The sequence below is a fragment of the Notolepis coatsorum genome, assembly GCF_963971535.1.
Source record: "Notolepis coatsorum genome assembly, chromosome: 5".
Taxonomy (NCBI): domain Eukaryota; kingdom Metazoa; phylum Chordata; class Actinopteri; order Aulopiformes; family Paralepididae; genus Notolepis; species Notolepis coatsorum.
Window position 1 is genome coordinate 139,421,864 of NC_140169.1, and position 133,576 is coordinate 139,555,439.

At 43.8% G+C, this 133,576-nt stretch overlaps 3 protein-coding genes across 4 annotated transcripts; 1 reads left to right on the top strand and 2 right to left on the bottom strand.

Moving 5' to 3' along the window:
* Positions 1–22,490: 22,490 nt before the first annotated feature.
* On the bottom strand, positions 22,491–44,064 carry epm2a (EPM2A glucan phosphatase, laforin). The gene is made up of 4 exons (XM_084315129.1): positions 43,761–44,064; positions 40,876–41,050; positions 24,641–24,885; positions 22,491–23,704 (listed from the first exon to the last, which is right to left on the bottom strand). Exons 1-4 carry the CDS (start codon positions 44,008–44,010, stop codon positions 23,421–23,423), a joined length of 954 nt encoding a protein of 317 aa, XP_084171255.1. The 5' UTR covers positions 44,011–44,064; the 3' UTR covers positions 22,491–23,420.
* Positions 44,065–63,506: 19,442 nt separating this feature from the next.
* On the top strand, positions 63,507–105,828 carry LOC311229110 (hydroperoxide isomerase ALOXE3). Its single transcript, XM_084315128.1, has 15 exons — positions 63,507–63,536; positions 64,717–64,908; positions 68,735–68,939; positions 70,489–70,570; positions 70,994–71,116; positions 72,693–72,796; positions 73,025–73,197; positions 94,047–94,190; positions 94,908–95,111; positions 96,949–97,035; positions 98,222–98,388; positions 102,078–102,199; positions 102,323–102,423; positions 104,084–104,254; positions 104,949–105,828. The coding sequence occupies exons 2-15, from the start codon at positions 64,762–64,764 to the stop codon at positions 105,126–105,128; spliced, it is 2,010 nt and encodes a 669-aa protein (XP_084171254.1). The 5' UTR covers positions 63,507–63,536; positions 64,717–64,761; the 3' UTR covers positions 105,129–105,828.
* An 8,664-nt stretch (positions 105,829–114,492) lies between these two features.
* LOC311229109 (F-box only protein 30-like) lies at positions 114,493–120,405 on the bottom strand. Of its 2 annotated transcripts, none has more exons than XM_084315127.1 (4): positions 120,267–120,405; positions 117,968–119,572; positions 117,191–117,712; positions 114,493–116,009 (listed from the first exon to the last, which is right to left on the bottom strand). In XM_084315127.1, exons 2-4 carry the CDS (start codon positions 119,525–119,527, stop codon positions 115,800–115,802), a joined length of 2,292 nt encoding a protein of 763 aa, XP_084171253.1. In that variant the 5' UTR covers positions 119,528–119,572; positions 120,267–120,405; the 3' UTR covers positions 114,493–115,799. The 2 variants fall into 2 exon arrangements, with proteins under 2 accessions (XP_084171253.1, XP_084171252.1); XM_084315126.1 differs by having other exon boundaries at positions 117,968–119,577.
* Positions 120,406–133,576: the final 13,171 nt, after the last annotated feature.

A 133,576-nucleotide genomic window follows, 5' to 3' on the forward strand; every position in this document is an offset into this window, starting at 1 on the left:
CATGAACTCCTTGAGGCTTCCTAAAAATCCCATAATAATTGTCAGCGTCTTGTTTTTCATCCCGAGGCTATTTGCATTATCTTTTTATTACGTTATTTACCCAGGATAGATTCTGAGCACGGATGCTCTTCGTCAACGACGCTGTGCTTCACACTGACTAAGTTTCCCAGTACAGCCACGGTCTGGAGCAGTTGGGGTATAACTGCCTTGCTCAAGGGCACTCCCGGACAACCTGAAGATGGTTGACACCATCTGGACATTCAAGTCCACCTTAAAGAACGGGCTTATGGATGACAATACCTCCGTGTAAATACCCAGGTATTTTTTGTTTATTTTAGACACGTTTTTAAGTACTTATTTTTTTTTTCTTTCTTATGATTGGTTCTTTTATCAAATTGTATATTGTTTTATGGTAATCAGTTTCATTTTCAGTTTGTTTTAATCTTTTAAAAACAGATTAGTAGTTCCTTTTAGATTTGTATTTGTATGCTTGTATCAATGTTTGTTGTCTTGAGTTGTCTGTTTGGGACGCGTGAATATTAAAGGCAACCACCTTGTGTTCAGCTTTTCTCTGATTGGCCACGACCCCAGGCCGCTAGCCCGCCCCCTTTTTTTGCGGCAGGAACCTTCAAGTTCCCTGGTGCAAAATAAATCTGGTAGTTGGTTTATGACGTTAATTAATAATAAACACTGTTAGGACTCTTAATAATAAACACTGTTAGGACTATCTGACTCTTAATAATAAACACTGTTAGGACTATCTGACTCTTACTAATAAACACTGTTAGGACTATAAACACTGTGCGGACAATCTGACTCTTAATAATAAACACTGTTAGGACTATCTCGATTCACGCGTCACTACTGTAACTAGAAACTCTGCTGGGTGTCACTGTACATCAGTGTGGAACTGTACGCTGTAACGTTATATGTTATTTCGCCCGTGGAGGCTGCTGAAGCGCCAGCGGGGCGACGCGGTGGTTTGTCCCCGGCTTCCGTGCGCCGCCGCCGGCTTGACGCAGCAGCGGCCGTGCTCCGTTGTAGAAGCCCTTCAATGACAGCGCTCTCATATTTTGCGAATGCATAAACTATATCTTAAATTATGGCTATGTGTCTAATATGGCTGTCGCTTATCAATGACTTCGCGACAGCCATATTAGACACATAGCCATAATTTAAGATATAGTTTATGCATTCGCAAATATGAGAGCTCTGTCATTGAAGTGGGTGGTGGCAGCGTTATAGATAGGAGGTGTACTGTATGTCAAATGTCGGTCATGTGGTGGAAGAGTTTAGCACAGTCACACAACAGAACACCAGTGTTTCTAGTAGATATGTTTATTAATATAAATAAACACCAGTGTTTCTAGTAGATATGTTTATTAATATAAATAAACACCTCTGTCTGAACTGGTTCGACCACCAAATGATCCCAGCTCACTCTCTGCTGTGTCTGCCGCGTCTCTCAGCGGATAAGGGCGTGTGCTAGGGCGGTCACGTGGCCGTGTGGCCAATCAGAGAAACGCTGAACGAAAAGCTGAACACAAGTTGGTTGCCTTTAATATTCACGCGTTTGGGACCAAGAACCACAATGTAAACAAGTCCTCTGACTTTATTGTGTTTTTTATCCTTGATGTTGTTTGTCTGAGATGCATATATTTTTTGAGGAGAGAGCAATGTTCATTCACCTCCCCTTCCCAAGTGTTCCTGCTGGGTCTTCTCTCACCTTTAGTCCAGCACTGTCATGGTCAGCAAACAGTTGCCTCATTCTTCACATATATTTAAGTGGGTATCTTCATTAACGTTCGGCGTCCCGCCGGTGGGACGGTTTGCACTCGCGCGCACTTCGCGGCACTTTGAGGTCGTCTGTCGGCTCCGGGCTGCGTTTCTCTCGATCATTCAATACATTGTTGGAAAGGTAAACGTCCCGCCCTTCGATCGACACCACTCTCGACCTATTGCATGCCTTTCAGTCTCGACGAGCCGCGACCGCATCCGGTTGTGAACGGTCCTGCACTGACCAGTCACCACCGCTGACTGATGGCGAACATGATTTCTCTCTGTTTCTCTATTACATTAGCACTCAAAGTTATTTTTTTTAGTTTTATTGTGTAAGAAACTTCAGAATGTTACCCTTCAAAAGAGACCAGACGCATGCATGTGCTATAGGTATAAAGTATAATAAATGGCTAATTACTTTGGGTATGCAATTGTCAGGCGTTTTAAGCTAAATGTGCGGTAAGCTTAAGGGGTTACATGGCACGTATTACAATGTCACCAAAGGCCAATGAGAGATTAATTGGCAATGGAAGAATGAGGAGGGTCAATAGGCTGCATATAGACAGGGTTCTCAATGAACCAACAATGAAAAAGAAGAAAGGAAAGAGCTAAAATATGAATCCATATTCATGACATGACATCATTCTCTTCCATAGCTTCTCATGAGTAGGAACTCACTCAGGTTGGAAGAAGGATGTCAATAGTGCCAGCTGGGTTCTCAATCAACCAATATGTATGGAAAAGAATAACAAATAAATCCATATTAAGGACATTGATCAGTAAACACATCCAATACACTATCATTTTGCCGTGGCTTCATAAAAAGAAAGTCATGTTTAGTTCCTCTGTTCAACTGTGTTGAGTTCAGTGATCCACGACGATTCTCTCTTCTCTTGGGGAAGGTGTTTTCAATCTCCCAGAATTTAAGAGACACTTATATAGAGAACTTTATATTTATCTACTCATATGATGATGGATGATGGATTCAGTCGGAGCCTGTCTATTTGCTTTGACTTTAAAGAAACACACCAATAATTAGCTTACCGTCTTCTCCTGAGAGAGACAAGAAGATAGATACCAGTTTCCTCTCTGTGCGTTCAGTATAGAAAACTATCTGGCTGCATGTTAGCCTAGCTTAGCACAATGAATGAAAGTGGACATGTACGGGTGGCCTACGCATTGTCCAACTAACACCTCTCCCGAAGGCTACCCGTACATGTCCGCTTCCATTCATTGTGCTAAGCTAGGCTAACATGCAGCCAGATAGCTTTCTACTGAAAGCACAGAGAGGAAACTATCTATCTTCTTGTCTCTCTCTGGAGAAGATGATGAGCTAATTTCCACAAAATGTTGGCATGTTCTTTTAAGCGAGGACACTTTCAAGGGGCAGCTGAAAACCCACTTGTTCAGGTTAGCATTTGCCCATGTACAGACTTGAAATGTTGATTTTGTTTTCCTGAATTTGTCCTTGCCTGTCTTTATGTTGTATGTTCTCATAATGTTTTTATGAATTGCCCTGTTTTCTTTTTTATACTTGTGAAGCACTCTGTGCATTCATGCTGGGAAAGGTGCTATAGCAATAAAGTTTTACTTACTTACTTACTTACTTACTTTACTTGTCTAAATGCTGTGTGTTTGGTTTGTTTAAGTGCGTTACTTATTCTTTTGAATGTGTTTTGTCAATGTATTGTGAGTGTGAGTGTGAATGTATATTTTCCGTGTTGTCACCATGTCAATTATTGGACCCCAGGAAGAATAGCTGCTACTATGCAAAAGCTAATGATCTTAATAAAACAAATAAAACACAGGAGAGACATGATTACATTGAACATAGTGACGTGCAATTGCATAGTGGATTGCAGTCTTATGTTCAGCTATTCTTTGTTTGAGAGGACGTTTAGTTTGTCCCACATACGCCTGTCCACGCGGACATTTCAGAATATATACAACATGAGTAGAATTACAATGAATGAAATACTTGATGTCATATTGTTTCCCTGTGCTGGCATGAGAGTGCTTAGTGTCACTTGAATTAGAGCAGTGAACGTCCATGGTACATCAGTTCCAAGCTTGACTTAATTAAATACCACCGTGCGGACTGAGGCAAGTAAAAGAAGCCTATTTTATTTTGGTCCTTGGTTCTGGAATAACCTCCAGACACAAATTTGACTCTTCGATCTCCTTGTGTTGCTTCAAACTAAAAATATCGGAAATCCTTGCCACCTGCTGCCCCTGCTTTGATGTTGAATAAAAAATGTTGGTTGTTTTTATTGTGCTTGTATTTTATTAACCTGAATTTAACTTTTTATTCAAAATGTCGGTTGTATGGTAGTCTACTGTATGTGTATTGTGCTTTGTTATGTATGTATTGTCATAATTCGTGCTTGCCTTCTTGGCCAGATCACCCTTGAAAAAGAGACCTCAGCCCCAAAAAAAATATATATATATTATTAATGGGTTTTTATTTCTGGTTAAATAAAGGTTTAATGAACACAATCTGCATTTTTGGAACCCTAGAGTCACCAAGTGGGTCGAGAGGTGGTGGTCTATTGGGTCAAACGATGTTCCGCTCTGTAAATAAACACACTCTCGCCTTTCGGTAGGCGGAGCTGACGTCACAGAGACCAGATAACCTCCGCTGCGGAAATGTTCTTTCCACCTCGGTTTTCCAGTTTCTGCGAAGACGTCTTTTAGGATGACTGCCGTGACCCGTCCCCTCTCTAGGAAGAGTGTTCCACTTCCTACTGATGGGTTTTTCTATAGATTGTTTCATTCAATGTGTCGTCTCTGCCCTCTGTATATGTTGAGATCAAAGAAATGTATTTGCTCGCAGTCATATTCAGAGGTAAAAGAAAGGACATTACCATGTACTCTATGATAATGTTATCATTTACCATTCTATACCATAAAAACATCATTGATAATATACCTTCATCACAGGGACATCTTAGAGTGCGAGGGGTTAGACGAGACATTAGAGATACATTTCTCTTCCCCAAAGCCCAATGCTACTAACCATACTCACTCCCTGGCTCTGAAGAAAGAAAGAGCCAGCATATTGAAACAAGTTCTTGGATCGAAATCTATTCAGTAAGTGTCAATCAAAATGAATTAGGGGGCAGGATGCCTTCAGGACGAGTACTTAGATAATGTGATAAGGCCTGTAAAGCCCGTCTCCACCAGAGTCCAGCCGGTCGTCAAGGAGCACACCAGGGTTCTTGGCCACGGTGCTTAAATAGCCGGGCTATCTGCTCGAGTGAAGTCGACTCAGGTCTCCTTTATAAGCTTCATAATGTAGCTCTTAACCCCAATGCCCCTTGGTTCAACAGCTCCTATACTTTACAATTAACCCCTAACTGCTCCCGACGAGCTGGCAGCTTGGATGGCTGCCTTCGTCCGTTGGTCTGTGTGAACGTACATACGTCGTAGACGTAGAGTGCTCCGAGTGGTCGTAAGACTAGAAAGAGCACTATACGTGCAGTCCATTCACAATTTACTACTATGGATCACCTTGTAAGTCTGCTTAAAACTATGAAATAAAACCAAAAAAACACAACTTAGTGTGGTTCCCAGAGACAGACACATTTATCCAGTTTCATTATTTTCTTCAGCGAATTTCTTAGTCGAGGACATTTTACTGAGGTCAGAAAATGTATTTGCAGCTTGACCTTTTTCATCTCTCCGATCATTGAGGCTGAACTAACATGGTTGCCATGGATGCCAGCAGCTCTTTTTTTATTGCTTCAATTAATGGCTGTAATTTCATTGCAGGACTTCAATAGCTGTGGGATATCCAATTGCTATGAAAATGCCATTGGGTATTCTTATGATCCTGTAGATGAAGTAACTACACTAAAGCCTATTCGCACAGGACTAGTAAAATTATGTGGGGACGCAAATTCCCATTATTGTTTCAAATGGCTCCTCTAAACTCATTTATACGGCAAATGCACTGCCTGATGCAACATTTTTATAATGTAGAGAAAAATGTAATCATCATAAAACAAATATATGACAATCCAGGAGAAAGATAATGAACTGAATAACAGTTACAGTATGTGCTCCTACTTTCGATATATATATATATATCTTTCAAGAAGAAACTGTAGACCTATAGATCCAGATGCTGAGGTGAATCAGATTGATTGGCGTTTGCGCTGAAAATGCATTTAAACTAGGGATGTCCGATATTATCGGCCTACCGATATTGGCATAAAAATGTGATATCGGAAAATATCGGTATCGGTTTTCAATATATATATATTTTTTTACATTTATTTAACCTTTATTTACCCAGGCAAGCAAGTAAAAACAAATTATTATTTTATTTATTGTCAAAGTATGCATAATGTGGTGTTAATTACACGACAAGAGATATGTAATGTTAATTACCTGAAATTATTCAGTTTTTGGGGGGGGGGAAACCCTGCATATATCGGTATCGGTTGATATCGGTTGTTATCGGTATTGGAAATTAAGAGTTGGACAATATCGGTATATCGGTATCGGTAAAAAAGCCAATATCGAGCATCCCTAATTTAAACCCTTCCTTTTTCTTTTTTTTTTTTTATCTTTTTCCCCCTCCATTTTCCTCCGATTTTCTCCCATCCCAATGTTAGTCGTTATGCCAATTCCCAATCCCCTTCCTGGTTGCTGCGCACTTACCCCCCACAGTCAGATCATCTGGGAGAGTGGAGGCTATCACGTGCTTCCTCCGACACACGTCCAGCCAATCAACCGCTTCTTTTCACCTGGCAGCGCGGATATTCTCCGAGAGGGCATAGCGTGTGGAAGGATCACACTACCCCACTCAGGTCCCATCCGCGCTGAGCAGACGCCCCGACCGAACTGTAGGAGTCGCTGTTTACAACGACCCGGACCCACCCCGCCAGCTTCTCCCACCCTCTAATACTGCCAATTGTATTAGTGTGAACGGCCAGCCAAGCTGGTGACAACCCCGGAGAATCCAGCTCACAGCTCCGGGGTTGGTGACGAACACAATCTCCGCTACGCCACCTAACCGCCCCAATTTAAACCCTTCCTGTATTTATTTGACCACTACCAAAAACAAATCAGCACCCCAAATTACTGCGATGCCGATTCGCACAGGACTAATATTATTAGATGACCTCTGCGCTTGCCGGGAATATGGTAGGTCATTTGCGCTGAGATATATTTTGTTTACAAATCACGGACATGGCTGATTGACACGAGATTAAGATCACAGACGTCCTCTGCAATTCTTACAAATGACTCGAGGTCCCCAGGTAATACCAGTCCCATGAAAATAGGGCTTAACTCATAGAGTCGGCACTCTAGTGCCCTCTGTCTTCCCCACATGACTTACAATAGGCTAAGTAAGTTCCTTTGTAAACCGGTGATGTCAGCTAGATGTACGGCCTTATTAACTGTAGTGAGAGGCGACGGTAGGGACTCGACAGCGGTGTAATACACACGACCGGGGGGGCCCCAGGTAAGAGATGGAATCTATTGATTTGTGATACATCTCTATTAGTCAAGTCCAAGGTCAATGAACTTAGCTGCTACCTGCGAAGTGAGAGTGCAGTCAGTCTGGCTTGGGCAAGACAAATGATGTGTCAACCAGAGTGACGTATTGTATGTGATCCAGTGTGGTATAGCAGGGGTTCCCAGACTTTTCAGGCCGGGACCCAGAAAATAAGGCGTCAGAGAGCCGCGGCCCAATGCACATCGTCAGGCTTTTTTTGTATTTTTTTTGGTCAAATATCACTTCAATCCTATTAAGTTAGTTCAAGTTAGTTATTCATTTATATGTGCTATTTATGAGAGGGCTAACTTGTTGCAAAATAATAATGATAATAATAGCCTCATTAAAATACTATTGTTGCTTCGGTTGTTTTCAGCGTTTTATGTGCATAATCTGTTATTTTGTTTGAAATGTTCGTTGAAATAAGTAGATTTTTCGTTTTTGTTTATTTATTAAGTTAATATAAAACCATATAGTCACATTTTAGAATACAATAGAATAGAATTTTAGAATACAACTAGAAACACTGTCCTGGCCTGCTTCTAAGTTCAGTGGCCTGAGAAAAAAAAAAAAAAATATTTTTACTTTTTTTTTTTGGAAATCATCTCGCGGCCCTCCCGTGGCTGCTCGCGGCCCACCTTTGGGTCGCGACCCCGACTTTGGGAACCACTAACTGTAGCCTGGTAGCCAGGCTAATTTGTTACCGCAAACTGAGCCTGCACTTCTAGCCGCCCTCTGGGTGCCTTGACAGACAAACTCCTTCAGTCAATCAGCGTAATTCCAGTAACTCCAGTAGGAAGAATGTTGAAAACGTCCTCTCCGCGGAGAAAGTCCACTCGTCCATACTCTTATTTGATTGTTTAGCAGTTATTTCTGCTATAACTGCACTTATTCTACTAACATAGTAACATACTAACTTAGCTTTCAACTGAAACAGGCCACACTCGTTAAAAGGCATAATCTGCCTTTCCCCAAAGGTCCGCAACCTGGGCGTTATCCTGGACTCCACCCTTTCCTACCAAGCCCATGTCAGTTCCGTCACCAAATCTGCCTTCTTACATCTCAAGAACATCTCCAGACTCTGACTATCACTTTCCGACTCCACAGCTGAGACCCTCATCCATGCCTTCGTCACCTCCCGCCTGGACTACTGCAACGGGGTCCTGTCCAGGGTCCCAAGCAAAACCCTGGACAGTCTCCAGTATGTTCAAAATTCAGCTGCCAGGGTTCTAACTAGGGATGCCCCGATCACGTTTTTTTGCCACCGATACCGATCACCGATCGTCTATGAGTCATATCGGCCGATACCGATAGTTTTCGGTTTTCTTATAGCAGCTGGCAGTATTATACTGTAGGTCTAACACAGGCATGCTCAAAGTCGGGTCTAAATGATCTAATCTAATCTTAGAAATTAAGTAAAGTGAATAGTACTGGGTGTTAAGCATAACAGTATCTAAGTTAATTTACTTCTGACCATTATAGTCAAAGTATTTTCCTATGACCTGAAACTTATAAGATGTTCTCAGTGTTCAGTTAAGGCTATGAAGCACGATAGCTAATTAGCCAACAGCTGCAAAAACGAATGATGTTCAATTAAGACATTGATATCAGGAGCTATCAGTAGCTAGCCAGCTAGATAACGTTAGACAATGCCTCATGTATTAAACTAAAGTGAATAGTTGACTCTGTCATTTTGTTTAAACAGTAACGTTAGCTAGGTAGCTAACGTTAGCTCACGGAACGATAGCTAGTTAGCCATCACTAGCCAACTACTGCGAAACCAAATGCCAAAATGATGATATCAGACGTTGATATCAGGAGCTATCAGTAGCTAGCCAGCTAGAAAACGTTAGACAATGCCTCATGTATTAAACTAAAGTGAATAGTTGACTCGGTAATTTTGTTTAAACAGTAACGTTAGCTAGGTAGCATAACGTTAGCTCACGGAGGTCTCATGCACTCATGATTTTCGCGCGTGTCATCGATCGGTTTTCACGATCGGCAAAAATAAAGCATTATCGGAATTCACCTATCTCATATTTATACTGAATATCGGCCGATACCGATCGCTGGCCGATCGATCGGGGCATCCCTAGTTCTAACCCGCACCAAACCCTGGCAGCACATCACCCCCACCCTCATCCACCTCCACTGGCTCCCCATCAAATCCCGCATCACCTACAAAACCCTCCTGCTCACCTACAAGTCCCTCCACGCTCTGGCACCTCAGTACCTCACTGACCTCCTCCACCCCTACACTCAGTCACGGTCCCTGCGATCCACGGACACTGGTCAGCTCTCCATCCCCCGAACCAAACTGCGGACCTTCGGGGACAGAGCTTTCGGTGTGGCAGCTCCCACTCTCTGGAACTCCCTCCCCGCGGAACTCCGCAATGCCCCAACTCTGGACTAATTAAAAAAAACTGCTCAAAACCCACCTCTTCAACTTGACCTTTAACCCCAAATTTCTCACTTTGTATGTTGTGTCTGTCCACTATGTTTGTTACTTTTGTTATTTTCTCCCCCCTATGTAAAGCAACCTTGGGTCTTTTGAAAGGCGCTATATAAAATGAAGTTATTATTATTATTATAACTGATGTGTTATAATGGAGACGCTTGAAAGGGCACATCGCCTACACAGAAGGTTTACTGACGTCTTTCACCTTGTAGAAGAAACCTTGCTCCTGACATAAACCAAGTCATGTAAATCTCCAGGGTCTAGTTGAGCTGCATCGTGTCGAGTTTGGCACAGTGGCTACAGTAGCTTTATTTATTTATAAGACTGGCTTCCAAGCGAATAGAATTTCCTTTCATAAGCAAAATGAGACGATTAAGCATAGTGGGTAACTTGTCTTCATTTTGTCCTTTAGTTCATGTGATACGGTGCAGTACACGCACAACTTTTACCACGTGTTGTGCAAACACACACACACACACACGCACGTGCAAACACAAGTACATACGCACATACAACACACACCCAACCGCACGCACACACATGCACGCACACACACACACTCGCACACACGCATGCACGCACACACACACACACACACACACACACACACACACACACACACACACACACACACACACACACACACACACACACACACACACACACACACACACACACACACACACACACACACACACACACACACACACACACACACACACACACACACACACACACACAACACCTTCACCGCTGTATCTCCGTCGCCCACCATCCATACTGGGACTCGTCCAGCGGACAGAATCGATGGCTGGTGGCGTGGCGGGAGATGGAGAGGACAACAAGGCTATCGACAGCTCCGATGGATTCCTCAGGACCCCGGCCGCTCCAGACGCCCACTGATCGGTGGTGGTGGTGGTGGAGGCCTGTCAAAGGAAAATGACTTACTCCATCTATTTCCTGCCTCCCCTCATTCGCCGTCCTTCCTCTTCACATGAGGAATGGTAATGTGCTACAAATGAGCGGAGCACTTAAGTGTTGAAAGGGAACAAAAGGGAAGGCAATCTTTACAGCCGCCAAAGACAGGAGTGGGTCCCTTGCCGTATATATATACGAGTTGTGTGTGTGTGTGTGCAGGGGCGGAGATTCCTATAGGCGAAATAGGCAGTTGCCTAGAGCGCCACCCAGAGGGGGGCGCCAAAAACTGTGCCCAGCAAATAAGAAATAATTATAATATATACTTATATATATTTTAGCTTGACATTTAAAAGAAAAGAAAAAAATCGAAAATGCTAACACGGTCGTGATTTCTTTTTATTTTGGGGGGTGGGGGGGGGGGGGGGGGGGGGGGCGACAGGGGTGAAGCTTGCCTAGGGCACCAAATGTGCTAGATATGGCCTTGTGTGTGTGTCTCTCGCTCTCAATCAAACATCTCGGAGCAAACCAGAAATGATGAGTAATTAAAAGTACACGTTCTAACAACAATCGTCTGCGTCGTGTATTTGCATATGGATTGTATGGTACAAAGTTTGTCCTGAAGGAGAAGGCGCCTCCACTTTTGCCTGAGTCCAGACCTTTGAATCTGCACAATGGAGCGTAACGGGTTCTGTCCCATATCAGGCAAAAAGCTTCCCCTTGACAAAGTGCATCTACATACAAATGGAAATCACCAAGGCCTACCCACTGAGAGAGAAAATGAAATGGCCACACACCTTATTGTGTGTCGCAGTGATAAACACGCCTTTTGAATGCATTCACCCAGTCTGAATGTGAAATGTGCGAACTGCACTGTCAGGGCCCAAAACCTCCCATTTCCAATTTTGCTCATTTTTATGTTTTTAATTAAGTTGAAAGTTTACATGCCTGTGTGCAAACCCCATGACCCGTTGAAAACTCTCCGTGGAGTGTATGACTTCAAAACTCAGTCCTCTCCGCGGAGTGTATGACTTCAAAACTCAGTCCTCTCCGCGGAGTGTATGACTTCAAAAACGTGCTGTATGACTTCAAAACTCAGTCCTCGCCGTCGAGTGTATGACTTCAAAACTCAGTCCTCGCCGTCGAGTGTATGACTTCAAAACTCAGTCCTCTCCGCGGAGTGTATGACTTCAAAACTTGCTGTATGACTTCAAAACTCAGTCCTCGCCGTCGAGTGTATGACTTCAAAACTCAGTCCTCTCCAAAGAGTGTATGACTTCAAAACTCAGTCCTCTCCAAAGAGTGTATGACTTCAAAACTCAGTCCTCTCCAAAGAGTGTATGACTTCAAAACTCGGTGCATGACTTCAAAATGACGCAGTTGTCCATCTTTGGCCCTTTTGGGGATACAAGGGTTTTCGCCGGACTGTAGCAAACGTGTTAGTCTGTTATGGATCTAATTCAAGATCGAATCACAGCAGGGGTTCCGCCGCAGTCATCTTGTTTGAATCGGATAAGTCTTAGATCAATAGTCCAATGCGGAGACCAAGGCAATTAACTTTTTAGATGCAAAGATGTCATCTATCGTTGTCTGTGGCAGAAATCGATCGCGTCATCTGTCTCGTTATCAAATGATGGATCACAGTTGTTGCTTATATAGGTGGCTGTTGCTGTGAAGGCCTGCTTCACAAATATCATCTTTTTGGATCATTCATTACATTCTTTAGATTTTTTTTTTATTGTCCATGAACTTATTTCCTGCATGGTTTAAAATGTGTATCTTTGCCCTAACTTGCTACATGTAACTGTATGAGAATACATCTCCAAAAGGTCATGACATAACAATATTAAAGGTCATAACAATATTATTATATCCTTCGTCTGCTGCCATTGCTAACAGACAATAATTATATCCTTCAGGTTATGAGCGTGCCATTTCGGTAGCTGACAAACCGACTAAAATAAACATTATTTTATTACAGTATTTCTTCCTCTACAGAAACAGTCCTCCGACAACAGATCTTTTTAATAACTCAATTCTGTCATTCATGGTTTCTCATGGTTACCCATGTAGTCTAAGAGATGTCTGGGACTTTGGCTTCAGGCCCTCTGACATCACTACTTCTTCTTCTTTGTGGCTTTAGATAATAATACACTTTATTTGTATACCACCTATCATACAAGAATTGCAGCTCAAAGTGCTTCACAGCAGAAAAGAAGACACAAAATGAGCACATAAAGTGCAGACATATAAAATCACAGTTTTTCACATTAGGATCTAACATCCCAATAGGCCACCTTGTTTACAGTTTGATTCTATGGCAGTTTTAAAATAGACAATAATAAAAAGAGTAAAATAGAATAGACAGAGTAAAATAGTATTATACAACGGCATGCAAATTTCTCGATTCTGATTGGCTGAAACAGTCAAGTTACACGTGGGTATTTGTAATAACCCCACGCTCTTGGTCCCAGGACCCGCCCACAACCGCATTACTATCACTCCGCCATGCAAGTTTTTAGAAGTGAAAGCAAGATGGCGGACAGTAAACATTACGAAAGGATATGGTGATAGGGTCATAAAGACTAAATGAAAAACGATTCTGTCACGGCGAATGTGTTAGTTTCTTAAACAATGTTGGATGATGTAATTGATGGGTCATGAGTCATTGTGGAACAAAATAAAAATTGCGCGAATTGATTGATTAATTGCAATTTTTTTTTTTTTTTTTTATTTGTTTACCTACTTTCTATAGAAGCAGCTGGGAGGTGCACTGTTTTAAGTGAGCGTGGGTTATTGAATTGATTGATTGATTGATTGATTGCTAATTTTATTACTGTCCGCCTTGTTTCCAACTGGTTAAGTTTAGGCACTCTTTCGAAGTCGCTGTCTTTCGAAGTTGGTTAAGGTTAGAGTTTGTCTTTAGAGCAGGGCGATAGACCACCAGCCCTGATTCCAAACTCTAACCTTAACCAACTTCGAAAGAGAGCGACTTCGAAAGAGTGCCTAAACTTAACCAGTTGGAAACAAGGCGGACAGTAATAAAATGAGCAATCAATCAATCAATCAATCAATCAATCTATCAATCAATCAATCAATCAATTCATTAATCCACGCTCACTTAAAACAGCGCACCTCCCAGCTGCTTCTATAGAAAGTAGGTTTAAAGAATAAAATAAAAAAATTCCCTCTTATAGGGCAAAGAACCCCCCCCCCCCCCCCCCCCCCCCCCCCCCAGTCGTGGGTTGTGAGAATTAGACCATGCCTAGGGGGGTCTAACGACCACCCCTAGGCATGGTCTAATTCTCACAACCCACTCCTGCATGTGATGTAATGCTTTAGTATTCTCTTATCATCAGCGCTGATATAGTCTACACTCTACAGCTCACCTATTATCAGCGTTGTTGGTTCAGTGTTTTCCTGTTCGTCAGTGTTTTTTTTCCGTAGGGCCAAGGCATTTCCTACCGTTAGCTTGTAGCTGTGGCGGCTTGACCATTTGCCCACGGTGCATACCGTTAGCTTCAGTGTCTTTATCGTTCTGTGGCCTGTTTTCTGACGCAGGTCCGTTAGTATTTGCTTGTAGCTGTGGTGGCTTGTCCATTTGTCCACTGCGTCTCGTTCTTCCAGAGTGGCGTGGGGTTGATGGCCGGGGCGTCAGGTCTTCCGATGATAATCCAGGTTCTGTGAAGGTTTTATTTCTGGGCGATTTTAGCTGTTTCAGGTATCATAATTTTGTCAGGGATAGATTTATTTTTCGGCTTTGCCCCATGCCTATTCCAGAGGGCATTTTCGTTACCGACAGTGTCACTTAGCTGGTGATGGTGGGCTTTGTTGTCCTTCTTCACAACTGGGGTCCAGGGTACTGTCGAATCCTTCTCCATATGAAATATCCTCGTTTCGAGCAGTGATCTTCTTTAAGTGTCCACAGCATTCTTTGCATGGAGGCATGCTCTGTAGTGAGAGCTAGTGTAAGGGAGGTCCGTGAGTAATATCCACAGTCACGGTGGACGTGTGTTGTGAAGTGACTGTGGCAGTAAGCGGCACTGCGAGTTAAACTCACTTCCCCTTAAAAGACACATAGACACGTTACCAAGAAGTGAATTCACCTCTTGGTATAGCGGTCTATGCTGTCGGCCGCGGCGTGGGAGACCCGTGTTCGAAACTCCCTCGGGGCATCGACATTTAACACAACGCAGAAGGAGTAATATACGATCGGTCACACTAGGTGGTTAGGTTAGACTGTGGTCAGCTGGTGGCTAAGCTAGTCCTATTCGACGATGCACTGCGGTCATGAATCAGAAAAATATAGATTCACAGTTCTAGAGAAGTAGCATAGGAACTGGAAGCTAACATACGAGTATTTAGAGTTGAAAGGGTTATAATGAATCATTAACCCTTTCACTGCCACACGACAGAAGGTTAGCCCTTTACTATCACACAACCGACGCCGATGCTCCATCATTAGCATCATTAGCTCCGCAAATGCGGAGCTAATTATGCTAATGATGGAGCATCGCCGTCGGTTGTGTGATAGTAAAGGGCTAACCTTCTGCATTGTCACAGTGAAAGGGTTAACCGGCTGCCGTGTGGCAGTGAAAGGGTTAAGGTAGCGATAAGGCAGAGCGGCAGTAAAAGCAGCTGGTAGAGCAGAAGCAGGAGGTATAGTATCAATGCAAACATTTTGGGAGACTTTGTAAAAAATGTACCCTGATCACACAATATTATATGTCGGGATCTACTTAGATTAAAGGTGCAATCTATAATACATTGATGGAAGTTAGAAAAGACGTTATTTTACATCTAAACTCCTCAAGAATCTTAACAGCCAAATTTTTGTTCAGTAGTGATAACCTCTGGTTAAAGTGCACAGCTTGTTGAGAAAGCTTTATACATCCATGCCCATATATAACACAAGAGGTGCAAATCCAGAGCCTGCAGAATAATGAAAGACCCTCACCACCCCAACAACAGCCTGTTCAAGCTGCTGCGGTCAGGCAAACGCCTGCGAACACCAGCAACTAGGACAGAGAGACTTCGGCTCAGCTTCTTCCCCCAGGCCATCAGAGTCTTGAACACTGAACTCTCCACACACAAGGACACATGAGCACACACACAACACACACACTGTATACGCTCACACACTAGCAGTCACTTTAACATGAACACAGCACACACACACACTCATGCTGCACACGCTCACACTTATGGTCACTTTACACAATGAAAGGTCACGTAAAAAAAAAAAAAAAAACAAGAACGGTAGTGGTTCTTGTATAGTAAATAGATGGATAGCAAGCTAGCATAAGGACGCATAGTATAACTAGAGATTGTATAGTATAGCATTGTATAGCAGTGTACATAAGACCCAGTGCCTCATCCGTAGCTAACAGTGTATTGCACTATCACAGGACCTAGCATGTCTTACCATGCTTTTGTAAAACTCATGTACATATACCTGATATGTCTTACTCTTATTACTTGTATTATTGCACAAATGTCGCATTCTCATCCTATTGGATTCTTATTATTGTATTGCACAATCGTTGCGGGCAAGACCCCCCGCATTTCACTGTATACTTGTATGCCGTGACAAATAAAACTCTTGACTTGACTTGACTATGGAGAAGGATTATAAAAAACATATAGTTCAGCTTTCATAAGGTTGTACAGGAAACATACAACTATTATGTTAGATTACTGGTAGCCCAGCTGTATATGGCAGATTCAGTACAAAACGTTATGGTAGACCACATACAAATCTTGTCAAATGTCATCTTTTCCATATGTAGAGGATGGATGGATGGGAACTTCTTTTTCTTTTGAGTTCATGCTCAAATATCACTTGGCCTTGACCTCATTCTCATTAAAAAAAAACATACAGTAGGCCTATTTCTACCTCATTTCTTTCAAGCAACAGGAATACCATAGATACATTTGGCTATGCGGTTTGATTCTATTGTTTTTTTCTAGTCTGTAACTTACCAACTTTAAATGTGCATTTGGTCAGCCTGTCTATATCTCGCAGATGGGAGGAAAAAAGCGGAGAAAAGGTACACAAGCCTCGCCAAGACGGAATGTCTGTCTGTCTGTCTGTCTGTCTGAATGAATGAATGAATGCATGAATGACATTTTATTTTCGTGTGATTTCCGACGACCCATCCCTTATGGGATTATAAGACACCAAAAACAATAATTTTATATAACATTCACTTCCCAAGGTTTGTAAGCTACACCGTGCACACCATCAGAGGCCAAAGTAAATACATCACATATATGTTCTTTTCGTATGTTTATCCCAAGCTTTCTCTAAATATTCGATTATTTTTCCATTTGGGCTGTGGGGGTGCTTAATGTCTGAAGGAGTCGACTGAAGGCTTCTTGTCCTCTGCAAAAGCATGCAATTGGTCCACTGATGGATACATCTTGATATTTGTCTAGTCTAGTGTGTTCATTAGAAAGAGGGTGAAATCCTCTTTCAGTGCCTCTGTGCCTGTTTTCTTAGGCAGTTAGCCTCTGGTATGCGTGCCATTAGCGTTAGCCACGCTTCTAGGCCTCTTTTCTTTTGGAAAGAATGATACATAAAAAAAAAAAAAAAAAAAATTAAACTTTTTTTTTTTAAAGAAGTACAATACTTTTGTTTTTTGCATTCGACTAAGAGGTTGGCAGTCGACTACGGCTCCTTTCGATTGATTAGTCCACTATTCAACTAATAGGGGTCAGCCCTAAGTGGTCGGCAGATTGTGCCAGTGTAAACAGTTGGAGGAGACGAGGCAGAAGTTTGAGAACAGGGCGGACGTGTTCTGTTCCATTCCAAGTTGTTTACTTACTTTGCAATTGCCCTCATCACTCACCTCCCCACCATAACTCTAAATCATTGCCCACAGGACCTCCAGGATTAATGAGGAAATAAGGCAAAGGTTGAGGACAAGGGTGTCCGCCGTCTCATACCAAGTTGTTTACTTTCATTTGTCCTAATCTCTCGCCACCCCTTCACACATATTTATTATTGTCCATAGGAGCCCTTGGAGTGATGATCTATGAACTAATCTGTAGAGGGTGAAGATAAAGAGTGTTGGTGTTAACTTTTCACATGTACCTTTGGGATGCAGGGTACATTTCCAACAAGCCACTGTCCTGTGGACCTGAAACTGCAGTAGATGGTTGCTGTCCGTGGTGCTGAAGTCTCTCTGTTACTGCTACCATGTCCATTAATGGAAACCTATGTAGTACATAATAATTGGGGGATTAAATTCTATTTTCAATCCCTTCCTCAAAGAAACACTGCGGTGAGATGACCTATCCCGCCTCAGACCCACTCCTATCCGAGCTCCGGGAGGGTCATCAAAGAGAAGCCGCCTATATTCTCGGTCCTCGCTCCACAATGGTGGAACGAACTTCCCACCACAGTTAGGACAGACGAATCGACTAAAAACACAATCAATATCTTAAATGAAAGAAAATAAATACTACCATGCACTCTTCCTACTATACTAATATGTCTTATGTCTATGCACTCAATACTGCAGCACCCAAGTTTCAGCACTGTTTGATCATTGTTACTCAGCTGTAAGAGTTGTATCCTTCCTGCCGACGTGTCGTACAGAACTTGTACAGATGCAGCTCTCAGGCCTCTGAGCTCTGCTACTGCGGTAATCATGCACCATTAACCTGGCAGTGCTGTTAACGAGGCGTTAACCATACTGCGCTCAGGGCGGTCAGGTGGCGTAGCGGAGATTGTGCTCGTCACCAATGCAAGAGGCTGCAGTCTCGACTCCCGGAGAGTCAGCATTGCCTTGGCTCGGGCTGATCGCTATACTAACTCGTTTGGCTGAGTTAGGGGGAGGGGAGCCGTGGGTGGGTCCTGGGACGTTGTGGACAGCGACCCCTACAGTTCGGTCGGGGCGCCTGCTCAGCGAAGGTAGGATCTGGTGAGAGGTAGTGCGACCTTCCACACGTTACACTCTCCCAGTGAGAGTCTGCGCGGCCAGGCTGGCTGCCGGCTGGCTGCACATGCGTCGGAGGAAAGCATATGACAGTCTCTGGCCTCTCGGACCAACAGTAGGGGGGGGGTGCGCAACAACCAGGAAGGGGGTTGGGAATTGGCATAATGACTAACAGTGGGATGGGAGAAAAAAATATCGGAAAAAAGGAGGGGGAAAAAAGATAATAAAAAAAAATTAAAAAAAAATAAACCATACTGCGCTCTTGCAGTAGAGGTTAGATTTTTAAGAGCTGGATCTGTAAGTTGCTTTGGATAAAAGCGTTCAGCTAAATGACTAAATGTGAATGTATCCCACCAGTGCAGGGAGAGTGGTTCTGTCTCGTGCAGAGTTCCTCTAAATGGATCACTGCAGTCCAGCCTACTGCTGTGGAGACGTGAACACGTGGCTAGTGATGAGTCTTTGCTCTCCTACTGGTCAAGTCGTTCCACAGAGAAATAAGGTCAGAGGGCAAGAGGGTCCCAATAATGAAGGTATGAATAATTATTGATTAAAATGAAGGCAGTCGACCTGGCATGTTTACAGGAAATTACTGCAACCGAGCAATCTGCAATTACTTTTAAAACGATACTAATTAAGAAAGTAGCCCCCGTTAAATAATGTACAGAATGAGAATGAATACAGGGCCTATTGTAATCAATCATTGTAATCATTCTAATTCTGTGTTTACACCAATGTGTGCATGGCCTATATACGTGTATATTATCTAAATGGGGTACTTATTTTAAAAAGTCAGCTGGACCTTTTCTACTAAAAATCATCCGTGAACACACTGAGCACCATTCCGAGTGCTATTGACTTTGTGAAAGCGTAGACGTCCGCCTTTCTTGACAGCACACAGGATATTCCAGCAGCGATAAATCTTCCTCTCCACATAATATGTGCCACCATTGCATTGTCATCACAACCAGTAAAATAAACTCTTGAGGGGTTTGATCGGCCCATAAACTGTGGTTTCCATCCTGGGGGTGTTTCTCCTCTTTGCATCCACCCCCCCCCCCCCCCCCCCCCCCGCCCACCCTCTCCATTTCATTTTACAGTAGAGAGAAATCTTGGGTGGCGGATCCATTAAGGGGTCCGTGGAGAGGGGAGGCATCGCAGCGCGTCTAAAGAATAGGTCCCTGATGGCTTAAATCAGCAGAATGAATGCCACTGTAAAGGGGAGAATGAAGGGAGTAAATACAGGCTTGCTGGGACCACTGGTGGGAACAGGCCTGGTGCCGTGAGCACAACACAAATCTGCCCTGCTGGAATAAAATGTGTTATTTGTGGAAAACTTTGTCCAACGAAATACACGGGTCCTAACGGAGACATATTGTTGACGCAACTCATAATATAATGGACAATAAAACATCAAATCATTCTCAATATCAATATTACAGTAAATACAGATCCGCTCTTCTTTTGCAGATTCTGCCAGTGTAAACAGTTGGAGGAGACGAGGCAGAGGTTTGAGAACATGGCGGGCGCGTTGTTCCATTCCAAGTTGTGACTTGTTTTAACTCTGACCTCTAAGTGTGCACTGTGCTGCTATATGTACAGACGTATACACCTGCATATAACCCATCTAACTCTGTATGACAGCATAATAATGCAGTATATACCGTATATATATATATGTATTTATTCTTACTGTATATATATATCTATCCACATCCATCTGTACATACCTGCACATAATGCTTTTACATATCCGATACTATATCTATATCTGTACATATCCCTTACCTACTCTTACTAGTTATGCTGCAGGCCAGTATGACTTACTACCATACAGTCTTTATACCTGTATCACAGTACATATTAATACTTCAACTCTGTACATCTGATTAACACTACACCCAGCAGTACTAATTTAACCAGTTTAATCACCTGTACATTGTATATTACTACTGTTGTGAAGTGTTACTGTTTACATGTGCACTATGGTTGGATGCCAAACGTCTTTTCGTTGTACTGTACTGTACTTGTGCTGTATGATGACAATAGATTTGCATCTAATCTATATTATCGACTATAATATACTCAATATTAAAAGACTTGGATCGGGACACCCATCGGGACTATGGAAAGTTGAGGGGATGCTGGAAATAAGGTGTGGACAGCTGATACCTGAACTGGCTGTCTGTGAAACTGTACGACAGATAATATGCACTTTCCAGAACTCACAAAACAATGATGTACTTTTACATGGAAGATATCCGGGGGGACTGACTCCCACGTTCTTTAAAGTCAGGCGCGGAAAATAAAAGCAATCAATCGCATAAAGGAGTTTAGACACAGACTCTGAATTTACAGCTAAACAGCATTCGTATAATGTCTCATTATGCATGCATTAGAAATGGTCCAGGGGCGGGGAGGGGGGGTTGCCTTTCATATTCAGAGGACCCGTTTGAATTGACTGCGTCTACCGTATGGGGATAAATAAACAAAGATGGAATGCGATCAGACGCAGTGAAAAAGGCTTGGGCGGAGTTCTATTCTTCTGTCTGGAGGCTCTTTCGGATCGAGAGAGAGAGGCGATGGTAGCTTTCTGGATTCGTGGCGTTGTTTTGTTTTGGTTATGTGAAAATTACATTGTCGTATGTGCAGCAATTACGATTCCCTCCCAGACAACCTTGCTGATAAAAAGTCTGGAGGCTCTTTCGGATCGAGAGAGAGAGGCGATGGTAGCTTTCTGGATTCGTGGCGTTGTTTTGTTTTGGTTATGTGAAAATTACATTGTCGTATGTGCAGCAATTACGATTCCCTCCCAGACAACCTTGCTGATAAAAAGAAAAGCAGTCTCTGTGAAATAGCACACAAGTGTTAGTGACTAAAGGGAGTAATTTCCATTTATAAAGAAGATGCAGGCAGAAAAAGGAACTATTTATATTTCTGCCCTTGCGTCAAAGAGGTTAGATTAGATATACAGTAGGAAGAGAACAGACGGGCGGGGAATTTAATAGGAGGCGAAGACTGAATGCCACAAAACTGACATGTGCAACAGCAATCAACTGCTTAACCCTTTCACTATCACACTACCAAAGGGTTAACCCTTTCACTGCGACAATACAGAAGGTTTTCACTGCCACACACCAAAGGGTTAACCTTTCACTACCACACTGTGGTAGTGAAAGCGTTAACCGTCTGTAGTGTGGTAGTGAAAGGGTTAAAGGGGCACTTCACCAAAAAAAACAATGCAGATTTATATTGCACATAATCACACACAAACAGTTTTGCACAGAAGCATTTAGTTTGACAGTTATTGAGAGTAAATTAGTTTGAATTGGGCCACCAGTGATGTCATCAGAGGAAATTGAATCCTTGCGTTGAGTTAATTACAGCTTCATTAAATTATGTCAATCAAATAATAGCAACACCTAGTCTTATAGGGACTGCTGCTTTATCATTTCAGGGAGCTGTAATTAACACAACGCAAGGATCCAATGTCCCCGATGACATCACTGCAAAAACGAATTTACTCCCAATAACTGTCGACCTAAATGCACATGTGCAAAACTGTTTAAGAGTTTTTGGATGTGTGTGAGATCATGTGCAAAATAAATCAACAGTTTTTTGGTGAAGTGCCTCTTTAAATATCAGGAATGTAAATTGTAATATTGTAAATACAATCATTTCTCATTTTGATGTCAAAACTAGCCAAATCGTTAGCCTAGCATGTCTGTAAATCCTCAAAAAAGATAAAAAATGTCATCAGTATGTGTTATGATGTACGTACGTAGTATTTTGGTATGGTGTAGAGGTGTAGTAAGAAGACTCCGGATACAGGTTCACTCTTTAGCTTTTAGCATGTTTACTCAAGCACGTCAGGTTACAAGCATGGTCTATCATCATACTGCATGGTACAGCAAGGAAGGACTCTTCTTCTCTCCTCACTTGTATGCATAACGTGGCATTGCATTAACTATGCCCCATAGTGGAGACTCTTGGGAGTACAGCTTCAACATGTAATATTAGAGAACACAACATCTCCCTTCTCTGTAAAAGAAGGTTACTTGCTACTCAGCATCATGCAAATTTTGAACTTTTGCTTTTTCACTTTCTTAAGTAAACTTAACAGTATCATAAAACGTGTAACTCAAGGTAATCATTAAACAAAGGGAGCACAGGTTATTCAATCATTATCAAGATATAATTATATATGCTCAACCAATATTACTCTTAGTTCTCACTCAGTGTGCAACAAAGTCCTGATGCCAACTAGGCTTGTTTCTTGCACGTGACTGTGCTGGAGTGTGACCGATGAGCACTGTCAGGGCAGGGCGGATCCCTAAGTCAAAACGGTAAAGGTAAGGTAAAACGTGACCTATCACAGCAGGATTAATTGCTTGCAGAGTCTACGCTGGCGATGGCAGCCAACAGAATTCTCCCCGGATAGCTGAGCAGCGAGTGGCTCACGACAGCCACTTGGCTCAAACCAGAGCCCTTGCTGTCAGCCAGTGTTTTCAGAGAAAAAGTTACTTCTCACCTTCGGGCACCTTCTGTTATAAAATCACGCCGACGACAAAGATGAATGTGTTCTTTATATTTAATGTGTTCTTTATATTTAAGTACAGTATGTCATATCAGACAATCGTTTTCGGTTTTAACATTTTAAATGCATCGTAATTCTGGCAACTCTCCACCACCATGTGGCTCCACTGGGGCGAATAAGAGACTTCGAAGCCAATGTCGAGCTTAAAATGGCAAAAGTGAATATCTGCAGACAACAGCGAGTCTCTCTAGTCTCTAACTAGGGACCCTATCCTCTGATCCTCCCTCATGTCTCTGGGTAAGAGACGGAAGATCGCAGCTGTCCGAACTTCTGCACGAAGTCCGCCTCGGCGCGGACCAAAGCCTCTTCGTCTATGTACACCGCCGCCCGTCTGGACGTGACGAAGTACTGCACCTTCCTCAGGCTCCACCCGAGGACGTACATTAGCAGGCCGCACACGGCCGCGGTGGACCTCCCCACGCCGGCGTTGCAGTGGACATAGACGGTGTGTCCGTTCTCCAGGAGGCCGTGGAGCAGGAGGACGGCTTGGGGCAGCATTCTGATCCGCCCTGCAGAGAGAGAGAGAGAGACGTGGAATCTAGGGCTGTCTTAAATACTTCGAAGCTTTGTTCGATGGGCATGGGATTCGAATGGTAAAAAAAATTCGAATATATAAAAAAAAAATTTAAATAAAAAGATTTCTACTTTTAAATTTTTTTTTGCAAAATCAACTTTGCCTCTCTTTGTTAACTACAACAAGCAATGCTGTTTGTTATTTAAGATGAGGTCGGACTCGGCACTGACAGATTTGTGTTCATTGTGCTGCTTTTATAAAGCCTCAAATGATGGCTTACAATATTTCATGAAAGAAAGTGTTTAGTTTGTCTAAGATTTAAAAAGGTTTAAACTTTACAGCACAAAGTTGAACAAAGTGCTGTACAAGTCCCACAACATTAAAAAATTCAAAGAAATTATAAAAAATATATATAATCTCGGCCCCGAAGCTTCGAATGCCAAAAAACACCTGCACAGCGCGATCTCTCAGCGGCGGGGGGTCTGCGTGGGAGGGACACGCCGCCCCCGTCGCTTCCTGATTCTGCTGTGCAGGCGCACCAACCGACCTGTAGGAGTTGCTGTCCACAACGTCCGATCCCCACCCATCAGCTTTCCCACCCCTAACACTGCCAATTGTGTTAGTATGAACGACCAGCCAAGCTGATAGCAATGCGGAGAGCTGGGCTTGAACCCAGCGTCTCAAGCCTTCGCAGGTTTAACACCTGTAGCTCTAGTTTGCTCATTCTCCTCACGGAAACTATAAAAGAAGGGTCATCACATCAGAATACCAGTGCTCTATGCCCTATTTGGTGCCAGACGTTATTTGAAGCCTGTATTCAAATGTAAAATATACAAGCTATCTGAGGAAATATATATCAACCAATATATCAAACGTTAACTAGTTAACAAAGAAACAAATTGATCCCGACATCCGAGGTAATAACCCTCACCCTCGGTGCTCATATCCGGCGTGGGGAGCCAGACGTACGCCAGGCCGCAGTCCCGGTACAGGTGCGTCATGGTCTCCGGGGTCATGACCTCACCGGGGTCACGCCGGCAGCCGTGGGAGTTGTTGACCACGTCCGCCTCCGTCTGGAAGTTCATCACGGCCGTGACCCCCAGCTCCTCCTTTAGCTTCAGGGTCACGTGTTCCACCTGGCGAGGGCAGCTCCCCAGCCAGATCCGCGGCAGCACCCTGGGGACCGGAGGACATACGGGGAGACAGGGGACAGAGACAGGAGAGAGGAGACAAGAGACAGGAGACAAGAGACAGGAGAGAGGAGAGAGGAGACAAGAGACAGGAGACAAGAGACAGGAGACAGGAGAGAGGAGAGAGGAGACAAGAGACAGGAGAGAGGAGACAAAAGACAGGAGACAAGAGACAGGAGACAGGAGAGAGGAGAGAGGAGACAGGAGACAAGAGACAGGAGAGAGGAGACAAGAGACAGGAGACAAGAGACAGGAGACAGGAGAGAGGAGAGAGGAGACAGGAGACGACAGGAGAGAGGAGAGAGGAGACAAGAGACAAGAGACAAGAGACAGGAGAGAGGAGACAAGAGACAGGAGACAAGAGACAGGAGAGAGGAGAGAGGAGACAAGAGACAAGAGACAGGAGAGAGGAGACAAGAGACAGGAGACAAGAGACAGGAGAGAGGAGACAAGAGACAGGAGACAAGAGACAGGAGAGAGGAGACAAGAGACAGGAGACAAGAGACAGGAGAGAGGAGACAAGAGACAGGAGACAAGAGACAGGAGAGAGGAGAGAGGAGACAAGAGACAGGAGACAGGAGACAGAAGAGAGAGACAGGACAGCAGAGGACAGGGGACAGAAGAGAGAGACAGGAGACAGGAGACAGGACAGGAGACAGGAGACAGAGACAGGACAGGACAGGAGACAGGTCAGCCGTGGACGGCATAATGCCAGAGGGTTACTAGCATAGGTGTGTCTGACTCTTACCACCAAATCTGCACGGACTACAACGTATGACGTATATAATGCCAGTTAGGGTACCTTATGTGTACTGTACCTTGTGTATACTGCACCTTGTGTATACTGCACCTTGTGTATACTGGACCTTGTGTATACTGCACCTTGTGTATACTGGACCTTGTGTATACTGCACCTTGTGTATACTGCACCTTGTGTGTACTGTACCTTGTGTGTACTGCACCTTGTGTGTACTGCACCTTGTGTATACTGCACCTTGTGTATACTGGACCTTGTGTATACTGCACCTTGTGTATACTGCACCTTGTGTATACTGCACCTTGTGTATACTGCACCTTGTGTGTACTGTACCTTGTGTGTACTGCACCTTGTGTGTACTGTACCTTGTGTGTACTGCACCTTGTGTATACTGGACCTTGTGTGTACTACACCTTGTGTGTACTGCACCTTGTGTGTACTGTACCTTGTGTGTACTGCACCTTGTGTGTACTGGACCTTGTGTATACTGCACCTTGTGTATACTGCACCTTGTGTATACTGCACCTTGTGTATACTGCACCTTGTGTATACTGCACCTTGTGTGTACTGTACCTTGTGTGTACTGCACCTTGTGTATACTGGACCTTGTGTGTACTGCACCTTGTGTGTACTGCACCTTGTGTATACTGGACCTTGTGTGTACTACACCTTGTGTGTACTGCACCTTGTGTGTACTGTACCTTGTGTGTACTGCACCTTGTGTGTACTGGACCTTGTGTGTACTACACCTTGTGTGTACTGCACCTTGTGTGTACTGCACCTTGTGTGTACTGCACCTTGTGTGTACTGCACCTTGTGTGTACTACACCTTGTGTGTACGGTACCTTGTGTGTGTACTGCACCTTGTGTATACTGCACCTTGTGTATACTGTACCTTGTGTGTACTGCACCTTGTGTGTACTGCACCTTGTGTGTACTGCACCTTGTGTATACTGTACCTTGTGTGTACTGCACCGTGTGTGTACTGTACCTTGTGTGTACTGCACCTTGTGTGTACTGGACCTTGTGTGTACTACACCTTGTGTGTACTGCACCTTGTGTGTACTGCACCTTGTGTGTACTGCACCTTGTGTGTACTGCACCTTGTGTGTACTACACCTTGTGTGTACGGTACCTTGTGTGTGTACTGCACCTTGTGTATACTGCACCTTGTGTATACTGTACCTTGTGTGTACTGCACCTTGTGTGTACTGCACCTTGTGTGTACTGCACCTTGTGTATACTGTACCTTGTGTGTACTGCACCGTGTGTGTACTGCACCTTGTGTGTATTGCACCTTGTGTATACTGTCTCTTTACTCTTTATTGACCATATTTATTGTAACGTATAATATATAAGATATAGATGGCAGACCCTCATCTGAACCTTTGATTAAATTGTTTAGTTCTCATATTTTTTATATTCAGATCCAATTGTATTGCCTATATTTATGTCTTTCTACTATTACCCTGCCCATACCTGTACCTCCCCCTCCCCCCGCTCCCACGCTGCTAAGACGCCCGAATTTCACCAAGGGGATCAATATTAAGGAATATCTTATCTTGTATTTGATTCAAACGAAAACAAAGTGTGTTTGCATCAAAGTCGAGGTCTTGCCATGAGAAAAAGACAGTTTTCTTCCAAATCTATCACACGACACCAAACATCAGTCACACAGCGCGGAGAAGAAGAAACGAGATGAAAAAACTACCAGAATGGATTTAGAAGTTCTCTTCCTGACGTGAAAGCAGCGTTAGGTTGGAACCCATTCATCGTGACCGCGCTTAAAACTCCATCCTGCGATATAGATGGATGTCATTTTCTCCAGTGCATTCCAATGGCGTAGATTCTGAGCTGGGAATCTAAAATCAGTGCAACTCAATTGTATCAAGTCATTCACCAACATGACTTCATTGACATTTAGTAAAGATATGAGCAGAAGTCCTTTACAGAAACATATAGCTGGCCTAAAAAAAACAGGCTGTAAGGTGTCTCATTCACACAAAGTACAGTACGCCATTCGTACCAAAACAGTAGGGGTGGGGGAAAAAGTATCGAAAGTATACGCCAAGTATCGATATTTAATTATTCATAAAAAATAAATAAAAATAATTTGTATAAGGAAGTTGCATTGTTCATTTCAATACCTGTAATAGTACAGTAGTCCACACACACACATGTGCATTCAGTGAAGTTGGAATATGACTGTAATACCAACAGTTCAGTTTGTCAGGTAACACAGATTACAGTGTTTACATCCGTCTGCTTGAGAAAATACCATGTTCTGCAATAAAAATGATTGAAGTGAGATGAACAGACGCGATATATCGAGTATCGCGATACTGTCGTATCGCGGCTCAAGTATCGCGATAGTATCGTATCGCGAGATCTCTGGCGATTCCCACCCCTACAAAACAGTTGTGATTGGAGGACCAAGAAAATAGGGGGCGGGGCTTGAGACAGGTCAACTGACTAACCGACGAGGGTGAGCGTCCCTAATGTGGTGAGTCAGTGCTTGGAAGTGTAGCACTCTCAAATCAGGAGGCAAGGTGTGCAGAGAGTGATAGTCACACCTAAGGGAATGAAATGGAGAGAGGGGGGGGGGAGAGAGAGAGAATCCACAGTGACCGGTTAGTATTATGAGCAAAGGAGCTGAAAAGATTTCCTCGAAGAGAGCAGCTGGCTATTTTTAGACATTATCATCCAGCACAGACCACAGGCGAGCTGGCCCTAGCAGAATCACATTTAGAATTTCTCATCAAATTCTTCACTTCACAAAGTAAGGGGTGAAGCAAAAATATATTGGAATTCATGTTCTTCATCTCTCTCTCTCTCTCTCTCTCTCTCTCTCTCTCTCATCATGGTGATATTCTTGACCTCCTCCTCCTCCTCCTCTTCCTCATTGCCTGTCTGGTCACTCTGATCCGAGGCCAGGCATCATTGAGCTCTCATTACTAAGCATAAGCTCGACAGCCAGAGAGAGAAAGAGAGAGGGAGGGACGGACGGACGGACGGACGGACGCGTGAAAGACAGAAAGGACGCCTGTGTCTCAGCAGAGACCGCTCTGATTGGCCCGGCAGACCGCCTGCTGCCAGGAGACACCTCGGTATAACCGGAGAAAACCTTAACCGGTAATGTGATAGTAAAGGGTTAACCTTCTGTAGTGTGGCAGTGAAAGGGATAAGCTGGGGGGGGGGGGGGCACTCAATACGCGCACAGATAGTCATAGTGTGCCCTTGGCCCCACATGCTCTCCGTCTCTCTACTTCTACGACTTTCTCTTTCGCAGGGAAGCCCGTCTGGTTCCACTCCACTCACAGAGGACCTGGACACCAACGACGATGAGATGAAATGATGAATCATCTCCATTAAAAGTTGTGCTTGTTTGAATCCCTTTTTTGAGTCCAGCGGTCACATTGTGTTTACCGTCGGTTTCCTCGGTCGTCTCTGCGACACGGCAGCATACTAAAAGATCTGTATGGTAGTCAGACAGCGACCTCTGGGTGGAAGCGCCCCACTTGGTATTGGTACCTGGACTGATGTGTGTGTTGAAGTTGAATGGGGACAGGGGGGCGGGGCAGGGGGGCGGGCAGGGGGGCGGGGCAGGGAGGGGGGCAGGGAGGGGGTTGCTACTGCTGGCCACACCTCAGGCTCTGCCAAGAAGAGAGGTCTGGAGAAATTCACATTATAACGGGTCACAGGACAAAATTCCAATTTCCAACCCACACATCAGACCAAAACTAACAAAGTACAATACCAAGCAGGGCGGCTCTTTTGCCTAGAGGCCGTTGTTTGACTGCGTTACAGAGCACACCTTTAAATGGTAAATGATGCATTTATATAGCAGCTTTTATTCAAAGCGCTTTACAATTTTGTTCCTCACATTCACCCGTTCACTCACACACCGACGGCGGAGGCGACCGTGCGAGGTGCCGACCTGCTCATCGGGAGAAGTTAGGGGGTTAAAGTGTCTTCTTGCTCAAGGACACTTTGACACGCTGCCCGGGAGGAGCGGGAATCGAACCGGGAACCTTCCCGATTACCATACGACTGCTCTACCTCCTGAGCCACTGTCGCCCCTTTACACTACCGTGCGGCTCTGCTAGAGCAGTGGTTCTCAAGCCTTTGTCCACATCAAGGACCTCGACATTGATACACATTAGGCTGCGGACTACGATTGAGTGAAACCTATGATTAGTGACTTACTGTACACTTACTGTAGATTTCTGTACATCTTTACTGTATATTTTATATTAGAATGTATATACAAGGGCGGTTAGTGGCCGAGCGGAGATTGCGTTCGTCACCAGCCCCGGAGCTGTGAGCTGGATTTGCCTGTTCGAATCCAGCTCACAGCTCCGGGGTTGTCACCAGCTTGGCTGGCCGTCTGCACTGATACAATTGGCTGTATCAGAGGGTGGGAGAAGCTGGCGGGGTGGGTCCGGGTCGTTGTAAACAGCGACTCCTACAGTTCGGTCGGGGCGCCTGCTAAGCGCGGATTGGACGTGAGGGGGATAGTGTGGTCCTCCCACACGCTACGCCCTCTCAATGAGAATCCGCGCTGCCAGGTGAAAAGAAGCGGTGATTGGCTGGACGTGTGTCGGAGGAAGCACGTGGTAGCCTCCACTCTCCCAGATGATCTGACTGTGGGGGGTAAGTGCGCAGCGATCAGGAAGGGACTGGGAATTGGCATACGACTAACATTGGGATGGGAGAAAATCGGAGAAAAATGGAGGGGGAAAAAGACCAAAAAAAAAAATGTATATACATAACATAGGAAATTTAAATCCCGGACCGTATTTTATTATTATTATTTTATTCATAGGCATTTTTTTGTTATTCTTATTTGTGACTTTGTTTTGTCTACCTGAATGTTTACTGTGAGCGATTTGTAGTGCCAGATTTCCCTCGGGATGATTAAAGTATTTCTATTCTATTCTATTCTATTAGAGGAGTTACTCTTATATATTCTCTCATTGTGAAATGAAACTATCCCCCCTGGAGCCTCCTGATTGAGAACTGCTCTCACAGCGTCCTGAGTGAACCTGCCACTCAAAGCACTCGCACGGTGACACTGAAATCCCACTTTCATAATTGGAAAAACAAGTGTCTTAAAAACTATATATATATATATAAAATATATATATCCTCACCCGTTCAAATAAAGTACAACCAGCTTTAAAACCTCATTATAAAGATAGCTGCCATGTCCTTGTGAACTCCCCGGTCAAAGGATGGGGGACAAAGCACCTGCAAAATGAATTAACGTCTCTATGAAACCAATAAAGAGACACACATTGTGAAGCCATGTGTGTGTGTGTGTGTGTGTGTGTGTGTGTGTGTGTGTGTGTGTGTGTGTGTGTGTGTGTGTGTGTGTGTGTGTGTGTGTGTGTGTGTGTGTGTGTGTGATCCTGGCAGGGCCCACATTGACACAACGCCTAGGGAGTTTCATTTACAATGCTATTAATAGGAGGGAGATACAAGGGCACGGTGCTTCCCGTCGAACATAGGTCCTTGACACGAGCTTGTAAGGTCCACGGATCAACAAATTAAAATCTGATGGCGCCGGCCAAACCCAGCTCATTCTCATGCAAGGTGTGTCGGTGGGTTTCATGCCAACTTCTCATTGTGTCCTCATTCAGCCATGGTTAGTGAGACCAAAGTGCAAGGGATCAGGTGTTGTCATTAGCCGCTGAGCTCTGGATCAACACGAGGAGAGTGTGGAGGGATTTAAACTGGGTTTTCTGCAAATAATTACATCTCCGGGTTTTAGTGAATCACTTGATTTTTTGCCAAATTGAAGTCTAATGAGATTGAGTCAAATGAGTCACTATGTTTACGGGTTTAAACAAGGTTTAATTTAATCCCAAATGTGCTCTAATCAGAGATTAGTTCATCTAGATTTAAAATGAGGTAATCCAGATTTTAAATCAGGGCCGCCCCAAGCCTTTATGGGGCCCTAAGCACACGACAAAATAGTTTTGGGGTGTTTTGCTGTGCCGTCTTCCACTTTACCTCTTAATCTGTCGCCCCGGGAATAATATTCTTGTACATTCTGTTATCGGGCTGCTAACTTCTGCTCAATGACATTGTGAAATTAAATTATTCCTCGTTCTGGGGACCCCCCACGGACCCCCTATTGAGAACCAGAAGGTCAGAGGAGAATATTAGGAGGGCAAGGAATACCCTCTCTCTCCCTCCTTCTCTCTCTCTTTATTATATATATTTTTTTAGATTTGTTTTTTGGCATTTTTACTGCTTTATTTTGGACAGACCAGACAGAGAGGAAGGTTGGGAGAAGACGTGGGGGGAAGACATGCAGCAAAGGTCGCCGGGTCTGGGAGTCGAACCCGGGACGTCCGCGTTGCAGCGCATCTACGTGGTGCGCCACCCTGGCGCCCCTCCTTTGCAACTTTGACTAAATTCACATAAAAAAGACCAAATCCACAATTCCATATCCAAATGAAATTAATTTCATTTTGAATGATTAAAACTAATAGTACACTTTTAACCATATTTTAAATCAAGATGACGGTGAAAAGATTATTATATTATTATATATTTTTTAGTGCGTTACAGTAGAGTTGCAGGCCAAGGCTAAGAGAAAAATCAAAGACTCTAGTCACCCAAACAACTGCCTCTTTGAACTGCTGCGGTCAGGCAAGCGCTACCGGAGTCTCATGGCCGGTACAGAGAGACTCAGAAGGAGCTTCTATCCCCAGGCCATCAGGATCAGGGGCGGATTTAGGATTGTAGGAGATCCGGGGCTTAGCCCAGATGGGCCCACTTTTTTTTTTTTTTTTTTACTTTCTTTTTCTTTTTTAAATTTTTTTTAAAAAAAATTTGGCAGGCAAGGGGTGGTTTGGAGGGGCTCAGGCACGACCCCCTCCACGACAGATTTTTTTTGAATTTAATGAACCTGTACGTGCAATTTCCTGCAATATAGAGCCTTCAATCTTGACCAATAAAGTTGCTCTTTTCACTATAAAACTCAGTTAACCATAACGTAGTTATGGTTAGATTTATATATTGGGGGGGGATATATCATATTTTCCATATAATCAAAAAGTGGTGGAGCAAGATTATACCTTTGCTCCCCCAAGTTCAATAGTGGGAGAGCAGAGATGCTCCGAATGCTCTTATGGCCAGGCGTCTATGATTCACTGATACAAAGTAAAATAGTGCAGTGCAATAAAATAGTTAGTAAAATAGAATAAAATAATGCAATAGTGCATTGCAATAAAATAGTTATCATCGTATTTAATCGGGAGGCCGGTAAGGAGTGCATTACAGTAGTCGAGTTGGCTTGAGATAAAGGCATGGATCTGGTTTTCAGCGTCCTTTTGATTTATAAATGGCCGTACTTTAGCTATGTTTCTAAGGTGGAAGAATTAAGTTTTTGTTAACTTGTTGATTGTGATTTAAAGCTTAGGTCTGAGTCTACCATAACACCAAGACTTAACTCACTCAAATACAGTTAGCAGCTGGATAGACCACAGATGGAAATTAGCTTCTGCTAAATCTGGTGCAAACATATTTTCATGTAACAATGATGAATTGTAAAAAAAAAAAAAAAAAAAAAAAATTTTTAAATAGATTCGGGGCTTTTCAGAATACATCCGGGGCTTGAGCCCAGGTAGCCACCCCCTAGCTCCGCCCCTGATCAGGATGCTCAATGACAACGACACTATGTAACAACCCATCATCGACACTCACTGCACACACACTCACTTTAAACAAACACCACTCACTTTATTCACTTTAGACACTTTAACACACTTTATATGTATCTATTATTAAAGAGATTTGCACTACATTCATACCTCATTTGCACCCTACCCTACGTTTTGTACCTCTGCATTGTACCTCACTGTTACTCATTTTTACTCTGTATTGTATATATGTATATTGACTTTACTTACTTTTTACTTACTTCTTAATAACTTTTTTTACTTACTTTATTTGTACTGTATGTAGCACACTCTCAGGGGCTCATACAGAAACAAGCATTTCATCATAAAGTGTTCTGTATTTTGTTGTGACAAATAATAAACAAACTTGAAACTTGAACTTGAGTTCATCTAAAAGTTACACTGTATAGCATTCCTCTGCTCTGCTGCCTGCTGTTAGCTCGCTAGATGATGTTACATTCCGTCAACTCGTGAATTGGCAGAGCAGCTCAAAATGGATCCTCTTTTGAGGAATATATTTTTATCATCATAGTAAAAAAAAATTAATTGGGCTGAGTCAATTTCTCATCTTTCTCAGAGGAACTCTCTCATTCACTCAATCATCGCCTCGTGATTGAATCCACCCTTCTAATGGATTTGGCACAGGATAAAGAGATGAGCTACTGTAAATGGTGCCCAGAGGACATTTGGTTCACCCCTACATCTCGTATCACTGAGACCCACAAAGAGGAGGGTCGAGAAGGCGATGCAAATCAAATGCTAATGGTTTAACTTCCGAGGGGCTCTCAAAGGGCTTGTGCGGTTGAATTAATTGCAAAGTGTCACACGGAAATCCCATTCACACACCAATTAATACTGTGCTTGTGTGTGTGTGTGTGTGAGAGAGAGAGAGAGAGAGAGAGAGAGAGAGAGAGAGAGAGAGAGAGAGAGAGAGAGAGAGAGAGAGAGAGAGAGAGAGAACCATTGGCTACCACTTTCAAAAGAAAATGCCTAATTTCTGTGCAGTGGTAGAGCAGGTGAAACACAGGAGAAAACATGATATTATTCCACTAATCAGATCCAGTTATAAGACACCAAATTATTAAATGTATTGTTGATATAAATGGACTGCATTTATATTGTGCTTTTATAACTTACCGTAATTCCTCTAATAGTAACCGGGTCTCAAATACAAGCCGGGTCTCTATTAATGGCCGGGTGCGCTCTTGAGCTAAGCAATTATAAGCCGGCCTCCTAATACAAGCCGGGTTACTAATATACTGAGCTGCATACTGAGCTAGTTACTTGATTTCACTTTGAAAACGTTGAAATGACCAGTGACCACCTGTAATTGCACTGTTTACTATTTCATACAGTACTTGGTTTCAATAAATGAACCCAGTACATTTTACTGGGTTCAAACTGACACAAAATGTTGATTTATTCATTATGATCCGTTTGAAAATTTGAAATATAGGTCTCCCTCTTATACAGGCCTCCTCCTAATACAAGCCTGGTACCCGCTACAGTTGAAACAAATACAAGCCGGGGTTACTATTAGAGGAATTACGGTATTTATTATAAGTGCTTAACAACGTATGCCTCACATTCACCCACGCATTCACACAGCGACGGCGGAGGCCAACCCACTCGACACTTCGACACACTGAGAGGAGCCAGCATCAAACCGGGGAACCCTCTGATTACCAGACGACCGCTCTGCCTCCTGAGCCCGCCCACACGCACGCACACACACACACACACACACACACACACACACACACACACACACACACACACACACACACACACACACACACACACACACACACACACACACACACACACACACACACACACACACACACACACACACACACACACACACACACACACACACACACACACACACACACACACACACACACACACACACACACACACACACACACACACACACACACACACACACACACACACACACACACACACACACTTTTACACATACTGTAGCAATAATTATTTCTCCCTGCATGGAGGCCACGTCTAGAGGTCATTCTAAACATCCCATGAAAGGCTATTTAACATTTATTTTGGATTTCATGGTGGGTTTTTGTTCTTGATTTATTGTGATGTTTCTTCTTGATTTGTAGAAGACTTGTCCAGCCCATGATTTCGGGCTTTACAAATCAATTTGATTTGTCGCATTTACGGCTACTCTTATCTCTCCAGGATCTCCTGTGACTGTAGGGAAATAAATTGGCCGGTAACAGGTCACTGCTACTTTCGTCTGTGAAACGGGCAGGATCTTTAGCGTGAGCAAGGTCTTCTAGTATTGATGTCTCTCTCTGCTAAGGCAGGGATTTAGAATTTTTAAGTGGGCACTGCAGCTCAGGTCACCCGACGTCACCGGTGTCAGCGTTCTCGCCGTGGGGGGGCGTAACGGCATTGGGGCGTCGTAACGATCATTTAGTGTCAGCAATGTGGCTTTTAGGCTAGTTAGCAAAACATATAATCCTCCTGTAAAACGTCACTTAACCTCTGACCCCACATGCGGTTTAAAGGACAACATGACATGACACTGTTCAAAAGAAACTGGAGCTTAACACTTTCCGTGCCAGCCGTGTTTTCCTTTTTACCCCCTTGAATGCCGCCACCCACTACAATGATAGCACTCTCATATTTGTGAACGCATAATCTATGTATTCAATTATGGCTATGTGTCTAATCTGGCCGTCGCTTATCAATGACTTGTTTGCAGTCAACATTGTTGAAACAGATTGTTTTTTTAATCGGTTCATTTCCGTTTCATAGCATTTTGAAAATTGCTCGTTTTTTGAAAGTTTCAGGAAAATATAAAGATTACGTGATAAACAGCCTTTACTGGAATATTCTGGAATACACAAAAAACGTTGTCATTTTTCTGCCTATTTATGAATCGTTTTCAAATAAACGCTAGATTATCGATAGTATATGTGTACTTATGCACGCTAGAGAAGCGAGCTGAAAAATCAAATCTCTCATTTCCTGATCGCACACACACACACATACACACAGGGCAAACGCTGATATCTCTGTGAAAACAGCTCTGATTATCCCAAGACTGGTCAAATAGATTCCTTACCTCAGATCAGATGTTCCCCAAAAAGATTATTCCAATTCCTGATCGCCATTCCAAATATCGATAGCGTTTAATGATCCAACGCTGCATACTGGAAATATGTATTCCACGCTCTTCTGATGGGCCACAATGAGTCCGATGGGCTCGGATTACTTGCCTGAGAAGTAAAATGTGGATTCCGGATTTTTCTTTTCTCATCAATTTTCATTGTGTCCATTCCAAAAGGGTGCATTACCATCCGGGAGACGATAGGGGGCGGTATATTCCCAATGGAGCTCAGAGAGAGTTTGCAGCACTGACGTGATACTAGATTGATGAAATATGAATTCAAATTGCTAATAATAAAATAAAAAAAAAAACGCTATATGGCGTCGTTGGCAATAAACGATCGGCATGAACAAACGACATATAGCATCATTGGCAATGAAAGTGTTCATGTATTTTATGGTCAAAATGACGACAACAGTCTTCTGGATACCTTATGGTACATATAATGACGTTTATTTTACAATCACTACATCTGAAATTAAGATAATGATGATTTGGCAATTTACAAAAGTTATTTTGAGGATGAGATACAGTACTGTATATGAAACACTGTTTTCGCTCGTCATCCAAAATAATTTACATAAATCAACAGTTTATGAGTAATAAACGTTTTGGATTGATTGTAAAGAATATACAGTATATACAGTTAGCCTGTGTTTCTGCACTGTACGAAACACCGTTGGTCGCTTATTTCACTCTGTACGGAAATAACGCTGACTCTTATTTAATTCAATTTCAAACCTTTATTTTATATATAATATTTAAAATGATGATCTTCCGTACACGGGCGGAGGACGTAGGCCTTCTATACCTAGGTGCCGCTCCTCGCCTAAACCAAGCGCAGTCCGGACACGTCTGTCCCGGAGAATTGCATGCTTTGTGCTACATGTGCTACAAAATTACTTTTTAACCGTAACTCTCGTAATTTTTTTCCTGGATTCCGTGGATCCAGACGAATGTATCCACATAATAAGCCACGTATGGTAGCGCTATGACAACAAACTTTATCTCAAGAAGAACCAAGAACTGACACACTTGGCGGGTGTATTCATTGCCAAGGACCCAAGGGGGTGCAGTGTCGAATGTGGTGCCATAACAACGTACCGCCAGATGGTGGTGCTATAACAGCGAACGGCCATGGGCTCTGAAACGCCCTAGTCTTGAACGGGCACTGCACTAGTTAAAGGTGCTGTAAGTGGTATGTTGTTGTTCAAATATGTGTCAAATAGCTCCCAGACCCTCCACTCTGCAGTAAACAGCCATCACTGATATACAGTGTTTGGTCAGTAACATGGGTCTCCCAGACCCTCCACTCTGCAGGAAACAGAACATACATGTTCTGGTATCCCTTCCCACTTTATCCAATCAGGAGAGAGAACCCTAGATATTTTTGATTATTTCAAGAAATCTTGCCAAGCCAAATTTGCTTACTGCACTGGCAGATTGTTTTGCTTATAACTAAGTTGTATTTCGCTGCTGTCGGGACAAAACCTCATAACTCCATTTTTTGAATTTTTTTTTTATTATATAAATCAACTCCGTAGATCATCCTCCATATGTGTGTGTGGGTTTTACAAAGTTTAAACAATGGGAAAGCATTAAACCGATCATCTGTCTAAACCTCCTAACTCTATTCACCCTCAAATCTGTGTTAGTTTTTTTCATCTGCTGAAAAGTTGGGTTTTTGGAGTTATGAGGTTTTGTCCCGACAGCAGCAATTTATTATTTTGGTCAGAACATTTGATCTCTCTCTCCTGATTGGATAAAGTGGAAAGGGATACCAGAAAATGTATTTTCTGTTTACTGCAGAGCGGAGGGACTGGGAGACCCATGTTACTGAACACACACTCTATGTCACTGATGGCTGTCAGAACGTAGAGCTATTATTGTAACATTTAGACCACTAACAGCACCGTTTAAACGAAGTAAGCTACAAGACCTTACAGTAGTGATATGAGCGGAGAGGCCGGCTGCCCGTGACTGACCCCCAGAGACGTGCTCTCTGTACATGGTCGCATCGCAGGGGGGGATTAGGAGGACCTGAAGAATGCCCCGTAATGATGTCACGCCAGCCTTAACAATGTCTGCCATTGACCCGGCAGAGGGCGTTCTGAACCTAACAATCCTTTCATTCTGAAAAGTGTGTAGAAAAAGCAGGAGCTGGAAATAGGGAACGGGCATTTTGTCCGTTATTATCTTCTGAAGAAGGGAGGTCCACTCAAAAGAGAAACCTCAAAATGACATTCCATCAAAAAAGATCAAGGCACATAAACAGGAGGGGGTATAATGAAAAAAGCCTTGGGGGTGGGGGGGGGGCATTCTATAGAGTCTGAGGGAAAATGCAAATCCATCCCTCAAGGGGCGCAATCTTAAAATATGGTATCATGGAGAAAAAAACACATTTTCCCCCAGGGATGTCATTAGTTATATACAGTAGTAGCATTATGAGAAAATCACACAAAAACAAAAGTCTTCATATCACAAGCGCTCAAAAACAATAACGTTCAGGTGAAAGCTATCTGGCTATAGCTAGCCTGGCTTAGCACAGGTGAATGGAAGTGGATACGGATCACTAGCCTAGCTGTTGGCCGAAAACACCTCTCCCGGAGTTTTAAGCTACAGTAGGCTAGTGGTCTGTATTTGCTTCCATTCATTTGTGCTAAGCTAGGGCTAGCGCGCAGCCGGATAGCTTTCTACTGAACGCACAAGAGAGGAAATTGGTATCTATCTTCTTGTCTGACTCTGGAGAAGACTTTGGCATGTTCCTTTAATTACCGGTACTTTTTCTGCCATAGAAGAGTTCTTGCCACAGATTATCAACATTTTCAGACTCGGAAATGCCTTTCTTTTCGTCAGCTTGGAGAAATAAGAGTAGGGAGGATGGGAGGGGGTAGAGTGAAGATGATAAGGGTACAGCTGAGACGAAGGCTAGAGCTACGGTCCCCAACCTTTTTTGTGTCAAGGACCCCTAAATCCCTACATTGATACACGTTAGGCTTCGGACCCCCATTTAACAAGATGTTGTCTCAGGGACCCCTATCTGAGAATACTTTTAGATGTGATTTAGTCCAGAGAGAGAGAGAGAGAGAGAGAGAGAGAGAGAGACCTGTGATCAGAATCCTGGTAAATGGACTGCATTTATATAACAGCTTTTATCCAAAGCATTTGACAACTTATGCCTCACATTCACTCACACATTCACACACCGACGGCGGAGGCGACCATGCAAGGTGCCAACCTGCTCATCGGGAGCAGTTAAGAGGTTAAGTGTCTCACTCAAGGACACTTCGACACGCTGCTGTGAGGATACCTTCTGATTACCAGACGACCAGCTCTACCTCCTGAGCCACTGTCGCCCCGGGAATAATAATATTCTTGTACATTCTGTTATCGGGCTGCTAACTTCTGCTCAATGACATTGTGAAATTAAATTATTCCTCCTTGTTCCGGGGACCCCCTGGAACCCCCCCACGGACCCCCCTGTTGATAACCAGAAGGTCGGAGGAGAATATTAGGAGGGCAAGGAATACCCTCTCTCTCTCTCCCTCCTTCTCCCCTCTCGCTCTCAACTAGTCCCTTCTCTTCCTCCTTCTCTTTCTCTCTCTCATCTAAGAGAATGAGGCCTATTCTCTTCTAGAGGTCATCTAGAGCAGTGGTTCTCAACTGGTCTAGCCTCGGGACCCAACATTTTCCTTAGTCATTAAGTCGCGACCCAAATGTTTTAACCACTATGATTTATTTCAAAAAGAAATGTTTGCAGTAATACGCAATCTTTCATGCACTGTTAAAAACATTAAATAAACACAAAAAAGTGCAACAAAAGGGCAACTAGGGCTAAAAACCCAATGAAATAAAATAATAATAAATATCTTCTTAGCAGATTTCTTAGCTTAACATAACAGACCTAAGTTTGGGGGAACTAATGGGATAACTGGGGTTGCAACAAAAGTGCAACTAGGGCTAAAAACATAATGAAATAAAATAATAATAATAAATAAATAATATATCCTTCTTAGCAGACTTCTTAGCTTAACATCCCAGGGAACTAATGGGATAACTGGGGATGTTGTTTGCTCCTGACAAGAGTCTCAAAGTCTGGGGTGATGGTAGACAAAGCAACTCTGAGGTCATGCTCAATGTATGTCCAATCTGTTCCTCTGCTTTGTCTTCAGCTGGACCAGAGCTGAGAAGCCACTTTCACAAAGATAGGTAGTAACATTTTAAAAATAAAAAAATAAATTACTTTTTTTATTTTTTTACACACACATCCGCGACCCACTCAAAATGGCCCCGCGGCCCACTTTTGGGTCGCGACCCACCAGTTGAGAAACACTGATCTAGAGGTTCAGATGTACCTGAAGGTTCAGGTGGAGAAGGTACCTGGAGAGGTGCATGGTGTGCTGTCCTGCCACTCCAGAGTAAAAGTCAGCGGTGTGCTTCATCTCGTCTGTGTGGCCCGCCTCCTCGATCCAGTGGCCAATGGGGTGACAGTATACGCCATCCACCACGTTCTTCTGGTCGTACACACAGCATCGGTCATGATGGGGACCGTTGCCTAGTTACAAAGGAAATTAACCATATAGTGGATTAAAAATATACATATATTTATTTTGCACATAATCTCACACACATCCAAAAACTCCAAACAGTTTTGCACCTTTTCATTTAGTTTGACTGACAGTCATATTGAGAGTGAATGAGTTTGAATATGGTCACCGGTGATGCCATTAAGGGGACACTGAATCTTTGTGTTGGGTTAATAATTACAGCTCAATGAAATGATAAAGTAGCAGTCCCTAAAAGACAAGGATTCAATGACATCACTGGTGGTGGCCATATTCAAACAAATTGAATCCCAATAAATGTCAAAATAAATGAATGTGTGCAAAACTGTTCACAGGTCCGAACACCGTCCCACCCACCCACCCCCTCCTAATGTACATTTATGTATGTATATATTTACTGTTAGGATCTCTGTTTAACAGTACTGTATATTTGCATATCTTGCATGTCACAAATGTAACAGTACTGTATGTCATGTCATGATTAGATTAGATGAGTAGATTAGATTTTTACATCTGTATATCTGTATGTTGTGACGTATTTAGACCACTGATGATCATCTGCTTCGCTTTGAAATATTATAGTGAAATATTTTGCACTGTTGTCGCATTTATCTTGTTGAAATCCTCCAACAGGCTCTTTTTTGTAAGTTGACTGGTTTGCACACCAATAATACAGTGCAATAATAGAATAGTAGAATAGATAGTAAAATTATGCAATAGAATGGCCAGAGTAAAATAGTGCTACAGTACAATCAACAGCGGGGTGTATTAGAAGGCTATGGTGAAGAGGTAAGTTTTTAGCTTATTTCTGAAAATATTAAGAGATCTAGCTTCCCTAATGTCCATATAGTGTGTTCCATAACTTTGGTGCATAGTTAGCAAAGGCTGCATCCCCGATTTTCTTTAGACTGTGGCTTGGAACCTTCAATAGACCAGTAGTAGATGATCGCAATGTTTATACTTTGTATATAAGGAGGAGGACCTTGAAATCAATTCTAAATGTTACCGGAAGCCAGTGTAGGTTACTTACTTGTAACTTCGGGTTTGATCCAAGGAGTAAGTTGCCCCATATTGCTCTGTAACATTTCTCTTTTTGTTATAGGACCGACTAGTAGGATTTCAGTTTTGCCCTCATTTAATTTTAGGAAGTTGTTCGTCATCCATTTGTTTATTGCTAAGAGACAGGCGGAAATGGAGTTTATAGCTGTGATGATCATTTGGTTCAGCGGAGATGTACAATTGTGTGTCATCTGCGTAACTATGGAAACATACATTGTGCTTTCTAATGATGTCTCCTCAATGTTCAATGTTCAATGCAATGTTCAATGCAAGTAAAGCACTTTAAACTTTAAGTATGACTAAATGCTTTCTTGACTATATATATAGTAACTTTTCCAAAATGCATAGATTTCTATGTATTTTAGGGGTTTGGGGGGCTAGCTCTTTTTAATATAAATGTCAGATTGTTTTATTTATTTCATAGATTTCTATGCATTTCAGGAGTTTGGGGGCTGGCTCCCCAAAATAATTAAATAACATAACCCTAACTTAACCCTAAAACCGAAATAAAGTAAAAAAAAAAAAAAAAAAATTGTTACAAAATCCACCCATTTTCGCCCAAAAACCAGCCAAAACCGGCAAAAAAAATTCGCTTCATATACTTCTGTGCCCCCCTGTGCCCCGGTAGAGTGCTGGGTCTAGATACGCCCCTGTGTTGTGTATGTCATAAATGTCATTATGAATTGAAAATGGGGGACCCAGATTGATTGATTGATTGATTGAAAAGTTTATTAACAGATTGCAGAATGGGTACAGTACAGTACAGCTCAATACATACAATTGTTAAGGGGATGCAGACCAGAGAAAGACTTTCGTCTTGTTTACATCAGGGTCCCCCATTTTCAATTCATCATAACATATATGACATACATGACATACAGATAGACAGTACTGCTACATCTATACATTTATGACATATCAGATTTGCAAATACAGATGTAAACAAGATGAAAGTCTTTCTCTGGTCTGCATCCCCTTTGTACTGTACTGTACCCATTCTGCAATCTGTTAATTAATTAAAGTTTTCAATCAATTCAATTAAATCAATTCAATCAGGTTTTGGATGCGTGTGCGATTATGTGCAAAATAAATCTGCATTGTTTTTTGGTGAAGAGACCCTTTGGGCATAACATAGACCCAGGGACATTCATTCACAATACACAGCAATTCAAGTTTAATGTGTAAAAATTAGTTAAACAAGCTCTATTTTCTTAAACCTGATGTGACATCCTTCTTTTAGTGCAGAGGAGTTATTTAGCCTACAGGAAAAGGCTATAGGCATAATTTAGCCCATGGCAATGGATAGTGAGTGGGAGGGGGAATTGAGTGCGGATACAATTAATGAATGTTGATTAGAGCCTTGACGTAAATGGCTTTAATCAACATTCATTCACGCGCCCCCTTTCCCCCCACACGCGCTCCATGAGCTCAAAATACCGGAAGTGTTGCCATGGTGGCCATGATAAATCCTGCGGTGTGTCTTTGGCGCCATCAAGTGGTTGAAACGGTACATCACACAAATGTAAGATGGGCTGCTAGTCTGTTGATATTGGGAAAAAGCTGTTCGGAATCATCGTCGTCCCGTTTTTTTATATATATAAATGAAAACCCCATGCACAATAATATACCACATGATTCTACCTTCCCAGATGTAACTGTCCTTCACTCTTTTGATGAACTTGAACCACAGGCTCCTGTCTGTGCACGGCTCTGCCAGCTGCACGTCGCTGGTCCACAGGCAGGGCTCGCGCGGTGACAGCACCACGCGCGCGGCTCTCATCGGGACCGCTCTGTCTATGTCCCAGTGGCCCATTTCAGCACGCGAACCCAAAATAAACACCTCGACGTCCGAACATTCCGGCGTGAGAATTACACCGAATCTGAAGAGCATTTCCCCCTCACCACTTAAACCGTCGTACTACTAGCTTTCTTTAGCCTATATATGTTTCATGACTCAACCTACCATACCGGGTATGTTTCTATTTTAGTTCTGTCGCGACCAGAACCCTCCCACCTGTCTTTGGTTGGATGCCGCAGGCTGTACGGTGGCGCTTAAAGGACAATTCCTCTTTATAGAGCGCTGCCTTGCTGCTGTTGAATCTCGGGATTCGGGATGCACGCGCCCGATGAGAGAGAGACACTGATTGATTGATTGATTGATTGATTGATTGATTGATTGATTGATTGATTGATTGATTGATTGAAAACTTTATTAACAGATTGGGTACAGTACAGTACAGCTCAATACATACAATTGTTAAGGGGATGCAGACCAGAGAAAGACTTTCGTCTTGTTTACATCAGGGTCCCCCATTTTCAATTCATCTTAACATAATGACATACATGACATACAGATAGACAGTACTGCTACATCTATACATTTATGACATACCAGATTTGCAATTACAGTACTGTTTGTGATACAAAAAGAGTCCAGAAAAAAAAAAAGTATATACATTTGATGTAGAAACTGTACATTGGATTGGGTAGGTGGGGGTGGGGGGGGACTGTACATTGGAGGTGGTTGGGTGGGTGGGGGGGGGGGGGGGGGGGGTTGGGTAGGAGTGGGGGGGGGGGGGGGGTAGGAGTGGGGGGGGGGTTGGGTAGGAGGGGTGGGTGGGGGACACTGTACAACTGTACAAACAAAACTGTACATTGGATTATTGACAAGACCATACTTGGTAATTTACTGTACATTGGAGGGGGTTGTGTTCGGACATTTACAGGGGCCAGTTTCGAGTTGCAGTCTCCCTTAGGTGTTTTTTGAGAGTGTTTTTGAAAGTGGGTAGTGATCCACATTCCTTTACAGCTTTAGGTAGGGCGTTCCACATTGATGTGGCATAATTGCGAAACGTGTTTAGTCTCTTGTTTGAGCCGAATCTGGGTTTGACATGATTTGTGGAGCTCCCTCTGGTGTTGTGATCGTGGTATTCACTGACCTTTGGGAAGTATTTTGTCATGTACATGGGTACCTTGGTCGTGTAGTGTATCTTGTAGACCAGGCCCATTGCAAGTTGCTGTACTCTGTCGTCTACTCTAAGCCATCCTAGGTTGTCAAAGTGGGCAGGGGTGAGGTGGGTTCTAGGAGTCAGGTCAAGCAGTAGTCTGACCAGTGACCACCACGGCCACCTATAATATCATGCGGTCTGAAAAAACTCAGTTGTGATGTCAGCTGACTTCAAGTTGGTGGAGACTAGGCTTTACAGAAGAGGACAACTGATATGTCAGTAGCATGATATGGGGATACCAGGAGCCTGCTCTTTGTTAAAGTTACTACTGTCTATATGTTTCAAGTTCAAGTTCTTTAATAGTTGTCATACAGAAGTACAGAATACTTTCATACAAAATGCTTCTTACTGTTACGCTCCAGAGACTGTGCTAGACAAGATAGTATCAAATAACATAATAACATAATATAGCATGAATTTAGAAGAAGAAAAATGAGGTCACAGTGTTCGGTATAGACATATGTACAATGTTCTGAGTTACCATATAATATACAATACACAATACTATGCAGTGTACTAATGTACAGTACTATCTAGTGTTACATGCGCTCTCACGTAACTCAGTAGCCATTTATACACTTGATGATTTTAATAGTTGTGTGTATATATTTCTGTAGATACTACTGTAGCCTATCATGTCCCACAGCTGTAAAGGAATGTGAATCACTACCCCCACTTTCAAAAACACTCTCAAAGAGCACCTACGGGAGACTGTAATTCGAAACTGGCCCCTGTAAATGTCCTAACCCAACCCCCTCCAATGTACAGTAGAGTAGATGTCCTAACCCAGTAATACACGAGACCCTCTTCTTGGGACCAAGTAATATAAGGTTTCGTCGATAATTCAATATACAGTTACCCCCCCCCCCCCCCCCCCCCACACACTCTTTTTTAGACTATTTTTGTATCACAAACAGTACTGTATTTGTAAATCTGGTATGTCATAAATGTATAGATGTAGCAGTACTGTCTATCTCTGTATGTCATGTATGTCATATATGTTATGATGAATTGAAAATAGGGGACCCTGATGTAAACAAGACGAAAATCTTGTGTGTATTGAGCCGTACTGTATTGTACCCATTCTGCAATCTGTTAATTAATACAATTTTCAATCAATTCAATCAATCAATCAACATTTATATTCACCACTAGATGCCATCATATACATTGATAGACATATACATCACAATAGCACTCTGAGACTTGGTTTCCAGATATCGAGTGCATTATAAATCGAATGTATTATTATTATTATTATTATTATTATTATTATTATTATTATTATTATTATTATTATTATTATTATTATTATTATTATTATTATTATTATTATTATTATTATTATTATTATTATTATTATTATTATTATTATTATTATTAATAGACTTTGGTGACGTCACTTTTGTAAAAGACAAAAGCCCGACTGGTCCCTCCAACTCTCGCCGGGTGTGGTGGCGCGCACCTATAATCCAAGCTGCTGGGAGGCTGAGGCTGGCGGATCGCTTGAGCTCAGGGGTTCTGAGCTGCAGTGGACTATGACTATCGGGTGTCCGCGCCAAGTTCGGTATCGATATGGTGCTCCTGGGGGAAGAAAAATAGCTGCTGGACTGACTCTAAATAAGGAGGGGTGCCGCTTAGAAGTCGGACGAGCCTGTGAATAGACACATAGACACATAGCTCAGCCTGAGTAATACAGCGGGACTCAGTCTTTTCATGATATTTTTTTTTTTTATCAAACCTTTACGCCACACAGTTTCTACGTTCACACTGCATGCTTTGCTCAGTCTGACCCGCTCAGGTGGCTTCAATCACTCTCTTGATAAGATATGATATGAGTGACGTGAATAAATAGTGCCTTGGTCCATCCTAACTTATCTTACAAAACAAGACAAAATGGCATGTACATGACTGCCTCCTACTGGATATCTGGGGTAAATACAACCCCTTTTCTGAGCAAGACGTCCAAAGTAGCCACTGTTTCACCAACAGATTACTGACATTGTCACTGAACGGTGCAAAACTGATACACAAATGCAAATGGTTGAATGAAAACGACCCACTTAACAGTTATTAAACTGTGTTTTTCTTTAAATTATTGCTGTTTAACAGTACTGTATATTTGCATATCTTGTCTGTCACAAATGGAACAGTATACCTGTATGTCATAATTAGATTAGATGATTAGATTTGTATAGCTGTATATCTGTATGTTGTGTATGTCATGAATGTCATTATGAATTGAAAATGGGGGACCCTGATGTAAACCAGACGCAAGTCTTTCTCTGGTCTGCATCCCCTTAACAATTGTGTGTATTGAGCTGTACTGTATTTGTACCCATTCTGCAATCTGTTAATAAAATGTTCAATCAATCAATGTCATTCTTATTCACCTTTTGCCAGACCTGGGAGGCTGTCCTATAACAGTTAAAGGGAACTTCACCAAAAATAATGTTTATTTATTTTGCACATGCTCTCACACATCCAAAAACGTTTAACAGGTTTGCACACATTCATTTAGTTTTACATTTATTGAGAGTAATTAGTTTAAATATGGTCACAAGTGACGTCATCGGGGACATTGCATCCTTGTGTTGTGTTTACATTTACATTTAGCTGACGCTTGTATCCAAAGCGACTTAGAAGTTCTGTACGACAAGTCATCAGGAAGGGCACAAATCAGGAAGGGCACAAATCTATCAGCTGAGTAACAATGTTCATCAAATTAGTTTTTTTTTCCGTTTGTTTTTCATCATGCTAGTTTTATTTGCAGCGTGTCATGGTGTTTTTTATTGTTGTTTTTTGTCAAGTGCCCGTGTTTGTCGATAACCAACTAATACTTCACTTAGTTGTCAGGATATCACTGGTCATTATTACTATTCTGCATGCCCATGTCTGCTCAGAATAATAATAAACTGTGCCTCGCCACATGAATGTAAATGGTCTGGGTAATGTCATCAAGAGGAACAAGGTACTTCATAAATTGAAATCCTCCAGGTATGATATAATGTTTTTGCAGGAATGCCATTTGTCATTGGAAGAATCAAAGCGTCAGGGTCACGTGGGTCACGTGTTCTGCAGTGCCGGTACCAGTCAAAGTAGGGGAGTCATTATACTAGTGAACAAACAGCTGCAATTTAAATGTCTGAGAGAGCTCAAAGATGAAGAAGGGAGGATTGTTATTATTTTGGCTGAGATTCAGGGAAAGTATTTATTCTAGCCAATACATATGCTCCTAATGGGGATGTCCCAAGGTTTTTTACTGACCTGGAATGTAAATTAAATGACATGGGTGACTATCCAATCATATGAGCTGGGGACATGAATATTGCTATGGATGCTGTTCTGGATAGGAGTACACCAACCACTGCTAGACCCCCCAGATCAATTTCCACAGTGGGAGGAATGTGTTCTGCCCTGGGGCTTGTGGATGCTTGGCTTATGCTAAATCCTAAGGGGAGGGGCTATACATTTTTTTCTTCGGTTCACAGTGTATTCTCAAGGCTTGATTCTTTTTTTTATCTCTAAAGACCTGCTCCCATCTACATTGGCCTGTTCAATTGGCAACATTATAGTGTCAGATCATGCAAGGGTGACCCTTGAGCTGCTCCCCATTGACCGTGCAAAGAGGTCCTCTAGATAGATGGAGATTTAACTTGTCTCTACTGCAGGATATCGACTTTAAAGCCATGTTGAAAATTCAGATTGATATGTACTGTATATAGAGACAAATGTTCCTTCCGCGCCATCCGCGGGGGTTGCTTGGGAAGCTCTGAAGGCTTTTGTGAGGGGTCACGTAATTCAATATGCATCATATAAGAAAAAGCAGAACGCCAAAAAGATGGGTGATTTAGAAAAAAGGCTGCTGGTAGCGGAGTGACAGCTTAAAACAAAAAATATCAGCAAATAACCTAAGGCTTGTAACTCAATTAAAGTATGAGTATAATTGTATCCTTTTGCAGAAGGTCGAGTTTGGATTGTTTAGGGCCAGGCAGAATTACTTTGAATCGGGGGACAAAGCCGGGAAGTTGCTGGCCAGGTATATTAAACACAAGGAGTCATCATCCACTATTTCGGCTATCCAGGTACAGGGGGGAGCCCTCGTGACTAAGGCTAGTGATATTAACAATGCTTTTAAAGAATTCTACATGGGTCTTTACACTTCCTCTTCCAAGGCGACACAGCAGGAAATTCCTTTATTTTTTAGCGGGCTGGATCTCCCTACATTAGATGCGGGTCAACGTGAGTATCTAGACGCCCCAATAACAGAGGATGAAATAGCAGAGGTGATTAGGAAATTGCCGTCCGGTAAAGCGGACGGCAAGATCATAGTTGCAACGGGGACATGCAGCAGGTAGGAGAGAGGAGAAGACAGTTGCTCCTTGAACCTGATAGTGACACATGTAGCTTTATCGCAGATCCAGTGACTCAGTTGATACCAACTGAGTTGATACCCTAACGAACCCTCCTTCAAAACCGCTCTCAAAGAGCACCAACGGGTGGCAGCAATTAAACTGGCCCCTGTAAATGTCCGCACCCAACCCCCTCCAATGTACAGTTTCTTCCCCTTCGAATGTATATATATTTATTTTTTGGGAGCGGTTTTGAAGGAGGTTATAGGGATTCACATTCCTTTACGGCTGTGGGTAGGGCGTTCCACATTATAGTGGCATAATTGCAAAACGTGTTTGAGCCGAATCTGGGTTGCACATGATTTGTGGAACTCCCTCTGGTGTTGTGGTCGTGGACTTCACTGACCTGTGACCCCTATAGGAGCTGCCCAGTACAACCACAGTCTGACACTGTTGACCACTAGGAGCTGCCCAGTACAACCACAGTCTGACACTGTTGACCACTATAGGAGCTGCCCAGTACAACCACAGTCTGACACTGTTGACCACTATAGGAGCTGCCCAGTACAACCACAGTCTGACACTGTTGACCACTATAGGAGCTGCCCAGTACAACCACAGTCTGACATTGTTGACCACTAGGAGCTGCCCAGTACAACAACAGTCTGACACTGTTGACCACTAGGAGCTGCCCAGTACAACCACAGTCTGACACTGTTGACCACTATAGGAGCTGCCCAGTAACAACCACAGTCTGACACTGTTGACCACTAGCTGACCAGTACAACCACAGTCTGACACTGTTGACCACTAGGAGCTGCCCAGTACAACCACAGTCTGACACTGTTGACCACTATAGGAGCTGCCCAGTAACAACCACAGTCTGACACTGTTGACCACTAGGAGCTGCCCAGTACAACCACAGTCTGACACTGTTGACCACTAGGAGCTGCCCAGTACAACCACAGTCTGACACTGTTGACCACTATAGGAGCTGCCCAGTACAACCACAGTCTGACACTGTTGACCACTATAGGAGCTGCCCAGTACAACCACAGTCTGACACTGTTGACCACTATAGAAGCTGCCCAGTACAACCACAGTCTGACACTGTTGACCACTAGGAGCTGCCCAGTACAACCACAGTCTGACACTGTTGACCACTATAGGAGCTGCCCAGTACAACCACAGTCTGACACTGTTGACCACTATAGGAGCTGCCCAGTACAACCACAGTCTGACACTGTTGACCACTATAGGAGCTGCCCAGTACAACAACAGTCTGACACTGTTGACCACTAGGAGCTGCCCAGTACAACCACAGTCTGACACCGTTGACCACTAGGAGCTGCCCAGTACAACCACAGTCTGACCCTGTTGACCACTAGGAGCTGCCCAGTACAACAACAGTCTGACACTGTTGACCACTAGGAGCCGCCCAGTACAACCACAGTCGCACTGTTGACCACTATAGAAGCTGCCCAGTACAACCACAGTCTGACACTGTTGACCACTAGGAGCTGCCCAGTACAACAACAGTCTGACACTGTTGACCACTAGGAGCTGCCCAGTACAACCACAGTCTGACACTGTTGACCACTAGGAGCTGCCCAGTACAACAACAGTCTGACACTGTTGACCACTAGGAGCTGACCAGTACAACCACAGTCTGACACTGTTGACCACTAGGAGCTGCCCAGTACAACAACAGTCTGACACTGTTGACCACTAGGAGCTGCACAGTAGTACATCATGATTTACACCCAAATTAAGTTGAAATGGTTGGTTAGACAGATTCAGATTCAGATTACTTTATTCACCATATTGTATATACAAATGGAACGTGATTCGACATTACAGTGCATGATTTTTTTCACAAATAGGAATAACAATAATAAATAAAAAAGTGCATAACAGGACAGTAGGTGAGACAACAATAAGACAGTGAAAGTGCAGTGGTTGGGGACATATACAGTGCAGCAAAGTTCAAGTCCAGAGGTCCAGCCCTAGCAGCTCGCCATAGAGGGGGGGGGGGGGGGGGGACACCTGACTCGTTTACCAGGCGAGCTGCTGAGGGGAAGAAACTGAGTCTATGGCGGGACTTTAATGTCTTGGGCAGCCGTAGCCGCCTGCCGTGGGGGAGCATGATGAAGAGACCGTGACCTGGGTGGGCGGGGTCTGCCATGATCTTCCTCGCCCTCCTCAAGGCCCTGGTGGAATGTAGGGACTCGAGGGAGGGAAGGGGGCAGCCGATCACCCTCTCCGCCGAGCGTATCACCCGCTGCAGCTTGGCCTTGTCCCTGACCGTGGCTGCAGGGAACCAGGTGATGATGGAGATTGGAGAGGGTGAGGATGGACTGGATGATGGCGGTGTAAAACTGGACCATCATAGTCCTCGGCAGCCTGAATTTCCTCAGCTGACGTAGGAAGAACATCCTCTTCCGGGCCTTTTTGTTGAGAGCGATGGTGTTCAGCTCCCATTTTAGGTCCCGGGAGAGTGTCATGCCGAGGAAGCGGCAGGACTCCACAGAGGCCACCGGGGTGCCTCCCAGAATGATCGGGGTGGGGGGGGGGGGGGGGGGGGGGGCTGCCTACCATATCAGTACTAGAGCATGATATGGGAATACCAGGAGCCTGCTTGTTACAAAGGATCAGATTAAACCGAATATATATATTTATTGATTGATATATATTGCATAGTATTTGTATATCGTTTGATATCCCTTGTATATTCCTTGTACATATACACGGAATGTCCCTTTAGCCCAGACCATAATATTTCATTCTCCTATTGGACAGCGGTCCACAGGCGCCAGAGCCGTGCCTCCAGAGTCAGGTTCAAAGTCACCGTCAAGACATGTCTGTGCATGCCTGGCCTTGCCCAGGGATACGCGACAGAAATGAGGTTGGCACTAGTTTGTTCGCCGTGCATATAAATATGGCGCAGGTGAATACAGAAGCACTTAGTCAGAAGTCAAGAGTTACCCAATAAGTTGAAGCCTCACCCACGATACTCCGTGCGGTGAAGTATGGCCTGTTTGGCCCCAGAATAGAGCATTGAGACCGCGTGCGAATTAATAACTGAATTGTCAGAGTTTGGCGCTATACCGTCGAGTGCGACATATTTCTATTAAGTCAGTAATAGTCTATTTGTGTATAGTGTATCGTGCGGCTAAAGTTCTACAGTGACCAGCATCACCAACGCTTCCTCGTATCAGCTAGAGTGCTTATCCAGGCTGGGCTGCTTTCATGGCGCTTTCACCCGAGGAGACCTAGACGAGAACCGTGTGGACATGTACACTGGATTAATCTACCCGACGACTACATAGCCCTTTGCGGCTGGATTATATTTGTTTTGGTCCTGTGATTTATGGAGCGGAGAATCGCCGACGCCTACACGTGTGGGATTTACCCTGTGAGGAGCCAGGTCGAGTCGGCGCCTCAGAGAGCCTGAGGCCGGCTAGCTTTCTTCACTGTGGAGCTACAGTCTACGGAGAACAGCTGTATTCGTCTGTGGATCAAGAGACTATTGCACCGTCTCCTGTACTTGGAGTCTCCTTAGTCATCGTTGACCAGACTCTCTACTACCGACAGATCCTCTACCCCTGCTGGCTTACAACCGGGGGGACCCTTCCAGTATCTCCCGCTATATATTACTAGTGTACCATAAATATAATTCCCTAAGATTCAGGTTGTATAATTACCTCCTGCGTAACCAGAGAATGGACATTCATTATTGATTTGCCTACACATATTCCTTTGCCTTATAAGCGCATCCAAAGTAAAATACAGAGAAGTATATTATGTACCTTTTGCTGCAATAAATACTTAATTACCATTTGGTGTGGAACCGATTCATTGTGGGAAGTGTTCATTATATTTATATATCATGTACTGTATGGCCAGTAATTAAAGTACATAAAGCGGTAGTGGTTTAATGATACCATACTTATCAATACAGTCAGGGAATTGTACCCCTCAGTTACAATTGGTCCTTCGAGCCGGAGGGTAACTAGTGTAATATTAATATAGTGGTATTAATATTGACATGGCCTATGATGAACACTCCACAAAACGGTTCTCCTAAAGTAGATCGCCCGCAGCGTAGACGGCAGACACCTCAGTACTTAGAGGATTACGTTGCCAATATACTACCTAGCTTTCTACAGACGGTAAACGCGGAAAAAGTAGATAGTAAAATTATGTCCGACCCTATCGACCAGGCTACCCCGCCAATAGAGGCCCTAGTGGGTTCTAACGTAACTGACCAAGCTCACGGTAGGGACCAGGAGGGACCCGACATGACTTTACCCCCCGCCAAGACCGAAGAAGTAGTCCCCGGAGAGCTCCAGGATAAAGACAGCTCTCCAGGGATGGAACTCTACCCGCTACAAGAAGAGGAGAGCACCCCGGAGATGGATCTCCAGGACTCGCCACAGGAGAACAGATCTCCAACGAGTACTGCCAGGAGCGGATCACCTCAACCAGCGTCTTCCCCCAGCGAGGCGGACAAGATGCTGGCACAGGCATTCCTCGCCAGCCTAGCAGCCTCAACAGAGCGCGATCGACTCCAAGCACAGACGCTTAGTGAGCGCGAACATTCTTCCATGGAAAGAGAACGCCTTCAGGCGCAGCAACGGAGCGACGAAGATCGTATACGTCTAGAGATTAGACGCCTTCAGACGGAAGAGAATATGGTAAGGGACCGGGCCGAAGCCCAGCGCGCCGCCGCCGAAGCCCAGCGCGCCGCCGCCGAAGCCCAGTGCGCCGCTGCCGGTGCCCAAAGAGAAGCAGAGCGCGACCTCGCTCTCACCAAGCGCGAAGCCGAGCGCGACCGATTACAAGCGCGGATAATGGAGCAGCTGATCACCAGGGCAACACCCCCTCCCTCCGCACGGGGTTCCAGGGCCTCGTCAAGACAAGGGTCAAGGGCACCCTCCCCTACCCGATCAAGCGACCCTGAGCCCGACCACCAGAGAGAGCCTATACCCCCCTCCGAACCCCTTCCCCGACCGGTCCAAGTGAGACCCAGCTACAAGGAAGAAACGGTCTACACCGCGGAGAGGCTAAATAGACGACTACAGGATCTAGAGGACCTGCCAGAGGAAGAAGAAGAGGGAGAGGAGGAGAATCAAGCCCGACAGCAGCACAGTACTCCACAGGACCAGGAGGTCCAGTACAGCCCAGGCTCTACCCCCGCGGCTCTGCGCTACAGACCCCCGACTCAATTCACGGGTGAGCTTGACGCACGACCAGCCCAGAGGAATAGCACCTGGATACGCGGGCCATGGTACCCAGCAGGTACCAGCCCACCAAGAGGCATAAGAGGAGACTCGCCTAGGAGGCCTCTCTTCCAACGCTCACCGATGTGCCAGCCATCCATGGCATCATACATTGGCACACCGACGTTTCCGGACTTCACCCACGAGAACAGAGCACAGTACACGGAGCTACGAATGTGCTTAGATACAATGATGTCCGATGTAGCTGATGAACCGTACAAGTATGCTATCCTACTGAAGCACCTCAAGGTGCCCCGAGCGCACAATATAGCGCTGGCCTATGCCACCTCTACTACCCCATACACAGCGGCTCTAGCAGCACTCGACCAAAGATATGGACGCATATGGGACTACGTAATACAAGAGATAAGGCATATTGACCGCCTACCCCCAGCCACAGACAATCGCTCACTAGATGACCTGTCTATCAAGGTACAATCCCTGGTAGGGATGCTGGGGGCGCAAAGAGAAAAGGGTATGCACGAACTGTATGCAAACTCTAATGTCGAGAGGAAGCTTCCGCCCGCCCGACAAGAGCGCTTCAGGCGGCAAAGAGACCACCGTGATCCTAACGGTCCCGAGCCATCCCTCCTAGACCTAGCCGACTTCCTGGCGAGAGAAGTCAACAGCCTACGGTTGGATACGTTCATGCGGAGCACCCCAAGCTCCAGAGAGGGACCTAGGAGAGCAAACGATGGCCGCAGATTGGTGACCGTCATGCACCAATCAGAATCAGTACCGAGCAGCAAGAACCACAGTACCCCCTCGATGAAAGAGAAGTGGAAGATGGTGTGCCCGTACTGCGAAAAGGAACACTGGTTGTCACAATGTGACACGTTCAAGAAGATGACCGCCGACGAGGTGAGTCAATGGATAAAGTCCAACCGACGCTGTTACCGATGTGCGCGCAGTCACAAGGCAGCCGATTGCCGCTTAAAGAAGAGGTGTAGTCGGTGTGACGGAGCCCACCTAGATGTCCTACACGACAGTAACAGAAGAAAGCCTGCACCCTCAAGCAGCACAAAGGCAAGTGTTATGTACATTGACCCCGCCAGCAGCGGGGGCGCCCGGGTGCTCTTAAAGGTGGTCCGCGTAACACTGAGTTACCAAGATAAGGTCATGGACACTTACGCCGTCCTTGACGACGGTTCAGAGAAGACCCTTCTCCTCGCGTCCGCTGCGGCCCAGCTGGGGCTGCGGGGGAGCGAAAACCAGATGACGATTCGGACAATAAGAAGAGATCTAAAGACGATAAAGGGCGAGAACGTCTCCTTCACTATCGCAGCAAGCGGGCAGCCAGAGAGACGGTATAGGATTACTAATGCTTTCACCAGCCAAGAAATAGGCCTGTTGCAGTACACCTACCCCATCGCCAAGCTGATGGATAAATATGTGCACCTGCGTCAACTACCTATACCGCTCATAGACGGTGCCACCCCGACCCTGCTGATAGGCTCCGACCATGCAGACCTCATCGTCCCGATTGACCGGGTCCACACAGGGCCCAGAGGCTGTCCTGCAGCAGTCGAGACCCGCCTAGGATGGACATTACAAGGCCCCCTCGCTAAGTCTCTTAACCGAACAGCAGCCACTAACTGCCTCCACTCCAGAGTGACAGAAGAAGACACCACCCTCCTACAGCACGTCGAGAGGCTATGGACACTAGAGACAATGCCCTTTAAGAACGAAAAGAAAGACATTCGTTCCAAGGAAGACATTTACGCTATAGCCCTCCTCGAGCAAGGGACAAAGAGAGTCAAAGTCAACGGAGTGATGAGATACGCAACTCCACTCCTGAGGCGAGAGGGTATGCCTACCTTCCACGCCCCAAAAGAAGCGACGGAGCGGTATCTATTGAACACAGAGCGGCGCCTAGCCAGAGACCCCGCTCAAGAGACTGTGTACCGCGCTGAGATTAACAAGCTAATCACAGCGGGACACATAAAGAAAATTGACATTAAAGAGGCCGATCAGACGACCGAATCATGGTACGTGCCGCACCACAAAGTCCACCACAACGGCAAGGATCGTATTGTGTTCAACTGCAGCTACCAGATCGGATCACAAAATCTGAATAAAGAGCTCTTGCCCGGCCCAACACTCGGCCCCTCTCTACTAGGCGTGTTACTACGTTTCCGCCAAGACAAGGTGGCCATCAGCGGCGACATCAAAGGGATGTTCCTGCAGGTGAGACTAGTGGAGGAGGACAAGCCCCTGCTGCGGTTCCTATGGAGAGAGAGGATCGGGGATGAGCAACCAGCCATCTATCAATGGGAAGTCCTCCCTTTCGGAACCACATGCAGCCCATGCTGTGCTACGTTTGCACTGCAAAAACACGTCGCAGAGGACCCAGCAGCTGATGAAGAGGTCCGACAAAGTGTAGGAAATAGTTTCTACGTGGACAACTGTCTCGACGCCAGAAGAAGCCGAGGCCCTTCTACTCAAGCTCCGCGCCTCCCTGATCAAAGGCGGCTTTGATCTCAGGCAGTGGGCCAGCAGCGACCCGCAAGTATTGCGCAGCCTCTCCCCCGAGGACAAGGCAGCAAGCAGCGAGACCTGGATGGCGACCATCCCAGGAGAAGCCCAAGAAATGACATTAGGACTAGTCTGGCGCTTCAAAACAGACTCGCTCCATTATAAACACACACCCCTGACCAAGGAGCAGGGAAGGTCGACTGCACTACCGACCACCAGACGGAGTGTATACAGAACACTCGCCAGACAATATGACCCGTTGGGATGTATTCTACCTTACACCACCAGGGCAAAGATGATTGTAAGAGCGTTATGGGACAAGGACCAGGGCTGGGACGACCCCATACCCGAACACCTTGCATCCACATGGAGAGAGTGGGAGACGGAACTCAGCTCACTCCCAGGTGTCAACATACGCCGCAGCTACTTCCCACCCACAGTGAGGTCAGAGACGTGCCAGATGGACCTGCACGTCTTCAGCGACGCCTCCGAAGTAGCCTACGGTTCGGTGGCCTACTTGCGTGCCCGAGAGGAGGGAGGAGAAATACATACTGCTTTCATCCTGGCTCGCTCAAGAATAGCCCCACGAAAGCAACAATCTATCCCGCGTCTAGAGCTCTGCGCAGCCCTAGCAGGAGCGCAACTCGCCACGTTAATCCAACGTGAACTCACCATTCCGGTGCAAAGAACAATCTTGTGGTCAGACTCCACGACAGTACTCACATGGATCCGGTCTGATTCGTGCAGATACAAGGTCTTCGTGGGAGTCAGAGTCACAGAGATTCAAGATTTAACAGAAGTAGCAAGCTGGAGGTATGTGGACACAAAACACAACCCAGCTGACGTCATCACCCGGGGAATGTCCCTGGATGACCTCACCCGTCACAACCTATACAGTGACGGGCCAGAGTTCCTCAAGCTCCCGGAAGAAGAGTGGCCTACACCCACCCCACGGGAAGCGAGTAAAGAGGAGGCCGAAAACAAGAAATCTATGTTCTGTGGATTGAACACACTCGTCTCCACAGACCCCGACATAGACGATTGCCTCACCCTAGAGAGTGCGCAGCTAAAGACATTCCTGTGGCACCACCCAGAGGTTCAGCTCACTACTGACATTACAGCAGCTGACTACGAAGAAGCAGAACTTCTTCTACTACAACGAGCCCAGAGAGACTCGTTCCCCGATGAGCTAGACTGTCTACAGGGAGCAAAGCCCGTCCCATCAGACAGCAGACTGCTCCACCTAGCCCCCGAGAGCGACGCCCATGGTCTCATCAGAGTGGGTGGTCGTCTGCGGAGAGCTCCAGACTTACCGGATGACGTCAAGTACCCGATAGTCTTAAACAGCCGACACAAGGTCACAGAGCTGATCATAAAGAAATACGACGAGGATGTGCATCACGCCGGGGCAGAGAGAGTCTTCGCGGAGATCAGACGTCGTTATTGGATACTGCAAGGGAGAGAAGCAGTGCGGCGCTTCCAGCGAACCTGTCTAGACTGTCGTAAGTAGCGAGCGCAGCCCAGTATACCCCGGATGGCTGACCTACCTCCCTGTCGCCTCCGACTCGGCGACAAGCCTTTTCACTCCACCGGTATGGACTGTTTCGGCCCGCTGTATATAAAGAAAGGAAGAGGAACCGAGAAGCGGTGGGGTATTGTATTCAAATGCATGACCACCCGAGCGATGCATATAGAACTCCTTCCAACCATGAGCACAGACTCATTCCTTATGGCCTTCCGAAGATTCACATCGCGGAAAGGCAAACCGTCTATATTATTGTCTGATCACGGGACAAACTTCAAAGGCGGAGAAAGAGAGCTGAGAGAGAGCTTCCAAGCTATGGGCCCAGAACTTAAGACCCACCTCGCTCCATCCCAGATTGACTTCCAGTTTAATCCCCCGAACGCACCTCACTTCGGTGGAACTTGGGAACGAGAAGTACGTTCAATAAAGACAGCCCTGTACGCCGTGCTTGGGGCCCAGACCGTGGCGGAAGAAGTCCTAATGACAGTCCTCACGGAGATCGAGGGAGTATTGAACTCAAAGCCCCTCGGTTACGTCTCAAGTGATGTAGCAGATGTCGACCCAGTCACCCCCAACACACTCTTTGTTTTGGAACAGCTTCCTACTCCACTATCTACCGTCTCTACAGACCCGCCAGAAATGGGTGAAAGAGAGAGACAATTTGACAGAAGGAACAGTCGTCATGATTATCGACCAGTCACTACCCCGAGCTATGTGGCCGGCTGGCCGCGTAAGCAAAGTGATCACCGGTGCCGACGGAAAGGTCCGAGCAGCCGAAGTGCTCGTCCAAGGACGGATCTACACCCGACCCGTGGCGAGGCTAATAGAACTGCCAAGGCTCCCCGATACTATCGATGACGACCATGACCCCATGACTTTGTGAACTGCCCGACCCCTCACAACAGACATTGAGTAGTGGACAGTGCGGTTAATCTGTCTCTGCTTAGCTAATTAGGTGGGACTAATTAGGGGGCGGCTGTTACAAAGGATCAGATTAAACCGAATATATATATTTATTGATTGATATATATTGCATAGTATTTGTATATCGTTTGATATCCCTTGTATATTCCTTGTACATATACACGGAATGTCCCTTTAGCCCAGACCATAATATTTCATTCTCCTATTGGACAGCGGTCCACAGGCGCCAGAGCCGTGCCTCCAGAGTCAGGTTCAAAGTCACCATCAAGACATGTCTGTGCATGCCCGGCCTTGCCCAGGGATACGCGACAGAAATGAGGTTGGCACTAGTTTGTTCGCCGTGCATATAAATATGGCGCAGGTGAATACAGAAGCACTTAGTCAGAAGTCAAGAGTTACCCAATAAGTTGAAGCCTCACCCACGATACTCCGTGCGGTGAAGTATGGCCTGTTTGGCCCCAGAATAGAGCATTGAGACCGCGTGCGAATTAATAACTGAATTGTCAGAGTTTGGCGCTATACCGTCGAGTGCGACATATTTCTATTAAGTCAGTAATAGTCTATTTGTGTATAGTGTATCGTGCGGCTAAAGTTCTACAGTGACCAGCATCACCAACGCTTCCTCGTATCAGCTAGAGTGCTTATCCAGGCTGGGCTGCTTTCATGGCGCTTTCACCCGAGGAGACCTAGACGAGAACCGTGTGGACATGTACACTGGATTAATCTACCCGACGACTACATAGCCCTTTGCGGCTGGATTATATTTGTTTTGGTCCTGTGATTTATGGAGCGGAGAATCGCCGACGCCTACACGTGTGGGATTTACCCTGTGAGGAGCCAGGTCGAGTCGGCGCCTCAGAGAGCCTGAGGCCGGCTAGCTTTCTTCACTGTGGAGCTACAGTCTACGGAGAACAGCTGTATTCGTCTGTGGATCAAGAGACTATTGCACCGTCTCCTGTACTTGGAGTCTCCTTAGTCATCGTTGACCAGACTCTCTACTACCGACAGATCCTCTACCCCTGCTGGCTTACAACCGGGGGGACCCTTCCAGTATCTCCCGCTATATATTACTAGTGTACCATAGATATAATTCCCTAAGATTCAGGTTGTATAATTACCTCCTGCGTAACCAGAGAATGGACATTCATTATTGATTTGCCTACGCATATTCCTTTGCCTTATAAGCGCATCCAAAGTAAAATACAGAGAAGTATATTATGTACCTTTTGCTGCAATAAATACTTAATTACCATTTGGTGTGGAACCGATTCATTGTGGGAAGTGTTCATTATATTTATATATCATGTACTGTATAGCCAGTAATTAAAGTACATAAAGCGGTAGTGGTTTAATGATACCATACTTATCAATACAGTCAGGGAATTGTACCCCTCAGTTACACTGCTCTTTGTTAAAGTTACTGTATATATGTTTGTTACATGCGCTCTCACGTAACTCAGTAGCCATTTATACACTTGATGATTTTAATAGTTGTGTGTATATATTTCTGTAGATACTACTGTAGCCTATCATGTCCCACAGCTGTAAAGGAATGTGAATCACTACCCACTTTCAAAACCACTATCAATGAGCACGTACGGCTACGGGAGACTGTAATTCGAAACTGGCCCCTGTAAATGTCCTAACCCAACCCCCTCCAATGTACAGTAAATGTCCTAACCCAGTAATATACGATACCCTCTTCTTGGGACCAAGTAATATATAAGGTTTCGTCGATAATTCAATATACAGACTATTTTTTGTATCACAAACAGTACTGTATTTGTAAATCTGGTATGTCATAAATGTATAGATGTAGCAGTAGGTAGGCCTACTGTCTATCTCTGTATGTCATGTATGTCATATGTTATGATGAATTGAAAATAGGGGACCCTGATGTAAACAAGACGAAAGTCTTGTGTGTATTGAGCCGTACTGTATTGTACCCATTCTGCAATCTGTTAATTAATACAATTTTCAATCAATTCAATCAATCAATCAAAATTTATATTCACCACTAGATGCCATCATATACATTGATAGACATATACATATACATCACAATAGCACTCTGAGACTTGGTTTCCAGATATAGAGTCCATTATAAATCGAATGTATTATTATTATTATTATTAATAGACTTTGGTGACGTCACTTTTGTAAAAGACAAAAGCCCGACTGGTCCCTCCAACTCTCGCCGGGTGTGGTGGCGCGCGCCTATAATCCAAGCTACTGGGAGGCTGAGGCTGGCGGATCGTTTGAGCTCAGGAGTTCTGAGCTGCAATGGACTATGACGATCGGGTGTCCGCGCTGAGTTCGGTATCGATATGGTGCTCCTGGGGGAGCCCAGGACCACCAGGTCGCCTAAACGAAAAAAAATAGCTGCATTAATGAGGGACGTCACATAAGGAGGGGTGCACCGGCCCAGGGCGGAAACGGACCAGGCCAAAGCCCCCGTGCCGCTTAGTAGTCGGACGAGCCTGTGAATAGACACTGTAGCGCAGCCTGAGTAATACAGCGGGACTCAGTCTTTTCATGATTCCTTTTTTTTTTATCAAACTTTTACGCCACACAGTTTCTACGTTCACACTGCATGCTTTGCTCAGTCTGACCCGCTCAGGTGGCTTCAATCACTCTCTTGATAAGATATGATATGAGTGACGTGAATAAAATTTATTTAGTGCCTTGGTCCATCCTAACTTATTACAACAAAACAAGACAAAATGGCCTCCTACTGGATATCTGGGGTAAATACAACCCCTTTTCTGAGCAAGACGTCCAAAGTAGCCACTGATTCACCAACAGATTACTGACATTGTCACTGAACGGTGCAAAACCGATACACAAATGCAAATGGTTGAATGAAAACGACCCACTTAACAGTTATTAAACTGTGTTTTTCTTTAAATTATTGCTGTTTAACAGTACTGTATATTTGCATATCTTGTCCGTCACAAATGGAACAGTACTGTATACCTGTATGTCATAATTAGATTAGATGATTAGATTTGTATAGCTGTATATCTGTATGTTGTGTATGTCATGAATGTCATGTGATCTTGCGATGTCAATCGTCTTCTCCAGCGTTAAATCTGGACCGTAGCAGAGCAGCTTCTCCCTCACTCTTGCTGAAGAAACATCACAATAAATCAAGAACAAAATCCACCATAAAATCCAAATATGCAACACTCCCACCCCCAGCGAAGGTAAGGAAAAACTCACTAAAAACCTAGCAATAGGAAAAAAGCACCACAAGCGATGTGGAGGAGAGAGTGTATATTCTCCCCCCACCGTATGTATATTTATCTCCCACCCACCCCCTCCTAATGTACAGTCTCCTCCCCACCGTATGTATATATCCTCCCCCCACCGTATGTATATTTATCTCCCACCCACCCCCTCCTAATGTACAGTCTCTTCCCCACTGTATGTATATATTCTCTCCCCACCGTATGTATACTTCTCTCCCAACCACCCACCCCCTCCTAATGTACAGTCTCCTCCCCATCATATGTATATACTCTGGCAGGATCTATGGGTAACAGTACTGTATAATTATTGCATATCGTATTGAGAGATACCTTTTCTATATCTATATCTAAGAGAGGAGAAAGTAAGCCGCTACAGGGTAATTGAGATTGTTATGTTCTGCTATGCAGGTTTTTAATAATCTGCTAGTCTTCCCTATACATAATGGATACATAAGGATGCTGTTTCCAAATGATTCACCAAAGAATGTGGTATGGCCAGTGCGTTCCCGTTGAGCCTGAAAAGCAGCAGGGCTGGAGAGAGACGTCAGTGAGGGGAGAGAGGCTCAGAGACTCTACATCACAGTAAACAACAGCAACAAGGTAGGCTAATGTATTTAGCTTCTTGATGAGAAACAGCTGCATACAATTGTTGTCTTATCTTCTGTGTGTTTCTATCCAAAACAATGTACTTTGAAAAAAATAAAATAATTAAGTTAGGATAGAGTTAACGTGACACGTGGATTAGCACTGCAATAGTCTTTCATGTTGACTTGACACACATTTTGAAGACGAGGTCTTTGTGTTTAATCTTTGTGGCTCTTTCAAAATAATAACGTGAAAATGAAGCTGCTTATCTTTCAAAAGAAATTGGGGCAGTCTCAGTTAAAAAAAAAAACAATAGAACAAAATCCAAGGAAAAAGTACTTTCAAAAGCTTTGTCAAATAGTTTAGCATTTGGCCATTTGTTAGTGTTGGCAACACATTCACGAATAGTTATTTATATATTTGTTTGTTTATTTAAATGTTTTACCCAGGGACAGTGTACATTAATCAACATATTAATAGACATTAAAGTCCCGCCATAGACTCAGCTTCTTCCCCTCAGCAGCTCGCCTGGTAAACGAGTCAGGTGTCCCCCTGCTCCCCCCCTCTATGGCGAGCTGCTAGGGCTGGACCTCTGGACTTGAACTATGCTGCACTGTTTCCATGTCCCCTACCACTGCACTTTTTACAGTCTTATTGTTGTCTCACTGTTCTGTCCTGTCTTGCACTTTACTTATAATTATAATTTATTTACTGTTGTATTGTTACTTATTATTATAATTTATTTACTGTTGTATTGTTCTAAATTGTGAAACACATGCATGGTGAATAAAGTAATCTGAATCTGATATTCAGTTTCCACATCAATGTAAATGTGCCAGATTTGAGCTAATGAGCTCGTTTCCATCTGTAGTCCCTGCCTACCTTGCATGTCTTTATGGTGTGGGAGGAAACCAGAGTACCCAGAGGAAACACACGCGAACACGGGGAGAACATGCAAACTCCACACCCTGCTGGGGTTCGAACCCAGCAGGACCTTCTTGCCGTGAGGGAGCAGTGCTAACCACTGTGCCACCGTGCTGCCCGTACTTACAGTATATCCTTACTTGTAAACTAGACAGCAACGTGTGTCAACAACAACCTCTATGTTTGATCTGATTTAGAAATGCCAGGCATTCTGTTACTCTGGTGACCTCTGACCATGTTTGACATTTGAATATTCCCTCTGCAAATGTAGACACACGTCCACGTCCTGTTCCAGTGTTTCCACAGAGGGAACACTATGGCTGAGTACAAGCTCGAGGTGACGACCGGTGGAATACGGCACGCAGGGACATTCGACCACATATACGTCACGTTAGTCGCAAGCGAAGGGGAGAGTGAACGCACAGAGTTGGACAACAAAGGCATCGATTTCCAAGTTGGCAAAGTGAGTTCAGGCATTTATTATTGCTGATGTAATAAAGGTTGACTTCGGGTTATAGGTCTTGGTCATAGATGTGGAATATTGAATATTATTCTACTTATATTAGTTAGGCCAAGGACAATGGAATCAGGTCAAAGGTAAACATGGCCATGTTTCTTCACAAAGCCAGGGGGGGGGGGGGGGGGGGGCGTTTTCCAACGCTGCGATCATTACAAAAGCATGTTTTATGATGGGGTTCAGTAAAATAGATGTTACCTTTGTCAGCAGGTACACAATCATATGTTTCTTCACAAAGCCATCGGGGGGGGGGGGGGGGGGGGTCGTTTTCCGACGCTGCGATCATTACAAAAGCATGTTTCATGATGGGGTTCGGACGTTACCTTTGTCAGCAGGTACTCCACTCTCACTCCAAGTGTCTTGAATCAGAACAGGATCAATACATATAACGTTAGGTGGCCCTCATCCGTTGTCTTCTTCTGCTATAGTCTGCTCGGGGCCAGACTATACCACGGAGCCGAATAGGTTTCCTCATCGGCCGGTTTGACTATAGTATTTTTATCATTTACCAGAGTGCTGAATCCAACATAGTCTGGTGGAAACGCACCTTATCATCCATAATCATCATCCATATAATCCGTTTTGTCTTCTTCATAATATCCAATAGTTCGCTCTAGGCGATCGCCATTGTCGAACGTTAGATTGCTGTAGTTTGCTCACTGCTGCCACTGCTGCTCACTCCCTAGTGATCCTTAGTGCTTTGGTTGCTCTCACTGAACTGGTCCATGCAGTTCATAAGGTAGGCAATACTGCCACCTGTCTGGATTCAATCGTCATTGCAGGTCCCAGGCACACTCACGCGAGAGTGTTTAGAATAAGAAAATAGAAAAAAAGGAACTAAAAACGAGATATCTCGTTTTTGGCGCTCAAGCGTTGGCTCTCAGAAACGAGATATCTCGTTATTGGAACTCAATGAGTTAACATCGAAAACAACATAAAATAAATAAATAATATCAGTATCCATAATGTAGTACAAAATAAAAATAAAACAACAGCTTAGAATCCAGAAGATTGACAATAGTCACCTCCCCTTTCCTCTTTTTGGTAATTAGCAAATATCATTCCTTTATAATTATTATTTTTTTTAAATAGAGCAATATTTCTGCTTTCCTTCATTTACTCTTTTAGTCCACACAGTTACTTGTCTAGCCCATTCCACACATTGACATGTCTTGAAAGAATAATAAGCTGCCGACCTGGACTTCCTGGTAAATATCAACGGGTGCTTGTTCCCATATTGCATATTCATAGATCCTTGTGTTCTCAATGAGGGTTAAGGTGTAATAATAATAATAATAATACATCAATTTTGTATAGCACTTTTCCGAATGCTCAAAGACACTTTACAGAGCAAAATAAACAATACAGTTTTCCCCAAATATCCAAAGAGCATGCACAATCACTGGACAATCCATTAACCTTAACTGAATTCCACAAAGCATTACTTCAGATGCCCAACAATAAATCCCCAGGACCCGACGGCTTCCCTGCTGAATTCTTCAAACATTTCTGGTCAACAATATCGTCACTATTCATAAGGATGGCTAATGAAATAAAACATACCTCCAGAATCCCCCCACACATGAACACAGCACTCATCTCACTACTGCTCAAGCCGGACAAAGACCCAACCCTACCCTCTAGCTACCGCCCCCTCTCACTGATCAACACAGATATTAAAATAATAACTAAAGCGCTAACCACCAGACTGGAAACAGTCATATCCACCCTAATTCACCCCGACCAAACAGGATTTATTAAAGGACGCCTCGGGTCAAATAACATGCGCAGATTATTCCATCTAATGAATATAATCAAACAACAAAACCTCGATGTAATAATCACCTCACTAGATGCAGAAAAAGCTTTTGATAGAGTAAACTGGTCATTTTTATTCCGGACATTACAAAAATTTGGTTTCGGAGAGTCGTTTATTCATTGGATTAAAACACTATACACGTCACCCAGGGCCACTGTTACTACTAACGGACTAACATCACAAAGCTTCACACTTCACAGGGGAACCAGGCAGGGATGTCCACTCTCCCCCTCTCATTTTGCCCTTTTTATTGAACCTCTCGCGGCAGCAATCAGACAAAATGATGATATCAAAGGAATCATTACACACAATACTCACCATAAGATCAGCCTCTATGCAGACGATGTGTTGTTATACCTACAGGAACCAACCAATTCACTACAAGCAACTACCAAACTCATAGACTCCTTCTCTAAAATATCAGACTACGCTATAAATTGGTCAAAGTCAATCATCTTGCCATTGTGGGGGGGGTGATAGGAGTCCTGCAGCTCAGATCCCATCCTTCCCCTTCCCCTCAGGGAATATTAGATATCTAGGAATCAACATTTCACCCAGACTGTCAGAGTTATTTCAACTCAATTTCATCCCACTGTTAAAAACAATAGAAGATGACACACAAAGATGGCTAAACTTACCACTCTCACTAATAGGTAGAATATCAACTGTCAAAATGTCAATTCTCCCAAAAATAAATGATCTATTCACTATGATCCCAACCCAGCCTACCACCAATTGGTTCAACTCCCTGGACTCCACCATTACTAAGTTTTACTGGAAGAATAAAAAAGCAAGAATTAAGTTAACCACCCTTCAAAAAAACAAAAAACAAGGAGGACTTGAAGCACCTAACTTTCTCAACTATTATCTGGCCAACCAATTAATATACATCTACAAATGGATTCACCCTACCCAACAATACAACCCCTGGGATGACATTGAGAAGGACATGTGCATGGAAATCTCACCACAAGATCTGCCATTCTTTAGCACAAGCATAAAACATCACTCTTGTTTTAGGAATACAGTCATTTCCACAACTCTGACAGTCTGGTGGAAAGCCAACAAAATCACTGGTAACACACTAACCCCCTGTAAATACACACCAATCTGGCACAACCCTGACTTTCAACTCGGCAAATCACCCATATACTTCCCAGCTTGGAAACATAAAGGCATTACTCATCTCCACCACATCTTCACAGACAACAGCCTAATCACTTATCAAGATTTGACTGAAGGATACGGCATTGGGACAGACCAACACTTCCAATTTCTACAGCTGAAATCAATTTTGAAATAAAAAATTAACACTACACAGAATGATCTTGAACCACCTCCAATTATATTAGCAATGAATAAAATAACATCACAGAGGAAAATATTTTCAAAAATATATAGTAGAAAAATTTTTAATAAAAACAATTATATAAAAGGTGAGAGAGGAAGGAGTTCAAGGCTTGAAAGCAAGGGTAAAAATGTGGGGTTTTAGGGCTTTTTTTTAAATGATGAGAGGGTGTCTGCATGACTAATATGATTGGGCAGGGCGTTCCAGAGGGTGGGGGCAGCTGCAGCGAAGGCCCTGTCGCCCCAGGTCCTGAGCTTAGTCCTGATGAGGAGGAGGAGAAGGAGGTTAGCATCTGCGGACCTGAGGTGTAGAGATGCTGCTAAGCCAGTTTCAGTAGTTTACTGAATAATTATGTGGGAAACCCGTATTTATACACATTGTTATTCAATATAGACATTTATTAAGGGTTTAGAATACATCTGGAGGGGATCTTTAACAAATACATTGCTTGTTTGGAACTGCGGTCATCATGTGGCATTTGTAACCTTCAGTGCTGCACATCCACCCGGTAACTGGAATAGCCGGGGGTCTGCATTTGCATACAATGTACATGTGAAAAGAACAGAACCCATTTGACCCACTCCCCCTAACAATATTCCCCACAGACAGGAACCTACATCCTGAAAGCCAGTCTGCCTCTGGGGCGACCTCTCCTGGTCAGAGTGGAGAAAGAACGCTATCTTCGAAACCTGGAAAACGAGTGGTTCTGCTCCAAGATAGTGGTGACGACGCCCGAGGGTGACACCGTCCTTTTCCCCTGTCACAGATGGGTCTCCAGGGGGGAGCTGGTAGAGCTGAGAGGAGGCAGAGGTGTGCCCCCCCCCCCCCCCCCCCAACACACACATTTATTTTCTTCACAATTATATTTGGCTTGAGGCTTGAGGCAAAACAAATTCCTCAGTAGCCAAATTTCAATGTATTGCTTAAAGGTGGCCGTTGATTTGTCTGCAACATTTTAGATGTCTTATTATATCTCGACAGTAGGGGTGTAACGGTACTGTACGTGTATTCGTCGTTCGGTATAGGAAGCCATATGAGGAATACGTCTCAGGGGGGACACTAGGTGGAACTAGGGTTGAATACGTCTCAGGGGGGACTATACAACAGTAGGTGGAACTAGATTCAAGAGTTTATTCATCACATACATACCAGGGCATACAGTGAAATGCGGTACAGTAGTGTCGTATAGTCCCCCCTGAGACGTATTCAACCCTAGTTCCATCTAGTGTCGTTCAACTAGGGTTGAATACGTCTCAGGGGGGACTATATGACACTAGATAGAACTACTGTAGGGTTGAATGCGTCTCAGGAGGGACTATACGACACTAGATGGAACTAGGGTTGAATGCATCTCAGGGGGGACTATATGACACTAGATGGAACTAGGGTTGAATGCGTCTCAGGAGGGACTATACGACACTAGATGGAACTAGGGTTGAATGCGTCTCAGGGGGGACTATATGACACTAGATGGAACTAGGGTTGAATACGTCTCAGGGGGGACTATACGACACTAGATGGAACTAGGGTTGAATGCATCTCAGGGGGGACTATATGACACTAGATGGAACTAGGGTTGAATACGTCTCAGGGGGGACTATACGACACTAGATGGAACTAGGGTTGAATGCGTCTCAGGGGGGACTATACGACACTAGATGGAACACTAGTGTTGAATGCATCTCAGGGGGGACTATACGACACTAGATGGAACTAGGGTTGAATGCGTCTCAGGGGGGACTATACGACACTAGATGGAACTAGGGTTGAATGCGTCTCTCAGGGGGGACTATACGACACTAGATGGAACTAGGGTTGAATGCGACTCTCAGGGGGGACTATATGACACTAGATGGAACTAGGGTTGAATGCGTCTCAGGGGGGACTATACGACACTAGATGGAACTAGGGTTGAATGCGTCTCAGGGGGGACTATATGACACTAGATGGAACTAGAGTTGAATGCGTCTCAGGGGGGACTATACGACACTAGATGGAACTAGGGTTGAATACGTCTCAGGGGGGACTATACGACACTAGGTGGAACTAGGGTTGCACATTTTACACAATGATGCTCAATACTGTATCTGTAACGTTGAATATTAAGCTCGTATTGCCAAATCTCCAAGGCCTGCTGCTAACACTGCCTGCTAGCTACCTAGCATGGCGTGGCTTTGGAGGCATCCTGATGCATTCTGATTGGGAAGGGCGTCATCTAATTCGGTTTAAGGATTTGAAAATAGTTCTGCTCAAAATCAACGGCCACCTATAGCTCCTATAATTATGTTCTTCTTCAGGAATATCTATATAATATCTATGACCTAATTTTGTATTCATTCTTATACTCTCAACTTCTCAGCCATGAAAGCGTTTGAGGATGAGCACGCTCAACTGATTGAGCACCGGAAGAAAGAGTTGGCACTTCACAACCAATTGTACCAGTGAGTTTTTCCATGTGTGTGCAGTAGTATGCACGCAGTGCTGCTGTTACACTCTCAGAAATCTGTGGGGCGACAGTGGCTCAGGAGGTAGAGCAGTCATCTGGTAATCGGAAGGTTCCCGGTTCGATTCCTTCCCTCTCCTCCTGGGCAGTGTGTCATAGTGTTCTTGAGCAAGACACACTCCCACGCACTGGAATACACAAACCTACTTTTACTTTAGATACTTAAGTACATTCAATAGCAAATACTTCTCTACTTTTACTTTTAAGAGTACTCATTTCTCTGGGTATTTCTACTTTTACAAGGAACTGTGTACTGTACTTCTTCCACCACTGTGGGGTGGTCACATGTTCTACCCAGGATGAAATCTATAAATTCAGTCATCACATGCTTCCTGCTGTCTCGTCCGTCTCCATGCTGCAGGTGGAGTACCTTTGCAGACGGGTTGCCACACGTCAGCAGTTTCAAAGATGATTCTGAGATGCCGGCTGAAATCCGTGTCTCCTCCTCCAAGGCTTCTGAATTTGCTCATACAGAGCACAGCACGTGAGTCTTTGTAGAAATGAATAGATAGAACAACACGTTAATAATAATGCAGGACCTCTTTAGGGGGTCTTTAATCAGCATGCAACGAACTGTACATGCAATTGGAGCGGCACACACACACACACATGCATTGTCTTTCCTCAGTCGCCGATGCGATAGAGTCTCTGCGCCTAACCCATCCCGTCGTCCTTCCCCCCATGGGCAGCCGGGAGCAGATAGGGTGTCAACGTGAGCCGCGCCCCGGGGACCAATCCAAGTGCTCCTGTCCGTCTTCGTCAAGGACGCCACAGCGTTAGCGATCTGTTGTTGTGCATGTTTTTCCATTGGGTTTATCTTATCGGGGGGGAAACCCTTGCGAGCACGGGGAGAACATGCAAACTCCACCTGGGAGATCACCCACCTGGGTACCTGGCATCATGGAAACCTGGTCCCCAAGCGGGAATCGAACCCTGGACCCTTCTTGCTGTGAGGCGACAGTGTTAACCACTACACCACCGTTCCGCCGTTTAATACTAGAGCCCGACCGATACTGGATCTTTGGAACCGATGCCGATGTTAGGGAGAAAAATATTCCGATATCGATATATTGGCCGATATTCGTCACGTGTATATATACATATATATACATGTATATAGACTGTATATATATTAATATATACTGTATGTATATATATATATATGAAGAATATTGTTACTCTCTGCCATCTGTGTGAGACGTTAACTTAATTATATTTGAGCTGGAACCAAACTAGTTTGCATTGCACATTCTATTCTATATTCTTTCTATTCTAAATAGTTTAATCTTCACTAATGACAAATGTATCTTTATATTTAGGTAATAGGTAGGTATACATTTCTTTTTTAACTACACAATGAGTGAAGTGACTTGCAAAACGTTGAATGTCCTCTCTACTAACTTTAAATGACATATTCTCTACTCTTATCAAGCTAGCTATGAGATTCATGCAGACAATGCTGCTGAGTCTGTTGAGTGTTGTAAACAATGATGAGTATTATCACAGAGTTACATGTAAACAATGATGAGTATTATCACCGAGTTACATGTAAACAATGACTGAGTATTATCACTGCGTTACATGTAAACAATAACTGAGTATTGTGACTGAGTTATATGTAAACAATGACTGAGTATTATCACTGCGTTACATGTAAACAATAACTGAGTATTGTGACTGAGTTATATGTAAACAATGACTGAGTATTATGACTGAGTTATATGTAAACAATGGAGTCGGAGCACGCTCTGTTGGACAAACTGTGATGACAACATTTATAAATTACCCCAAGCATTTTTCTCTGCATTATGTTCTGTATAAAAAGGTTTTAATATCGGCACCTATCGGCAAACATATTGGCTGATAACCATAATGTCTGTGATAGGCCAATATCGGCTGATTAAATGAATGGGTTGGGCTCTATTTAATACATAATGCATTATTACATGTTCATTTTGAAACCACCTTGGTTTGACAGTGTCACTTGATGCCACTCGTCTGTAATTGCTGTTTGTCTTTCACCTCTGCTCTTTATTTCTTTCTTTCTTTCCCTTATTAAGTCGTACTGGACTAAAATTGAAGGGGCTGAACGACTCTACAAAGCAATGGAAAAGCCTTGAAGCCATGAAAAAGGTCTTCTGGTTCAAGAGGACGCCCATCTCCGGTAGAAGTCCACAGATTGGCGTTGAAGCCCACTGCTACGTTCCTATTCTCATGGTTTCGTTCATTACATACTACTTGTATCAATTTATAGAATGAAAACCTTATATTGAAGAAATCAAAGACTATTGTGTGATAAAATAGGTACATGATCATGTATATTGCTAATTAGCCTTTGTTGTATATTCTGGATATAGTTAAACATAGAAAGATTACATTTTCACTCTTTCAGAGTACGTCTCAGAACACTGGAAGGAGGATGCGTTTTATGGATACCAGTTTCTGAACGCAATCAATCCTAGTGTGATCCAGCGCTGCTCCAAGCTTCCCCACAACTTCCCAGTGACAGAGGCCATGGTGCAGCCCTCCCTGGAACACGGCAGCTCCCTGGAGATGGAGATGGAGGTATGGGTGTTTTTTATTGTCCTTTAAATGGGGTCCACCCTCTGTTTCTTCAGCCTTCATTTGCTTCAGCCCTCTGTTCCCTCAGCCTTCATTTGCTGCCTCTGTTCCCTCAGCCTTCCTTTGCTTCAGTCCTCACTCCTCTGTTCCCTCAGCTTTGTTGTGTGGAAGGAATTTGAGTGGGTATACGGGAGGGATTACTATTGCTGATTAGTGTGGGTGACCTGGCAAAGCCAGGTCCACACCACACTATTTTAATCTATACTATTTATTCTTTCTTTATTCGTTCTTTATTCTGCCGATTTTTGTCCAGTAACTCCTGCCAGAGCTTTCACACCGCACACAAGTGTAAGGTATCAAAACGACCGGCTTGGTCCAACTCAAGTTGCTATTACTGTTTGGAAAGTTTGACCACACCGTTTGGCTACAAATCGACTTTAAACTGGACATTTTGGTCCATAGGGAATGAATGGCGGAATGTAAATAACTAGAGTGTAGGAACTGCATTTTTTTGTTTTACCTTCACCTTTTGTAAATTGTGACAGTGATCTCAATTTTGGACGTAGATATAAAAACAACACACCAAAACGATGACACGACTGTGCCCTTGCTCACAAAAGAGAAATAAATGGAATTGGATATTTCTATCTCAACTTATGACCATTTCTTTGACAGTCATGCTCCACATACACATGTAGTAGATTTTCCCAAGCTCAAACGCATAATGTATTTCCCGTGGAGCAGGTCAACAGCTACGGGGAGATTGTTCAGGGTATGATCAGTACACCCACACGTAGTCTAGTCTCATAAGTAGTCTGAACAACATTACAATACTAGGGGGTTTGGCTGTTAAGAGTGGCCCTGGGGGAGAAATGGATTAGCATTTAAACCTCTGTTCCCCCTGGGGGAAGTAGGCCAACTCCCCAGTTCAAAGGCCGGTGATATTTACACAGCCGATGAAGACACTATTTAAAATAGGGTAACAGCTGAAGACAGTTGGTTTCACTAAGAGTCCATTGATACCATCTGCCTGAACGAATTTACATACAAGTGTCACAAAGCAGTGCCTGTTAGATCCTGCAGATCCTTATAGTCATTAAAGAAACTCCAAATTAAACTACAAATATTACAGTTATGTTGTGCTAATGAGGCTGGACGTAATGATATGAAACATGCATTGTTCATACCCAAAGTGAGCACCAAAGTTGCCATAAAACGTTTTCTGAACCAAGCTTTAGAATATCCATAAATACTGACAACTAGCTTATAAGGGATAATGATTAAAATACAACAGGAGGTCACCATTTGGCTTGTCTCCTTATTTATCCTCTAAGGAAAGTTAGTTTCAACTCTTATAACATAGGGTATTAGTTAAGCAAAGAAAGACCAAACTAGACTCTTATTTCACCTTTGCACAGTATAATTAAGCTAGAAATATAGTTCAAATTAAGACACATTGGATCTGGAAAACTGGGCAAGAGCTAAACAGTTGAAGCTTCTATATTTAACTAAGAAATATAGACTTCTTTGTTCTCATCACAGAACCAGCAATAAGGCTAAACTTAGTTATAACGTTCCAAATTTCAATCAGAAAACGACAAACATTCACGATCAAGTATAGTCCTTGAATATCCATAAATACTGACAACTAGCTTATAAGGGATAATGATTAAAATACAACAGGAGGTCACCATTTGGCTTGTCTCCTTATTTATCCTATAAGGAAAGTTAGTTTCAACTCTTATAACATAGGGTATTAGTTAAGCAAAGAAAGACCAAACTAGACTCTTATTTCACCTTTGCACAGTATAATTAAGCTAGAAATATAGTTCAAATTAAGACACATTGGATCTGGAAAACTGGGCAAGAGCTAAACAGTTGAAGCTTTTATATTTAACTAAGAAATATAGACTTCTTTGTTCTCATCACAGAACCAGCAATAAGGCTAAACTTAGTTATAACGTTCCAAATTTCAATCAGAAAACGACAAACATTCACAATCAAGTATAGTCCTTGCTAAAATCTTACATTATTAAACTATAAAAATAGATACTGGGGTATAAAACGTTAAACTATAATGAAATAGAGAAATATCTTTTTAGAGACATTAAAGCCGGCCCCTTCTAGGGTCAGAGGGGACGACAGGCCTGCTCAAAATGGCCACTTTAGAGGTTCAACCAATCAACAGCTCTCTCTTCAAAATAAGTCCTCCCCTTCTGACGTAAGACTAGCACGGTCAGAGGGGGAGGAGAAAAAGGCTTAAAAGCTAGCGGTCTAGTGAGAGAGAGCAGAACAGAACGGAATGAACCACACAGAGACACGCTTTCTTGAGCCCAGACAGGACCCACATCCAAGGACGGCAGCAGGAACCCAGGAGGAGCGACGAGAGACCAGATCCCTTTGTGGTCGACAGACCACCGAGGCCTACATTGACCATTCCTTTAGTAACTTCCTTTTTATTAGTCTGAAACAAAGAGCTTGAGGGCATAGTCTCAATTGGTATCTTTTGTTTTATTGCACGTTTTGAATTCAAGCCTTTTGTTATTTCACGTTTCACTTTTTAATAAAGCTGGACCTGAGAACAAGCAAACTCTCTGCGCTTCATTCCATCCTCCTGCTCCGCCGTCGTCTCAAGGCCATTCCTGGCCTTTTTAAGTACAAGGGAAAGAGTAGAACGGACAATCACAACGCAGAGTAGCTTAACTGGTTCTTAAATATAAGAACCATAGACCCTTGTTACTTCACACATGAATGGGCTCTCCACTCTAGCTGAAATCTGTGATTTTACCGTTCCTTCCCTTGTTTTCCGATCGCCACACAACACACAGGCCACAATTGTCGAAGGAATTAAACAATATCGCACATAAAGGTGCTCCCATAGTCGAGGGACCGTACGCGGAGCGGACTCGTGCGGACTCAAAGCGGACCCAAAGCGGACTCAAAGCAGACCCAAAGCGGACTCCAAGTGCGCAGCTCCAATTTTCTAAATGCGTGGACGTCCGCGCCACTAACTTGGTGTCACATAAAAGGCTGCTCTGCGTTTTGGTTGACATCGATCTGCATTTTACTCTGACCACTCGCTCCGTGCCAAGTAAGAGTAGGGCTTCGCTTGAGATGTTTGAATGGCTTTTCTAAATGAAGTGTGTAAAACTGCCAGTTTTATTTCGAAATATTGGAAACGGAGATAATATAGTCTATGTTATCTCTATAGAGTCTATGTTATCTCCGTTTCCAATATTTCGAAATAAAACTGGTGTCTTTATTTCATGCAATGCGTGTTTGTCATTTCAGCACCACGCGCTGTCCACCTCATGTTGAGCAAGCCTATACAGTACATTGCGCCTCGCTGCCTATATACCTGTTATTCAAGTGTGTAAAACTGCCAGTTTTATTATCGAAATATTGGAAACGGAGATAACATACTCTTTATTTTGACATCGGATGACGACGACATGACAGAAGTTGAACAGCGTGGGAAAAATTGTGTAAACTGGCGCGAGACATGTAGGAAATTGGTCTGCGGAGGTCCACGGAGGTCCGCGGAGGTACGCTCGACTATGAAAGCTCAAAGAGTCCACGCGGACCTCCGCAGAGTCCAGTCCGCGTACAGTCCGCTCGACCATGGGAGCACCTCAACCCTTCAGGAAGGTCCTCAAGTGCTCATATTAAAAATACTAAGCTTCATCTCTTATCGTTTTGCTTTAATCATCGTGAGAGTGAAGGAAGCACAGCCTCATTGAAATACATTGGGGATAGATTTGTGTCAGTTAGGATTTGAATCAATTAAGGCTAGCAGGTGTGCATGACTCAGAGGGAGGTGTCAATCAACTCAGTACTGCCATGACCTAGCCATGACCTCTCAGGGGATTACCCCTTGATCCTTAGGCCGTGCCCCCTTTTTGTATCTTTTGAACCGTTTGTCGTAGAGACTTGCGGGTTGTGCTATTGTACTCAGTAGGGATATCCTCTTTCATTGGTCTATGTTGACCATGCCCCCATGGTTCGGCTCCTCCCCCTTCAGGGGATTACCCCTTGATCATTGGGCCACGCCCCCTTTTTGTATCTTTTGAACCGTTTGTCGTAGAGACTTGCGGGTTGTGCCATTGTAGTCAGTAGGGATATCGTCTTTCATTGGTCTATGTTGCCCACGCCCCCATGGTTTGGCTCCTCCCCCTTTGTGTATCTTTTGAACCGTTTGTCGTAGAGACTTCCGGGTTGTGCCATTGTACTCAGTAGGGATATCCTCTTTCATTGGTCTATGTTGACCACGCCCCCATCGTTTGACCCCTCCCCCTTTGTGTATCTTTTGAACCGTTTGTCGTAGAGACTTGCGGTTTGTGCCATTGTACTCAGTAGGGATATCCTCTTTCATTGGTCTATGTTGACCACGCCCCCATCGTTTGGCTCCTCCCCCTTTTTTATCTTTTGAACCATTTGTCATAGAGACTTGCGGGTATATTATCAATATCTAAGGTTATTTACAGTACAATGAGTTTGCTATCTGGAAAGGAAGGAAGGATCATAATGATAGAATGGTCTCCTCATCTGACTTCAAATATAGCCAGTAGAGAAATAAGCTTGTGCAGCCAGACAACAGCGCTATAGTTTAAAACTCATGATTTATTTTGCCTCGGGGCTCAGAGTGAATTCAGAAGGTTGTTGTTTACATACAAGGATTATTTCATAGTACATCAAACATGTTTGTACATAGGCTTAATAACACATCAAACCTAGTATGCACATAAACATGGTTATCAAATGAAATAGAGAATCTTACTGAGCATTACACATGAGTAAACCTGGTTTCAGATATTAAGGATTACACTAAACTTAAACAATGGTTTTTCCCATGATTTACTCACATGCAATCAGCTCTCTGTGGGTGGGCGGTTGTGAGAGACACAAACCCTAGGGGGTCTGGCCTGTCTCTCTAACACTATGTTCTCTGTTATATACTCAAAACTGATGTCACAAGTTGACCTGACTGATAGCCAATCAGTTATTCTAAAAACAGGCGTTCTGTTCTTGGTTCCAATCAGGTGATCTTCTGTGGGGGGCTGTCTGCCCCCGCTGTCTTCTTCTTGTCGTGTGTTCTTCCAGTATCAACAGAGGGGGGGGTCTTCATGTGACTTTTTGATGACTGGACAGTTTAACACTAAAACCTTTTCTAATCTGTACCTTAAATGTAAGAAGTTACATAATTATGTATTCAGCATTAACCCAATGTGGAGTTTGTCTATATTTTAATACCAGATTTCCTATATAAAGTATCACAAGCCTGCTTTTTCCCAGACTGAATTTATAGTTCTAAGGTTTAGATTCTAGCAAGATTTACAACCAGAGTGAAATAGCATTATTACTTAAATAAGCAGTTTGACATTCTAAATGATATTCAAATAATTTTTATCATTTTTTTATCTACTAAGTCAGTTTAATTAATATGGTCTTGTTTGTGAATTAGTTTCCATGAACCTTTAGCAAAAGAAAGTTAGGTCTGTGTCCAGACCTCTGTTTTCCTCTGCCTGTAATCTGTTAGGCTATCTGCTGCTGAACTCTGCTCCCAGCTGAGTGTGACTACATTTACATACAGTACTCAGTCACACGAGTGGGGGTTGAGTGGCTGTTTTCCTTCCGTTCCAAACAGTTGAGTACATTTGTTTAGAGTGGGGGTTGTCTGAAACCTCTCCCAGCATGTCACACTCCGCTTCAGCAACACCAGGCTTCTTGCATTTTGGTTTTCTAATTTATACACACATATTAGTTATGAAATACACAGTCAATGTTACCACAAACCCTTTACCGATCTCCATAACATTTTGGGGTCTTGTACCGAACCCGCATTAGTCTGCAGGAATTCATTAAGTTTAATGTTGAATTGTAAATAGAATTCAGTGTTTTTCAATAGTGTCGAGTTAAAACGCCATCTTGGGGCTCGGGATGTCATTCTACTAAATGAGCCCTTTAGGAGTAAATAGCTGTGATCTGATAGTGCACTGGGTCCCAATTCCACGTCAAAGCTATCAAATAGTCTAGGGGAAGCAAAAACATAATCTATTCTAGAAAATGTCTTGTGTCTTGCTGAGAAAAAAGAGTACTCTCGGGCCGTTGGGTTGAGTAATCGCCACAGATCATTTACACCTGTATCCTTGGCCCAAGCCTGTAATGCATTAGAGGCCTGTTTCTGATCATTGGAAGTGGTGGTATTAGATTTATCAATCAAGGGATCCCAGATGGCATTAAAATCCGCACCAGTTATAAATGAATACTCAGGGAGATCCAACATTGCTCTAGTGTGAGTGTAGCGTAGAAGTTAGCGTCGTATAGATTATGGGCATAAGCCGCTACCAAAGCGATTTTCCTGTTACTGTAGTCTATCTTAGCAATGGTTACTCGGCCGTCTGCATCAGACCATACGTCCAACAATTTAATATTCAACTTTCGTTTCACGACTATGGCTACACCACGAGATCTAGTTCCAAAAGATGAGTAGCTTATGTTTTGATATATTTTATCCGCCAGCTTTACATTGTCAGCCAATAAAAGGTGCGTTTCGCTTAAAAGAGCCACATCAACCTGTTTGCTTTTCATCAATGTAAGCACGCTTTTGCGTTTATGTTGCATGTTTAGACCCCCAGTATTCCAAATCAATATATTCAAACTAGCCATAATCTAAACATGTTGCAGTATTCCTGTGTGTAATTCGTCTGGAGTAGCGATTCATAAAAGATATATATCCAACTATTGAGGTCCTGTTGAGAGCAGCGCTTGAGCATAATAACAAACATATAGAAAACGCATACATATAATCCCCTATTCCCCCTATTCCCATTTCCCTCCCTCCCTTTAAAGTACACGACCAGTCTGCCCAGAACGAGCAATTCATCCTTAACTTTCGTATGCAAATTGCCATAGGATCTAAAACTAGAAAAACATAGGAGCCAGACCCAGTGGAATTAAGGTCTGCACGCTGTTAAGGAAACAACCAAAAGCAAAAGAATGTTCAAATCATGTTATTGACGATTTGATCCAGACAGATATTTGTTCATATAGGACTTTTACGGTTCAAGCTGTGTCTCTCTTCACCAGGTGACATGTTGTTCCCCTCACAGCTCACACCGGAGAGAACAGAGATTTAGTAGAATGTCAACAGTGGCTTGGCCACTCTCCCGTTATATAAAAAGGAGATAAAAAAAAAAAAAAAAAAAAAATGCCTCAAATATCATAGTATATTCACTTTAACCTTATACGAACTTGTGTAAGTTAAAACACACCGACGAATAAAAGAGAGGTATTGGACTAAATTAGAGAAACCTCAAAGAGTAGAGAACATTTACTTAAATCTTAAAATAACTTTGCTAAGTTTAAACACCTAGATGAAATAAAATGGAAAAGTAGTGGAGCTATTGCAAAATAATAAAAAGGTTTTAAATACGTATAGCAGTTCGTCCCCCAAGCCAGGGGTTGGCGATGTTCCGCTGTGAAGACTGTTGTTCCTCCGGAGGTGATCTAAGCCGTGTGTATAGTCTCAGAGTGTTTTTAAAGTTCCAGAACATTCAATATGTCACAGCACGTTATTAAAGTTCCAGAATATTCCAATATGTCACAGAACATTGTTAGAGTTCCAGAATATTCAATGTCAACAACAGGACAATGACTTGCATAAAACTCATAGATCTAGCCGGCCCAGATATAGCGAACCATTAAAATAATACGATATCCAGCGTCACATATTAACCTATTTATAAATCAATGTTACAAAATTTATTTGACGCCGTTTGGTGTTTAAGCCATAACGAAGTGATCAGAAAAAAAGAAAAAGACTGTATATAGCCTATCCTCCACGTAGTGGGTCCTCCATGTAGTCCTCTGCGTCTTCAGGCGAGGAGAGATGGACCCTCTGTCCTTTTTTATCGGTGATGGAAAGCTTTGCAGGATACAGCAGTATGGGCTTGAGACCTTTCCAATAAAGTAGAGACATCACTGATTTGTAACGGGCTCGTAGAATCACAACTTCATGGCTGTAATCCTCGTAGAAATAAACGGATTCCCCGTTGTATTTCAGAATACCCTTCATCTTCCTTGTCTCCCGAATAATCAAATCTTTTATTCCAATTTGACGTAGGCTAGCAATAACCACCCTAGGTTTGTTGTTGCTGTTATTTCGGGATCCAATTCTGTAGCACTGATCCACTTCAGGTAACTTAGAGAGGATACCCGGTCCCAGAATTCGAAGTAACACTGCCGCAAACGTGACATTGGGTTGTACACAGCTCACTGACTCATCCAGACCCACTATACGAATATTCAATCTACGGGACTGGTACTCGAGTTCGCGTATCCTAGCCGTTAGCTTATCGTTGTCTTCCTCTATCTTAGCCGTTAGCTTCTTGTTGAATTCCTCTATGGCTCCGTCGATCACCTCGAATCTCTGCTTGTGTTCCTCCAAGCAGGCTTCCATATGTTCAACCGCCGCTGCCCTTAGCTCTTCGATTTTGGATTCGATAGATTCTTTGTTAGCGTCAACCTTATCGGTTACCCCTGCAATAAAAGGAACTTGAACTTGAAGCTGCTGCTGCTGCTGCTGTAGGGAGTCAGACCCAGTGGACTCTGTGGTCCTGTGAGCCTCTTCAAGCTGCTGCTGCTGCAGGGAGTCAGACCCAGTGGACTCTGTGGTCCTGTGAGCCTCTTCAAGCTGCTGCTGCTGCAGGGAGTCAGACCCAGTGGACTCTGTGGTCCTGTGAGCCTCTTCAAGCTGCTGCTGCTGCAGGGAGTCAGACCCAGTGGACTCTGTGGTCCTGTGAGCCTCTTCAAGCTGCTGCTGCTGCAGGGAGTCAGACCCAGTGGACTCTGTGGTCCTGTGAGCCTCTTCAAGCTGCTGCTGCTGCAGGGAGTCAGACCCAGTGGACTCTGTGGTCCTGTGAGCCTCTTCAAGCTGCTGCAAGGAGTCAGACCCAGTGGACTCTGTGGTCCCGTGAGCCTCTTCAAGCTGCTGCTGCTGCTGCAGGGAGTCAGACCCAGTGGACTCTGTGGTCCTGTGAGCCTCTTCAAGCTGCTGCTGCTGCAGGGAGTCAGACCCAGTGGACTCTGTCGTCCCGTGAGCCTCTTCAGGGTCATGCTGTTCACGGACCCAGTGGTTATGCTGGTCACGGACCCAGTGGACTCGGCCTGGCCGTGTGGCAATAAAAGGAACTTGAACTTGAAGCTGCTGCTGCTGCTGCTGGAGGAGGTCAGACCCAGTGGACTCTGTGGTCCTGTGAGCCTCTTCAAGCTGCTGCTGCTGCTGCAGGGAGCCAGACCCAGTGGAATTAAGGTCTGCACGCTGTTAAGGAAACAACCAAAAGCAAAAGAATGTTCAAATCATGTTATTGACGATTTGATCCAGACAGATATTTGTTCATATAGGACTTTTCCGGTTCAAGCTGTGTCTCTTTCTTCACCAGGTGACATGTTGTTCCCCTCACAGCTCACACCGGAGAGAACAGAGATTTATAGTGAGGAATGTAGGGGAAAGGTATAGGCCTATAGACAAAACTATAGGTCTAACTAACTATAGAACTATACAGAGACTAAATTGTCTCTTGACAACAACTCACGATTTAACTTTCTTTAGTCATGTATCCCTAATGCAGGCTATGGGGTAAAGGTACCTTATTCCAAGGTCAAAGACACCAGAAGCAACAATTGTATCGCTCCTATTGGATAAGATCAGATCTATTAGAGTTGACTTCAAATCACTTTAAATTAGGCCTGGTGGGCTGAGTAATCAGTTGGGTTAGGTTGATTACCGCACATCTCTGTCCAATAATCAGACACATTAGTCAACCAATTTAGATTAAAATCTCTGGCAGCGAAGCAGGCCGCCGTCGTGGTCCCATGGGAGGACGCGATGATCGGCGTTTCCTCCCGATATTCTCTGGTGCCCGAGAAATCGGGGGGGGGGGGGGGGGGGGGGGCAGGTGTCAGACCCATACTGGACCTGCGCCTGCTCGGTATGATGGCATCTGCTCACTCTGTGGTCCCTCTTGGCCTCCTCTTCATGAGGAGGATACAGAGGTGGTTTTCCAGTATGGAAATAGACCCGGTGAGAGACAAGTGGAAGCGGCTGAAGGTTCCCATGTCAGTACTGGGGGACCTCGCCCTCTGGGGAGGGCCTGGGGCCCTCACCAGCGGGGTTCCCATGGGCAGCATGCTGTCACACGTCACGGTCTTCACCGACGCCTCCCTCACGGGATGGGGGGGGGGACGTGTCGGGCCAACGCAGTAGGGGGCAGCTGGCAGGACCATGCTTCCCGGTCTGCACTACATTTCAATGTGTTGGACTTGAAGGCAGTCCTTCTGGTCCTCAAATGGCTCGGCCACCTTGTGGTGGGCAAGCAGGTTTTGATCAGGACGAACAACACGACGTCAGCGTTGTATATCGACAGACAGGGAGGAGTCTGCACCGGGCGGCGGTCGAGCTCTGGCTATGGGCGTCTCTCAATCTGCGCAGCCTGAGGGCTCTCCACATCCCCGGCAGGGAGAATGTGGGTGCAGATGTGATGTTGCGGGCGGTCTTCACCCCGACGAGTGGGGACTACGTCCAGACATAGTCAGACAGATCTGGGACCGATTCGGGGAGGCCACGGTGGACCAGACAGCAGACAGTCCCACCAGTGCCCCTTGTGGTTCTCGGTCAGTCGGAAGGCAACCCCTCTCTGGGGGTGGTTACCTTCTCGATGTGTCCGTGGCCGCCCGGGATTCTGTACGCGTCCCCCCCCCCATACACCTGATGGCTCAGCTGTTGGGGCGGGTACATCAGGAGCGAGGGACTTTGATCCTGGTCGCGCCGGGCCGGGGCTCGGCTGTGTGGTTCCCGGCCCTGATTCAGCTCTTGGTGGCCCTGCCGTGGCCTGTTCCGTGGTCACCGCGGGCCCTCTCTCAGGCACGCGGAACTCTGTTCTGCCTCCTGTTCTGGGGCAGCCTCTAGGCTTGGCTGCTGAAAGGGTGAATGGGCTGGCTGAACAGTGTTCTGCCCTCCACTCTCGAACCATACGCCACTTCCCTGTGTAAGCCGCGGTAGTGGACGGAGCGCGCACATTCCGGATGGCGTCAACCACTCTTCTGTGGTTGACGCCATCCGGAATGTGCGCGCTCCGTCCACTACCGCGGCTTACACAGAGAAGTGGCGTATGGTTCGAGAGTGGAGGGCAGAACACTGTTCAGCCAGCCCAGGCTTGGCGCACGGCGTCTCAAGCCTGTGGAACGTTCTCTGTCTCCGAGTCGGGACCTCCAACTGTTCTGGAAAGGCTGTTGGGGGCCCCGTTTGAGCCTCTTGAGCAGGCGCCATTGGATCGTCTGTCTACAACCGCATTCCTTTTTGGGCCATCACCTCCGCTAAGTGCATGGGTGAGCCATGTGCTCTCTCGGTGCGGTCGGAGTACCTGTCTATTCGGGCCGATAGCAGGCGACTCTGTGGCCTGATCCGGCCTTCGTGCCAAAGAATATCCGGAGCTCTTGTCGCTCCTGGGATATTGTGCTTCAGGCGTTTCGCCCTCCTCCTCACGCTAGTGGGTTGGAGGTGAGCCTTCACCTGTCGTGTCCTGTCCGTGCACTGGAAGTTTACCTTAGTCGCACGCAGGATCTCAGGGCTTCCGATCAACTGTTTGTTTGTTACGGTGGCCCTCGCGCGGGTAAGGCGCTGTCCAAGCAGCGCCTGTCACATTGGTTGTGCGAGGGCATTGCCCTTTGCTACACGTTGGCTGGACAGGTTCCCCCCGGGGGCGTCAGGGCACACTCCACTCGTGGTGTGGCGGCTTCTGCTGCCCTGTTAGGGGGGCCTCGGTGGAGGACATCTGTGCTGCGGCCTGGTTTTACCTCATGGGCATGACTGGGGGTTCTGTCTCCCAGGTGGTCCTGAGGTCCGGGACCTCTCCTGCATCCCGCCATCAGGTGGGCTAGCAGGAGTGTGTGGGTGTGGACCGCGGGGTGCTGTGTCACACGTGGTCCCGCTTGTGCTGTGCGTTCGGGGGTGCCTGGTTCCCCTTTTTTCGCACTTTGATGGAGTTGACTGCCTGCCCCCCTTCGTTAGGACGGCGGGTGGACGGGACTCCCCTCCTCCCTGGCTGGGGCTTACGGGCCCTCAGGGGGTGCATTTGTCGGGGCCACGCGTCCGCTCTGCCCTTTATCTCAGTAGGATATATATAACGTAAAGTTATCCTATAACCCTAGTTATATGAACTTCCGGCGTAATATAGAGGATGCATGGGAGTGGCGTGGTCACGTGCAAGTGGGTGCATTTGTTTTGTTTCCCAGAGCACACTAGGTGCTGGAGATAGTGATGTATCTCAGTAGGCAGAGCAAGACGCTCAGCCAGTATTCATATAACTAGGGTTATAGGATAACCTTACGTTATACTGCTCTGACTAAAGGTTATGTTAAAGTGGTCCAGTTATGCTGCTCTGACTAAAGGTTATGTTAAAGTGGTATGTGGTCCAGTTATGCTGCTCTGATTAAAGGTTATGTTAAAGTGGTACATGGTCCAGTTATGCTGCTCTGATTAAAGGTTATGTTAAAGTGGTATGTGGTCCAGTTATGCTGCTCTAATTAAAGGTTATGTTAAAGTGGTATGTGGTCCAGTTAGGGCTTGTGTCCATAGTGGACGTTTTATGAGTTGTCAGCTCCTTCCTGTCATTAATTTCTATGCTGGAGACGCGACAGGTGCGCTCCTTTTCCCAGCCCCGCGCCTCGCGTTTATGAGCTCTCGGCGGCAGCGTTTTTGGGCGGAGCGCTCTCAGTGCATAAAGTTGAAACTAGTTAAACTTTTGGAAAGGAGCGCGCTCATCAAGGTAATCAACATCGAGGAAGGGGCGGAGCCGCGGCAGTCGCAAGCTCTGGCGAGACCCAGGAAAACGCGGAGCTTTTAAAAAAAAAAAATTCAAAGCGGTCCGCCTTGAAAAAAACGTCCGCTATGGACATAAGCCCTTATGCTGCTCTGATTACGTCCTCTTGAAGTTGACAGGCTTCAAATTCGAAAGTATATAATCTTCATACATTCTTGCCATGTTTTCTATGCAAAATCTTTTTCTTCAAAGTAACTAGTAACTGATGGGTTCAGATAAATGTAGTGGAGTAAAACGTATAAAGTTCCCTAATATGAAAATACTCACGTAAAGTACCGCAAAATTATACTCAAGTACAGTACTTGTTACTTTCCACCACTGGACATGTCTGAACCCTCCTATCGTATGGCTCTGGATGTCTCACCTGGCTCTCCAACAGCTTGCTGAGCTCCTGCCGCTCCCGCATGCTGTTCTCCCGCATGCTCATCTCGCTCTCTACCAGCGAGGTAATGTACATGTTCTCAAACTTGAGGTTCTGCGTGCGCTGTGTCTCCCGTGCCTCCTTGTTTATCCAGATCTGGGGAGTAGAAATACAATCAATCAGTCAATCAATCAGATTTATTTATATAGCACGTTTTACATGACACAAGCCAAACCAAGGGCTTTATGTGATTTATTTATGATTCTACAGTAGGTTTATCATCCCTTGAAACCATGTACCACTTTAACACAACCTTTAACCAGCAGGATCTCAGGGCTTCCGATCAACTGTTTGTTTGTTACGGTGGCCCTCGCGCGGGTAAGGCGCTGTCCAAGCAGCGCCTGTCACATTGGTTGTGCGAGGGCATTGCCCTTTGCTACACGTTGGCTGGACAGGTTCCCCCCGGGGGCGTCAGGGCACACTCCACTCGTGGTGTGGGGGCTTCTGCTGCCCTGTTAGGGGGGGCCTCGGTGGAGGACATCTGTGCTGCGGCCTCCTGGTCCTCCCCGAGTCCTTTCGTTAGGTTTTACCTCATGGACATGACTGGGGGTTCTGTCTCCCAGGCGGTCCTGAGGTCCGGGACCTCTCCTGCATCCCGCCATCAGGTGGGCTAGCAGGAGTGTGTGGGTGTGGACCGCGGGGTGCTGTGTCACACGTGGTCCCGCTTGCGCTGTGCGTTCGGGGGTGCCTGGTTCCCCTTTTTTCGCACTTTGATGGTGTTGACTGCCTTTCCCCCTTCGTTAGGACGGCGGGTGGACGGGACTCCCCTCCTCCCTGGCTGGGGCTTACGAGCCCTCAGGGGGTGCATTTGTCTGGGCCATGCGTCCGCTCTGCCCTTTATCTCAGTAGGATATATATAACGTAAAGTTATCCTATAAACCTAGTTATATGAATACTGGCTGAGCGTCTCGCTCTTTAGCGCCCTGAGGTCCCTTGGATGTTTTCTGCTTATGGAAATCGAACTGGGAAGGGTGAGGCGTGACCACCTTCGGCGTAATATAGAGGACGCAAGGGAGTGGCGTGGTCACGTGCAAGTGGGTGCATTTGTTTTGTTTCCCAGAGCACACTAGGTGCTGGAGATAGTGATGTATCTCAGTAGGCAGAGCAAGACGCTCAGCCAGTATTCATATAACTAGGGTTATAGGATAACCTTACGTTATACTGCTCTGACTAAAGGTTATGTTAAAGTGGTCCAGTTATGCTGCTCTGACTAAAGGTTATGTTAAAGTGGTATGTGGTCCAGTTATGCTGCTCTGATTAAAGGTTATGTTAAAGTGGTATGTGGTCCAGTTATGCTGCTCTGATTAAAGGTTATGTTAAAGTGGTACATGGTCCAGTTATGCTGCTCTGATTAAAGGTTATGTTAAAGTGGTATGTGGTCCAGTTATGCTGCTCTAATTAAAGGTTATGTTAAAGTGGTATGTGGTCCAGTTAGGGCTTGTGTCCATAGCGGACGTTTTATGAGTTGTCAGCTCCTTCCTGTCATTAATTTCTATGCTGGAGACGCGACAGGCGCGCTCCTTTTCCCAGCCCCGCGCCTCGCGTTTATGAGCTCTCGGCGGCAGCGTTTTTGGGCGGAGCGCTCTCAGCGCATAAAGTTGAAACTAGTTAAACTTTTGGAAAGGAGCGCGCTCATCAAGGTAATCAACATCGAGGAAGGGGCGGAGCCGCGGCAGTCGCGAGCTCTGGCGAGACCCAGGAAAACGCTCTGAGTTTTTTTTTTTTTTTTTCAAATCGGTCCGCCTTGAAAAAAACGTCTGTTAATGGACACAAGCCCTTATGCTGCTCTGATTACGTCCTCTTGAAGTTGACAGGCTTCAAATTCGAAAGTATATAATCTTCATACATTCTTGCCATGTTTTCTATGCAAAATCTTTTTCTTCAAAGTAACTAGTAACTGATGGGTTCAGATAAATGTAGTGGAGTAAAAAGTATAAAGTTCCCTAAAATGAAAATACTCACGTAAAGTACCGCAAAATTATACTCAAGTACAGTACTTGTTACTTTCCACCACTGGACATGGCTGAACCCTCCTATCGTATGGCTCTGGATGTCTCACCTGGCTCTCCAACAGCTTGCTGATCTCCTGCCGCTCCCGCATGCTGTTCTCCTGCATGCTCATCTCGCTCTCTACCAGCGAGGTAATGTACATGTTCTCAAACTTGAGGTTCTGCGTGCGCCGTGTCTTGCGTGCCTCCTTGCTTATCCAGATCTGGGGAGTAGAAATACAATCAATCAGTCAATCAATCAGATTTATTTATATAGCACGTTTTACATGACACAAGCCAAACCAAGGGCTTTATGTGATTTATTTATGATTCTACAGTAGGTTTATCATCCCTTGAAACCATAGGTTACATATCCAGCTCATGATCGAGAGTGACATATTTCAACAACACATTTTCAGTGGATTGCAATGTGCAACATCTGCATTATAATCTGATCAACGTTTGTTTTGTGTTTGATATATATTTTGTGGAATTTTGACCTAAATGTTCAAAATAGCAGTTTTGCTCATCAAAAATGTGTTTTGTTTTTTGGTGTGCTTCGTATTCTAGGTTTTCAGGGGAAATGGTTTGTTTTAACACAAAAAATTCACTGCTTTTTCACTGCTTTTTCATGCCATTGATAACATGATTTGTTAAAACATGATTTGCGTAGCGTTGAATATTTCAATTTCTCTCACATCTGGGATTGAGTCACTACCTACCCATAAACATGTAGCTCAATTTTAAATGCCTGCAGTTTACCATGAGGTAATATACAGTACAAGCACTGATACAACTGTGTTGTAGTTGTTTAGCATTGATTTCATCCATACAACTGTGTTGGTGTTTATTGTTTATTGACTCCATAGAACTGTGTTGGTGTTTCGTAGAAATACCCAGATAAATGAGTAATCCAGTAAAAGTAAAAGTCCTACATTAAAATTCGACTTAAAAGTAAAAGTAGAGAAGTATTTTCTATTGAATGTATCTAAAGTCCAGTTATACTGCTCTGACTAAAGGTTATGTTAAAGTGTTAAAGACGTTCGAACCTTCGTTTTTAATTAAAAAGTTAAAAAAATTAAATAATTTTTTTTATTTTTGTATTTCTTTTTTAATATCCTCAAACTAAATCCTCAATTTGAATAAAGTGATTAATCTGATTAAACGGACGTTCGAACCTTCGTTTTTAATTAAAAAAAATTCAATTACAATTTTTTTTTTATAAAATAAATGTTATATCCTTAAATAAAGTGATTCATCTGATTAAATGAGTCTTTTTTCTTTTATTAAATCAATGTTCCAGCCCCGTCAACTGTCAAATGATGTCAACTGTCAACCTGAATTTTAACATTCAGTATTCAATATGGTCTGATTTAATATTAACACTTTGAGTGCCAGCCACGGCATAATTCGTTATTTCATGCCGTTTTTAATCGGAATTTTTTTTATTAGCGATTTCCATTCATATTTCATCAATCTAGCCTCACGTTACCAGTGGGGATCTGTCTGAACTCGAATAGGGAAAATACCGCCCCCTATCGTCTCCCGGATGGTAATGCACGCATTGGAATGGACCCAATGAAAATGGGTGAGAAAAGAAAAATCCGGAATCCACATTTTACTTCTCAGGCAAGTAACCCGAGCCGATCGGACTCATTGTGGACCATCAGAACAGCGTGGAATATATATTTCCAGTAGCCAGCGTTGGATCAATAAACGCAATCGATATTTGGAATGGCAATCAGGAATTGGAATAATCTTTTTGGAGAACATCTGATCTGAGGTAAGGAATCTATTTTACCAGTATTGGGATAATCAGAGCTATTTTCACCTATATATCAGCGTGTGCCATATGTGTGTGTGTGTGTGTGTGTGATCAGGAAATAAGAGAATCGATTTTTCAGCCCGCTTCTATAGCGTGCATAAGTACACATATACTATCGATAATCTAGCGTTTATTTGAAAACGATTCATAAATAGGCCGAAAAATGTGTTTTGTGTATTCCAGTGTATTCCAGTAAAGGGCGATTATCACAGAATCTTCTGAAATCTTCTGGAAGTTTCAAGAAACTAGCGTTTTTCAAAATGGTATAAAACGGAAATTAACCGATTAAAAAACAATCTGTTTTGACAATGTTGACTGTGTAGTGATTGTAATTGTACATAATTCACCCACTAAGTTCCACCAGAACATTCTGGAACATTTGTGGTCATGTCATAGCCAAACGTTCTAGAACATGGCTGATGTCACCGTATGATGTCATGGCCAATGTTCTAGAACAGTTGTGTATGTATATGTATTCGGCAATTCTCTCAGTTTTGAAGATGAGAAGAAGAAGAAGAGTGTAAACTAGATTGTAGTTAGGCAGCAATACGCAGAAAGGTGTCGGCCGGAAATTCACGAGAAAGAGAAGAAGAAGAGGATCAGAGGGAGAATTGTGGGCGTAGTATAAGAACTGAGGAGGGCAGTAATACGCCATGTTGCGTTTACACTGCCGGAAAATATAAAGAAGAAGAAGAAGATCTCATTGTGATGATTGAAAGAAGGGTGTGGAGCTCATTGAGGACAGAGAGAAGAGGGTTCCCCCTCTTGGGGGGGCACTTCGAGAGATGAGATGATGTTTGGATTGTGATTGTATGACAAGAGGAGCAGAGAAGAAGGAGACAGACAAGAGGAGCAGAGAAGAAGGAGACAGAGACGATAGTAATGTGTTTTGAAGATGAGAAGAAGAAGAAGAGTGTAAACTAGATTGTAGTTAGGCAGCAATACGCCGAAAGGTGTCTAGACTGCCGGAAATTCACAAGAAGAAGAAGAACAGTCAAAGAGTTGACTGCAAGCAACGTAGCAGTAGCATGTTGTATTGCTGTGCTTAATAAAGGCTATTCACTCTGCCTCGAGCCACTGTCTCCGACTCCCATCTCTCGGCACTACACTGGTGACCTCGACATTGGTCTCGCTGAAGTATCAGGGACCGAACCGAATATGGCAAACGATGCCGTTATTCTTCGATTGCCGGAGTTTTTGGAGCATTCTGCGGCTGCGTGGTTCGCTCAAACAGAGGCGCAAGTCATAAGCGACGGCCATATTAGACACATAGCCATAATTTAAGATATAGTTTATGCGTTCGCAAATATGAGAGCTCTATCATTGAAGTGGGTGGCGGCATTCAACGGGGTAAATAGGAAACGGAGGCCGGCACTGAAAGTGTTAACATTCAGTATTCAATATGGTCTGATTCAATATTAACATTCAGTATTCAATATGGTCTGATTCAATATTAACATTCAGTATTCAAGTAGAACAGCTAGCTAGCCATTGTGGACACTCACCTTTCCACAGCTAAACCAAGGCATCTTCTTTGAGAAATGCAGGCTTCAGTCTATGTGTTGTTCAGCCTGCACGTTTCAAGATGCACAATGAGATCTTCTGAGAGAATTGTTGAATAGATACACAAATGTTCATTCATTGGTCTATGTTGACCACGCCCCCATGATTCGGCTCCTCCCCCTTCAGGGGATTAATCTTGATCCTTAGGCCATGCCCCCTTTTTGTATATGTTGAACCGCTTGTCGTAGAGACTTGCAGGTTGTGCCATTGTACCCAGTAGGGATATCCTCTTTCATTGGTCTATGTTGACCACGCCCCCATGGTTCGGCTCCTCCCCCTTCAGGGGATTAACCCTTGATCATTAGGCCGCGCCCCCTTTTTGTATCTTTTGTACCGTTTGTCGTAGAGACTTGCGAGTTGTGCCATTGTACTCAGTAGGGATATCCTCTTTCATTGGTCTATGTTGACCACGCCATCATGGTTCGGCTCATCCACTTTTGTGTATCTTTTGAACCGTTTGTCGTAGAGACTTGCGGTTGTGCCATTGTACTCAGTAGGGATATCCTCTTTCATTGGTCTATGTTGACCACAGGATTTGAATCAATTAAGGCTTGCAGGTGTACTGAGTTGATTGACACCTGCATGTGCATGTGCATGACACTTAAGGGAGGTGTCAATCAACTCAGTACTGACTTCTACAGTCATTGGTGGATGTTAGCCATGACCTCTATACAATGGGTTAACCCTTTAACTATACCACTTACATTAGACACCCTAGCAACCACCTATAACACCCTAGCAACCACCTAGAAACACCCTAGCAACCAGCTATAACACCCTAGCAACCACCTAGAAACACCCTAGCAACCAGCTATAACACCCTAGCAACCACCTATAACACCCTAGCAACCGCCTAGAAACACCCTAGCAACCACCTATAACACCCTAGCAACCACCTAGAAACACCCTAGCAACCAGCTATAACACCCTAGCAACCACCTATAACACCCTAGCAACCACCTAGAAACACCCTAGCAACCATCTATAACACCCTAGCAACCACCTAGAAACACCCTAGCAACCACCTATAACGCCCTAGCAACCACCTAGAAACACCCTAGCAACCACCTATAACACCCTAGCAACCACCTAGAAACACCCTAGCAACCACATAGAACACCCTAGCAACCACCTAGAAACACCCTAGCAACCACCTATAACACCCTAGCAACCACCTAGACACACCCTAGCAACCAGCTAGAAACACCCTAGCAACCACCTAGTAACACCCTAGCAACCACCTAGTAACACCCTAGAAACCACCTATAACACCCTAGCAACCGCCTAGAAACACCCTAGCAACCAGCTATAACACCCTAGCAACCACCTAGAAACACCCTAGCAACCACCTATAACACCCTAGCAACCACCTAGAAACACCCTAGCAACAACCTATAACAACCTAGCAACCACCTAAAACACCCTAGCAACCACTTAGAAACACCCTAGCAACCAGCTATAACACCCTAGCAACCACCTAGAAACACCCTAGCAACCAGCTAGAAACACCCTAGCAACCTTCTATAACACCCTAGCAACCACCTAGAAACACCCTAGCAACCACCTAGAAACACCCTAGCAACCAGCTATAACACCCTAGCAACCACCTCTTTTGTATCTTTTGAACCGTTTGTCATAGAGACAATACAGACCCTCTCCCATTGGCCGGCGGTGCACAGGCATCACCCACACTTTCACAATTTCCCCCGCGAAATTGTCTAGTTACTATTGCTGTCCACACCTCAGGCTCCACCTCCCATATACCCACTCAAATCCCAAAACCCCTACATCGAACCAAAACAAAGAAATGTAAACAAAGTGCATTACCAAGAGGGGCTCTTTTGCCAAGAGGTTGCTGTTTGACGGCATTACAGATTATACCTTTAAGGAGTTGTGGGCAGAGGGAACATTGGGCTGAAGGAACATAAGAGTTGATTCCCTGTTAGATGTGTGAAAGGTTCTGTGTAAATTGCTTTAGGCACATGCTCGTAGTAGAGTCTTGTCATGACCTTTTGATCTGTGATCTTTGAACCAGGATGGCTGTTGGTAATGGTTTGCATCCTTCTTGAAGATCTCTTGGTCTAATATTAGATTAGCTCTATTTACTATCTGGTCATGCTGTAAAGAAATGCTACTGTTCTTTAATGTACTACTGTGTTTATTTGACTTCCTCACAGAAAGGCAACATATTCATCTGTAACTACAAGAGGTTGGAAGGTTTGCCCACAAGGGTGGTCAGTGATGAACCAATGCCTCTGACCGCTGGCATGTGCCTCTTCTACATGAACCCAGAGAACAAACTGCTGCCCGTCGCTATCCAGGTATTTCAGTGATGCGTTGAATCAGGGTCTGTGTGGATCAGGATCTGTGTGAATCAGGATCTGTGTGGATCAGGATCTGTGTGGATCAGGATCCTACACATTCCTGAGGAGGATCATCAGTGAACTCGCACAACCGTGGAGAAGTTTACATTTAAGTTCCATGTGGATATTCTTGCTTCCAAGCTGCAACAGAAAATTGGCTTCCTGTACAGAAATAGATCCAGCTCTCCCATGAATAGTAGAACGAGGATTGTTGAAGCTGTTTTCTTATCAATTTTGGATCATGGTCCAACTTTTAAACCCCTGGATTCGGTTTTGCTCTGAACAAGATGCTTCCAACACCTAGAACTCCCTCCAACTTTATCTGAAGCTGAAGGTTGTTCCTCCTTTTGCTGCCTATGTGTGAATTTGCTGATAAACTGTTTTGTAAGCTCGTCGTGTCACTGTAAATGAGGGTAACCTCAGCGTCTTACGAGTTGAAAATAAAGGTTTGAAATGAAATACAATTCACTGTGGAAGATCCGTCTCAGATAACCTCTATAGTCCTTGTAGTAGGATGCTCTATGTATGCAGGTCTGATGGTGTATGAATTAGGTCATAAGAAACATTTACAAAAATGCCATTATTCATGTTTTAAATAGGAATACAGTAAATAGAGAAATATGTAATAATATTCCCCTTCCCTTCCCTTCTCTGTTTTCTTCACCTTTGTCTTAGTTAAATCAGCAGCCCTCAGCGTACAACCCCATTTTCCTGCCTAGCGACCCGGAGAACGACTGGCTGCTAGCCAAAATGTTCCTGAAACACGCAGATACCCTCCAATGGCAGACTGTCTGCCGTTTAATGAACACTCACTTCCTGGCAGACGTCTTTACAGTCGCCACCCTTCGAAGCTTTCCAATGATCCATCCACTCTATAAGGTATGCGATAATAATCATCACTCCGTATTCATATTCACATTGATATGCTATTTTTATGATGTTTCTTTTATATATATATTGATGTTGTTTGTACCGTTTATATCTATCTATGCACTGTTTTATACTGACCTGCACTATTAATGACTTTTAGAGCAATGACGCGTATTGTGAGGAACTATGGGTAATAATTAGGGATGTCCGATATTATCGGCCTACCGATATTATCGGCCGATATCGGCATTAAAATGTGATATCGGAAAATATCGGTATCGGTTTTCAAAAAGAAATATATATATTTAATTTTAATTTAAATTTTTTACATTTCTATAACATTTATTTACCCAGGCAAGCAAGTAAGAACAAATTCTGATTTTATTTATTGTCAAAAGTATGCATAATGTTGTGTTAATTCCACAACAAGAGATATGTAATGTTAATTACTTGAAATTATTCCGTTTTTTGACGGGGGAAACCCTGCATATATCGGTATCGGTTGATAACGGTTGATATTGGTATCGGAAATTAAGAGTTGGACAATATCAGTATATCGGTATCGGTAAAAAAGCCAATATCGAGCATCCCTAGTAATAATAAACATTATTTGTATAGCACCTTTCATACAAGAATTGCAGCTCAAAGTGCGTCACAGTAGCAAAAATAATTATAAAACGAGAACAAAATTGGCAGATCAAGAGCAATGCATAAAGTGCAGACATAAAAATAAGTATAAAACTAGCATCAAAATAGAACATTAAATCACATAGTTCTTCATATTAGGATCTAACATCCCAATAGGCCTCTTTGTTTACGGTTTGATAAATGTTTAAATAGACAGAAAATAAAAGAGCAAAATAGAGTAGACAGAGTAAAATAGTGCAATGGTGCAGTGCAATACAATAGTTGGTAAAATAGAATAGACAAAATAAAAGAGTAAAATAGAATAGACAGAATGAGAAAAGAGTAAAATAGAATAGACAGAGTAAAATAATGCAATAGTGCAGTGCAATAAAATAGTTTGTCAAATAGATTAGACAATAAATCAATAAAGTAAAATGGCCCTCATTTTAAAATACAATAATCACAGTGTCGATGTAATGAGTCTAGGTGGCACAGTGCATAAGAGCAGTGGCGTGCACAGATAGGGCCGAAGGGGGGCTTGAGCCCCTGCCCTTTTGCCCCAAGTGCTCAAATATGAACACGGAAATGTATACTACTATCCACGGAGAAATAGTCCTTATCAATTTAAATAAATTTAAAAAAGGTAAGTGTCTGCATTTATATAGTGCTTTTATCCAAAGCGCTTTACAATTTGTTCCTCACATTTTTACCCATTCACTCACACATTCAGACACCGATGGCAGAGGCAACCATGCAAGGTGCCAACCTGCACATTGGGAGCAATTAGAGGTTAAGTGTCTTGCTCAAGGACACCGACATGCTGCCCGGGAGGAGCAGGAATCGAACCGGGAACCTCCGGATTACCAGACGACTGCTCTACCTCCTGAGCCACTGTCGCCCCCTTATCAATTTAGAAAGTACCCTGCATGCCCCCCCCTATCTATTCTATGATCTTATTATAGTAATACAGTAATATAGTTGGTCTACTGTTTTATTTCTATTGTCCTTTGAGCTGAGACATTATGCTCAGTTTCAAAGTAGCGTTAAACGTCTTGCACTATATTCATAAGGTTGGGTCACATGGTCACATATTTCAGTATGACTTGTAAACTGTGATCATGTAAACTGTTCCGGCTCCTTTTGAAATCGGGACATGGATCGCTGAATGTGATTTTATCTTGGCACGTGAATCCTTTGATGTTTATTTTCTTCTGTTCAGCTGCTGATCCCACACTTCCGTTACACCCTGCAAGTAAACACTGATGTTCGTCAGCAACTCGTGGCACCTGGTGGAGTTTTAACTGGAGTATGACTGTTTTCTTTACTCATAATCTCATGTCACCTAGTGTTTTTACCGAGTTTTAACTGGAGTATTCTTTACTGATAATCTTTCAATGGGGTTTTCAGAGGAGTATTTCACAAAGCAGGATTAGCAAGTATACCAGATAACTTTAAAAAATTATTGTAACTACTGTTTCCTTTGCTGATTTGGATTTGAATATATGAAAGATATTAGGATAGGGATGTGATTCAGTCATACGATTGTTTTTACTTGTGAACAAAGTGAAATTTGTGAAATTACTATATTATTGAACTCCCATTATTTATTTTTTTTATCCACTTTTTCTCCTATTTTTCTCCCATCCCAATTCCATTGTGCCAATTCTTCCCTCCCCTGTCTTGAACGTTGCTCGCATGTGCCCCCCACTGGCCGGTTGTAGGGAGGATAGAAGCCTTGCATCACGTGTCCCCTCCGGTACACGAGGAGGCAGCCTGTCACATCTTTTCACCTGCCAGCGCGGACTCTCATTGGCGAGGTGTAACGTGTGGGAGGCTCACACTACCCCCGCCATTTCCTGTCTCTGCTGTGCAGGCGTCCCCAACCGACCTGTAGGAGTCGCTGTCCACAACGTCCAGATTACCACCCTTCGACTTCCACCCCCTAACTCTGCCAATTTAGTTAGTATGATGGCTGGCGTCAGCCGGAGGCGAACCCGGTGTCTCTTGCGTTGGTGACGAGCGCAATGTCCGCTGCGCCACCCAGCCACCCCCATTGAACTCCCATTCTAAGACTTTAAAGGGAACATGTTATGTATCCTTTCAAAAATGTCATACAAATTCCTTGAATCCGTTGAAGATGTTTGTTAATTATTTTTAAAAGAACAAAAAAAAACATTTGGTGGGTGTAGCATACACCAAATGTTAAATTAATGGTTTCCTTCCGTGCCTGGCTACTCCGCACCATACATTTATTGTTGCCCCCCTTGTGACATCACAAAAGGTAATTCTGAACAGCTTGTTTAGGCTTGTTAATCTGAAGGACTCAAATCCTGGTAATTTTTCATCCTTCCTTCATCCATTCCTAAATTACATTTCAGATTGAAGCAAAATCATTTTTTTATGTCCCCTTTAAAAACCACAATATCGTTTTTCAGTCAATTGACAAAGCAAAGACAATAGCCTAATAATCTGTGTGTTCATTATTACTTTAGGGTTCACTTGGAGCAGAGGGGCTGACAGAACTCATGAGACGGGCTTTCTCAGAGACGACCTACAGCGCCCTCTGTCTGCCAGACGACATCACTGCACGAGGCCTGGAGTCTGTCCCTAACTTCTACTACAGAGATGACGGTCTGAGGCTGTGGCACATCATCAACGGGTGACATAAACCACCTACCATGGAATACAGATTTCTATTAAGCTTTATTTACCCAGAGTAATAATAATATGCTTTTCACAGTGCTCAAAGATGCATTACAGTGTGGGTTAAAAACGGCAAACAAAACAAAACAAAACAACTATGGGTCAAAAGCAAGAGTGAAGTGGGCGGCTAGGTGGTGTAGTGGGCAAGGCGCTCGCCATCAACGCTGGAGACGCTGGGTTCGAATCCAGCTCTCGGCGTTGCTATCAGCTTGGCTGGTCGTTCATACTAACACAATTGGCAGTGTTAGGGGTGGGAAAGCTGATGGGTGGGTCCTGGGCGTTGTGGACAGCGACCCCTACAGTTCGGTCGGGGCGCCTGCACAGCGAGGGTACGATCTGGAGGGAGGTAGTGTGACCTTCCACGCGTTACACTCTCCCGGTGAGAATCTGCGCTGCCAGGCTGGCTGCACATGCGTCGGAGGAAAGCATGTGACAGTCTCCGGCCTCGCGGACCAACAACCAGGAAGGGGGTTGGGAATTGGCATAACGACTAACAGTGGGATGGGAGAAAAATCGGAAAAAGGAGGGGGGGGGGGGGGGAGATAATAAAAACATTTTTAAAATAAAGCAAGAGTGAAAAGGTGGGTTTTGAGGCTGATTTAAAGGACAGTAGTGTGTTGGATTGCGGATGTGGCTGGGGAGGGCATTCCAGGGGGAGGGGGCAGCTGCAGCAAAGGCCCTGTCGCCCCCCCAGGACTGGAGCTCGGTCCTGATGGGATGTAAGAGGTTCAGAGTCAGAGACAGCTGATTTTATTTGCCATGTATGGACGAATCCACATTGGAATACAGGTACAGAGCAAACACTGTGTGTCTACAACTAATCCAATACAGGAGCAGAGTGGAAACAGTACAGAAAGACCTGACGTCAGAATAGCTGAGGTGATGGGTATAGAGGTGTAGCAGTGGAGGAGGTCAGAGAGGTAGGGGGGGAGGGGGGGGGGGGGGGGGGGCAGGTTGTTGAGGGCTTTGAAGGTGATTGGAAGTATTGTGAGGTGTCCTGTATTTGATAGGGAGCCAATGGAGGTTGTGGAGGACAGGGGTGATGATGTGGACCGCCCAGATTCGCAGTCCAGGGTATCGAGCCGGCGACCTTCTGGTTACAAGCCTGCTCCTCTAACTTTCAGGCCTCAACTGCATTGCGGTTAATGATTTCATGTTAGGCATTTTCTTATTTCTTATGAAGGATGAACAGTAAAGGTATTCATCACATGGGGATGGTTTTTTTTCCCATTCAAGTCAATTTCGGGGAAAAGAGCTTTTACCAGAATTGATAAAGACATGGATCTGTGCACATAAAAAGAAAAACAACATGTGTTTTTCTTAACTAAACACACGGCTGTGTGTTGAAAAGCAACACAACATACTGTACTAACAGAATCCTCCTCACTGACCACCTTTCAATCACAGGTTAGTCTTACATTGTTCCATGAGAACAAACACTATAACTATGCACCGGCAACTCTCATGGTTAACGGTAGAGAATAGGCTGGTTTTCAACACAGTTACATTTTTCAGGAACACTGTCTTTTCGTCTCAACCTGTTTTCTTATACAAACAAATTGCCAGATGCAGTCAGGTTCATTCTTATTTTACTACTGTAGGTCAGCTGATGATGGACAGATTATGTTACCACGTTCAAAATCAAATGCTTTAAAGAGGACTGTTGTTTATCGTGCCATCAATCATTGGAATAACTGCCCACTGAACATAAGTAAATTGAATAGTAAAGTGTCTTTCAAATACCACCTGAGAATGCACTACTTAAATATGTGAGCAAAATATTCTGATGTTGATAATGATGTCTACAATATTTTACTGTTTTTAGATTATCATTGTTAATTGTGATTGTCATATGTATCTCATGTTGTTATGTTTTGTGTGTTCTGTTGTCTTTCTGTTTGGACCCCAGGAAGACTAGCTCGCCACTTAGGTGACAGCTAATGGGGATCCTTTTAAACAATAAACAGTGGAGAACGTCAAGAACCTAGGTGTGGTCCTTGTGGTCCTCCTGAGTACTGCTCACCTCAGATTCTGTTGTCAGAAGGATCCCAACTGTGTTTAAACATAAATGGACTGAATTTATATAGCACGTTTATCCAAATTGCTTTACAACTTATGCCCCACATTCACTCACACATTCACACACCGACGGCGGAGGCGACCATGCAAGGTGCCGACCTGCACATCGTGAGTTAGGGGTTCAGTGTCTTCAGATTACCAGATGACCGCTCTACCTCCTGTGCCACTTGTCTGCTGTGAAAAGGGCCTATTGTTAAATGTCACAGACCAGCACTTAACTTTGTTAACACTTTGATCGCCATGGTTAAAGTCATAATTTACCATCCCTAGCCAGCTCTATTCGTCTATGGAGAAGTTCCTCTTCTTTGCAGGGCTATAACTTTTTAAATTCTATTGCTAAATTGACATTATTATGGCCCATTCAATGTCCTATATCCATTGTTCAGGGTGTAGCAACGTTATACTTTTTCATTCACATATTCATACTAAAATATGGTCTAAAGTATAAGTATGTTTTTATCGTTTTCTGCAGCTTTCTCCAGAACTTGATTTATAGCCCCAAATGCATTATATTGATGATCAAATACAGTTTGGTAGCGATCGGTGCCAGATAAAAAATTTCAACTGGAGGTACTTCTAGAAGTTACTACGTATCATCTGATGTTGACCGGATGGGCGGGGGGTCGTTTATAATTCCGTGGGCAACGTTATATCATTCACCTAGTGTGGGTCATATGATCATCAGAGCAGTTTATATGGAACACGTTAGAAAATAACGCTGGATCTTACCGTATCTTCCTCGCGCCGTTGGACGATCAGCTTGGAGTATAAATATGGATGAGCACTTCCTGTTTGGCGCATCACTTCCTGTTGGCCGATCTGCCGATTGGCCACCAGATGGCGCTCTTGAACCGTTAGAGAGTTGAGTGGAGATCAGCAGTATATCTCAGGTCCCCGGAGGAGAAATATGATTTCGATCACAGATTTTTTAAATATTGATATCAAAGACGTGTTACGGCGTCTTCGGCAGAATGAGCATGGCGGGCAATGACGAGTTACGGCGTTTCCGGCGATTAAAGTGTTAAGCTCTAACCTTAACCCAAAATAACCCTAACCCAAAATAAGCTGACTGTGGTAATTACACAGACAGACCATACTGTACCTTCAGCTCAGTGTTCTCGTCCCTCTCCCAGTGTTCAGCGACCAGCTCTCGCTGGAGAGATGCCACATCCCTCCACGTTCAGGTTTTAATTCAACACACTTGAGACAAAACTAATAATGAACAAATGTGGACATCAACTGATGTAAATCTTATGTAAAAAAAAAAGAAAAAAAAAAGTCTGAAATCATTCTCTGGAAGCACATCACTCAGCTTAGGGTAGGAAGTACATCATGTTAGGTCCCGCCCACACTAACTTCAGTCAAATAGCTATTTTCCTATCGGCTGGTCCGCAACATAAGCATTTGACATTTACAAAGTCTTTTGTCTCTATAATTGTGAATTTGGCTGCATTTGTGAATGTAATTCAATCTCTATATTGTTTGAATTGAATTAGAGGTCAGCACTGCCTCAGGTCCGTCGCTGATATTCTAATATTCCTGCACCGCGCTCTGTATTCTCCTCAGGTTTGTCCGGGCGGTGATGGAGTTCTATTACCCCTCAGACCGCGAGGTGCAGAGAGACTGTGAGCTCCAGGCATGGGTCAGAGAGATATTCACACACGGCTTCTTAGGAAACAAAAGATCAGGTCATTGGTCATAAAATGTTACGTTATTGACCTAACTATCTATCCAATTTTGAAAGATTGACATGAAATACACAGCCAACGCCAGGGTTCTTACCATACTGTGTATGATATTGACCCCAACAGGAATCCCTGCATGCTTTCACACCGTGGAGGAAGTCGTCAAGTTCGTCACCATGGTGATCTTCACAGTGTCGGCCCAACATGCAGCGGTCAACAACGGACAGGTGAGAAGATGCAACGTGTCCATGGATACCTCTCTTCCGTCTTCTTTGGTCATTTGTTAAGATAAGATAAAGATAGGATATTCCCTTATTGATGAAATGTAGGCGTCATAGCAACACAGGGAGGGGAGGTACAGGTATGGGCAGGTTAATAATAATAATAATAATAATAATACATTATTTATATAGCGCCTTATGGTATCTCAAAGCACTTTACAGACATTGCATTACAGTACATGGACAAATACAGTACATGGACAAATACAGTACATGGACTTTCACAATGACAACATGGTGGGGATACTACAGAGAAAGGGAGACAGCTTAGAGACAAAACAGAGAAAATATTATAATAATAATAATAAAATAAGTTATAATAATAGGCTAATACTAATATATAGGTGTGTGTACAGATGTGTAAATGTAAGTGATGCACGGGTTGCAGGGTCAGGAGTGAGGGTATGCCAGGTTGAACAGGTGGGTTTTGAGGTGGGACTTAAATGTTTCTACGGATGGGGCTTCTTTGATGTGTGATGGGAGTTGATTCCAGAGTCGGGGAGCAGAGGAGGAGGATGATTTGTTTTCTGTGGACTTAAGGCGGTAATAGTGTGGTGTGCTCAGAACGGCTAAGTTGGATGAGCGGAGTGAGCGGGAGGGAGTGTATAGTGTTGAAAGAAGAAACATATAAGTATAGGCAATAAAATTGTATATAAAAAATGTGCAGCATGAACAGCATATACAAAGGTACCGATGAGGGCTTAGTATGCCCTATCAGTCATAATGTACGTTACAATAAATATACTGTAGGCAATAAATAAAAAAGTCACTCATGAAAACGGCAGTGCTGAGCATGTTTTTCTACCTGTGCTAGAGGTTGAACATAATTAAATTTTTTTTTGCAAAAGAGCGTCGCGCTTCTGATCTGTTCCAATAGCCTATAGCAACAGCAGCAGCCACGACCAGCACTCAGAAGTGCTTCCCTCAAGCGTTGCCAGGTCTGCAATGGACACTCCATCTAACGGTTATTTACTGACCGTAAATAAGCTGCACTATGTATCAGCACGCTGCTATAGGCATGAGACATAACTGCTTAGAATATAGGATATAAGAGTAAACAGTAACAAGAAAAATACATTACTTCAATCAAGACAGGTCATTTTGGGAACGGTCATACTTTTGTGTCGTTCACAAAAGAATGACCAGAAATTAAATCGTAGCCTTTTTTTTTTTACAGATTTCCCAGCGCTGATGGAGATTGATTGATTGATTGATTGAACATTTTATTAACAGATTGCAGAATGGGCACAATACACAGTACAGCTCAATACACACACAATTGTTAAGGGAATGCAGACCAGAGAAAAACTTTTGTCTTGTTTACATCAGAGTCCCCCATTTTCAATTCATCATAACCCGACCAGAAGAGTAATTTCATTGTTTCAAGCATCGCTATTGGTTTTTTTTTCTCTTGTTCAGCCCAACCCGGCCGAACTCTGTGATTTAGCTTGTTAAAGAAGCAATATTGTCTTCATAAAAAAGTGACATAGTGCAGGTTTAATTTAATTGTTTTATATTTTAAAGTGAAGTTCAGTTCGATACGACACATGACCCCAAATGACCTGCAATAGAGAGTGTAACATATCTATTTGTCTCTTCGCTCTAGTTTGACTACAACAGCTGGCTCCCCAACAACCCTCCCCTGTTGTGCAAAGCTCCTCCGACCACAAAGGGCCAGTCCAGCGCGGAGACGATCCTGGAGACGCTGCCAGACATCGGCACCACCGTCCAGTTCATGACGACCGGGTGGCTGCTCAGCAAGAAATATAAAGACTTTGTAAGTTTGACACAGTGAGGGCCACAGGACACACGCACGCACGCACGCACGCATCTCACGCATCCAGCTGCATCGCAAGGTCAACACACACACACACACACGCCTCAAGGGATTTCAGAACGAGACTTCTGTTTGTGCTAGATTTCTGTTTCAGTGGCAAAAACAAGCACCTTTACAGAACGTATGTTACTTGGTAACAAGATTAAAATAAGAGGGAAATATTTTCACAGGACATTATGACCGGAGATATTTAAATATGACTTCAACAGATTTTGCCGGTAAAAAATACAGCCATTTTCGGCTAACAGAAACCTGTATGTCCTGTATGTGCAATAATAAATGTTTTCCTTTGTGCACAAACGTATTATCGCTCAAGTCCTCCTATCTAAAATACCTGTATCACCCGTCAACCGATGGTTTATTTTTTGTATGTCCTTTGGTTGCATTGTGTACATTATTCTGATGAATATTTTAATTTTTTAATTCAGTCAGTGTTCAATCAAAAGTTCAACAGGCCTTGCAACAGTGCTTTTCCTGTTCGATTTAAGAGCCACGTTATTCTGCACCTAAACATCCCATCACTGTCCTGTCAGATACCTCTAGCCATACACTCTGACTAATACTTTGATGAACAAACACGATTCACAATATTCTGCATTTTAAACACTTTTCTTTTCCTTCTCCGTCCTGTCAGATACCTCTGGGCACATATCCTGAGGAACACTTTGACGAGCCAGACCTCAAGCACATGATCCAAGAATTCCAAGCGGACTTGTCCTACCTTGGGGAGGACATTGCACAGAGAAACTCAGAGCTTGAAGTGCCCTACAACTACTTAAACCCTACGCAGATAGAGAACAGTGTATCAATATGATGGGCACAACGGATAATGGTTCAATGTCTGATGATGTATAGCTATGGTGGGTGTGAGTATGGCTGAAACTTAACTCTTTCGGTGCCATACCCGAGAAAGGTTGCGTTATCTCGCCATGCGTTGAGTGCCAAAACCCGAGATTTCTTGGATTTTGATCCTTTGATCTTTTCCTTTGATCCCTGTTCTATACGGTCAGCCGGAGCCCTCTAGGTGTCCTTGATTCATCTGCCTACGTTGGAATTGCAATGCCGATCGAATCTCACCAGGTGGCAGTATTGCCTACCTTTTGAATCGCCTACCTTCTCGCCTCAAAACCTATAGTTTCCCGTATACATGAGTAATTACATATAAACTAGTAATCGCGATCGCCAATGGGATCATTAGAATTATTCTTTTTGGAGTACCTTCTGGCTAAGGTAAGGTATATTCTATGTCTATTTTACCGAACCTGAAACATGTTTCTGTAACGATCACTGTGTCATATTTTACCGGACCTAAACCAAGATTTTTGTAACGATCGCATTTTCGTGGTAAGACCTCATATTTCTCATATTTTTTTATATTCAGATCTAATTTTATTGCCTATATTTATGTCTTTCTACTATTACCCTGCCCATAGCTGTACCTCCCCTCCCCCCCTTCCCCATGCTGCTATGATTCCCCCAAGGGGATCAATAAAGGAATATCGTATCTTATCTTATTCCATTGCAGACATCTTGGTCAGCAAACAGGTGATTGTTATCAAATAGAAGTGAACACCATGTTTTCAGAGTCTCATGCAAATTAAGCCAGTAGGCCTAATGGTTGTCAGGCCATTTTTGCAGTGTGGAGTTTTCTCTCCTAATTGGATAAAGTGGGAACGGGATACCAGGAAATGTATTTTGTGTTTACTGCAGAGCGGAGGCACTGGGGAGCATGTTACTGACCAGACACTCTATATCAGTGATGGCTCTCTGAGTGTAGAGGTATTATTTTAACAAACAAATAAATACCACTTAAAGCACCTTTCAAAGGATCAGGTTATGTCTGTGCTAACATGGTTTTTAGTGCTAACATGGCTTTTAGTGCTAATGTCGCTTTTAGAGAGTAAACCATTCTAAACGGCTGACGTTGACAATACTGCAGCAGTGTTTCCACAGAGCTTCGACTGTAGGTCCCAAACCCATGGTTTTCGTGTCTTAATTTTTGTTTTGTTTAGTCAAACGTTTTATTTTCATTTTAAATTGGTTCCTTGAAAGTTTAGAGGCTGATCATAAGAACAATGAAGAAAGCCAGCAAATAATGACAACACTGCATTCTCCCTCTATCTTGCATAGTCTTGGGTACCGCGCCAGACACAGTGTCTATGGGACCATTAGCTGAAGTTTCTGTTGACCTATATCTCAAGCTCTGTGACACGGAAGCAACAGTTGTGATTGGATTGCACCTCTGCTCCTGTAGTGTCGCCTTTCATGTACGGTCTCACATATGAGATTAGAAGGTTCAGAACTGGACATTCTTATGATGATGATGATGATGATGATGATGATGATGATGATGATGATGATGATGATGATGATGATGATGTCACAACAATGGCTACTGACCATTGAAAGATAATATAGACTGGTAGAATTCTGAGAAAGAAATTCCCAAAAAAAACTACTGTAGGCTATACTTGAAAGAAAGTCAGTAGTCATGGTTGATGTTGTTAAAATTAAATTATGAGCGCATTTGATTCTGCTGTAAATTAAAGAATTTTCAAATAATATAAATAATTTAAATAATTTATCTTTCTGACCGTTGCTCCAGTTGCTGATTCCCCGCTTCAACAACACTTTACAGATAAACATTATGGGTCATGAGAGCTCATATTATAAATATTTGAAAATACATGGAATCCAAAAGCAAACCTTTTGTGTTTTGAATTGTGCAAAGCATTATTAAGCAAGGTCTTTCAGCCTCTTGTAAGGAGACAGAACTCAAGATGAGCACACATTCAGAGACGACCTACAGCTCCCCCTGTCTGCCAGACAACGTCACTGCACGAGGTCTGCAGTCTGTCCCCAACTTCTACTACAGGGATTGATTTTGGTTATATTATATTATGATATTATTAGATTAGATTCAAATGTAGTGTCATTATACAGTACAGTACAACACAAATAATTTTGGCATCCAACCAGAGTGCAAATGTTACAATAAAGTGCAATAGTAATATACAATGTGCAGGTGATTAAACTGGGTATAAGATTATAGTAGAGTGTAGTGCTAATAAGATTGTAGTATTTATATGTACAGTGATACAGGTATAAAGACAGTATGGTAGTAGTCCTACTGGCCAGCAACATAACTAGTAAAAGTAGGATATGTACAGATATACATACTGTATAGTATCTATAGATATGTAAAATAATTGTGTGCAGGTAAGTACAGACAGGTGTGGATATATATATATATATATATATATATATATATATATATATATATATATATATATATATATATATATATATATATATATATATATATATATATATATATATATATATGCAGAGACAATAAATATATATACGGTATATACAGCATTATTGTGCATGCTATCATGCAGAGCTATGGGTTATATGCAGGTGTATAAGTAAGTATATAGAGGGGTTATATGCAGGTATATTATTCAGAGAAATAGTGTGAGTAGTGCAATCAGGCACTACTACAAGCCATCAGGTTTCACAACCGTGGCCATGGGTTGCCAATAGTACAGCTGGAGAACTTGAGAGCTGTTAGGACTGTCTGTCTATTAAACACTGCACAGACTCTGCCGCAGTGTGCTATTAAAGTATACGTTGTCTACAGTGTATTGCCATTATATATATATTTTTTTTTTGATCAAATATTTTTCTTTTCGTTTTCTTTTATTTTTTCCAACATGAAACAAAACAACAATACATAAAAATACTTCCCAAGACAGTAACTCAACACCACATGACAAGACAACAACTGATACCACTGTACAGTGATCATCCTACATGGACACTCGCTCGTTCTCTCCCCCCACCCCCCCACCCCCCGCTCACCCCAGGACCTCAACATGAGTCATACATCACAATACATCACTCAGCAAAAAAAAAATCAAAACAAACATTTCCAAACTTATTTATATCCAAACTTATATGCGTTCCCTCAACTTTGCCACTGTAGCCAACCAAATTGCGATATCAGATTCCCTAACCCCTATAACACGTGCCGTGGATATCTCCAAATAGATCATGTCAAGGTAGGTGAGAAACCATACCTTTGGACAGAGTCTATCTGGGTGAAACCAACGTGAGGCAATCAATTTTTTTGCGGCTGTGAGGCCGGCCAAAATGGGTTTTTTCACCTGTATAGAGGTCGGTAATTTAGAGAGATCATTCAATAATAATACAGAAGGAGATACAGGTATGGTTAGAGAGAAAATGTCTGAGAGCTGATATGTAACATTTTCCCAAAAAATCACAACAGGAGGGCATTCCCAGTACATATGCATAAATGTACCTATGGCGCCATTTGGACACAAGGTACATAGAGAGTCAGGTCTGAGACCCATTGAATTCAATCGTCTAGGGGTTAAATAAGTCCTGTGAATAAGATTTTGATGAATCTGTTGGTGATCTGGGTTGTGTGAGGATAACCGAACATTTTCCCAGACTGCATCCCAATCAAAATCTATATCCAACTCCGGAACATCCTTTCTCCAAATCGTATCCAGGGGGAGCTCTTTATACGAGGTCATGAGTAAATGGCGATAAAAGTCCGAAACGAAGCCTCTCGATGTCTCTTTGTCATAAAATAATTTGTGAAAGCGGTGATGCACTAGTGGAGCATCCCATGGCACGCCATGAGCCTTCAGAGCTGCTCTTATTTGTAAATAAAAGAAAAAGGAGGTTCCGGGGAGATCATATCCGTTGGATATATCCTGGAAAGAGCGGAGACCAGAGTTATCGAAGATATCCCCCAATGTGTGGATGCCTTTCTTTTCCCATCTAGGGTACCTAATAGGTTGTTGTCCAATAAGGAGAAGATTGTTATTAAATAGAGGGGAATGCGTGTGCCATTGATGGCGGTTTGTACCCACTTTCTGAGTGTCACGCCAAGTTTGGATCACATGTGTGATTAAAGGGCCAAATTGTAATTTACATTGTTTAATTGATATGTTGGTATACACAATATCCTGAAGTCTATATGGGGACACCAACTTCTCCTCCAATGGTCGCCAAGATACAGCTGCTTGAGCGTCAAACCAAGTGATCAAAGGTCTCAGAGAGAAAGCTTGAAAATAATATTTAAAGTCTGGAAATGCTAAGCCCCCATCGAGTTTACTCCTTTGGGCAGTTGATCTCTTCAAGCGCGGGCGTTTATTGTTCCAAACAAATTTATACGAGGCAGAGTGCAATTTCTGCCAGTAACCAACAGGAGGAGGTAACGGGAGCATGGAGCTGATAAAGTAATTAATTCTGGGTAAAATATTCACTTTAATTATTGACGCACGGGCCTGTAATGCATTTTTTTATTTGGACCATCTGTTAAAGTCATTATATTATTATTGTTCTATTATTATTATTATTATTATTATTATTATTATTATTATTATTATTATTATTATTATTATTATTATTATTATTATTATTATTATTATTATTATTATTATTATTATTATTATTATTATTATTATTATTATTTATATTATTACCTTTTCCTGCCTCTACCTCATCTCCCTATGCTATGACACCTGCATTTCAACAGTGGCAGAGGTGGTACAGCAATAATCCGGAGGTTCCCCATTTGATTCTGGCTCCTCCCGGGCAGTGTGTCGAAGTGTCCTTGAGCAAGACACTTAACCCCTAACTGCTCCCGATGAGCAGGTTGGTACCTTGCATGCATTGCCTCCGCCGTCGGTGTGTGAATGTGTGAGTGAATGGGTAAAATGTGAGGAACAAATTGTAAAGCGTTTTGGATATAAGCGCTATATAAATGCACCATTTACCATTTACTTGACTTGAGTGATTGATGTTTTGATGTTCAGTTTTGTGCAGTGGTCAGTGTTGTAGCACTCGAGTCCAGGAGTGATTTTCAGGACTCGTGACTCGACTTGGACTTGAGCACTGATGACTCGGACTTGGCCTCGAGCCTTGACTGCATTTGGACTCGGAAGGTGCAGGCGAGGACTCGGACTTGATAAATAGTTTTTATTTTATTTAATTTTTTTGTAATAGGCCCTAATCATTTGGCATAAGATATCGATGGCTATATTAATACCGTAACATTATTTAATTTCGATGGTGACCGCTGTGTCATTTATGTTTAAATGTAGACCTATTTTTATTTGTATGTCAGCTCTTTGACTGCCAGAGTGGAGTGGACTCAACCTTGATGACTTGGACTCGGGCTCTTCTTTGGTGACTCGGACTTGGACTCAAACACTGGGGACTCGAGACTCGACTAGGACTCGAGATTTAGTGACTCGACTACAACACTGGCAGTGGTACAGTAGAGCACTGCTACACCTCAGACAATGATTAGTCCAAAGACACTGAGCTGCAGGCATGGGTCAAAGAGATCTTCACCTAAGTGGGTTTCAAGGAAAGAACAGCTCAGCTACTTCACCTGTGTCTAATGATACGCTCCCCCCATGTCCTATATAACAAGGAGAGTTTGACGTACAGTTCATGTTCAACATTGCAGTCCTGACAGGAACTCCTGAAGCCCTTCTCCTGCGGAAAGGCAGGTCAGGTACTGTACTCCTTTCCAGAGTGAGAGTAGAAAATGCACAACTTTATCATTTTAATTCCCCTAAGGGGACATATTTATATAACTTCTCGACTATTTTACTGGTGTAAAGCACTTTGAACTGCAATCCCCTGTATGAAAGGTGCTATACAAATAAAGTTATTATTATTATTATTATTATTATTATTATTATTATTATTATTATATATGACTTCCTTGAATCTGTGCTACATGTTTTGTTTGCTAATTCATTTTTGGTTGGTGTTGCACACACCACATTTCTTGCACACACCATTATTTCCTTCCCTGCCTGGCTACCCCACACCCAAAAGTAAAAACGTTCATGAACTGGGCAGTAATAATAAACTTTATTTGACTTTTCATACAGAAAACAGTAGATTAGTTCGGCGGTGTCCCTGGCTCCACAAAGCACCGCTAATTGATTGATCAAAGCTCATTCATCCTCTTATGACATCGCAAACTGTAATAATTCTGAACAGCTTGTTTAAGCTTGTTAATAATCTTTGTTGACCCTGGCCAAACAGCAAGGATTATCAATGTAATTTCCCCCCAGCACTTAAATAATATTACAGGTGGCCAAATCCATACAAAGACTATAAGCAAACCCATTTTCCATAATGTTAAGTTACATCACCGATCATTTAATGCCAATAGTATTATCAAATTATTTTCTATAGCAGGTTAGTTAGAGTTGATGGCCACCGAAATGTAAAATGAAAATGTGTGACCTATGGTATTATTATTAGTGTGGGTGACACAGTCACACACTCTTAGGATCTATATTATTTCTTTCTTTATTATTCCACCGTTTTGTGTTCCGCTACTTACCCCAGAGCTACGTGTAAGGTATCAAAACGACCGGCTTGCCCCAACTCGAGTTGCTATTACTTTTTGGAAAGATTCACTGCATGGTTTGGGTAAAAATCAACTCTAAATGGGCCATTTTCATCCATAGGAATGAATGGCGTAATGTTCAAAACTAGAGTGTAGAAGCTGCATTTTTTTTGTTATTCCCCCCCCCCCCCTATTATAAACACTTGTATTCCTCAGATTCCTCTTGTACCCCGATGAGTACTTTGACGAGCCGGTTCCCTAGCAGCTGATTAAGAAACTCCAGAGTGAATTTAACATTCCTCACAGCCGCAGCGGTAATCACAGAGAGGAATCCAGAGCTACATGAACCCCCGGTGACATGAAGAACAGCGTGGCCATATGAGCTGATTAGTGGTCAATGCATAAGCACCAACATGTTCTTTTAGGACCAATTAAGAATGCGATACATGCGATTCATTATGTTCTCAGAAGAGTTGGAGCTTTTTGAAAATCCTCTAAAAGACATCGTAATTGAAAAAGGTTGTTGTGTTTTATATTTTTTAGGCGGTTCCACCATTTTGTTTACATTTTGATTGACTATTGGGCCTGAAAAGGTTGGAACAGTCTGAAAGAATACTATTATGGTAAAAGATAAAGTCCTCTATTCAATATTCTACCCAATGAAAAGTATTGAAGTGCTTGATATTAAAATGTACTAATGTAATATAAACATCATGTCTTCATGTTCTTGTACAAATAAACATTCCTTCATTCATGCATTAACCTCGAGGTAAAAGGGTGGTGGCTCAGTCATGGCTGCCATGATGGCTTCCACTTCATGTTGACTGGCTTGAGTACATAATTTGTATTGCACGTCTTATATTGTACATGTACTTGTAAAACTAAGTAGTACTCGCAAGTGTTAGATACATTTGGTGAGAAAAGATTTGGATATTTCCTAGTTTTCTGTCTTCACATCACTGTGCACAAACACATCCATTCGAATCCTGCTCAGTCAAATATTTATAGCTGGTGTGTAGTGCCTGCCATCTCTATGTACCCTTGAGCAAGGCACAGAACCTCCAAACTGCTCCAGGGGCACTGCACAATGAACTCAATATGAGACATGGATATAACACAAGGCAAGCATTAGATTCATGCTTTCCTTTACCTCTACCAAAAACAAATGCTCTGAAAAAGACGGTAATGTATAGAGCAGTTGCTTATTGGAATGATATACCGAGAAATATAACTATGGTAAGGAACAAATGTATGTTTTAAAAAAAAAAGTAAAAAGTTGCGCTCATGAATAACGAGATACATTTTGGTCATTGACTTATTATGGAAATATAAAGGTGATCGGTGACTTGAGTAAAGTTATGCTATATTATGAGTTAAAATCATATGAACGATTTTGATCTGTTTTGTTCTTATGGACTGATTATATGGAATATGTATTTTATGGTTGGAGAATTGTGATATCTGACTTATGAATATTGAGTGAGCTTTGATTCACTTGTTTTGTTTGTTGTGATGTTTCCTTGTGAGTACTTCAATGTGTGTGGTTTTATATTTTTATTTTACTTTTTTTGTGTTTGTATTTTAAATGTTTGGACCCCAGGAAGAGTAGTCTCACTTTGGTGTCTGTAGACTAATGGGGATCCACAATAAAACAAAACAAAAACGTATGAAATGGCTATGTATGGGGGGGGGGGGGCAGTGTGTGTTTAACTAGGAGGGAAAAGAGACATTTCAATTGCCTTGTGTACAATGACAATAAAGTAAGAACGAAAACTCGATGTCCATATTAACCCTTCAGCACTGGTACAACACACTGGCACAGGATTTGTATTTCATTAACCCTTTCACTATACCACACTACAGAAGGTTAACCGTCTGTAGTGTGGTTGTGAAAGGGTTAACACTTTGTCTGTGGCAGTGAAAAGGGTTAACAATTTGTTAGTGAAAGGGTTAAACTGAAGGTCTTCTCTGCAGAGCAAGGGAAAGGAAAGCCGTCGCATACCTGGGTAGAAATTATTATACCTGGTATATAAATTATTATTATTCTTACCCCGACTGTTGTCCAGCCTGTCCTAAGTGATGACTGAACAGCTTCAACCAGAAGACAATCTGAAAGTCTGGGTCTGACAAGCTTCATCCTCTTGTTTTTCCTATCGTCTGCCCATGTAATTGATCTACTTCAACTGGCCCTCAAATAGTGTCTTCCATCAATACGGACCTTTTGCTTCCCATCTACGTGCTCCAAGGTTTTATTTCGGCAGTTCATCCCCATATAGAGGTTGGAAAATGATTGTGAGATTGGCTTAAAGGGGTGGTTTTTTGGAAGCCTATAGCCCATTTTCTTTTTTTACTGACAAATATTGTTGATTGGTAGAATCCCTTCTCAGCGGTCCATGTTGTTCCTCATACTAGCTCTGGATAGTTGGCCACAAACCAATGAAAGGTCTCCACAGTGCACACACAGTAGATTTCATTGAACCTCAGTCAGCTGATATAGGCCACAGTTCAACCCCATTATTTTTGCATTGGTTTGTGGCCAACTAGTATGATGGTGCTGAGAAAGGACTCCAATCAACATCATTGGAGAGTAGGAAATAGGGCTAGGGTTCCACAAATCAAACAATCAACAATAGTGATTTTATTTTATACATAAACGTACATTCCTCTGTGGCATACAATCAAGGTCTTCCTGGAAGACTTTTCAGTTGCTGGGATTTCTTTCATTTCAAATAATAATCACGTAAAATAAGTGCATAAAAGGTGAAGACTTTATTAAACGGTATTAAAATCACATGCATCGCTAGGATATCTCCATGTGACTTCTGTTTTGATTTGCTTATTATTGTCCATTATTCTACCCATCTGGTCAACAGACTTGAGAGTCCTGGGGGGGGGGGGGGGGGGTATTTCACAAAGGAGCATTATGCAGTAAGCCAGATAACTTTCCCAAAGCATTCAATATTCTTAACAGTTATCAATATGTATGACAGAATCACATTCATAAACATTAATATTCCAAGTTCTGTGTTACACATTCAAATCCAAAACATTTAGATATAGTTAAATATTTTTAACAGAGTACCTGCTCATCCTCCTCTGTGAAATACCCCCCGTTTGTACATGTGTCACCCTCTTAAAAAAGGACTCAAAAGACTGCAACACCATTTTGGTAAAACGAGTATGATTGAAATGCAAAAGGAGTTGCAAATCTTATTTAAAGTGCTAGCATAACTTATGTTATGCGGAAATGTTGCAATATGGCAAACAATTTGCTCAATCATGACTAAGGCAAGACACAGTGAAAACATTAAAGGGGCACTCCACCAAAATAACAATGCCGATTTATTTTGCACATGATCTCACACATGCAAAAACTCGAAACCGTTTTGCACACATTCCTCTAGTAAGTTGGACAGTTATCGAGAGTGAATGAGTTTGAATGTGGCCACCAGTGATGTCATCGGGGACATTGAATCCTTGTGTTGTGTTAATTACAGCTCAATAAAAAGACAAGTTAGCGGTCCCTACGAGCGCCATCATTTCATGGTGCTTTAATTAACACACGACACAAGGATTATATGTCCCCGATGACATCACTGGTGGCCATAATGAAACTAATTTACTCTCGATAACTGTCCAACTAAATGAACGTGTGCAAAACTGTTTGGGTTTTTGGACGCGTGCGAGAGTATGTGCAAAATAAATCAGCATTGTTCTTTTTGGTGAACTGCCCCTTTAACCAACTCAGAGAATAACAAAATAAATCTGCTATTATGCATCTTTGTCTATTGTGTATCTTTGTCTCGCGCAAGAAAATAGTTACCAAAACAGGGGCACAAGTGCAACACCAATCCATGCAAAGTTAAACGTCAGAACTGCAGTTTTTGCTATTATGGTCCAGAAACCAAAAACCGTTTCGAGGTTAAGTGTTATTTCATGTTGCATTAAGGCCTCTCCTCAAACCCACATGCGTTTTTTTTTTATCTCTTTTTCTTCCCTCTCAAAGTAGAAAATAAATGTATCAAAACCCCCTAAAGTATTAAATTACACAGTGACGGGTGAAGCTACGGGTCAGGCGGGCGTGAGGTCGGGCGCGATGTGACGGAGGACCCCGCGCAGGGAGTGGCCGTCCCGCACGGTGCACATGGCGGGCAGGGGCACGGGCTCCGTCCTGCGCTCCACCGCGTTGAAGCGGCACTTCTTGAGGTGGTTGGACATGCTGGGGAGGTCTGCGAAGCACCAGGACGACACGGGGCTGAAGGCGGTGCTGAATCTCCACACCTGGGAGACGGGGGGTGAAAGGCAGGTCGTTGGAACAAAGAGGGGACGGGCGATAAATATGAGCTTTAACCCTTTCACTGCCACACACCTTTCACTACCACACTACAGACGGTTAACCGTCTGTAGTGTGGTAGTGAAATGGTTAACCTTCTGTAGTGTGGTAGTGAAAGGGTTAACCTTATGTAGTGTGGTTGTGAACGGGTTAACCCTTTGGTAGTGTGGTAGTGAAAGGGTTCATTAAAAAGCACACGTGGGTATTGGTCTGTTTGTATTTATATATATATATATATATATATATATATATATTTTTTTAATCCTCTTTTTCTCCACCTGATTTTCTGTGCTTTTCCTCCCATCCCAATTTAGTCGTTATGCCAATTCCCCCCTCACCTACTGGTCGGTCTAAGGAGCCCTGAGGTCCACCACATGCTTCCTCCGACACATGCAGAGACAGCCAGCGGCTCTCTTTTCACCGGACAGCGCGGACTCTCATTGGTGAAGTGTAATGCGTGGGAGGTCCCGCTGCCTTCACCACTTCCTGCCTTTTGCTGTGCAGGCGCCCTGACCTGACCTGTAGGAGTTGCTGTCCACAACGCCAGATTACCACCCCATCGACCTCCCGCTAACTCAGCCAAACGAGTTAGTATGATGGCTGGCCCAAGCCGGAGGCAATGCTGACACCCGGATTCGAGACCGGAGTCTCTCGCATTGCATTTATATATTTTAACATTATCTCCAGGTTTTTAGTTTTAAGCAAAATACAAATCCGATATGTATTGTATTTTGACTGCCGATATATGGCCGATAATATAAATGCCATTTTCGTGACCGTTTTACTCAAGAGTGTTGCTCAATCAAATTCACAAATTGGACAGTAGAATACCGGTCATTGTTGTTAAAAAGATGTAATTTGGTCAACTGAGTTTTCCACAGTAGTTCAGCTAAGTGCAAGACACACTAGAGACATCAGCAGGACGGGAGGCACGCTAATAATAACGTTTAGTGAAAATCTTCACATCCACTGACAAAAGGCATAGGATTAAAAGATTGATCATGACATTTTGAGAATGAATTTGATTTAAAAACCAGACACTTCGATATAGATTGTTTTCTATATTTCTTCGTACAAGTTACATTCGATTTTCAGCAGAAGTAATGCTAGTGGATACTGTGCCACTCACCTTGCATTTTACCTGCCACGACACGGTGCCAAGGAAGCTTTGCACACACAAGGGATGCTGCGTCCTCTCCCATTGGAGTTCCACAATGCCCCTGGCCTGAAGCAGGCTGGCACACACCTCCCTCATGCTCCGTGATACCATGGCCAGCTGGCACAGGCTGAAGCTGTCCAGGAACCCGGCCACGTGCCACAGTATCTCAATGGGAAGCATGCTGAGCTGGTCGGGCTGGCAGGCACTCAGAGGTCTCACCCCCGGGCACAGCTGGACCCCGAAGGACCTCAGGTGCCTGTCGTGAACGACCTTGGCCCCCCGGGCGGAGGGGTGGAACCTCCGCTGGGAGAACGTGCAGCCGTAGTAGGCGAGCGGGCAGCGGTGCTCCATCCAGCCGTTGAGGCCGGCGTGGATGTCGCCGTGGACGTTCGTGAAGTGGGAGGAGAACTGGTCCCTGCGGAACGACTGGGCGCACACGAAGGGGAACATGTGCTGGTAGCGGGTGGGGGGAAGGTAGCGATTGTGCGGGACCTGAATGAATGAATGAATGAAAACTTTATTTAACAGATTGGAGAATGGGTACAATACAGTACGGCTCAATACACGCAATTGTTAAGGGGATGCAGACCAGAGAAAGACGTTTGTCTTGTTTACATCAGGGTCCCCCATTTTCAATTCATAGTGACATTTATGACATACATGACATGACGACATACATGACATACAGGTATATAGTACTGTTACATTTGTGACATATACGATATGCAAAATATACAATACAGTTACCTCCTCCAGCTCCAGGGCTTCCAGGACCAGGCCGAGGCGGAGGGTGCGGAAGGGGCTGGGGTAGGAGAGCTGCGGGGCGGCGTGGTCGCAGGCCGACGCCGACGCCATGTCGCCCACCCGGGTGTTGGTCACCAAGATGGCCGCCGGAAAGGTGAAGGTCTGCGTGCCGAAGTCGACGTGGTAGCCGTCGACGTAGACCGTGTCGGAGATCCTCCTGCATTCTCTGGACTCCTCCAAGCAGAAGAAGAGCGCCGCCGTGATCAGATCGATCTCCCCCAGACCCATAGGGTCCTCCTCCTGCTCCAGGTCGGAGGTGTCCACCGCTTTGTCCTCCGTCGGGGGTCGCACTCGCGACCTACGCCACGCCCTCCTTCCGTTGGTCAGTGAAAACTGGCCGGGGCCCCTGAGCAGCTGGTAGCTGTGGAACTTCCGTTCCGGCCCCCGGTCTTCTAAAAGCACCAGGCCCCTGTCCTCCAGGACCACGTGGCCGGCCCTCTGCGCGACACCCTGGTTGACGTGCAGCGGCGGTGCCAGCGGAGCGGGTGGCGGCTGACGAGCAGAGGCCTCCCGAGCGAAGACAGCGTCCCCGTCTGCTTGCCTCTCCCCCGGGCAGGCGGGCTCCAGAGAGGCGGCCCCCCCGCTGCTGATTCCTGACAGTTTCTTTTCCGTGTCTAAGATCTGCAACCCGGCTCCGATGTGAGCCACTTTACCACTCAAACAGCCGCGACAAACGCTCTGCTCGTCCATCCCTTTCACGTCCAAAACGCCAGCGGCCGCGGGGGCACTGGCTTCCAGCCCGTTGTGAAGCTCCTCCTCCTCCTCCTCCTCCCTGCACTCCCGTACGGCAGCTACTTTCTTCTTACACTCGGCACCGGCGTCAGAGAAGCTGGCGCCGCTGAAGACGTCCAAGGCGGCAGCTAAGCTTCTCGCCGTCTCCACCGTGGCCTCGTAGAGTTTACTGTATTGCTCCTCGTTCAAACCGTTAATTCCATTTGCGATTTTCTCCCGTGCCCAGCCCGGCGGCGGTTCCGGCTGAACCGACGACGACGCCGATGGCGACTCTGAGGCCGCGGGAGCAGCCACGGGCGGGGAGGACGGATCAGTCGCGCCGTCGCCCGGCGGCTCCCTCTCCGCGGTGGGGGCCATGGCGACCACCTTGAGGGACTCGAGCAGCGTGCGCTGATCCTGGAGGGCGAGAGCCATGTCCAGCTGCTCCACCTCCTCCACCCCCCGGCTCAGACTCTCGTAGGAGGTGTAGTCCAGACAACTGACGGGCCATCGGTTCCACTCCATGGTGCAGCACACCACCCCGGCCGGGCACACGTCCAGGTGGGCGGACATGCGGTTGCGCACCAGGGTGGCAGGGCAGCCGGAGCCACTGTTCAGGCAGGGAACCCGCTCCAACGGGCACAGCAGGTGGTGCTCTGTGGTTTTACAGGAGTGAAACGCAGCCCCGCACACCAGGGGGCAGTTGACGAGGCTGCAGGAAATGCCCGGTTTAGGTCTCGTCGTGCATCTATGGTTCACACACGACATGCAGTGGACATGGTGCTCGTCCATTTTCAAAAAGGGATGGGGAGCGGAGTGCTTCCGACGGTGGGTGCACTGCTCTGACAAAGGGGAAAGCAGATTGTAGTCATTTATTTACAGTACACCTCAATTTATTCTCCTCAAATCTAGTCCAATATTGAAATCAGAATCAAAATGTACATGAAACAACAATCCCCAGGGAGAAGGGTGTATATATTGAAGGAAACAACTGTTAGTATAATGGGACTCTGGATGAATAATGACAACATTTGCACTGTCCAGCTAAGAGCCAACTAAGTCAACAATAGTTACCTGGCCAGGTTTGTTAAATCAGTCAAATCGTGTCATACTAGTTAACTGTAGCTTAACGTTACAGCTCATCTGACGTTACTGGGTATAGCTTGCTTGCTAGCTTATTAAATGCATAAACAAAGGTTCCATGACTCCATGAACAAGTCAGTTGGCCAATCAAAAAAAACGTTTGCTATTTTTTCTTCTTAGCTTGCTGATAATCAACGTTACAATCAGTCATCGAAGTTATTGACAAGAGGACAGTGTCACACTGGGACCGACACCGGCTAACTAGCATCAGTTGCAAGCTGTCCCATCAACAACATCTCTCAACTTATTTCGACTAGCTAACAATGGGAAGCTAGTGTTACAGTAGTAGCTAACAGCAGCTATAGCGTTCGCTCAAACTTCATCCTCCCCCAACAACAACACGTCACGTCAGTAAACAAACTAACGTTTTTTAGTGGCTTCTTCTTACCTTGTGGGTTAATTGTATTATTTATCAGCTTGGTGTGTTTGTAGCTAGCCAGCCAGAGCCACACTGCTCTTTGGAAGCTAGCTAGCTAGGTTAGCATCATCACTACTCGTCAATGGTACACTGGTTGACGAAACATGGCTTGGTTTCAAAACCAAATTCTCAGCAATACTAAACGACATGGCCCCCCTAAGAACCACCAGGGTAAAAAATCGCGCTGAGCCGTGGATGCACTCCGAAATACTGGCCGCTATGAAAACCAGAGACAAAAAATGCTCTGAGTTTCGTAAAAGTCAGTCAAAGCTTACTAAAAGCACGAGCAGTGAACTCCAAGCCCACGTGACTGAACTCAAACTAGAAAGAAACAGACTAAGAAACGACGTAAACTCCATGATCAAAACTGCAAAAAAGAATTTCATCAATGACAAAACTGAGGAAAACAAAAACAAACCACGTGAACTTTGGAAATTACTCAATAATCAACTAGGATGCAGTAAAAAACTTAAAACCAGATTCTCAAACATAAACATAAAAACTGACAACACGCTCATCACAGACAAGCTGGATGTAGCCAATTACTTAAACATTTTCTTCACAAACATAGCCACAACACTGGTAAACAAACTACCCTCCCACTCAGGGCTTTATGGGGTAGAACACATAGTAGCTTTCTACAAAAACCTAGGGGTCCGCAAGGACGACTTCAAGCTGGAAACGGTAACAACAGATGAGGTACTCAATAAACTGAGCGCCCTCCAACCTAACAAGGCCACTGGCCATGACAACATCCCCTCCAAATTCCTCAGAGACTCAGCAGCCGCCATCACACCAATCATCACACACATAATAAACCTCTCCATAAAACAGGGACACGTCCCCAAGGACTTCAAAATTGCGAGGGTGACCCCTCTGCACAAAAAGGGCAGCAAATTAGACCCAGGCAACTACCGCCCTGTTTCTATTCTCACCTCCATCTCGAAAGTCATGGAAAAAATAGTCTACGAACAGGTCGAAAGGTACCTAGCGGAAAAAAATCTAATCTACGAATTCCAATCTGGCTTCAGAACATCCCACTCCACTGACACATGCCTTCTCTATTTGAATGACCACATCAAACAAGAGGTGGACGCAGGCAAATACTGCGGCATGGTCATGCTGGACCTACAAAAGGCCTTTGACACGGTCAATCACTCCATTCTGATTGACAAGCTAAAAGCAATTGGTTTTGATAGTCTATCAGTGAGCTGGATGCAATCCTACCTTGAGGGGAGGGAACAGATGGTGGAGGTAAACGGTACCCTATCCCCCCCCCTCACAGTGAGCTGTGGTGTTCCACAAGGAAGCATACTAGGACCGCTACTGTTCCTAATTTATGCAAATGACATGTCGTCAGCTTGTGACTGCAACTTGTTCCTGTTTGCGGACGACTCAGCCCTGCTGGTCTCTGACAAGAACAAGTTACAGGTTGAAAAAACCCTCAGCTCGGAACTAGGCAGAATCTGCATATGGCTCGCTGATAACAAACTATCATTACACATGGGCAAAACAGAGTCCATTCTCTTCGGTTCAAATAACAAACTCAGCAAGACCGACGGCTTCTCAGTTACAGTGGGTGACAATATTGTCACAAGGAAAGATGAAATTACCTACCTGGGGTCCATCCTAGAGGCTAATCTCTCCTGTGACAAAATGGCATCCAATGTAATAAAAAAAGTCAACCAACGAACTCGATTCTTGTACCGGATCTCCTCTCTGGTAAACAAGAACACCCTGAAGACTCTGGCAGGAGCACTCATTCAGGGGTACTACGACTATGCTTGCACCTCATGGTACCAAAGCACCTCAAAGGCGCTAAAAACAAAATTACAAACATCTCAAAACAAACTGGTCAGACTACTGCTTGACCTTACTCCTAGAACCCACCTCACCCCTGCCCACTTCGACAACCTAGGATGGCTTAGAGTAGACGACAGAGTACAACAACTTGCAATGGGCCTGGTCTACAAGATACACTACACGACCAAGGTACCCATGTACATGTCAAAATACTTCCCAAAGGTCAGTGAATACCACGATCACAACACCAGAGGGAGCTCCACAAATCATGTCAAACCCAGATTCGGCTCAAATAAGGGACTAAACACGTTTCGCAATTATGCCACATCAATGTGGAACGCCCTACCCAAAGCTGTAAAGGAATGTGGATCACTACCCACTTTCAAAACCTCTCTCAAGGGACACCTACGGGAGACTGCAATTCAACACTGGCCCCTGTAAATATCCTAACCCAATCATTCCAACCCCCTCCAATGTACAGTCATTTACCTAGTATGGTTTTGTCAATAGTTCAATGTACAATTGTGTTTGTTTGTACAGTGTCTCCTCCCCCCCCCCCTCAATGTACAGTGTTACTTGTTTATACAGTATGCCCCCCGCCCCCCCCCCCCCCCCCAACCACCTCCAATGTAAATTACCCAGTATGGTTGTCAATATCCCAATGTACCCAACCCCCCCCACCCAACCTCCAATGTACAGTTTCTACGTCAAATGTATATACTCCCTTTTCTTGACTCCTTCTGTATCACAAACAGTACTGTATTTGCAAATCTGGTATGTCATAAATGTATAGATGTAGCAGTACTGACTATCTGTATGTCATGTATGTCATATATGTCTATATGAATTGAAAATGGGGGACCCTGATGGAAACAAGACAAACGTCTTTCTCAGGTCTGCATCCCCTTAACAATTGTATGTATTGAGCCGTACTGTATTGTACCCATTCTGCAATCTGTTAAATAAAGTTTTCATTCATTCATTCATTCATTCCAGTCTGCCTCCCTCTGTTGCCTTGTGACGCCGTCTGCTGCTCTCATCCCCCCGGCGACAGAGAGACCATCTACAGTTCTACACACAGTGGGACCGGGGACTTATGATGAATTGAAAATGGGAGACCCCTGGTGTAAACAAGACGAAAGTCTTTCTCTGGTCTGCATCCCCTTATTAACAATTGTGTGTATTGAGCCGTACTGTATTGTACCCATTCTGCAATCTGTCAATACAATTTCCAATCAATCAATCAATCAAACCCCCAGGGGTCCTTTTTAGGGGGTTAATAGGTTCCAGGTGGTCCCCAGCAAAACAGGGAATTCATTTCACTAATAATATTCTTCACTAGAAGTTGGTACAGTGAGAGAATGTGTAATCGACGGTTTGATTGATTGATTGATTGATTGATTGATTGATTGATTGGGGTACTACGACTATGCTTGCACCTCATGGTACCAAAGCACCTCAAAGGCGCTAAAAACAAAATTACAAACATCTCAAAACAAACTGGTCAGACTACTGCTTGACCTTACTCCTAGAACCCACCTCACCCCTGCCCACTTTGACAACCTAGGATGGCTTAGAGTAGACGACAGAGTACAGCAACTTGCAATGGGCCTGGTCTACAAGATACACTACACGACCAAGGTACCCATGTACATGTCAAAATACTTCCCAAAGGTCAGTGAAGACCACGATCACAACACCAGAGGGAGCTCCACAAATCATGTTAAACCCAGATTCGGCTCAAATAAGGGACTAAACACGTTTCGCAATTATGCCACATCAATGTGGAACGCCCTACCCAAAGCTGTAAAGGAATGTGGATCACTACCCACTTTCAAAACCTCTCTCAAGGAACACCTACGGGAGACTGCAATTCAACACTGGCCCCTGTAAATATCCTAACCCAACCCCCTCCAATGTACAGTCATTTACCTATGGTTTTGTCAATAGTCCAATGTACAATTTTGTTTGTTTGTACAGTGTCTCCCCCCCCCCCCCCCCTCAATGTACAGTTTTGCTTGTTTATACAGTGTGCCCCCCCCCCCAACCACCTCCAATGTAGATTACCCAGTATGGTTGTCAATATCCCAGTGTACCCAACCCCCCCACCCAACTTCCTCCAATGTACAGTTTCTACGTCAAATGTATATACAGTACTCCCTTTACCTGACTCCTTCTGTATCACAAACAGTACTGTATTTGCAAATCTGGTATGTCATAAATGTATAGATGTAGCAGTACTGACTATCTGTATGTCATGTATGTCATATATGTCCTGATGAATTTAAAATGGGGGACCCTGATGTAAACAAGACGAAAGTCTTTCTCTGGTCTGCATCCCCTTAACAATTGTGTGTATTGAGCTGTACTGTATTGTACCCATTCTGCATTCTGTTAATAAAGTTTTCAATCAATCAATCAATTGATTGATTGGAAATTGTATTAACAGATTGCAGAATGGGTACAATACAGTACGGCTCAATACACACAATTGTTAAAGGGATGCAGACCAGAGAAAGACTTTTGTCTTGTTTACATCAGGGTCCCCCATTTTCAATTCATCATAACAAAATGTATATGACATACATGACATACAGATAGACAGTAGGTATACCAGCTTTACAAATACAGTCTACCGTTTGTGATACAAAAAGAGTCTAAAAAAGAGAGTATATACATTTGACGAAGAAACTGTACAGAAAGACCATCTACACAGGCAGCTGCTGAGTAGTGCTTCTCAAAGTGGGACTGGGGACCCCCAGGGGTCATTTAGGGGGTTAATAGGTTCCAGGTGGTCCCCAGCAAAATGGGGGATTCATTTCACTAAATATATTCTTCACTAGAAGTTGCTACAGTGAGAGAATGTCTAAGAATGACAATTAGCTCTCTCCGTTATCTCCCCACATACAGTATTCAACGGTTAATATGGAACTGCGGATTAAATCACATAACACCAAATATATTGTCAGATGGGGGTGCCTGGGACAGAATATGATCAAATTGGGCTCCTTGGGCAATTACGTATCAATAATAAGGAGATCCTTGACATGAAAACGTTTGAGAACCACTAGCCTAGAGTGAATAGGGGGTATTCATTAAATAAATGTGCATGTTAAAGTAACTAATTAATGAACGCTATTGACGTTCTCATTATAGAAGTGATGAATGAAGTGAGCACTGTTGCTTGTTGAAGACGAAGAGTCTTCCATTGATGTGAGGTGAAGGTGATACACAATATCATTATACTTGCGCTCACCATAATAGCCATGCAATTAAAATAGACTTGTGATTCACTGCTTTGGACAATCCCAGAACAAAAAGGCACTACTATGCACTGTGATTGTTATCCTCATGCACGGTATAGTATAGTCATAGTGTATGTTCCTCTGGAAGCTCACCCAGCAGAGAGCAGAATCAATCAGCAGGTGGCGCTGGTGAACAACATTTACATTTGCCCGCTCCCCTGCATGTAAATGAACGCCAAGACGGCCTATGAGCATATAGGTGTCATTTCCGCTGGGGACGCTGATTGATTGATTGATTGATTTAAAAGTTTATTAACAGATTGCAGAATGGGTACAGTACAGTACAGCTCAATACTACAGCTCACGCTGGGGATATGTACAACAGTACAGACCACTTTTTGAAATGGTACATTTTGTCCACACCACTTCTTAAAAGTACAATTTGTTACAATAGCATGCACAAAGAAATACAAAGTAATACATGATAGTCTATAATTGTGAAGGTGGAGTACTGGAAGTGTTTAATAGTCAAATAAATGCACTATTAATACTTGTAATAACAATAGACCTGATTGCCTTCATTATTATTTGAATTAATAACCCCTTCTCCCCTGCTGCAGCTACTGTACTTCCAGTTCTTTGCATTTTTAATAAACTTGCATTGTTTGTTTTTGGAACCACATCTCTGTCTTCCTTCACAGACCCACCACAGACTCAGTTTCTTCCCCTCAGCAGCTCGCCTAGTTAACACCCCGCCCCCCCCCTCTATGGGGAGCTGCTAGGGTCTGAATTTTAAACTATTTTGCACTGCCATACCAACAGATTACTAGCCATTGCACTTTATTGTCTTCTTCTTGTGTTCTATCACTGTCTTGTTCTGTTTTGCACAGATTTTTACCTGTGAAAAGAGTTGATGCACTGTCCTTGTCAATGCCTTATTACATTCCTATGTGTTTTAACATAAATGGCGATTAAAGTTTATCTGAATCTGCGTTAATGAACCTTTGTAGCCTGTGTCTAAGTGATGCGTTAGCTAGGGTTTCTTTACCGTGTTCGATATTTCTATTGGAATAGTCTGGTTAGTGATCTCTAGGTGGAATAGTCTGGTTAGTGATGTCTGGGTGGAATAGTCTGGTTAGTGATCTCTAGTGGAATAGTCTGGTTAGTGATCTCTAGTGGAATAGTCTGGTTAGTGATCTCTAGTGGAATAGTCTGGTTAGTGATCTCTAGTGGAATAGTCTGGTTAGTGATCTCTAGGTGGAATAGTTTGGTTAGTGATCTCTAGTGGAATAGTCTGGTTAGTGATGTCTAGTGGAATAGTCTGGTTAGTGATCTCTAGTGGAATAGTCTGGTTAGTGATCTCTAGGTGGAATAGTCTGGTTAGTGATCTTTAGGTGGAATAGTCTGGTTAGTGATCTCTAGTGGAATAGTCTGGTTAGTGATCTCTAGGTGGAATAGTCTGGTTAGTGATCTTTAGGTGGAATAGTCTGGTTAGTGATGTCTAGTGGAATAGTCTGGTTAGTGATCTCTAGTGGAATAGTCTGGTTAGTGATCTTTAGGTGGAATAGTCTGGTTAGTGATGTCTAGTGGAATAGTCTGGTTAGTGATCTCTAGTGGAATAGTCTGATTAGTGATCTCTAGTGGAATAGTCTGGTTAGTGATCTCTAGTGGAATAGTCTGGTTAGTGATCTCTAGTGGAATAGTCTGGTTAGTGATCTCTAGTGGAATAGTCTGGTTAGTGATCTCTAGGTGGAATAGTTTGGTTAGTGATCTCTAGTGGAATAGTCTGGTTAGTGATGTCTAGTGGAATAGTCTGGTTAGTGATCTCTAGTGGAATAGTCTGGTTAGTGATCTCTAGGTGGAATAGTCTGGTTAGTGATCTTTAGGTGGAATAGTCTGGTTAGTGATCTCTAGTGGAATAGTCTGGTTAGTGATCTCTAGGTGGAATAGTCTGGTTAGTGATCTTTAGGTGGAATAGTCTGGTTAGTGATGTCTAGTGGAATAGTCTGGTTAGTGATCTCTAGTGGAATAGTCTGGTTAGTGATCTTTAGGTGGAATAGTCTGGTTAGTGATGTCTAGTGGAATAGTCTGGTTAGTGATCTCTAGTGGAATAGTCTGATTAGTGATCTCTAGTGGAATAGTCTGGTTAGTGATCTCTAGTGGAATAGTCTGGTTAGTGATGTCTAGGTGGAATAGTCTGGTTAGTCATCTCTAGTGGAATAGTCTGGTTAGTGATCTCTAGTGGAATAGTCTGGTTAGTGATCTCTAGGTGGAATAGTCTGGTTAGTGATATCTAGGTGGAATAGTCTGGTTTGTGATCTTTAGGTGGAATAGTCTGGTTAGTGATCTCTAGTGGAATAGTCTGGTTAGTGATCTTTAGGTGGAATAGTCTGGTTAGTGATCTTTAGGTGGAATAGTCTGGTTAGTGATCTCTAGGTGGAATAGTCTGGTTAGTGATCTTTAGGTGGAATAGTCTGGTTAGCTATCTTTAGGTGGAATAGTCTGGTTAGCGATCTCTAGTGGAATAGTCTGGTTAGTGATCTCTAGGTGGAATAGTCTGGTTAGTGATCTCTAGTGGAATAGTCTGGTTAGTGATCTTTAGGTGGAATAGTCTGGTTAGCGATCTCTAGTGGAATAGTCTGGTTAGTGATCTCTAGGTGGAATAGTCTGGTTAGTTATCTCTAGTGGAATAGTCTGGTTAGTGATCTCTAGTGGAATAGTCTGGTTAGTGATCTCTAGGTGGAATAGTCTGGTTAGTGATCTTTAGGTGGAATAGTCTGGTTAGTGATCTTTAGGTGGAATAGTCTGGTTAGTGATCTTTAGGTGGAATAGTCTGGTTAGTGATCTTTAGGTAGAATAGTCTGGTTAGTGATATTTAGTGAAATAGTCTGGTTAGTGATCTTTAGGTGGAATAGTCTTGTTAGTGATCTCTAGGTGGAATAGTCTGGTTAGTGATCTCTAGTGGAATAGTCTGGTTAGTGATCTCTAGTGGAATAGTCTGGTTAGTGATCTTTAGGTGGAATAGTCTGGTTAGTGATCTTTAGGTGGAATAGTCTGGTTAGTGATCTCTAGTGGAATAGTCTGGTTAGTGATCTTTAGGTGGAATAGTCTGGTTAGTGATCTCTAGGTGGAATAGTCTGGTTAGTGATCTTTAGTGGAATAGTCTGGTTAGTGATCTCTAGGTGGAATAGTCTGGTTAGTGATCTCTAGGTGGAATAGTCTGGTTAGTGATCTCTAGTGGAATAGTCTGGTTAGTGATCTCTAGTGGAATAGTCTGGTTAGTGATCTCTAGGTGGAATAGTCTGGTTAGTGATCTCTCATACTGCTGTCACTTACTGTGCTCCCGCTTCAACTAAACTTGATTGTACAGAGTGAGAATCTGAATCATAAACAACATAAACCTGTTGGGGGAGGTGTCCTGTATGATAGAAGATACAGGTGTTGATTGATATTGTCCTGAGGGTTGTGATAACAGGCCTGTCAGTGTAAATCCTGTATGAATATACAGGTGTTGATATTGTCCTGGAGGTTGTGATAACAGGCTGTAACCTGTCAGTGTAAATCCTGTATCTGTTGCTTTTATTAGAAAAGAGTGTCCCCACCACTTTTCATAACAATGTGATGCCCATGAGACATCCAAGCAAAGCATTACACAATACAAGTAGTGAATAGGCTACACACATTTATCACAACAATCACAACAACAGTTATGTTGCTGATTGATCTGTTCCAATTTGCTCCTCTGTCAATCAATCAATATACTTGAACTTGAATCAACCAATCAATCAATCAACCAACCAAACAATCAACCAATCAATAGGCCAATAATAATAATAATAATAATAATAATAACAATAATAATAATAATAATAATAATAATAATAATAATAATAATAATAATAATAGTTCTAATTGTTCTTTCTTTCTTTCTTTCTTTCTTTCTTTCTTTCTTTCTTTCTTTCTTTCTTTCTTTCTTTCTTTCTTTCTTTCTTTCTTTCTTTCTTTCTTTCTTTCTTTCTTTCTTCCTTTCTTCCTTTCTTTCTTTCTTTCTTTAGATTTCTGCTCTGGGCTGCTCCATAAAGCCCAACTGTACTTGGTTTTGTTTTTCCAAGGAGCTGTCCAGTACTGAATGCCGTGGATCTCCAGTGCTGAAAACACATGCCAATAATGCATGAGCGTGACTGCCTGCTGTTTGAAGATTTCATATAGATTTCAAGGTTGGCCGCCAATTTGACTTACGATAGAGAGAGCGAGATATATTGATAGATAGAGAGAAAGAGAGAGAGAGAGAGAGAGGGAGATAGAGAGATAGAGAGAGAAACTTCGATAAACATGCGCCCAGGTTGATTCAGTCAAGCCAGTTCTATCCTATCGTATAAGTAGCAACTCATTACTCAAGAGTCCACCAAATGAAAGATGAGCTTGCCAAAAGGTAAAATATTGATTTATGGGCTTTCATTTCCCCCCTGGACAGAAAACTGAATAACCGTAAACAAACATTTCACATAAAGTTGAAGCCGCACTATAGAACGAACACGTTGACTCCAGGCCACGAGTTATAGGCATAAGGATATGAATAGTGTGTCTACATGTTAGTCATTGCTTCAACCCCTCCTGTTGTACTCACGATGTATCCATCCTTAAATAAACCCACCACTGTTCCCTTTGCCCCGAAGTATACGACTCTAGAACCGAACAAGTATTCTCTCTCAAACATGTCACTTGTCGTCTGGTTCAATATCAGACGCACCCTCCTCCTCCTCCTCCTCCTCCTCCTCCTCCTCCCAGCCCGGGGCACCGGCGGTGGCAGTGTCACGGCTCACGGGCGGTGCCTCTTCTGAATATACATGTTTATTTGTGTGTTGGCTGTGTCTGGCCCGAGTCACGACTCGACCCTATCACGCAGGCAGGGAGAAAAGACTGGAATAATGGCCCCCCAGGTTGGACTCGCATCCTTCTGGGCTGTGGTGGTGGTGACTGGTGACAGACAGTCATTAGAGACGCATGGGTTTTGAACCACTTGAGGGCGTGGTTGTTTCATGAAGCTTATATACAATGCATCCATTACCTCTGACACTATATGGCCTGCGATGAGCCAGTACTTGATAGGTCACCAGACGACGTTTTCCTTGAAATGGTGCTGAATGCACAGAGATCTCAGTCCTCGAGTCATTGTGTATATAGTAGGCCACTCACTACACACGTTTTAACCCATGTTGTCAATTTATCAGTCACCAGTTAGGCCTTGTTGAAGTAGGCCTGTTACTGTTAGTCAATGCATCACTATAGAAGACGTTGCACAATGGTGGCGAGATGTCTTCCCTGTCCATGGTGCTGAAAGTCCGTCTGATTAACGGCGATTTAACGCTTTCACTGCCGCACTACCAAACGGTTAACCCTTTCACTGCGACAACACACAGAATAATAATGATATACATTTATTTTATATAGCGCCTTACATTAGGAATCTCAAAGCGCTTAAGGTTAACTCTTTCACTGCCACACAACAGCAGGTTAAAACCCTTTCACTGCCAGACTGCCACACTACAGAAGGTTAACCCTTCACTAGTCGTGGTTCAACCCATCGGAGGCAGTATAGGCTACTATATAGATGCACTACAGGCTAAGATGCTGTATCTTTTGGTGTATTCAAGTTAATGAACAGTGGCTGAAAACCTCCCAGTCTCACGGTGCTGTCTGGTTAGTGGCAGTCTTACTAAGACCCCTTATATGTCTCTCTCTCTCTCTCTCTCTCTCTCTCTCTCTCTCTCTCTCTCTCTCTCTCTCTCTCTCTCTTCTCTCTCTCTCTCTCTCTCTCTCTCTCTCTCTCTCTCTCTCTCTCTCTCTCTCTCTCTCTCTCTCTCACACACACACACACACACACACACACACACACACACACACACCAGACCCGGCGCCATGGGCGGGCATTAGGGGCCTGGCCCGCCCACTGAGTCAGCTGTGCCCACCCTGGTAAATTTATGTCTTTTTTTTTTTTGTCAATCAAAGTCGACTATCCAAATCCTTAGTCGGGGACAGCCCTAGTGGGCACTGCTGTCAACAACAACACTACTGAAGCTAGCACTGCACTCTGTGATAATTCGTTTTCTACCCTCAAGAACGTCTTTACAGAACATCGCCTTAGTATGCTTCATCGACGCAAGGCCAATTTAATTCAGTTGGCATTTGAGAAGGACTTAACAAAAAAGTTCAGGAATGAGTGGAGGGGCAGTGTTTTAAGAAGATTTCACTCTGTCCCCAAACGCCGCTTGCCACTCTACTAATGATGGTGAGTAGCCTGTGGAGGAATTTTGTTTGCTTTTTTATGCACTTATTTTTGTCAGTTCCGTTCAGTTTGTCAGTGAATTCAGAAGTGTTGAATAAATGGAGACTTTTCAAAGATATAGAATAGAATAGAATAGAAATGTATTATCCTGAGGGAAATTTGACACTGCAAATCACTCAATCAATTAAACATTTAGACAGAACAAGTCACGAATAAGAATAACAAAACAAATGGCCTAGAATAAAATGAAATAGAATAAAAATAGAATAAAAGATACAGTAAATAAATACAGTAAAAATATACTGAAGTCTACAGTTGATCTCCAACAACAAGGAGGATGACTACCGGCTGGAGGTGGAGCGAACACTCACATGGTGCAAAGAACATAACCTGATACTCAATGAAAGCAAGACTGTGGAACTCATTATTGACTTTCGCAAAATCACACCCACCAAAACACCCATGCTCATCAATAACCAACCCATTTCAGCCACAGACACATTTAAATACTTAGGAACACACATCAGCAACAAACTCAACTGGGATCATCACACCACTCATTTACTTAAAACAGCCAACCAAAGATTATTTCACTTAAGACAACTCAGGAAGTATAAGGTTAGGAAGACGTTAATGATTCAATTTTACACAGCCATCATACAAAACATCATTTCACTCTCCATCACTGTTTGGTACGGCAACACACCCAAACACACACTACACAGACTAGACAGGATCATCATTAGGGCATCCAAAATCATTAACTGCACACTCCCCACCCTGGACTCCATACACAAACATCACACCATCACACGCGCACACAAAATCATCAGTGACCCCCTGCACCCAGCTCATCACCTCTTCCAACTCCTCCCCTCTGGTAGAAGGTTTAGGTCACTATAGTCGCACGGTTAGGTTCAACAACAGTTTCTTCCCCAAGGCCATACAATTACTCAACTCCAACTCATCCTAATTTCACCCCCTGCTTTTTATGTTATGTATGTTATGTTATGTTATGTTATGTTATGTTATGTTATGTTATGTTATGTTATGTTATGTTATGTTATGTCATGTTGATGTTGATGTTATGTTGTGTTCCATGTGGTGTATTGTCGCAGCTACCACCTGTACCGTGCCCAAATTCCACCGGCCTGGCCGTGTGGCAATAAAAGAAACTTGAACTTGAACTTGAGGTGTAATATTGCACAGTGCTGTTAAAAAACTAAGAGTCCAGGAAGATGGTAACTGTCACTGTGCTCAGTGATGCAGTGAGGCACAGTGGTGCATTGTATAAAGTCTGATGGCTGTCGGAATGAAGGACTTCCTGTGCCGTTCAGTGCTGCATTTAGGTAGTGTGAGCCTATAACATGCTCCTCTGTCAGCCAAGTCTGTGTGTAGTGGGTGGGAGGGGTTTTCCCTGATGGCCTGGAGCTTAGCAAGGTTCCTCCTCTCCACCACCCTCGCTAGAGTCCAGCTCCACCCCAACCACGCTATCTTATCCAGCCTGTTTGTGTCCCCTGCTTTCAGTCCGCTGCCCCAGCAGGTCTGTTATATATATCCGTTCAGTCTGTTTTTGTATAAGTGAATGTTCTTAAGATAGAGAGAAATTTGATTTTTCAATTGCCTCTCTGCTGTTTAGTTCAGCACCGTGGGCAGCGCCAAGCAAGCCACAGCGTCGTTGTCCCAGCTGAAAAGTATAAAAGGGAACCTGTGTTGAAAAACCATTGTGCCCACTGCCCCCCCCCAGAACATTTTATGCCCCCCCACTAATTTGTTTCTGTAGCCTGGTCTGTCACACACACACACACACACACACACACACACACACACACACACACACACACACACACACACACACACACACACACACACACACACACACACACACACACACACATACACACACACACACACACACGCACGCGCGCGTGCACGCCACTTGGGTG

Bases quoted from the DNA above. Each gene is read 5' to 3' on its own strand.
- epm2a (XM_084315129.1), bottom strand. From the start codon at position 44,010: ATGCTCTTCAGATTCGGTGTAATTCTCACGCCGGAATGTTCGGACGTC. The intron at 24,886-40,875 runs GTACCTTCTCCA...TCCGGTCCCCAG, and splicing joins CACACCATGCACCTCTCCAG to GGTGCTGCCGCGGATCTGGC. The intron at 23,705-24,640 runs GTGAGGGTTATT...CTCTCTCTGCAG, and splicing joins GCCGGATATGAGCACCGAGG to GGCGGATCAGAATGCTGCCC.
- LOC311229110 (XM_084315128.1), top strand. From the start codon at position 64,762: ATGGCTGAGTACAAGCTCGAGGTGACGACCGGTGGAATACGGCACGCA. The intron at 95,112-96,948 runs GTATGCGATAAT...TCTTCTGTTCAG, and splicing joins TGATCCATCCACTCTATAAG to CTGCTGATCCCACACTTCCG. The intron at 102,424-104,083 runs GTGAGAAGATGC...TCTTCGCTCTAG, and splicing joins CAGCGGTCAACAACGGACAG to TTTGACTACAACAGCTGGCT.
- LOC311229109 (XM_084315127.1), bottom strand. From the start codon at position 119,527: ATGGACGAGCACCATGTCCACTGCATGTCGTGTGTGAACCATAGATGC. The intron at 117,713-117,967 runs GTAACTGTATTG...TCATTCATTCAG, and splicing joins AAGCCCTGGAGCTGGAGGAG to GTCCCGCACAATCGCTACCT. The intron at 116,010-117,190 runs GTGAGTGGCACA...CCCGTCTCCCAG, and splicing joins CGTGGCAGGTAAAATGCAAG to GTGTGGAGATTCAGCACCGC.